The sequence below is a fragment of the Cryptomeria japonica genome, chromosome 7, assembly GCF_030272615.1.
Source record: "Cryptomeria japonica chromosome 7, Sugi_1.0, whole genome shotgun sequence".
NCBI classification, from domain to species: Eukaryota; Viridiplantae; Streptophyta; class Pinopsida; order Cupressales; family Cupressaceae; genus Cryptomeria; species Cryptomeria japonica.
This window is the reverse complement of record NC_081411.1, coordinates 748,677,021-748,821,199: the sequence shown is the minus strand read 5'-3', so window position 1 is coordinate 748,821,199 and position 144,179 is coordinate 748,677,021. Positions and strand designations below refer to the sequence as shown.

Sequence of the window (144,179 nt, the reverse complement as noted above, 5' to 3'; positions counted from 1 at the left end):
CAATCTAACTCCTCCCTGCATCAACGGTCCCTGCGATATCCGCAGTGGCAATCCGCCTCTCCCTCTCCGCTGGATCCGACTGCCCAACCCACCACCTCCTCCACCACCTCCTCCTCCATCTCCACCATCTCCTCTCCCTCCTCCACCTGCTATCGGTCCTCGACCTCCTGCCCTCCTCCATCTCCATCCCCTCTCATCCTCAAAACCGGGCATCGACTCTGCTAGCTCTGATATCCGCATAATCAGATGAGCCGCCAGGTACTGCGTGTACTCATTTAATACCCCTGCATCCACCACCTTCGGTCGTATATCCCAAGGTCTCACCTGCAGCATCTAAAACTCTGCCAGTGCCTTGTCATACCGAAGAACTGACCCCCATACATATCTCTCTCGTATCACCCATGCATACTCTCCCGAACCACTAGGTAACCCCTATCGTTGCCCAAACTGTCTCAACACTCTATCGGGCACCTGTCTCTCTACATGATACAAGGTCCTCCCAATGAGGAATCAGGTCATAAACACATATGGTAGTGCCTTAGCAACATCATCCCAGGGCTCGCACTCCAGATAAGGTCTCCATATCACTGCATCAAGACCATCTAATACCCACCGCCACCACTCTAACTTCCCCAGGTGGGGCTGACTCATCATACTGCTATACATAAACATATACAGTTGATCCACTGCTCAGAATCTAAGACTCACTGGTCGAGTCACTGGTAAGTGCTCCCACACCCAAATATGTAGCAGTGTCACTCCCACTGCTAATGAGCCCCTCCCACGGTATACCACCTCATGCAGCTCCTGATATAGGTGCGCCAGCATGCACGGTCCTGAGGCAAATCGGGTCCCCTCTGTAATCATCTGCTCTATCACCTGTCCCCATCTGACGGGCAGACCATGCGAGCGCCTATCAGGACATAGTAATCCTCCCACAATGATGGACAAAACTGCTGGTAAGGGCTCGTATAATGTAGCAATCTCCTCCCAGACAATGGAGCCATCATCAATGAATACATCCTCATCAAAGAATCTATGTACTACTAGAGTCCCTTAGGATCTATCATATGTAAACAACTCCCCCCGAATTGGAATACGTAGGATGCGCCACACATCCTCCAAGGTCACTGTCATCTCCCCCTGCACAAGGTGAAATGTGCACGTCTCACTGTGCCAGCGCTCTGCTAACGCGGTAATCAATCCGTGATTCATCTGAATCACAGGCATGTGCATCACATCATATAAACCAATCACGACAATGCAATTGATCTCGACCTCTGTCAGCCGATCCCCCAACCCCTGTGTCGTCGGATGTCTCTCGCGTAACTGCAACACGCGTAGATCCTCCTTCACACGGACATCAATCAATCATCATCAATTGTTTTGTTTTCAAACTTTCTTAAAGTTTAAACCTAAGACTATCAACAGGTACTTTGATCAAGTATCTTCGGGTCTCAACAGGTAAGCAATCATGGCACACCTAGACTTCAACAGACATTTATCATAAATGACCTAAGTCTCATTAGGCTGCTATGGTTCAAAACAACTCCCACTTCGTCTCCCTATCCATCCATCTTTGGCATCGGAAGATTTTCACACAAACTGGGGCATCCATTATCTTGCAAACAAAAGCGCTATTTTGCAAACAAAAGCGCTACTTCTCTACAATAGCGCTAAACCCCTAACAAAAGCACTTAATCAGCTATCCAAAAGCGCTAAAACTACAAACGCGCTATAACACTATACAATAGCGCTGATTAACGACAAAAACGCTCAATTAACCACTCAATAGCGCTGATCCAACAATAACGCCTAAACAAGCCTACAATAGCGCTAAAAGTTTCAAAAGCGCTCAAACAACACCTCAATAGCGCCATTGCGGCACAATAGCACTAGTTAACTGGACAATAGCGCCAAAATGTAGTTTCAGCGCTATTGTCCCGACTCAACTTCTACTCAGCAAAAAGCGTATAAAAAATGCATAAAAATTAAAATTTCAAATTTGCGTACCGCTGGTCTGTAGTCGTCTGACCGTTGGAACCGACGGACTCGCTCGAATCGATGCTCTGCTCTTGGTACCGACATCCTGACTGCTGCTCGCTCCTCTCAAAAGTCAATCTCAGAGCTATAGTTTCACACTGGTCGCGGTAACAAATGATCCTGTTTTCACCCCTTTCTCCCCATATAAACCCTTCGCAGTCACCGTAACCTTTCCCCCGCTCACCGCTGTGGTCCCTGTAAACTTCCCGAGCCTCCCATTTCTCCATTTTACCCCCAATTTCTTCTATTTTTCACCAGCATTACTTCTTCTCTTCTACCACTCTGCCAATTTTCATTCTTTCTCGAGAGATCGCTCGATTTTTCGAAATATTTCAGCCCAGCTCTCGAGGGGGCATACCATCCATTAAATTTACATTTTATGGGGCATCTCTTCACACCTATTTCTCTTTCTTTGAAACGACGTGATAAACCGCACCGTCTCAAAGAGGGGCAAATGTAGTCACATAAATCTGTCCAGTTTAATTAAATGAATATTTGCTATTTATTTGATTAAAAATCCACTAGCCATCAGTTAATTAATTAATATTTAATTAATTCATCTTCAAATATTCTCCTATTAATTAAATAAATTATTCAATTTATTTTAATTAATTCATTCAACCAAATTCACAAATCAATTAAATGAATAAATCATATTTATTTCATTTAAATCCCCTATTCCTCTTTTAAATAAATTAAATCAAACATTTATTTAAATCATTTATTCCCCCCCCCCCCACTTGCATTTTCCTACAAATGCAACTGGCACACATTTATTGAAATAAATGAATTTTTATTTTAATAAAATCCTATTTTCCCTCACCCATCAAATCCACTTGCATTCCTAAACCCCCTTCTAGATTCTTCTAACCCCTTCCTAATTAGCCTAATCCATCCCCTAATTATTGTCACATTCCTAAGCAACTTTAAGTCACTTCTCAAAGACTCCAAAGTCTTTGAAAAACATTAAATATTTTGTGTTCAACAATTTAACCTCCAAAGTCTTCCAAAACCACTAATGGCTCTTACATAACCATTTATGGTTATTTCAACTTGCACTCATGTGTCTCCTCAAGCATTTATTGCTTTGACCATGTTTATCCCTTTTTGCCTTTGCACAAGAGTTTAGCCATTGGATAAAAGCTTTATTCTTTGAATAAAGAGTTTATTCATTCAACTAACCTTGACCTTAACTCCCAAGGTCATGTCAAGCATTTAATGCTTATTCACTCTCCTCTCAACCTATCTCACATTGGCACTCACATTGACACTTGTCATCCTGGGATTGGGTTGAAAGCCCTCATATGGATCTCAAATCATTCAATCCTGACCCTTGTTGATATTGCTCAATCTCAACCATCCATTGCTCCATTTTTCCTATAAATAGAGCCCATTTCTTCATAATCCAGATCTTGAAAACTTGTATGCATTTAAGCTATAGGCATTTTAAGAGAGCATTTTAGCATAATCAACTAATATCTTGTCATTTTGGATAAAATAAATCATTTTAATATCAATAGCATAGTATTAGCTTTTTATTCATATTTAGAGCAAATACTTCAATCTCAAACCTCCATAAGCATCCATAGTGCAAAAAGCTGTTGAGAGCTACACTATTTTGGAACTTGAAGAGAAGAGGAACAAAGGAGAAGAAGCCAAGAGCATGGTAGGAGGCATTTGAAGATGCCTCATCATATTTACCTTCTTAGTTAGATATTTTGTCATGCTTTTGATATCTCTTTTGATATGCTTGTGTAGGAAAGTATTTTGTTTGTGATTTCTGACACTAACGGTTTGGCTTTTCTTCTTGTTTGTGTTTTGTTATCATTGACTAACCTTCCCTTTTTGCAGAGCATCAATTGAAATCGACGAAACAATGCATATCGGAGACAGGCCTTTTAGCCTCCTCGAAACTTATCTCCTCATCGATATCTTTTGTCGATGTAACTTCTTTTTTGTCTGATCAACCTTTTTCTTTCAATGAGAACGTTTCTTTCAGTGAGCCCCTTAGTACCGATGGTATTATCTCCTCGATACACCTTTTCCCGATGATGTAAACCATCTCCGCTTTCCTTGATATCTTTTGTCGATGGAATTACCGTCTTCGATGAGTCCTGTCTGAAGTTCATCAGCATTTCCTTTCTTCGATGGCCCTTCTATGTCTCATCGATACTATTTGTATCCGGATATCTTTATGTCATAGAAACCTTGGGCTTTGGTGAATTCCTTTATCCTTCCATCGAAACACCTTCTCTATCAACATCACTACGCTCCTTCGATGAATGGGTCTATTGTTTCATTGAGGCCATCTTTCTTTTGATGATTTCATTTTTTCATCAATGAGCTCATCAGTAATCCTCCTCGATAAAGCTGCATCGGTAAAACCACACATCGGTAACTTGCCTTTTAGCCTCCTCGAAACTCATATTCTCATCGATATCTTTTATCGATGTATCCTCCTTCTGTTTGATCAATATCATTCTTTCGATAAGAATGCTTCTTTTGGTAAGCTTCCTTCAGGTTGCGCCGATGGTATTATTACCTCAGAAGCCTTTTCCCGTCGACGAAATCCGTCTCTTCTTTCTTTGATATCCTCTTTCAGGGGAATCATTGCTTTTGATGAGTCCCTTTAGAGTTCATCGATGTTCCCTTTCCCTAGATACCCTTTTCATATCGATGAAAATCTCTTATGTTTTATTGACCCTTTGCCTTTTGATGAAACTGTAACTGTCGGCCAATATCCTTAGTATCTCTTCGACACCCTTCTTCTCTCAAATAGTCCTATCGATCAAACCTTCCCTAGTTTCTTCGATCTCATCATTTCGGTAGAACTATCTTCTTCGGTGACCGATATTGTAGTTTCTTCGGTAGCCTTGCTTCATCGACGGAACCTCCTTTGATTTCCTTGATATCCCTTCTATTGATAAAAAATAACATTTTCGATAAGTCCCTTTTGAAGTTCATTGAGGCCCAAGTCTATTCGATAAATCATCTTATCAATGAATCATCGACAGGTCTCTTCGATTCAACAGGTGTACCATTTCGGTAGAACTAGATATTTCAGGGAGAGGTTAATGTGTACATCCGATGGCTTTGGTTTGGGCGATAACTTTTAGGTTTCTGATGTCGGTGGAAGTTTCAAGGATTTACCAAAATTCTTAAGGGTATGCTTGATATACTTAAAGCTTTCCCATTACACTCAATAAGGGCCTTGATGGCTCTCGAACCATTTTCTTAGGATGGCAGCTCCCCGCGATCCCTCTGCAGAAATATTTATGGAATCTGCCTCGTAAATATTTATAGAGTTTATGCTCTTCGATGGGTAATCACTCTCGCATTATGTATCTGGAGTTTTTTTCTTTTTGAGACTAATATTTTGAGCTGTGTATCCTAACAGGGTTTGTATAAGTTTACCTGTTCGATTTTCCTTGTCCTAACATTTTGGAGAAAGGTTTTCTCAAGATTTTGTGCAGCATAAGGAGCAGAGCATGCTTAACCATTTGTTTCAGGAATTGTAAGAATTGCTGCCCACAAATGGCAGCATCACCCCAAGAGATGGGCAACCGGCTGCTCAAACTTCACACAAAGGATTTCTAAATACAATCTTCATTATTTGGGACAAGTTCCTTTTGTGATCTTGCATCTCCATTTTGTATTGCATTCTTAATTTTTCCGATCCTTGAAGGATCTAGGCTAGACCGAAGGTTTTCTTCCCTCCATTCTTTCCTAACGGTGCACACACCTAATGGAGGTGTAAATGTAAATCTATCTATTTTTAAATTAATAAAATTCTTTGGCCTCGACCTTTCATCGATAAAAAATAAATAAATTTGAAATTTCTTTTAATTTATATAATAAAATAAATTCCAACTTAAAACCTAAATTAAATGTTTAGAACAAGAGAGCAAGAGAGAGAAACTAACTACTGATTAGTCATTTTATACCAATAATTTATAGATAGTTGTGTATTTGAAGAGTTATACCATGGGTAACATGTCATTTGATTATTATCTTTATTCATATCTCTCTCTAGGTTATCTATATCTCCTTACCACTCCTTGTATCTATCTCTTTGCCCCTCTCTCATTCCCACTATATATATCTCTATATCTCTCCCTCTCTCCCTATTGCTCACAAACATTCCATATTTCTCCTTCCCTATCTCTATCTTTATATCTTTGTCACTCACACAAACACATACTCCTCATTTCTCCTTGTCACTTGCTATCTCTATCTCTCTCTCTAGATCTTATACACTCCTCTTCATTCATCTCGCTTACTCTCTCTCTATATCCCTCTCTACCTCTTCACATATCATTTCCTATATCTTTATCTTTCTACCCCCCTCTCATTGTTGCCCTCTTTATATATCTATGTCTCCCTCTCCCCCTTTCTATCTCCTTCCATCTCTTCCTCTCTCTCACCACCTTTATATTTTCCAATATATATATATATATATATATCTTTTTATCCGTATACATCCATCTCTCCCTCTTTCTATCCTATCTCTCCCTCTCTTCCTCTCTCCCCATCACTCCCTCTTTTTATATCTCTATATTATACTCTTTCTAATGTGTATACACATACACTCCCTATTTCTCCCTTCCCATCTCTATCAGTTTTATCTCTCTTTCTCCCCCAATCCCTATCACTCTCCCTCTTTCTAAGGTCTAAACATTTTTATCTATTGCTTGTCTTTGTTGCCTTATTTCTCTCTCACTCTTGCCTCCTCTATCTCAATCTCAATACATCTATACCCCCCTTTGAATTTATATATCATTATCTCCACCTCTCTCTCTTATTCATTCCATCTTTCTTGGATGATCTCTCTCTCTCTCTCTCTCTCTCTCTCTCTCTCTCTCTCTATCTCTTTATCTCTACCCGTCTCTCTCTTTCTCTTCCTGTATATCTCTAATTCTCTCTATTTCTCTTCTGATATATGTGCTTCTCTCACCCTCTTTCCATCTTATTTGTCTATCTCTAGATCTCTTTATTTGTCAATATCTTTATCTCTCTCCCTCTCCCCCTCTCTACATGTCCTTAGATATCTATCTCTCACTCTATCTCACCATCTATTTATATGTATCTCTCCCTCTTCCTTTGCAAATATCTCTCTATCTCTTCCTCTATATCCCCTTATCTTTCTATCTCCCTCTAACTCTCTATCTCTCTATCTATTTTCCGTCTTCCTCTCTCACTCTATCTTCATCTCTACCTATGCCTTCACTACTCTCCCCTATATCTCTAGACATGCCTCCTTTTATCCATTCATCTCTCCCCCTCTCTCTCCTCCCTCTTTTTAGACCTCTCTATATATCTATATCTCTTTTCCTCTTTTCTCTCTCTCTCTCTTTATATATCACTTACTATCTCTAACTTTTTATCTCTCCCTTTCTCTCTTTTATTTATTTTTTTCCATCTTTATCTATTCCTCTCCCCTCTCTCTTTTATTTCTCCATATCTCTATCCTCCTCTCCATATCCAGCTCCTTATTCTCCATCTTTGTCTCTAACTCTATTTATATCTCTATCTTCTTCTCTATATCCATCTTTATCTTTTTACCCCTCTCTCTCTCTCTCTCTCTCTCTCTCTCTCTCTCTCTCTCTCTCTCTCTCTCTCTCTCTCTCTCTCTCTCTCTCTCTCTCTCCCTTCTTCTAGCACTATCTCAAGCTCTCTCGCTCTCACCATATTCTGTTGGTAATGAAACTTGATTTTCTTCTCAATTTAAAGGTTTTGTTTCAATTATGATTGGATTGTTGTAAGTGGATGCATAGTTAATATGAAGTTATCACTTCTCTAATGAGAACTTTCTGCACAAACAACATTATGACCTTCCAAGTGACCTCATGTATTACCCAATTATACGCAAAAAAAATAGACAAATGTTTTTCCTAATTCACCTTACCCCTCTTTCAACATACCCATTGCACACCAAGGTGCAATTGCTAGTTTAATTATTATTCATAATGCATATGAAGACATAAAAAATTGAATTAAAATTTTAAGGTAAAGAAAAGAAGAAAAAATAGAATAAATTAGAAAACAAGATATAGTATAACATAAAAGATATTCTTCTCATAAAAAAAAATATTTGAAAAAAAACAAGATAGAATATCTTAATATTAAAATATTTTCTTATCAAAAGAAGATAATAATTAAAGATAGTTTTTCCATATATATATATATATGTGTGTGTGTATGCATGTATGTATAATCAATAATATTAAAATATATATTTTTAATTTATCTATCAAGAATATTTTAATATATATTTTTAATTTATCTATCAAGATTATTTTTTTAAAATTAAATTTAATACATAAAAATCTTTTTAATCATATTCATTAATTTTTTTTAAAAAATTATTAAGTGTAAACATCTAAAATTGTCCTAGCCTAAATTTTAATTATTTTATCCTAAATCTTCTATTAATTGAATATATTTTTATTTATTTAATTAATTAATTCATTAAACCTTTGCTAACCTTTCCCTAAATTAAATAAATATTTATTTAATTGATCCCACTTCTTCTATTTTTCCTCCTAACGCTCGTCATTTATTTTTCATTTATCCTAATTACTTTTTTATTATTTTATTAATCCGTTTGCTTTAATGAAGATAGAAAACAATGAAGATCAAACCTTACCAAACATGTGAATGTATATCTTTCTATTTCGTTATGATTTGCATGTTTTAGGTTTTTCATTGGTATATGATGTATTCTTGATTGTAAAACTAAGATTTATGTGTTGGATTTTTATTGGTTTTACAATTGCTGTATATATTAAATTTAAATATTTATAAATTAATGACTAAAAAAAAGCACAAATAATCGAGAAAACCTTATAAGAAAAAAGGAACACACAGTTTATATTCTATATTAACGCAAAATGCTCCTCCGCCATACGCTCCATTAAAAAGCACACGGTTAAATTCAATTTTTAAATATTTGGGTTCCACAAGTTCGCCGTTGGGAGGCCGAAGGCCTTTATAATGTATTGCACCGACAAATTTTCCCGCTAACTTCACCAGATGAGTGATGGAGATACTGCAAAGAATGACCACAATTCAGGTTTGTTTCTATAGCATTATTTAAAGATTCTATGGAAGAATTTTAGATTGTATCATTTTAAGATGGCTTTTGTTGTTTGTTGTTTGCAAAGAATGACCAGAATTCAGGTTTGTTTCTATAGCATTATTTAAAGATTCTGTTGAAGAATGTTAGATTCTATCATTTTAAGATGGCTTTTGGTGTTTGCTGTTTGCAATGCTTTGAATAGCTAGAGTATTTATATAATTTTTTTTTTATAAGAAACAGTGGAAGCGATATAACATTAAATTGAGAAAAAACAACAAAATGCTGCTCATGCAGCCATACAGTTCCAGTTCAGCTACTGTCATTGCAGACAAACCCCCTGACCCATACACTAGCACATATTACACATTATTAATCCCTGCAAGGAAATGTATTCAAAATTCTCTGCAGATCCTCCTTTCATGTTACAATTTTACATAGAATAACTAAAACCTAGTTTAATTATCTATCTATGCATGGTATTAACATCAAAATCCATGCAAACCCTATGTTCATCTAGAGTATTTATACAATGTTGTTAACAATAATTGTAGTATTTGCTATGAATGCGGTGTGGAACCTAATGAGGAGTATTTGGTCGCTAGAGGAATGAAGGTGCACTTTCATTGCCTCTTAGCTTGACTTTGGTCATCACTGGGTTGTTTTTGGCTCTTTGGCCAGGTTATTTGTAGTAGCTTTTGGGATTCTCTGAATTGGTTCTCCAAATTGTCTAGAATATTTCAGTGTTGGCATCCATGATTGTGCGGCAGTTGCACAAACATAGCCAACGATACTGTTGTCTAAATGTTTTTCGAGCTTAGCGACAGTGGGCTTTTGCAAGTATTTGTTGAGGAGTTTTCTAGGGATAATATGGAACTGCCATTTGGGTAATAGAAAGTTCCTCACCTTGTGTTTGTGCCTATGCTCTGATGTTTGAATCACAATTCTTTGATCTGGGCTTTATAATGGCTTTGATTATTGTTTTTTTTCCTTACAGTTTATGCACTTGAAACATACTTTATTATGTAATTTATTGTGATCACCATTGCTATACTACTTTTATTGTAGCACGCCATTAATGTTTCATGATATGTTAAATTTTAATTGTCGAGGTCCTAATTCAAAAGGATTTAAAAGTACTTACTACAACATAAGGCTGTCCATCATCGTGGTTTTCGAGGTTTTCATTTAATTTAAAGGACAAGCATCTTCCTGCAGGTGTTTATTGTTCCAAGTGAATTGAAATGAACAGGCCCCTTCTCATATTTTGCCACTGACATAGTGGTATGTTGCTCCACAATGTGGATGTTTCAAGGTGGTGATGCTGGTGAATCTGATAATGTGGTTACACACTAATATAATATCCTCCAACATATGCACCTACACTATTTTCTCCCAGGTTGATGCACCACACATGTTACAATGGTACTTAGCACTCGGTAGCATTTATGGGCAGCTCCCCTGACTTGATAATTTCATACTTTAAATTTTATCCTAACAAATGTTCTTAGTACAAAACTGTGGATCTGGAAGGCTGTTAATGGCTACAAAGTAGAAGCAGTCAAAGTACAACAATAGTACTGACTCACTGTAAGCACATCATGGATTTGAGTAGGTGTCATGAAAGAGACAATATAGTTACACAGATGACAAACAGGGCTCTTCTATGTTTTGCATTTTTGTCTTGAGCATTAGTGTTATCCCACCATTTGGTGTTAGAAAGAGATTTGATAATCAATCTACTATTCTAGAATGCCTTAGAGTTGGTTTTATTAAAAGAATTACAGCTTTAGCAACTATAAATTTTGCAAAACTGTTAGCCTTTTGGAACTAATCTTCCCTGGTAACCATATTTTAAGCGTGATCAATAATCTTAATATGCATTGTTGTCATGTATATTTGATTTCATATTTGTACCATGATATCATTGCCCTTAGGACTCTAGAAAACGCACCATTCAGTCTCGAAGCTTTTCATTGTGTCTATTTTTATATTTGTATATTTGTAAAGATGATGCATGGCCTCTGGTCTAATTAATTGTTGTGTTTTGATTGCACTTTTACTTGCATTGTTTGTGGGTAATTTATCTAACTTGCGTAGCTCTTCTGAAAGACACCTAGTAGTCTTTTGATTATTAAACGCCGTGTGATTTTGCTTCTGTTTTCCCTGTTAAGAGAACTTGTGCATAGTCCTTGCTTATTTTATTTAATGCCTCATCTCTCCTACCCAATACTAAGTATGAGTTGTTTTATTTAGCTATTATTTAGTTTAGGTTTTATGGGATCCTTTTATCAGAAAGTGTTTTAATTATACTTGTCTTGTCTTCAGAGAATATGAAGCAAAATTTGAATTCACAGAGGAGCTTAGAAGTATTTTGAAGGGCATTTTTATAACTCGAAAGTATTGGTATGTAAATTTTCTTTGAGATAAAAGTTTTGATCTGTAGCTAATTTTTGGTTTTAGCTTGTCTTTTATAATATGAGTTTTTTTTTATTTAGCTATTATTTAGTTTACACTTTATAGGGTCCTCAAAAGTTTGTAACATATTTATTAATTAACAAGTGTTTTTTCCTGGTCTTTAGGGAGGTGAAGCAGAATTTGAATTCACAGAGGAGCTTCTAAGTATTTTGAAGTGCATTTCTAGAACTGGAAAGTATTGGTATGTAAGTTTTCTTTGAGATGAAAACTTTAATCAATGACTAGCTTTTGGTCTTTTCTTGTCTTCTATAATATTCTTTAGAAAAGTGTAGCATACAAAACCAAATGCATCATAAGTCATAATGTTGTCTGGTTCACAACATGCTTTCTAGTCATCTTTGAAACATGGTAAACTGCCCATTAAAAGTTTCTCTCAAAGCTTACCTTAAGTTGGCCAATTTATCATCAAGTGAAACTCTCACATATATCAAGAGAATTCACTTTATGAATCTTTTTCTCTTATAAGCCATCATAAGTATAAAACTTATTATAATATAACTGTTGGTGTTGGAAATAAGCCACACCTGGACCGACGATGGAGTGGTCCAAGAGGGGCCGGTAGCTCAGTGGTAGAGCACTCCAGCAGCGTATAGAAGGTCCTAGGTTTGAGTCCTAGCTGATCCATGTCTCAGCATGGTATTAGAGCCAAGTCCAGGCTAGGAGCCCCAAGCACACGAGAGGTGTGGCTTAAGGGGGGGTGTTGGTGTTGGTGTTGGAAATAAGCCACACCCGGACCGACGATGGACTGGTCCAAGAGGGGCCAGCAGCTCAGTGGCAGAGCACTCCAGCAGCGTATGGAAGGTCCTAGGTTTGAGTCCTAGCTGGTCCATGTCTTAACAATAATCACCAAGCTCACATAATATGTGGAGACCTTCTTTAGGTTTGCATTTGATTTATATTATAGAAGATATTGAGGAACACCATTTTAAATTGCTAGAAATTAAGTTGTAATGTCCCCACTTTCAAATACAAGTTAATGGTAAATGATAATAATAAAATTTAAAATTAAAATATACATGTATAATTAAATATAATTAAATTTTTAATTAAGTTAATAAATGGTCAAAAGACGTGAAGTGAAGAGTAGTGACTCCCTCAAACATGAGATACAAAAGGGAGAAGAAAACCTCATTTGAAGGGGATAATTTGGGAATCAGAAGTGGAGATCTGATTGTGAAAGGTTGTGTCCCTTTCAAAGGGCAGAAAAAATGAGGAGTTGTTCATTCAAAGGATGCTAATGGTGAAAGGGTGTGTCTCTTGTCAAAGGACATATATGATGAAGAGGTGTGACCTCTCCCTCAAATTACGAGATATAAAGGAAAGGAATCAAAAGCAATTAGTGACATCACCATCAATTGATCAGATCAGAACTATTATTAAGTTACACACAGTAACATCCTTGTTCTTGGTGATATGCATGCGGATGTGCTTAATACTTGTTCTTGGTGATATGCATGTGGATGTGCTTAATACGTGTGCTTAATATATGAAGCCTGATAATGTTGTTATGCAGAATTTAATAGTAATATCAATATAGACCGCACTTATGTATGATAGCCATACCTAATGAAAGACTAATAGGAGGAGATCGAACATGATACGATCTGATTCAAGGTAGAAGAGATTAAATTATATCAGTCCATTAAGAAGTAGAAATAAAAGAAGGGGCAGATCAGAACTATAAATATCTGCAAGCAAGTGAATCAAATAGGAGGAAAGACAGAGGCAGACTGATAGGTCAAGAGGATCCAAACAAACTACCAATCAGGTATATCAAAGGACAGGACATCGAAGAGGAGCAGATCAAATACAGGTCACTCGATTCAAGCATATAAAAAGCTTAATATTATAATTGTGTTTTGCGTCTCAACCAGGATTGGTGGTTTAAGGCAAAAAAAACTAGGGCATTTAATAAAAGGGGACATTACGTAAGTTTTGTGTTAAAACAAAGTACCGAACAAGAATTTAATATTACAATAACATTATAAAATTGTAATATCAGTTTGATTAAGGTGTAAATTTTGTACATGACATTCTCTTGAAGAAGATGAATGGTTGTTTGCCATTTTTTATCTTTGTTTGCCTTGTGATTTCTAATTACCTATAATATAATCATACAATCCTATGGTAGGGAGATGAACTATTATGGAAGGTGAAAGAGTTGCTTTTCTGCGAGTGATTCTTTGCCATGTCATTACAGTTGAGCCAAGCCAAGAGAGATGATTTGCCTTGCCAAAGATACAGATAGTCGCATTGTAGTACTCAAATTTTTGTATATGGAGGATTAAGCTCCATTGTTTGACTTTGGACCATTTGTGACTAAGACCAAGATGCACCCAATGATGTTTATTTCATGAGTTTTGATCCACTCTTGAGATAGCGCATGGTGTTCAAGCTTCCCATGTTTCCTTTGCCACTAGAATGGTTGGTGTTGTATCTAGCAGAGCACTGGTAAAGGCCTCATTGGATATAATATCAATGTTAGTCCTGTAGAATACAATAAGTGATTTTGTATTCTCACAAATTACACAAGATGGTTGGGCATTTATGTACACCATCAGATTATGCTTAGTGATTTTGCCAGCAATAGGTTTGGTGCTGCCATTTGAATCAGCATTTAGGTGATTCCATTTATACAATAATACTGGAGGTTGTTTAGGCTATGTGGGACCATTTGACGTATAGTGGGCGAATGAAATGCTCTTTGATATGAAATTATTGAGTCAGGACATGTTAGTAAAGTTGGCTAACAATGCCACCAAGTGTACATTTGAAGTGTTTTTCAATCACAAGACCTGCATAAGACTCATTTGAGAAAAATATAAAAAATAAAGTTGCAGAGAACTCTAAAGGTTAGAACTAGATCAGAATTTCACTTGAGTGATTCAAAGATTATTGGGACTGTCGAAATGATAAAAAATCCTAGTATCACAACATTTATGGTCTAAGTTGAAAATGTCATATTGTTTCTTCTATGGCCAAAAACATGATTGATCACTGTGTACATATAGGACAGTTTCATCTGCAAAGGAACTGCCCAAGATGAGACAAAAAGACAGAGTTGCCAAACAATGAAGAAGTTGGAATGATTGAGATTCCATCATTGCTGTTTTGAAGACTTTTTGAGCTTCCATTCGAAATCCTCTATTTTTTAGCTTGTTTTTAACTTTTTACTCCTTTTTTGCTGATATAATATTTTTTGAAATGTATTAGCAGCTGGCAACCAATAAATTGAAGACATAAGCATTATTTCTCTGTACTTTTGCATAAGAATCAACAACTAAATTAGTCCTAAAACTATTAGAATAGTTAAGATTCTTTATGGTGAGTTGTGTGTAGAATACCCACATTAATTACAAATCGCATTTTATGCGTAATTGCATTAACATATTTTATTGCTGATTGTCTGCAATTAAGTTGCCAATTGGAGTTTGCCTGCACAACGTTTCTAATAACCGGGTTTGTTACTATTGGGTTTATATATATGGGGTCGTTGTTGTGGTGGGCAGGGGCTAAGGGCCACTCCTTTTTATATATATTTTTGAAAATATTACAAAAACCTTTGCCGGCCCTTACATTCTAAATATTTGTCTTAATTCATCTGCTCAATAGAGGTTTCATAATCTCCATCCTTTTGCTTGTTCGTACTCTTTTTTCACTGATATAATATTTCTTGAAATATATTAGCACTTAGCAGAAATAAATTGAAGACACGAGGACTGTTTCTCTGCACTCTCCATAAGAACCAACAACTAAATCAGTCATAAAACTATATATTTAAGATTTGTTTGGTGAGTTATGTGTAGAATACCCACATTAATTACAGATTGCATTTTATCTGCATTGACATATTTCACATGTGTTTTTTATTGCTAATCGTCTGCAACTGATTTCTCAGTTTGAGTTTGCCTGCACAATGCTTTTAATAACAAGGTTTTTTACTCAGTAAATGTGGCTAGGGATCATTTCTTTTTATACATTTTTTGAAAATTACAAAAACCTTTGCCTGGCCCATTAACATTGGCATATATGTGTGTGTTGGGAGGGAAGGGGGGCGAAAGGGTTATCTCTCTGTGTGTGTATGAATGATTAAATGTGGTTAAGGGTCACTCCTTTTTATTATTTTTTGAAAATATTGCAAAAACCTTTGTGTCGCCCTTTCACATTGGCACTTGATGGATGTGTGTAGCAGTGGGTGGGCTAAGGGCCACTCCTTTTTATATATTTTTTTGAAAATATTACAAAAACCTTTGCCTGCCCTTACATTCCAAATATTTGTCTTAATACATCTGTGTAATAGATGTTTCATGATCTCATGTTTTTTTTTTGCTTGTTCTTACTCTTTTTTTTGTTGATATAATATTTCTTCAAATATATTAGCACTTAGCAACTATAAATTGAAGACATAAGGACTGTTTCTCTGAAATTTTGCATAAGAATCAGCAACTGAATCAGTCATAAAACTATTGGAATAGTTAAGATTTTTTTGGTGAACCATATGTAGAGCACCCACTTTAATTACAGATCACATTGTATCTGCATTAACATATTTCACATTTGTATTTTATTGCTAATTGTCTACAACTGTGTTGCCTGTTCAAGTTTACCTGCACAACGTTTTTAATAAATGTGGCTTAGGGTCACTCCTTTATATATATTTGAAAATATTACAAAAAACTAATCCTGCCCACCCTTTAACATTGACATGTGTACGTGTGTGTGGTGTGTATTTGGAGGGAGAGGGAACGGTTGTGGTGACTGGTGGGAGCTAAGGGTCATTCCTTTGTATAAATTTTTGAAAATATTACAAAAATCTCTGCCTGCCCTTTCACATTGGCAGTCAAAGAAATTTTTCTTGTTCATTACATTCTAAATATTTGTCTTAATAAAATCATCTTAATAAAGGTTTCAAAATTCCTTTTCCTTTTCGCTGAACAGAAACATAGAATGAACTACATTTTTCACCTTAATTCTATGTTCTCCTCCTGGGATGATACCTTGGATTTTCATAACATTAGTAAAGAATTTTAACTGCCATTGCACTAGACAAGTCCTTGCCACTTCTAATAAGAGATTAGCTCTCTTTGGTGTTGCGAGCAACTCGATTGGCAGTATTCCTCTTATATCTGCAGCCCCCATTTTACCCTCATATTTAGTGCCAGCCAGAGCTGTTACCATCCATGGCATTGGACAAGAACGTTGAAATTATATTGTTGTAATACCGGTGCTTCGAAGTATCCTTTAATGTTGAATCCTTAGTCATCATTTGAATGGCACTCTGAGTAGGTTTTTCCATGATGAAATGTTCCCTCAATTTTGATTGATCTTACCTCCCAATAACTGATAACCCTTGCCTTCTTTTTTCTAATTGTATATATAGTTCCTTGCTTTGGGTTTATAAATCTTTTTGCTATCCCACATCATGTTTTTTTTGTGTTCGGAGAGTGAGATGGAGGCAAAAAGAAATGGTGATGTTATCTTCTACTGTTCTACATACATGCTTCTATTATTTAAGCAATCTATATTAGTTATCAAGGTAGATGACAATTGAGAGATTTGTTTCGTTCCATATGTGGGGTGCCAACTCATTGTTTTGCACACTTAGGTTGAGACTTGGTGTTGACGACTGTTTTTGACACACCCGCCAACAGTTAAGTAGCCAATGTGAACACTCACCACCTCTCCTGAAAAGCAATGAGTTTGGGAAAACTCACTACCCCAAGGTCTCTATAGTCCTGTCACGACGGTGATGGGCAGCCCAATGGTTGATGTGGCTGTACCTGTTAAGGGGCCTGCTGGTTGAAACTAGATCTCGTTGATCGTGGATAGCTGCACTTCCATTTTTGTATTTTTTATGGTTTAAGATTCTCTGGAAAATAAACCGCGAAGAGTAAAGGGAACAAGAAAACAATAATGAAATCAATCCAATAACAACTTAATGAACTACTCAGTTAGTTTCCTTGCAATCCAAGAAATTATCAAATATTATACAAGTTAACATTCAACAACGGACCTCCAGTAAAACTGCAAAATCATCAATTTCACAGACTTATGGAAATAAAATCATCAACAATACGGCCTATCACAATAATTCTCATACACCACTGACGTGTGCAATATGATTCATAAAGTAATAAACAAAAAGATCAAACCATGTTGCTAACTCCAAATAATATACATTACCAGATTACATAGAATAATTTCGTAGAATATAGATGTAGATCAGGCAATCTACAAATTGCTTCTTGTATTAATCTCAATGAATGTGTAACAAAAATAACTCAAATTCTTAATAATCTGCAAAATACTCTAAAAATCTCTAAGTGGGCCACAAATCATCAACTTAGGGACTTTTACAAATGAACCCAAATTCTCAATTTATAGAAGTTTTTGCCCTATTTTCTAGGAAATAAATCTAACCTAAATTAAGAACTTAAACTAGGAGTCGCAGTTAACTTGCAAGTTTCTGCCTTGACACTCCAATTAACTACTACGAAATGGTTGTTGCATGAGCGCTCCGAAGACCATGCTGGGTGAGCCATGTTTTCGTAGTCATGCAGGATTTTGCTCAAAATTGGAACCTGAGTTGGAACTACAGCTGAAAATACAAAATTGGGGGTCATGCAAAAACCTTGCTATCTTTAGCAACTGTATGTTCATTCTTCACTTTTTAATGAAAGCTCTATAATTATCAATTATGCATGCGATTGCTTGGATAGGAGGATCAACTACGTGTTTAATTCTAAATTTATACTTCTTCAAAACTCCATTTGCATGCTTCTTTCCTTCCTCCAACTCTTTTATTGTATCGGCTACCTCTTGACACTGAGTGATCAAGTATGTGTACCTGTCCATGAGGGTGATATTGAACTGGGCCGAAGGTCCTAAATGTTGGGCCTCGTATGCATCCCACTAATTCAAAACTTCTTGTTGCTCCATTATTCCGGTATTAGTTAATCCTAAACTGAAGGCTCCAAGCATATGTTTTACAAAATTCTCATCTTTCAAAATTTCTCTGAGGAGAGGAACCCGAATCTCCGCCATATCCTTCATATATTGCTGAAACATTTCAATCTTTAGCTCCAAAATGTACACATAGGACTGCAAGTTTTCACAACTGTCTCCTCCTAAGAGGCCCTCCTCCATTATTGTCTCTTCCCCTAACCGCAATACCTTATTCAAAATTCGAAACTGTTTATTGAAAGTATTTAGTTTCCGCTCCCATTGCGAAGAACAAGAAGCTAAAGTTTCCCCTGCCTTGACTACTCCACAATATATCCTCATGGTGTCCTGTAGAAATAATCTAATTTTAGCTGCATTCATTTGGGCCCATGATTTCACTGCAACGACAACCTGTTTGACCTCCACTAGTGCCTTTACTTCTCCCTCTGGTAGTGATGAGGTCGAAGGTAGGTTGTCAGCCCTACAGGACTTTAGAGGTTTACTCATCTCAATCAACAATTGCTTGTATTGTCCCAATTGCACTTTGAGCTCTACATTCGAAGTGTGCTCCTTCTCTACGCGCCCCCTTACGACACTTGTGGCTAGCTCCAGAGCATCCAACTCTCCCCACTTGGTTTGTTTACCTAAATTCACCTGGAATATCTGATACTTAGGGGAAGCTTGCCCCTCAGCTTGGAGTGGAACTGCCACATCTGCAATATCTTCACCGGAGCTCGTTCTTGATAGACGATGTACGGTTTTTGGCTTCTTAACCTTTGGTGGCTCCTCTGTGATTACTTGTTGCAAAGTGACCTTAGGAAGCTTTGCTTTTCTCTTTTCTTTTCAAAAGTGAACTCGAGCCATTGAGGGATATCTTCATCCTTGTCACCTTGATGTGACACTATATCTGTAGTTACAACATGGACCTCTGCCTGCTCTTCTGCCTCATCTCTTTCCTCTACCTCTGTTTGCCCAGGGTCTTGAGGTGGGACAACTTGGCGAGCTAAATTGGTTTGGAGAGCCTGATGCTTATATAATTCTCCCAATTTGCCACTGACTGCTTCATTGAATGTTACCTCCTCCTTATCTACTTCTGCCTCTGTTCCACCTTGCCCTGCAGCTATATCTTTAAAGAGGTCTTCTTGGTCTTGAGGAGTTAAGACTAATCTCTCATTTAGCAGATCTTCTGCTTCATCTTGTTCTTTCTCCCTTCCTGTCAGCTGATGTTGCTCAAGATCCTCTTCCTCCTGATCTAAATCAGATTCAATGTTCCTAACTCTTATTCCTTCGGGGCTAGACCTGAAACCTTGCACTCCAGGCTCCCCTACGGGTATGTTAACTGGTGGTGGTGCAGGGCGTTGGTACCTGGATCTTGTGTGGCAGCTGTTGAAGGTGGTTGAGTAGGTATATTTCCAGTAATTTCTATTTCTTCCTCCTGCTCCTAGGTACCCTCTCTTGCAGTTTGCCCTATAGCTGTCCTTGGTGGGAGGACTTTAGCCAGTGGTACTGCTCCTAATCCCTCAGTCACTCCACAGTCTGCTGCCTTCTTTAATAGCTCAGACTCCCTCATCTTCTCCTAGAGTTTCTTCAATAAGTCCTTCGTGCTTTCTTGAGACTTCTCCTCTTCATCAGGATTGGTAGACGTATTCTTTCTTGAACTTGATCTCGTCTTCCGAGCATACTCCTTGTAACCCCTTGATTGGGATACCCCTGAGGTAGACTCCTTTTGTTTTCCTTTTGAGGCACTTGGTCTTACCCTTTGGCTTAGCCATTGTTTGGTCCTATTGATGACCAATTGGGAAATCTTTTCTATATTCACGTCCTCATTCTCGGACCACCTTATTGGGGAGAGGGGCTTCTTATCAATTTCTAATCCTTTATAAGCCGCATCGAGCAGGTCTCCATCATCCCGAGGTCTTTAGGGAGATTGGTCTCAATTCCAAAATCTCTTATCTGTGGCACAAATAACCTATTTTAGTTTTTCTCTCTGACCTCAAAACTGTCCTGGAGGTTAGCCCGAAAATCCTCCAGTCTCGGCTTGTGTCCCTCATATGCCTTGGGCATAGCTTGTTTGAGCTTCCCGTAGGGAGCATAGAACTCCCTAGCATAATCATATTCTCTCAAGTTCAAATCTTGAAGCTCTGGCTCTGCTAGCTTTGTAACCTGTATCTTCGAGCATGAGAAGTATCCAATCGATACTGAGAAATCAATGCCTGTTTTATGCTTTGATGTTAAGAGAGATTGGAGGCCCAAAAGTTTCCTTACATATTCCAACAAAATTACTCTATCATTGCAGTATCTGGGAAGCAACATTGGGTTCCCTGTGAATCCGCTGACCCTAATGTAAGTAGAGCATGGGTTTTTGATAAACCAACATGCTCACTCTCGGATAATAGCCATGGCCTCCGGGCTAATCCGGTATCCCGTGTCTCCTATTAATTTAATCATTACTGGAAAAATGAAGGCATTGTTAATTCTTTTGAAATGAGCCTTTGCATTGACTAGGGGGAGTTGGGAATAATATTCCCATACCTTCTTCTATCCTTCCTCATCCCCTAATTGACCCTCTACTTTTAGTCCCAGAAACTTTCCAGCTCTGGCAGCCACCCAGATGACATAAGATGTGAAAAAGATTTTTTGGGTCTGGTGGACTTCATTTGTTTGCAGATGTTGTCAGAGAGGATCTGTGGCCAATCAAAATATTGTTTTCCTATTAGGATAGTGGTCATAAAATGGAACATCCATGGATGAAAATGTTTACAATCAGGCTTGCCAAAGGCCTTGCTCAGCATAATAATCAAGTCTCTTTGGGGCTCCTTGAAGTCTGCCCTTAGGATTTTTGTTGCCTTGAGACCTGTTTTTCTCTCTTCCTCCAACCGGTTTTCATTCATGTGCCTTTTGTTTGCTGCAACTTTGTCATTCCATACCTTTAAGGCCTCCTCTTCAATTGAGAGGAATATCTCATCTCTGGTTGGGATACCGAACACGAATCCCAACATGTTAGGAGACAAGTCTATAACTGTCTTTCCATGTGCGTTACTGCACTTTCTAGTATCCGATTCGTAAAACCGAGCAATTGTCATTATAAATTCTGGTGCTTGCACTGATTGCGGAAATATAGTTGTCTCTACTAGGCTTGATCTTTTAATTCTCCTGTGTAGGGCCTCCAATCTTGGCTTATCTAGCTGGGTTATGATATCTTCAATTTTGATATGGTCGATTTCAGTATCAGTGACCCGCCTGATTTGATCGTCCAACTTTGAGGCGTAGATTTGTCCCTGATAATGATATTTCATGGTAGCTGGAAGTTTGTCAATATCTTTGCCTCTTTTGCTAGAAGATGAGTCCATCTAACTGCCTGAACCTGCACGAAGGAAATGATGATCAATTCCTTAGCAAAAACGTAAAAAGTTCATTCACCTCGGGACTTCAGGGTTCTAGAGTCCCAGGGTAAGGAAATTTCCTTTTTAAAATAGGGTTCAGAACTCCGGGGTTCCGGGCTAAGTACTCATGGATGAAGTCCGAAACTTCGGGGTTTCGGGGTAGGTAGATAACAAATGATTCCAGAACTCCGGGGTTCCGGGTTAGGTGATAGCACTTTCTCGCAAAAATAAATAATCTGGAACTCCAGGGTTCCGGGGTCATCAAAGGCAAACTCAACAAAAATCTCGGAACTCCGGGGTTCCGAGGTAGGAAAGAGCAAATAACCCGGAACTCTGGGGTTCTGGGGTAGGGAAAAAGCTAATAACCCGGAACTTCGGGGGTCCGAGGTAGGGAAATTAGGGCACGTGGGGACATGCAAGAAACACAAAAAAAAAAAACGAGGAAAGAAGAAAATAAAAACAAAACCTGTGACAAAGAGGAAAAAAAAGATCTAACCTACAAACGACCAAAGGAGCAAGAAAAATCACCTACCTGGTGAATCAAAATGCCCAAAAATGCAAAAGGGAGTTCGACAGTTCGGAGGCTCGCGGTTAGGAGGCAAGGAAGCAAGGACTCTAAATGCACAAATGAATTTTAAAAATCCAGTATTCATATTTATACCCCCTCCCAAACCTGTTCGTACGAGTGCTTTAAGCAGGACCTCGGGACTCCAGGGTCCCGAAGTTTCGAGGTCGGTAGAAAGACATAAGACAAAACACTCCAGCTCGGGACTCCGGAGTTTCAGGGTTCCGAAGTAGAGAAACAAGCAAGCAAGGATCCACCTCGGGACTCTGGGGTGAGACACAACACACCTCGGGACTTCAGGGTTCCGAGAAAAAAAACACAAAACAAAAGACAAAGAAACCAACCAAGACTTCGGAGGTCTGGGGTTCTGAGGTGAAGAAAAACAAAGCGAGAACAAAAGGATCAACCTCAGGACTCCGGGGTTCTGGGGTTGATCAACAAAAACATACCTCGGGACTCCAGAGTTCCAAGGTAAAGAACACAAAATAGAGAAGAAGGAGACCAACCTCGGTACTTCGAGGGTCCAGGGTTGGTGAAAGCAAAAGAACAAAAAGAGACCTCAGGACTCTAGGGTTCCGAGGTCAAAGAAATGCAAGCCAAAAGAACAAAGCAACATAAAGCAAAAACATGGGACCCATATTTCAACACAAGGAAATTAATGGGGAATAGATATGCAAGGCATAACTTTTGGGATTACAGTTTCCAATTGGTCTACATTCCCCATGTAGTTAGGGATTGGTTGACAATCTCCTCTCCTTCCTCACTTAACATCAATTTTCTTCTGCTGAAATTTGTCCAGCTTGCTCTCATGAGAGTCTACCAATTTTCCTATTGCAATTCTATTGTTGTGTTTACATAAGTAATGTCCGATCATGCAAGCTTTTGATGTATTAGGGATATTCTTTATTTTGATAATTTCTTGTGTCAAAGCTAATGGGGAGTGGTCGTTCTAAGGATTTTCTATTATAGCTCTTGGGGTTTGATCAACTGTTTGGGACAACTTTATATCATAATTTATGTTAACTTTCATAGCACAATCAATTGATTGATACAATAACACTTCAATTAACTTCAAGGAACAAAATTGTAGCCACAAAACCAATTACAACAAGAGGATCAAAAAAATTAGCAAGGAAGCCCTAGAGATTAATTTTACCCACGATAACTACTAAACTAAGAAAAACATTGGAGCTAGCATGGCAACTCAAATAGTTTAGTTAATTCCACACGCTTGAAGGTCAAACCATGGCCTAGCCAACAAAGATCTTGACTGACAGTTGCTACATGAGTAAAAGCATGGGAACAAAGAATTTAAAATTTAAAATATAACATAATACAAAGAAAATATTAAAAGCATCAACTAATCAAATCCAAGGAGTAGTATTTCAATGGAATTTTAGATATTGTTCAATAAAATGTGAGTCAGAGTCCTTGCTTGTAAAAAGTTTTACAAGTTAATGTCTAATATTTTTGTTTTAAAAATTATGAATCCAACAAGATTCATATTATTAAAACTAGCAATTGCACATTGGTGTGCAATGAGTAAGGCATTGGTAAAGGATGCCAGAACTTTCAAGCAGGTTTTGGCACAATATGAGGCTACAACAGGACAAAAGGTGAATACTAATAAATTTAGGATTTTCTTTATAAAGAGCCCTTGCATTGAAGGTGTAATGTCCTCTAATTAGTTACACCTTAATTTAACCTAAATTTGGCCAAACCTATAAATAGGTAATTGGGTTTTATAAGTGTACCTTTGTATACTGTTTTCCTGTAACAAAATTAGAGAACATATATGAAATAATACTTAGTCTGCTATATGAATTATATTAAATGATATTAAGTCTGCTATATTAAAGACTATTAGTATTATAATTGTTGGATATAATCAGATTATTATATTTCCTAGATGAGACCAAATTATTATATAAAGTTAGTTTGTAAGTCAGTTAGTAATCAATTCCTTTACTCCATTAGTTAGTTGGATAGGGTGTCCAAGAAACCATCCCTCCTAGGCCCAAGGGCAAAATACTGTATCCCCCTTGGCTCCATATGGCAGGTGTTAGGCATCCATCATGGAGTGGCGTACCCAACGAGGTGCTCTATCGTTGTTCCCCCTAATCACAACTCCATCCCTCCTAGGCCCAAGGGCAGAATACTGTATCCACTTTTTGGCTCCATGTGGCAGGTGTTAGGCATCCATCATGGAGTGGCGTACCCAGTGAGGTGTTCTATCACCGTTCCCCCTCATCACAACCACCTTCTCTCTTAAGCCCAACAGCAGATGCTTCACCCCTATTGGATCCATATGACAGGTGTTAGGCATCCATCATGGAGTGGCATACTTAAGAGAGAGTCCCTCATATACAATGAACCCATTGTGATATTCTAATGAAATTATATTTGTTATTCGATTTAACTCATTATGATAATCAGTTATACTTGACATAGTTATTTAGTGTCTTATATTAGAATGTCATCAATGCTTTCTGTTAGTACTACTTTGCATCAGAATCATTCTTATTTGTCATTGTTGCTTCTTATATTATTAGTACTGTACAATATCATAACAATTTATACAAACTGATTTTGATTACCTTATTCCTTCTGGATTCAGATATATGTATACATGTATTATGTCTAACGATGTTGTTATGTATAGTTATTTCAATGCTGTTTGAATAATTATATATTGTTTGCCCTTTCAATTTTATATCATATTAATGGTCATCAATTTATTTAAGATTATCCACAAGGGTTTATAATCAAGAATGTACGTATAGGATTTTAACATATATAAAGTACTGGCTATTATGTTTAATATTAATTCAGAAATACATTCATATAGGTACCTGTACTTGCTCTGACTTTCCCCTCCTTCCCGGCTGGCAGACCTGATTTTTTTATTTTATTTTTTATGTTCTTTATTCTGTTGTTATCATCCCCCTCATATTGGTAAGGGGGAGGGTATTTATCCTACCCCTCCCCATCGTGGTGGAAAGCAACGATGTTTCCCCCTACTGGTAGTGCCTTTTCCTGAAGGGTCGTTGCCTTCTTATTCAGCAAACCCTTCATGTAAAAGGCATGCCACCGTTTCAATAGGGGTTATCGGGCCTTGGGTAAAAGTTAATCATCATTCAATATTTGTTAATATTTATATATTGTTAATGCATAATTTCTAATATAATGTATATTGTTAACATAATAACATGATTCAATATAAAATGTAAATTGATAATATAATATCATTTTAATATCAATGTAATATGATATGATTAAATGTGTAGATTTTTTATTTCAAGCATTTTTTTTTTTGATCGGTAATTTTATAATTTTATTAAGATAAAAGATAGCACATGCTAAATCATCATCCACCCAAAACCACCATCTGAACTCCAAACCACCCTATAAAAACCATGTTGATCATCAAACAGAAACACAAAAAACCCTCCCCCATCCCCACTGTAAAAAGTGAGTTCAATTACAATGTGCCAAAATGGCATAAACTGTTCATCAGAAAAAAGAAACACAAAATAGCTAATCTAAAATAAAAGATTTTGTACCAAGGGGTACCATTGTTCGCCCTGATTCTTCAGTCATCAACAACATTATATGAGCACAAAGCATCCTCCAACTTTTTCAAACCACCCACCGCCCCACCCTGCTCGACTTGTCTTGCCAATGTTGCAGAGAGTCATCTAGTGATTGGCCTCCTTCTTTGCACCTCATCCACCATCCTACCCTTCTCACCCGCCTATTTGATACTTTCTTCCAGCTCCATTATCTGAACGTAGACTTCCATACCCTCTCACCCTTGCCTCGTGTCATCTCGGAACCGGGCTTTGACCTCCTCACGACATCACAAAAATGGAATTCGCGAGTGTCTAGCCTGGAGCTCAACATTGTTCTCTGGATGCCTTCAAATACATTGAAGCGCCAACCCAGAACAACCCACTCCAACAGAGACGCCAAGTTTAATAGATATGCACTCAGAACAATCTTCCTCATCACCTTCCTAACCTCCTCGCATGAATGACCCAAGTCTAGTCCCCAAGCCATTATGAGAGAATAGATATCAACCCTCGAACGATATCTATGGCCAATTACCGCCAGCCAAAAACCAGCTAATCTTCTTTCAAGAGTAGAGGGTCCTTTGCCAAAAACATATTCTCGAGCCTCTTCGCAGAAACAGGACCTCAGAAAGCCGACATTAGCTTCGAAGATTTCAGAATAAAATTTGCTTCCATGCTGGTGGCCCCTCAAAACTGTCAAGCTCTGCAAAAAAACCGTAATCTTCCCCTTCAAACTTGCTCAACAACCACATTGAATGAGTGAAGATACCAATTTTAGCAATAAAGAAGGCACACTCCACAACCACCGCCATTTCAGAAAACATTCTGCATTAATTGCCCATAAACACAAACCAGACTCAACGCTTTGGATAAAGAGCAGGCCGCAAGTCACACACATCAAATTTGCAGAAGTACTATACTTGGCAGGCTTTCTTAACTCCATCGCACAATGCTATCATTAATATCCCACCACCTCACCTTACCTTTGGAAAGCTCACACGCCACGTTGGATAGGTTGTCAACAATGGCATTCCCACTTCGTTTAACATGGGAAATACATAAGTCTTGGAAGGATTTTAATTTTGCACAAATAATATTTATGGACTCATTCACTTTCCAGCACAGGGTGTCACCTTTCATAAGAGGATTAATCACCACTTGGGAATCCCCCTCCAAGTGGACTTTCGTAGCCTTCATGTTCACTGCCAAGTTAGTAGCTAACAACGCCACTTGAAACTTCGCTTCATTATTAGTTTCGTCTTTTAATCTTTTAGCACCTGTGAAGAGAATCTTCCCCTCATCATCACATGCCACACACCCCGCACTTGAAGTGCCTGGATTCCCCCTCGAGGCCCCATCAAAGTTAATCTTCACCCAACCCCTCTCAGGTTTTGACCAACTCACTTCATCAGTATCAGGATAACTGCACACAGGATTAACCTTAGGAAACCCATGAACGGGTCTGAGCTGAATAAGAGGTCACCTAGCTTGAATGCAACTGTCACCCAAACTATACAGGTATTTCACAAAATTATGATTGTCGCTCTGGAGACCACTTCAAAAATAACCCTCTCCACCCTGCCACAAATTCTATCAAGCACTTTCGTTTTATCCTGAAAAACTCTCCTATTTCTTTTTTGCCAAAGTTCCCAGACAACAATGGAGGGCGAGACCGTCCATACACACAACAAACTAGTAGTTATCTAGAAGAGGGGTTTGCCACCCTTGTCTTCCTAGTAAGAATTTCCATACACCCTTAGCCAAATCACATTGTGACAAGAAGTGATCCAATGATTCCTCCTTTTCTTTACAAATTACACACTAGAATGGACCGTTGAAACCCAATCGCAACATTCTGTCTCCTGTCAGAATCCTCCTCTTCAGAACGAACCAGGCAAAAACCCCAGCCTTGGGAAGACACTTAGAGCTCCAACATAACTTCGAAGGCCAATCCGATTGGATCTCTGCATTCTCAATAATATTATAGCCAATTTTGATTGAGTATACTCCTGATTTGAGCCACACCATTTAATAACATCATCTTTCAGACCAAGAATTGGAGAGCACTCATCCAAAATATTGTGAAAAATTAGTTTTTGTTGGGAAGATAATGACAACACATCAACATCTTTCCACTGCCAAACATCAACTCTGTTACACCGTTCTAAGAACAAATAATCCTTTACTTTTGTGCCCCACATGACCTCAGACGCCTATTTGATTTGAACTATCTACCCCCTCGTGGATAGGGAAGGTTTTCCATCCCAAGAATCTGTCCAGAAATTAGCTTTCTCTCCATTCCCCGGTTGCCAAGTGATGTGTTATGTGATCACTTTTCTGCAGGACAACAAAAAATTCCACACTGCTAATCCTCTATGAGGATCACGAACAGTAAAAATTCTCTTGCTATCTAATGAGTCTAGATATTTGTGTTTCAGGATTTGGACCCATTTGTGATTGGGTTTCTCATACATCTGCCAAATTAATTTAGCACCCATAGCTTCATTCAAGTAGCACCACTTTCTCAAACCTACACCTCCCGCCAGCCATGGTTGACACACTTTATCCCATACTACCAGAGGAATTTTATCATGATCACTCTTGCCATTCCAAAAGAATTTCCTCATGAATTGATTAATACTTCTTACTATTTTATTTGGGACTTTAAAGCACATCATGGAGTAAATCGACATTGCATATAAGATTGATTTAAGCAATAACAACCTACTAGCTGAGGTGAGACATTTACACTTCCATCCTTCTAACTTGTTAACACATCTATCAAATAATCTCTACCACATATTTGTCCTATTTGGTCCCCCAAACAAAGGTGTTCCCAGGAATCTCCCCGGGAGTGAGCCATCTTTGACACCCAGAATCTTAACTATTTCTCTTTGCTTTCTCATATTAGTATTAAAGAAGAAAATGTTAGATTTATTCTAGTTCACCTGCTGCCCGGACGCTTCACAAAAAACATTGTTTTTTTAAAAAGACGAGCTTCTTTTAGCGAGGCATCCCCAAAAAGGTTTGTATCATCCACAAATTGTTGATGAGTGACTGCATCAACACCTTCAGCAACAAGAACACCTTTCCACTTGCTCTCTCGTCTCAATTGTTGAATATATCTACCTAGAGCCTCAACCGATATAATAAAGAGAAAAGGGGAGAGAGGATCCCACTGCCTCAGGTCGCGAGAAGCTTGGAAAAAGCCTTGCAAGCTTCCATTGACTAAAACAAAAATCCATTGCCCATCAATACATGCCTTCACCCAATTTATCCAGCGGGAAGAGAAACCAAACCTCTCAAGGACACAAAAAAGGAAATGTCGGTCCACCATGTCATAAGCTTTCCTAATGTCCAATTTGATTAACATGCGCTCAACCTTTGCTTTCCTAATATAATGAATAGCTTCATGAGCTATAATATTACCTTCCACAATATATCTACCCGAGACAAAGCCACTTTGTTCCTCCGAAATGATGAAATTTAGAAGAGGTCTCAGTTTGTTCATAATAACTTTGGCAATCACCTTATATAACACATTGCAGAGAGAAATAGGTCTGAAATCCCCAAAGGAGGTCGGTTTCTCAACTTTGGGGATTAAAGCAAGACAGGTACAATTTAGTTCTTTTTCAACCTTGACATTAACTCTCACCTCTTCCACCACTTGCCAGACATCATGACCTACCGCATCCCAAAATTGTTGATAAAAAAAGGTAGGGAACCCGTCCGGTCTAGGGGCCTTGTCACTCACCATCGAAAAAACAACCTGTCTCACATCTTCAAACAAAATGGGTTTGCACAATAATTGATTATGATTCTCAGAAATAGCCTTTGGAATATTATCCAGGAGAGTATCTTGGTGCTGAGAGTCAAAACTCTGATTCTTTGAAAGTAGTTCTGTGAAAAATTCCACCGCTTCCTTGTTGACGTCCTCCAAGTTCTCCAAGACAACATTTGCCCTGTTCTTGATAGAAGTCACCTTATTCCAAGATCTCCTGACCTAGACAGAGTTATGAAAAAACTTTGTGTTCATGTCACCTTCCTTTAACCAACCTTCTCTAGACTTTTGTTTCCAATACACCTCTTCTCTAGCCAGAATTTCATTGTACTTAGATTTGAGGACCTTTTCCTTGTTGAAAGTTTCAATATCATTCCTTGGTCCATGATAGTCTACTCCAGATCCTTAAGCTCTGCTTCAACTATACTTCTATTCACAAAAATATTCCCAAATTTGACCCTGTTCCATTCCTTTAGCTTGCCTTTGAGATACTGCAGTTTTTTAAAAAACTTAAAGGCCTATGATCCATTGATCATTGGAGCATCCATCATCATGAATTTACTAATTCTTTCAATTTGGAGTCATGTAGCCACATCTTTTCAAATTTAAAGGGACATCTTATTGGAGCACTATCTAGACAAATCAAAAGCTCAATAGGGAAATGGTCAGAAGCAACCATCGGAAAAACACCAGCTTCGAAAAGAAAGGGTTTAGAAGCCCAATTATCACCCAAAAAAATCTGTCTAACTTCTTCGCTATGTGCTCCCTACCAACCCTCTGATTTGACCAAGTGAAGGTCCCTTTGTTAGTCTTGACTTCTTGCAAACCATTGTCTGAAACAAAGTTTTGAAACCCCATTTGTGAGGTAGTGACACCCACCTTGCCTCCTTTCTTATCTCCAGATTCCAAAATAGCATTGAAATCACCCCCAAGCACCACCAAATCCTGAGACAAGTTGCTCAAAATCACTTACATTTGTTTCCATGTTTCCAGTTGCAGATTAGCTCTTGTTGGGCCATAGACATTAATCAGAAAAAAGACACAATTAATACCAAAGGAATAGACTTTGCACAATTGCCATGACTGTGAATTTATTAGTTCCTCCACCTAAATGCGAGAAGGGTTCCAAATAATACCAAGCCCGCCTGAAGAACCCACAACAATCGAGAAAATCCCTACCCAAGACCTCTAGGCACCTAGCCACCCAACAGCCTCCTCCAAGCCAAGCGTAGTTTCTTGTAGGCAAACAAGATCCAGTTTCATCTGATCAAGCCCTCGCTTGTTAGGGGCATTGCAGCGCTTGACATTCTAGCTAAGGAGTTTCATTTTCCTTCAGGAAGGGGGCCTCCCTTCCCTACTGAAAGTTTGGATTGACCTTTAGCATTCCCAACCATCACAATCCGGATTCTATTAGGCTTTCGTCCCCTCAATTTATTTTCATCAATAGTAGCTTTATCAATTTGAGAATCAGATTGCTGAATGGTTCGACACTCCAAAATGTCCTCTTCATTGAAAGCTCCCCAGTCTTCCTCCTCATCTTCTCAAACAATATCATCTCCCCCTTCACTAGACCCAGTCCCTGTTTCATTAACCAAGTTAACACATTGCTCCTGTTCCTTTATCCGCTCACAATCTATTTGTCTAACCTTATGGGAGCCTTCAATACTTTGCATCAATAACATTCATAATAACTTCAACCTTATTTAGAGCTTCTTCCACTAACTGCGTGGCATCCAACTAATTTGCTAAATGTATCCCTCCTGTCTTGTCATCCATTTTTAGTTTCCCTACAATAGGTCCATAGTCCCCCTTCTCTGGCTCCAGGGGGGATGAAGCTCCAACTTCTTGAGTATGAGACTGACCAGATGCCTTATTTACCTCAGCAATTGTTCCACTCTAACTTCCAGTGAGGAATCAACTAACTTGCCCTTGGGACGTATCAAACATACCTCCTTCGAATGTCCATCCTTGTTACAAACCGAGCATTTTTCCAGATGGTCCTCAACCTCAATCTGTTGCAACTAGCAACCCGCATTTGTATTAATTTCTAGCCATGCCAGAAGTTGGAATTGAGGCTTCCAGCTAACACAAATTCTCGCGTGCGAGCTAAAATCTTCCTTTTCAATAGCTTCATCCGATTTGAGATAAAAACCCTAATTTATTTCCAATCATTTTAAAGATTTCCTCATTCCAATACTCCCTGGGAAGATTATATAGTCGCAGCCAAACATGAACCTCTTCCGCAGAGGCCTTAATAGGGTTAAAATTTGGTTCCTAGTCTCTAATGTAAATACCTTTGCCTCCTAAGAAAAAAGGCCCATTATTGAGAACCCAATTCTTGTTTTTGTTGTTTTCTGTTATGACCCCAAAAAAGCTATTTGGCATCATCTTGATCTCCACATTGCAAGGCCACTTCTCCTCACACCATTTCTTAATAGGAAACACAACCGACTAGTCCCCAAAGCATTTCAGTAAAAAACCCCTATCTCTAAAAAATGCCACATAATCATTCCAACTTTTGCAAACCAAGAAGAAGGACAACTTATGCAATTCCATAGGTTTAGGTTTTACCTTTTCTATTGGCTCCGATCTAGGAATCTTTTTCGGCCTCCACTCCGTGTCACAGATCTTCTGCTAGTCCGTCTTGGCACTTGTTGTATTGGTACTACGACTGTTCGGGTTGAAATGATGATCACCTCTGGGTCAAGGGAAATCCTTTCTCCATCTACTGTGTGTTCTAGCATCTATACCAAACCCTAACACTTTGTTCTAATCCTCCCAAACCCACTTAGGTTTCTTCCATGCTTTGAAACCTGGATTCGCGAGGAATCTTGGCCTGTCATTATGCCTAAAATATCTAAACTCTCTGGGTTGCGGCCCCAATCTCTTGTGCAACGACATAGCTGTTCCTGATCTTGTCCGTTTTCACTTTTCACTCTAAGCATTTTTTCTTTTAATAACCTAGTTGTATTTTTAAAAAAAATATATAATAAAAAAATCTATATAAAATAAATTTACATGTGTGGTTTTTTATTGCAAGCTCCACAAAAGGGTATTTTTAGTTTTTTGCAAAATTTCATTTTGAGTGAAGAAAAGTTCGATGGAACGAGAAAGTTGCGGAACTTTCAAAAATAGGTGAGGTGGCCGCCAACAAGATGCCACATAGACATGTTCAGTTGTAAGGATTTTTGTTGAATTTGAATTCACTGTGCCAAAAAGAATTGGTTGACTAGGTACCCCTGAAAAATATTAAACTATTTTATTTATTTATTCATCAATTCAAGCATCTCAAATAATCACACGTGTTGGTGTTGGAAATAAGCCACACCCGACCGACGATGGACTGGTCCAAGAGGGGCCAGTAGCTCAGTGGTAGAGCACTCTAGCAGCGTATGGAAGGTCCTAGGTTTGAGTCCTAGCTGGTCCATGTCTCAACATGGTATCAGAGCCAGGTCCAGGCTAGGAGCCCCAAGCACACGAGAGGTGTGGCTTAAGGGGGGGTGTTGGTGTTGGAAATAAGCCACACCCGGACCGACGATGGACTGGTCCAAGAGGGGCCAGTAGCTCAGTGGTAGAGCACTCCAGCAACGTATGTAAGGTCCTAGGTTTGAGTCCTAGTTGGTCCATGTCTCAACAATACACAAGCAGGGTTTCTTGGGAAAAAGGCCTTCAACTGTTTTGGCATGATGATTTTCAACTCATCATTGATTAATTTTGAAGATTTTTGAGATTGTATATAATGATTATAGGATTGTTGGTACAACTTAGTGCCTGTTTGTCTCATTATTAGTTCATGTAATATGTAGATTCCTTTCACCTATATTGTGCAACAATAAGTACATGTGTGTCATATGAATTATTTGTTAGGATTTTCCTGATTTTACCATTTAAACAACTTAGTAATAAAATCTAGGTACACAATTTATTTACATGCATTGAAAAAGTATATTTTACTATATTACATTGATTTATACATCTCTTTTCTCTATTATTGTTCTTGAATATATATTCTTGCTGATTAATTTGCATTTAAAAAGTAGTTTAGACCAACATCCTTCAAAATCCAAATTTAGTCCAAGTAGATTTCACTTTAATTTCCTTCCTTAAACCCCTAGACCACTCTAGAATCCTTGGGCTATTTTATCCTAGTCCACCTTAAACCAACCCTAAACCATCTCAAACCATTCCCAGTCATCCCTAATCTACACAAAACCAACCTTAACCATTCCTAATCCATTCTAGATTTCATTAATTTCATTGCGCTTAGTTTTGAATTTCTAGTTCTCTAGGAGAAATCCACCTAGAAGCAAGTTCCTAAACCATCTAATCTGCCTTAAATCATCTCTAGACCATCTTAAACCATCCCTAGCCATCCCTAATCTACACCAAATCATCCTTAACCTTTCCTAATCCATTCTAGAATTCTCTAATTTCATTGACTTAGTTTTAAATCCCTAATCCACTAGGAGATAATTGATCTCTTTGAAACCATTCCTAATTATGTATTTTACAAGGTGGACTAACTTATAAGTTGAATGATTTATATTTCTTGTATGTATTGCATTTATGTCACTTCAATAATCAAATTTCTCCTTAATAGTTGCATATTTACTTGGACATTTTAAGACATGTGTGCATATGTATGTGTGTGCATGTGAATCAAAACAAATAATTTGCAATGGGGAATAGAAGGACTAGATCAAGGTTGTATGACCGAAAAAGAGAGGACAAAAGAAGAGCAACAACATCTAGTCAAGAACCTACTGAAATTATTGATGACCAAGTTGATGCAACTCAAGTGCGACAAGAAATTGGTCCTAATGAATCTAGTAATTCTTTGTATGGAATGGAAAATTTGATGAAGATGGATGAAGGTTCTCTTTTCAAGGAGATTTCAAATGAAGATATGGTACCTAAAAACACATTAAAATTACACTGTAAAAGAATTTGGGATGATTATTTTCAAGAAAAAGTAATTTGTAATGGGGAATAAAAGGACTAGATCAAGGTTGTATGACCGAAAAAGAGAGGACAAAAGAAGAGCAACAACATCTAGTCAAGAACCTACTGAAATTATTGATGACCAAGTTGATGCAACTCAAGTACGACAAGAAATTGGTCCTAGTGAATCTATAAATTCTTTGTATGGAATGGAAAATTTGATGAAGACGGATGAAGGTTCTCTTTTCAAGGAGACTTCAACTGAAGATATTGTACGTAAAAGCACATTAAAATTACATTGTAAAAGAATCTGGGATGATAATTTTCAAGAAAAATCTCTAATTAGAAGAGCACAGTTATGTGCAAAGTTATTTAGGAAAAAAGAGATGACCCCTGTTTTGGAGTTGTTAGAGGTTGAGAATAAGAAAAAATCATCAAAAAAATTAGTAAAATAGACAATAAAAGGATTTTAGAGATAATAAAAGATGGAGAGGATTCATATTATACATACTAGGAGCTTTATGTTATTTAAGAACTCATATTTTCTATGACTATATTTATATACATATTTATTTCGAGTTATTGATCTTATCATTTGTTTTGAGTTATTTAAGAACTCATAAGCACATGTACTTCATATTCCATGATTTTATCTTATGTTTATTATATAGATTTATATAAATATATTTTTAGCGTGTGAGCTAGATGTCTTAAACATGCTGAATGTAATGTGATAATGATTGAATTATTTTTATGTCTATTGAATCTATTGATACATTTAATTTATGTCAAATATTTATGGACCTAGATAAATTGAATCTATAGATATGTATTCATGAACATATAAGAAATTATGTATTCATGTGCGTATATATAGTTCATGTACATATGATAATAATTGAAAATAATTTTCTTTATTGAATCTAGATCGATATATAGTTTGTCTTAAATTTGATGCATGGTCAACTCATCTTAAATGGCTTACTTTGGATGTCTTTTGCCCTCTCTTATATTAACTCTTTTATTGGCCCTGTTTAAATTAAACATATTTGTATACATGAATATATTGATACATGTACGTACACACCAACATTACACACACACGCACACGCACACGCACACGCACACACGCACACGCACACGCACACGCACACGCACACGCACACGCACACCCACATGCACACGCACACACACACACACCCACACACACACACACCTGCACGCGCACGCACACGCACACGCACAGAGAGAGAGAGAGAGAGAGAGAGAGAGAGAGAGAGAGAGAGAGAGAGAGAGAGAGAGAGAGAGAGAGAGAGAGAGAGAGAGAGATTATCATCAAAGAACATCTGGTAATTAACCCGTTACATGCAGACTTCAAGCCCAAAACAACCCAATCGAGACTCAATCATACCAAAACAACCCAACCAAAACAACCCAATCGAGACTCAATCATATCACCACACACACACACATAGAACTTCCGACAATCATCCGGTAATTAACCCGTTACATGCAGACTTCAAGCCCAAAACAACCCAATCGAGACTCAATCATATCACCCCACACACACACGCACACACACACACGCACGCACGCACACACACACACACACACACACACACACACTTTTAGAACTTCCGACAATCATCCGGTGATCATTAGATTATCATCAAAGAACATCTGGTAATTAACCCGTTACATGCAGACTTCAAGCCCAAAACAACCCAATCGAGACTCAATCATATCACAACACACACACACAAAATTGCGCACGCACACACACATGCCACTACAAATGATTATATAACATCATATTTATACCCACCGGAACATATCTGGGTCGACCTCAAAAGAATACATTCAACAATGCTGGAAAATGAAACGTGTAATTAGGTCGGCCCTAATATTTGAGAAATCTTTTCGAAAAATAATAACCAAGTGATGCGGATCAACAGGAAGGTCGGCCACATGCCAAGGAACATTGGACAAGACCTAAGATGGATCCACAAGCCAAGAATCGTGCTGGTAAAGAAGGAAAACCAACTGGTAAGCACAAGAATTGTCCCGAGAACCCAAAAACAGCCAACCGGAAGCAATAACTGACCAGAAAAGAACCCCGATGAACTATAAATCTAGAATCAACCACATGAAACCGCTAGGAAAATGCAAACAAGATTTGCCATGAAGAACAAGCAACTATCGGTACATATCGGTAAGGATACTGAAATTGCACAAAGAACTAAACAAGAACAAAATTGAAAGGAAATGTTTTTGGTTGATGCAAGATTGCTCATCAACCGGGGATGCTCCTGCATTAGACAACCCAGGTAGAAAAAGATGTTCCATGAGAGGCAAGTCATGAACATCTAAAAGGATTCAGAGTGTAGATCCAATGCTCATTTCTGATCCAAACATCTTCTTTATCTGCCAATCTCGGCTCTATCTCTTCCGGTGTGTCAACCGACTTCTCTAACCTATGACTCTCTTTGTTTCTCCTTCTTTGCTTCAGATCTACACATTGCTTTTGTTTCTGCAATTCTTATTTGGTTTTGCCATGAGGCTATATCCGGTTTGTTACCATCAACTCCTTGTCATTCGGTTCCACCTATCCATTAAACTCATCTATCAGATCCTTCTACCAACTCATGTCACCCTCCGATATAATCTCTGCAGTTGGTTCTATCAAACCTTTCTTCAAAACCTTCGATATAACCTCTGCAATTGGTTCTGTCAAACCTTCTAGTATAACCTCTACCACCGGTTTCTTGCAACTTTTCTCAAGACTCAGATTCTTCACCTCCTTCTCTTTCTCTTTCAAAGAAATCAATGTGAACTTTTGCCCATCCTTTTCGATAGTAACTAGGTTTCTTCTACAGTCATAAATAGCTCCTCTATCATACTTCCAAGTTTGTCCCAACAAGACATGACAAGCATTCATCGACACAATATCACATAAAACTTCATCACTGAAAGGTCAAATATTGAAACTCACCCAACACTACTCCTTTATCTCTACCTTCTGATCATCTTGTAACCAACTTACCTCATAAGGACAAGGATGCTCAAGCCTCCTCAACCCAAGCTTCTCAACCATCTCCTCAGATACCAAATTATTAGTACTTCCACTATCTACAATGACCTTGCAACACTTACCACCTGATTTGCATATAGTCCATAAAAGACTCCTCCTCTGAGTAGATCTGGTATCCTTTCTTCTGAACATAAGGGATTCTCGTTGTTCCAGTGCACAGTCAGATCTAGTACCATCCAGTTCTTCACTTGCCACACAACTTCTTGCCATTCCTTTCTTACATTCATAGGATCTATGTCCGATTTCACCACTTGAAACATTTGCCAAGAAATTCTCTACCAGTACTGCTGCTACCCTTCCTTGGTGTCTTTTGTTACAATTCTTTACTCCACTTAGGTTTTTCATCCTCTTCTTCAACTGGTTTCTTCACACTATTATTCATCTTGATTTCTCCTTTCCCTTATTCAGTTGTCTTCTTCTCACCTTCTCCTCAGCCTTCAAAGAATACTGGTAAACTTCTTCAACTGTTGAAATCTTCAACATACTCATCTTATCTTGAATGTTAAAAGCAAACCCATTGATGTACCTCACCACCTTTTCTCTATCCATCTTTCTATGTCTAGATCTGATTACCACCTTGTAGAATTCCTCAGTATATTCCTTCACAGTCATGTTTCTCTGTTTCATGTTCTGTAACTTCTTGAACAACTCCAGTTGATAGTCTCCTGGTATGAACTTGGCCTTCAACCTTGCAACCATCTATCTCCACTGGGTGATCTTCAATTCACCATTCTCCACTCTGTCTTTCTGCAACTCTTTCCACCACAAGGCAACATGCCCTTTCAACTTGGTCTGTGCCAACCAGACCCTCTACGGGTCCTTGACATCTTCAAACTCAAAGTAGTCCTCCAACTCTCTAATCCAATCGATCATATCCTTCGGGTTCAACGTTCCAGAAAAGTTAGAAACCTCAACTTTGTGCACTTTATTTGCTTGCAACACTGCTTTTAGGATTCTTTCCTCTCTCTCATCTTCCTGTCCTTCAGCTTCCTCAAGCTCTTCACCGGCTTCCTCATACTCATCCTCAGAGTCAATATTTCTTCGCAAACCAGTCAAAGCATTCTGGATTTCATTCCTCACTTCATTCTTGAAGTCTTCCATCATCTGTTCTACCCTCCGGGGGTTTGTTCTCCTCGATGACATCTCTCCTTCCACTCCGGCGAATTGCCTCAATTCGACGATCTAACTACCTGTTTCAATTGCCTCCCCTCGATGATCTATTGAACACACGCAACTTGCCTCCAATCGGCGATTTGTCCACCTCAATGAATGCCTCAATGTTCGCAAACGACTCTTCCACCAGTCGGTCCATAACCAGCTTTGATACCAATTGATGCAGCCATAAGTGGTAAAAACCCTCACAAGAGTCAATTGACTTATGCAACAAGAGTGACACAACGAAAGTAGTAAGAAAACATAACAAATTCACATAAGCATATCAGATTACAGCCTTAGAACTTTTGGCAATCATCCAGTGATCATCAAATTATCATCCAAGAACATCCGATAATTAACCGGTTACATGCAGGCTTCAAGCCTGAAACAACCCAACCGGGACTCTAAAGATCAACTAGATCACAACATGAGAATCTCGATCCTTATTCTCAGTTCTACTTCCTCTGCGCCTACAAATGATTACTTAACATCATATTTGTACCCACTGGAACATATCTGGGTCGGCCTCAAAAGAATTCATTCACCAATGCAGGAAAATGAAATGTGTAATTAGGTTGGCCCTAAGATTTAAGAAATCTTTCCGGAAAATAACAACCAAGTGATGCAGATCAGCGGGAAGGTTGGCCACACGCCAAGGAACATTAGACAAGACCCAAGATAGATCCACACGCCAAGAATCTCGTCGGTAAAGAAGGAAAAACAATCGGTACGCACAAGAACTATCCCGGGAACCCAGAAACAGCCAACCGAAAGCGATAACTAATCGGAGAAGAACCCAAATGAACTAGAAATCTGGAATCAACCACATGAAACCACCAAGAAACGACAAACACGATCTGCCATGAAGAACAAGCAACTACCGGTACATACCGGTAAGGATACTGAAATTGCACAAAGAACTAAACAAGAGCAAAACTGAAAGGGAATGGTTTTGGTTGATGCAAGATTGCTCATCGACCGAGGATTCTCCTACATCAAACATTCTCTAACCTAAGAATGGTATCTACGTAAAATTGAGTCCTAGAATCAACCGAGTTAATGGATAATTGATCAAACTGATGAGAAGTTTGATCATCATCTTGATGAACACTCGACTCAGATTGATTAGAACTTTTAGTAGTCATACACAAAATATATGCATTGTTAAAAACATTTTTTTAATGTAATCTTTTTAATGCCATTTAATTTAGCTATGTATCAAAAATAATTTTAAAACATCTCTAATTAAATATGTTGAGAACACGATTATATTGAGAAGGGGGGAGGGAGGGGTGAATCAGTATAACATCAAACTTTTACTTTTCAAGTTAATACAAAACATGTTTATTACATATAAACACTCACATGAAATTTAACTACCATGTAACACATGTAGAACACAAGATTTATGTGGAAACTCTTACGGGAGAAAACCACGGTAAAATAGCTTCCTTATATATAGAAAACTTCTTTAACAAATTTGTAGGTGTCAACCCAGTAGAGGCACCAACCCCTCATTTTGTTTGTGAGACACTTTCCCACTAGAGGCACGAACCCCTCATTCTAATTTGTGAGCACTTGCCTGCTAAAGGCACCAACCCCTCGTTCAGATTTTCACCTTTTAACATATGATAGATGGTCCTATTCTTCACACATCTTGTTATAGTCAACTTCTCAACTCATCACAAGTCTACTATAATAATCTTCACAAAATGTTATAAAGATGGTCTTGTACCACTTCTAAATCTATCTATAACCTGTAATTGATGTGTACATATATTCCTTTATAATCACATTCGCCATACATATTGGACTAATAAGCACTCCACACGAGAGTTTGTTTTTTTATCTTCGTTGTAATGTACAATGAACCATTAGGTGCATTTATGTATTACTTGAGGTAAAGGTGATATTGGGTTCAAGTTTAGACATTGGTTTCTCTTGGTCTATCAAATTCACAATGTTGTTTTGGTTAAGTTATTAGTGGCTCTAAATAATTATCATCTTTAAGCTAACATTTGTGGAATGGGAAGACAAAGAATTGGTAAAGATTTGCAAATTTTGATTAGGTGGTGCTATAGATTTATTCCCTTTATCATTAACACCATCCACCATAATAACATTAAAGTCGATGAGGTCTTGAATTTTATTTTTTCAACGCTTACATATCTCCTTGTCATGTCCAAGTTGATGATGATATTTAAAAAAGGCTTTTGAGTTATAGAAAGGAAGTAAAGGTTTTGAGGTATCTACAAGATGGAACGATAGAAGTGTTGATGGTGTTTTGATGCACTGTCAAATACAAAATAAAATACCAAAGGTCGTCTCTTGATAAAAAGACTCTCAAATGTTGAAGATTCACATAAGGATCATTTGAGATGACTCCGAGGTTCTCTTATGTTAGGTCTTAACATGTTGGATAGCTTCAATGGCATCGATGTGATTTGTTGTACCTGCAAGGAGACTTATGTTGAAAACCTGAATGCTCGAATGATTGTTGAAACATGGGATTTCACTTCACTTGATTAAAAAAGGAAAAAAGGACAAGGGGTGAAGAGAGATCTAATTCCAACACTAGGAATGTAGGAGCATCAATGAAGGAATGATAATTGAAGTTAAGCTTTAGCTGAATGATTCCAGTTGACTACGCAAGGCACGTTACCATCATCAAGGTGTTAGTAGTAGGGATTTGCAAATTTCACCATTGATCATACAAATTTCTTCCATTAATCTAAATAACATAAAATAAAAAACGAGAAGTAGAAACCATGCAAATTATTGAATTAACATATAGAATTCACCATATCTTTAATAAAGTTTACATGCTTCTTCCAACAATGTCATGGCAACAATCTTTGCCTTCTCTTCCTACTCTACTCTAATTATTTGCTTGCTACGTTCTATTGCTAACTAACTATTGACCTTACAAATGATGAAGTGAGGCCTTATATAGTGCTTTGATAACATTCAATGGCTTAGATCAACTTGAGATCAATGGCCAAGATTACATGATAGAAACCCTAATTAGGGTTTTTTGAACCCATTACAAAGCATTAAATGCTTGACCAATGACATGATTGCGTTTGAGAGGACACATGTCCTTCTTGGAAAATTTGACCAATAAGTGACGATGGTAGGTACATCAAACTTCGTGCCCTTGAAGTAATTATCTGGATGAGCTAGGTTCATTGAATCTGGATGCCTTCTCATGAAACAATATGATTGGATGTAATGATGACTGGGCACCACCTCATTTTGATTGATCTCTGTAACTCATCGCAAGTGTGAAAATGACTAAGGCATATCTCTTGATACTCAACATGTGTGAGCGCTTGATATGGCGATGACTCTGCTCATGTCAACCTTCTAACTTTGATTAACTCTTCTGAAATGATCGCATGTCTTGATCACCTGCATTCGCGAGCCTTCATCTTGCTATACTGGCAAAGATTCTTGGATTTCCGAAGGAAATTCAAGATTCTAAAAAATCTTCTTGAGTGAGGTTTTCAATGCAAATTCATATTGATGTTGAGGAACAAGGTGAAGAAAGATTGCAACGTTAAGTTCCTTATGTGATTACATATCTGAAAATAGATCTAAAATAAACATGTGATTTCACTATTCAATACAAATACAAAATCAACCATACCAAAAATGATAGTAGATTTACGTGGAGAAAATTCATTAGAGAATGAGGGCGAGTATATTATTAATCTTAAAAGGAGAGACTACAATAATAATACAATTTACTTCACTTATCCAAATAACCCTAGAACTATTTGGAAACCTCAAAGAAACTATGATAAAACAACCATGCCTTGTTCATCCAAGTTATAGCCAAATGGGAGAGGAAAAACAACTGTTATTTTCACAAAACAAGGGGCCAAAACCACTAGCAAAAACTCATGCCTTGGAGAATGAATAACCAATGACATAATTAAATAATTAAACTCTTCAAGTGACTCCTCCTTGGGTGCCAAATCCAAGGTTACCTAGACTTTAGACATTCTAAGTGCTTTGTAACTCCCAATGATAGTTGAGATCCCCAAATAGACACATTTTCTCTTCCCAAACCTAGCACCATATGCATGACCCTTCATGTATTAATATGTTCATGGAAAAGCATGTATTTTGTCTCTTTTAAATTATCTTTATCCCCTGTTTAAAATGCAATTAAAATTAGCCATAAAGTACAAACATCTAATATTTTGTTCTCACATGTCCAAGGGAACACTTTCCAAGGAAAATAGAGCTTGTGAATGGCTTAGGATTGCAAGGTTAATCTCACCTTATCCTACGGCTATCCCACATTAATGGTTCCCACTTTCGCAAACGAAGGAAATTGGCAAAAGTGGAGAATTATGTTGCGGGGCCGTTCAAACGAACTAGGGGGGTTCGAGCGAGCCCCCCCTTTGGGTTCGATCGAACCCACCATCGGACACGGGTTCAATCGAACCCTGAGTGGGTTTGCGGGTTCGATTGAACCCAATTTAAAATTGTTTTTTTTCAAACTTCTATAAAATCTGTAAACAACAATTAAACTGCCATTTTCAAACTTGTATTTTTCTGTCCAGTGGGGGTTAGAGCAAACCCGACGTCAACCCCATGTCACCGTGCCCTGTCTGCATCAGCCAATGCGTCTCACCTTTCAACTTTCGAACTACATTATTTCAGGTGCACAAAATAACCCTTTTTTTTGTTTAATAATGTCTTTTTTTAATTAAATTTATTCAAAAATTAATAAATAATTTGTTAATTTATTTTTTTAATTAAATAATTGTATATTTATTGTTTTTCAGCATTTTAGAAAAACGTTTGAAAATTTAATGTTGTGATTGAAATTTATCAATTTGTTTTTAAAATTATATAACTGTATATGTATTTTTTTTTCAACTTAAAAAAAAAATGTTATGAAAAACTTAGAAAACTAAGGTAGTAAATTAGAACTTAGAAAAACATTAGCAAAAAAAATAAAATTAGAAAAATGTTACAAATCTAAATATAATAAATTAAAACGTTAGAAAAATTAATAAATTTTAATTTTAAAAAACATTAGAAAACTTAGATAACAAATTTAAACAAATTAGACAAAATAAATCCTCTACAATGTGACCCCTTTTCACATCCTATTACACACACAACATGACCCCTTAAGACCACATATGCCCCTATGGACACTATACGTCCCCTTAGGACCATAGAGGATCGCATAGTGGACCCTAAGTGGTCACGCGTGGTCCTAAGGGTTCAAGCATGTGTTCTAACACATGCGTGGCCCCTTAGGACCGCATGTGACCCCTTATAAAAGCCTAGTGTGTACGACATACCCCTTAGTCCATTACATAGTGTCCTAAGGGGTCATATGTGGTCCTAAGGGGTCACGCATGTGTGACCCCCTTGGGACCACATATGAACCTTTATAACATCCTAGTGTGTACGACATACCCCTTAGGATCACATAGTGTCTTAACGGGTCATATGTGGGCCTCAGGGGTCACACATGTGTTCTAACACATGTTTGACCCCTTATAAATTTCTAGTGTGAAGGACATGCCCCTTAGTCCATCACATAGTGTCCTAAGGGGTCATATATGTGGTCCTAAGGGGTCACATGCGTTAACACGTGTGACCCGTTAGGACCACATATGACCCCTTATAACATCCTATTGTATACAACTTGTACTGCTTAGGATCACATAGTGTCCTAGAAGGGGTCATATGTGGTCATAAGGGGTCATGCATGTGTGTTCTAACACTGTACATGTGTGACCCCTTAGGACTGGACATATGACCCCTTATAAGATCCTAGTGTCTACGACATACGATCCCTTAAGATCACATGTACAATGTCCTAAGGGGTTGAATATGTGGTCCTAAGGTGTCACACATGTGTTCTAACACATGCGTGACCCCTTATAACATCCTAGTGTACATACGACATTCCCCTTAGGATCACATAGTGTCCTAAGGGGTCATATGTGGTCCTAAAGGGCGTGACCCCTTAGAACCGCATATGACCCTTTATAAAATCCTAATGTGAACGACATACCCCTTAGTCCACATAACATAGTGTCTTAAGGGGTCATATGTGGTCCTAAGGGTGTGACCCCTTATAAAATCCTAGTGTACATACGACATTCCCCTTAGGATCACATAGTGTCCTAAGGGGTCACACGTGTTCTAACACGTGTGACCCCTTAGAACTACATATGACCCCTTATAAAATGCTAGTGTGAACGACATACCCCTTAGTCCATCACATAGTGTCCTAAGGGGTCATATGTGGTCCTAAGGGGTCACACATGCGTTAACACATGCGTGACCCCTTAGGACCACATATGACCCCTTATAACATCCTAGTGTACATACGACATTCCCCCTAGGATCACATAGTGTCCTAAGGGGTCACGCATGTGTTCTAACACATGCGTGACCCCTTAGAACCGCATATGACCCCTTATAAAATCCTAGTGTGAACGACATACCCCTTAGTCCATCACATAGTGTCCTAAGGGGTCATATGTGGTCCTAAGGGGTCACGCATGCGTTAACACATGTGTGACCCCTTAGGACCACATATGACCCCTTATAACATCCTAGTGTACATACGACATTCCCCTTAGGATCACATAGTGTCCTAAGGGGTCACACGTGTTCTAACACATGCATGACCCCTTAGAATTGCATATGACCTCTCATAAAATCCTAGTGTGAACGACATAACCCTTAGTCCATCACATAGTGTCCTAAGGGGTCACACATGCGTGACCCCTTATAACATCCTAGTGTACATACAACATTAGGACACTATATGATCCTAAGGAGGCCACACATGTGTTCTAACACATGCACGACCCCTTAGAACCGTATATGACCCCTTATAAAATCCTATTGTGAACAACATACCCCTTAGTCCATCACATAGTGTCCTAAGGGGTCATATGTGGTCCTAAAGGGTCACGCGTTAACACATGTGACCCCTTAGGACCACATATGACCCCTTATAACATCCTATTGTATACATGTATGTGTCCTAGAAGGGGTCATGCATGTGTGTTCTAGTTCACTATATGTATGTGTGACCCCTTATAACATCCTAGTGTACATACGACATTCCCCTTAGGATTACATATTACAGATTTAATAATTTTATAATCATATGCCCATTACAAAAATACAATGACCTCTATTTTTTTGAGATATGGAGTTCAATAACAAACAATGTCAAAATTTTTAGAGAAGTTACATTCCGTTTTGTAGATCAATGCCCATGTTTTAGTGAACAAAAAAAATAATTTTGATATACACAAAAATATTTATGTTACGATAAAATATGGGTCTAATTTTTTTTGTTATTGACTTATAAAAATTATATATCATGTTCTTGAATTTTTTATGTATTCAAGATTTAAATGACAATTATATATCTTTAATGATCTCTCTCTCTGAAATTAATTATGTTATCTTTCTCTCTTTGAAATTAATGTTATCTCTCTCTCTCTTTGAAATTAATGTTAACTCTCTCTCTGAAATTGATGTTATCTCTCTCTCTGAAATATTCTCTCTCTCTCTCTCTCTCTCTCTCTCTCTCTCTCTCTCTCTCTCTCTCTAGAATTTAACTGATTTTAATTTTTAATGTTTTAAATTGAATGCACTTCTTGTGTGTGTGCTTACGTATTTATTTTAACTTTATGACATACCTAGATAGATGGCGTCCCAGGATATACCTTCATAGGCTCCTGATCAGGAGCCACACATTGATGGTATAGATCCTCCACACCAGGATCCCCCGTTGCCCGACATTGCTACCATTTTCAAATACAGTGATCGTGAGTTGCATAGGTTGAGGGTCATATTAGATGACCCCCATACTGATGGCGTGTACAAGAGTACATGCACATCCATTTTTGATAGTTTGCAAACATTGAGGGACCACTTAGTTTCTCACACCTCATTCTCACATGAGGTTATAGAGGATATTTATAGACAGTTGAGGAGTGAGGTGAGGGGTCCTGATTCTTTTGCTGATGTGGTGAGGGTGGCCTCGAAGGAGACCATCAAGGAGAGGTGCTTTCCACAGTATCAGAAGAAGAGTAAGGTGAGAGGATATCAGGTCACGAGATGTATCGACCCACGGGTTGCATCATTGATTTACCCATGCTTCTTAGCTGCCCATGGTCGTTATCCTAATAACGACCAGATACCTTTATACTTTGCACAACAGGTATTTGCTGAGGTTCATTGTCAGATGAAACCAAACTACCTTGATATTCCAGCATATTATGGATAGGGGAGGGGCAGGATTGTTGATAGAGATGCATATCGTAGGTGTGATAGAGCTCCGCCTAGACACAGGGACCTTGTTGGCCAGATTTCTGGCAGTAGTCCCAGCCCTCGCCCCCATAGCGAATCACGTTGTGATTGCTTCTCAAAGAGAAGCAATTGATAGGATTGGACAGATTGCATCAGCAGCAACCACCATATCATTTGACAAGCTGGGCAGATATATGATGAGTGGACCACGTTCGAGATCATCCACAGATCATGCATCTTCTAGTCATGGGGAAGCTTCAGATTCAGATGATCAATATATTACTATTGGCATCCCCTCCCCAAATGAGGTAGCAGCTATAGTCGGAGGTAGTAGACATGTACAGATGTCACAGTATTTAGCCGAGGACCTGCTACATTCTTACCGTTTTATTTCATCTCGACTTGGGATACCATTGGTTGTTGTGAGAGAGGAGATTCTCAGAGACAGGCAAGCTACCGCTGCATCGACACATACCCCGAGGCAGTCACAACATGTGCGTAGGAGAGATTCTTTTGATGCTGTTAGTGGACAGGTTAGTTATGGTTTTTTGTATATATGTACATGTATGTATGTGCGTTACAATTTACATTTTAATTTTAATTTAACTTTAGTCGGATTTGATGTACATGTGTCTAGAGATCTATATTTAATATTTAAATAAATTCTACTTTTGCAGGGGTCTATTGGACGTCCAAACTCTGACCAAGACTCTCCCTCAGATGGTCGCTCTGTTCGTGGCCGACATGATGCATGTTGATTTGTTGGACTTTATAGCTCATTTGTTTATCTTTTTATGTATACATGTACATTTTAGACTTTCATATTATATATATTCATGCATGTATGAAGTTTAGACTAGATTATACTTTATACAGTTTGTGTTTGATCAGATTATATATTTCATGCATGTATGTTAGCTTATATGTACTTTATACAGTTTGTGTTTGATGGACTGGATTATATATATCATGTGCATGTATGGTTAGATTATACTTTATATATGTATAGTTTGTGCATTTGATCCTGGATTAAATATATCGCATCATTTGTATTCAGATAATTATATATACGATTGAATGCACACATGTTAGACTACTTGCACACTTTAAATATATATGATTGAATGCACATGTTCTCTAAAACTTTCAAATTTTTATATATATACATCTGTGATTGAATTTACATGTACATGTAGATAGTTAAAAAAAAGATTGATATGTTTATAATTTAAATTTTAAATTTTGCTACATGTGACATGTATACAATAGATATGCATTAATTTAAAAGAGTTTGTGAACAATATATATCCACTCCACTGTGCAAGCCATGAACAATATAAAAATCACACTTGTTCATATCAAATGAACAAACTAAAGTTAATGAACATATTCAATAATTTATATTCTAGATCTGTATTTGTAGGTCTACTAAATAGTTCACACCATGTACTTCTAGGTACATACAAGTTAAATAGTTCACAACACATCACATAGTGGTTCAGACCGCTCTTGGAAATATTTGGTATTTAGTGAAATGAATCCCATGTTTCAAGAGCGGTTTATATTTCCATCTTCTGCTATGACTGCAAAAATATCTCCTGCAATTTGAAACAAGTTAAATAAATTTTAAACATCACGTACTCGATTTAAAACTTATATATAATTTATTTACATGTACGCAACATTTTTTAAGGAAATAAATAAATATATATAATTTAAATATGTGTGTATGTCATATACCTTTTTTAATCAATCTTGAAATTTGATCATAATCACTTGAAATCAAATGAATGTCTTCAAAGATTTTGTCTTCATTTGAATCCTCATATATGTTAGAAACATCTAGTGGCACCAATTTCCATTCACTAACATATCCAAGCTCTTGGTTCTTACAATCAACGTAGTTTTCCAAAATGCAATCAGAACAAAAACATGAATAATCTCTAGTGTATAATGTCCATGGGCGATTATCTGTACATGAAAAGATCTTGTCCTCTCCATTTTTTTGCATCCATGCATTGATTTTCTATCCACATCTGCAAAATGTACATGTGTACACGAACATATATGTAGATCAAGTTGTTAAATTGAAACATTTGAACTAAGAACATTTTTAGAAAAAATTAAAAAAAATTAAATAAAACACTAAAAGAGAACACGTACTGGTTATCTCTCAAAACAATCTATATGGAATGGGTCTATATGTTCTCAATAATGATTCACTAGGATAATTAGGTTGCTCAAAGTGTTTATTACACCATTCAACAACATCATGTGCATCGTTTATACGATCTCATGTGTAATTTATTTGATGTTTTTTTAGAGCATGTTTGATACAAGTTGCACCATCATGTTCACCCTTTCCATGACCACTCTAAAAAAAACTCCAAACATTTGGTATTTTGTCATTTCAATGATATCTACATAGTGCATAAAATGGCTTCGAAGATTTGAATTGTGTCACACATCGATCAGATCAAACAAAATGTTTAACTATTGTTATGCCTTTTTCTTCAAATATTCAAAAAACTTCTTAAAACAATGTTGTACAAAAAGTGTGTCATGCTTCTTATCATCACTAATATAGAAGTGGTACTCTTTCTTAATGACATGATTTTCAAATGTACTATCAACACCATCCAAATCCATCTGTGCATGTTGATAAAACACATGCACCAAAATAGTGTTTTGCTTTGAAAAGTAATATTCTGATTGAATATCTTTTTGATGTGCAAAAGAGTGATTTTCTGTGAAGTTCACTACAGATAGAATAGTTCCAAGTGGGAAAGTGTTTTAATTTTTTAAATTGTTTTGCTTGCCATTTGACAAAAAAAAACATGGCATATGTATGGTTTTATCAACTTACGAAAATTTTTCATAAATGTTCCAACAAATATTTCCTCTTCTACATAATCTAACCTTGTAGTTTCCTTTCCAAATTTTGTTTCAAATTTTTTGTACTTGTAACTCTTGCAATTTACCATCTTCTTCATGTCAGTATTTTCATCTCTCAAAGACAATTTACCCAAGTCCTCGCATGTTCCACAAATTCCTTTTATGCAATTTATTTGATCGGTTGCATTATCCTATGATTTATCACATAAGATGGATGCTATGAATTGACTTGTTCGTTTAGGAGGAGCTTTTTCATAACCATCACTATCTTCTCTAATATTTCGAAACACTTGATAGTATAGATCAAATTCGATGTGATAACGACAAAAACAAATTTCGAAAACTTTGTTTACTTTCACATAATATGGCCTTAACCGTTCAAACATGGTTTGTCCAATCTTTATATGAGGGTTTGTTTTAGTAAACAACACATACAATTCAAGTTTTGTTGTGACTATCCAATTTCTAACATGGAGATCATAACGATCAGGGCCAATCCTTTGCTTGATAACATCTCTACTGTTTGATGAAGGACGAGTATTATCATTTCAAAAACTTGTCACAAAGTTCCTCACAACATCTTCAATTCTATCAGAATGAGGAGCTTTACACATAATTGCCCAATTCCCTTCTGAGGTAGTATCATGCAAACTCTTTCTCCTTTTAACATATTTTGATATTGTCCTTCTACCAAAACCAAACTTAGATGACAATGAAGAGATTTGTCGTTTTAGAGGCAATCTTCATTTACTAAAGATGTCAACATCACTCTTCTTGAAATGGTCTTATCTACTATTCGAGATTTTTTTACCAATGTTCACCATACCTTTCTTAACATTATCAACAATAGATTTTTGTAGTTGAGATGTTTTCCTCTTTTGACTTGTTGCATCTATACCCAACAATTTAGTGGATCTATTAAGTTTTTACGAGTAAGTACAATTGATAACAATTGAGCTTTCTCTAGTGTAGTATCAAGATTGTAGAAATGAGACATTATTACTTTTGCACTTTTATTCATTGACCTCCTTTTAGTATGTCTAGGTTCTTCATTGAAACGTTTCAACTCATCCACATCCATTTCAAGTAAATGATCTAAATTTTTATAAGAAATATTTCTCTTCACTTGTTTAGCTAGATCCACAATATGCTCATCCATACCAGTGGTAGGAGGTAAGGACCCTGATCCCTCTCCTTCAACCTCCATTGGTTCAACTTGGGCAAGCTCCTCCCAATGTTCATCAACTATATTGTGTTCTTCAATAGGTTCGTTTGCACATAATTTAAGATGACAAAATATTTTTAATGCAACAAAATTCCAAGTTTAATTTGAAACCAAATTTTCAAGACATTTAGTAAGATGTTTATGATGAATACTAAGAGGGGGGTGGGGGTGAATTAGTATACCAAAAAATATTGTAAACAAACTCTTAAACAATTTAGTAGATAACCGGTACAACAAATTTACTAATAAATCGTTAAGATAAATGCAAACCAAATAGAAAACAAAGCATTCACCCACAAGAGCACAATCACCATAACACAAGATATTTGACGTGGAAACCCAAATGGGAAAAACCACGGTGAGCAGAAACTCACAAGTAACTATCTGCAAAATAGTAACCAGACCGGTTAAGGTCATACAATGTTTTTCACCAGAACAGATCTTGTTAGGAATCTAGATCTCTGTTAGGAGATAAGTCCTGTTAAAGACTACCCATTTAGAGGATTTAAGATCCATGGTTGTGAACCACCTTGTTAGAGGATTTAAAAAGGCTTTGTTGAGCCTACCCGGTTACGGGCTTCAGACTTGTCGAAGATGTGAGTATTCAACAAGTGAATGATTTAGCTAATAGCACAGTCTACTTAATTAGATCCTTGATAGCTCCTTGTTAATGCATTTCAACATTACTTCAGTCTTCAATATCTCCACACTCTATTTCTTCAAATAGACCTAATCTTTTCTTCTATTATCGCACATACAAAACCCTCTTCATATAAAACCCTAGACATGATGTCCTTATAAAAGAATTTGATTTCATGTTGGTCCAATAGGATTAGACTACAAGTTCCTAGGTTCAGTTCATCTAGACACATTTGGTAACACGACACAAAAACACCGCCAAAGTGTCGATGGATGATAACTCATCACACATTACAGTGATATCGGTTGGTAACTCATCACCGAGTAATACCGGTTAATATAATATACCGATTACCGGTTGTCAAAAAAATGAAGATTGGTAGATCGTAGTGTTCCGATCAAAAGCTAACTACCGCTTGGGTCCTTCATACCGCTTGAGATCCTCGAACTGCTTGGGTCTTCATACCGCTTGGGGTATTTAGTCAATCCATGATCGGTAAACCTTCATCTGCAAAATACCAATAGTCTAAAGACTATACATTTCAATAATACACAATACCGGTTGGAACAATTACCGGTTGAGCATAACTCATACATCAAGAAAGTGTGTGTTCATCAATGACAATCAAAACATCATCAAAATGCCAACAGTTTAAAAATTATGTCATAATAGGTGGACTATAATATCATGTATTTAAGACCTATTGTTGCATAATAGACCTCCTAATATCGCATGTAATAGGTCCTAATATGATATGCATAATATAGGTCTTAAGGGGACTCTTGAGTATAATGTGAAATATTTTTGCATACGTCAAGTCATATAAATAGAACCTCTTATGATATAATAGGTTCTAAATTTGTCACATTTAAGACCTATAATCACATAATAAGTCCTAATATGACATAATAGGCCTTATTATTACTTAATATGACCACGTATACAAAAACATTTCACATTAATATACTTGACTCCCCTTAAGACATATATATTATGTGATATTAAAAGACCCATAAAATGAAACTAAGTACTTGTCTTAAATATGATATAAGTTAGAACCTAAATTATACATAATAGGTCTTATTAGTTTTATGACTTAATACAAGACCACTTATGCAAAAACATTTCACATTATACTTGACTCCCCTTAAGACCTAGATATTATGCAAATATTAGTCCCCTATTATGTATGTGATATTAGGACCTAAATTATGTGATAATAGGTCATTAATTTATTACATGTACATAATAGGCCCTAATATATCATAAATATAGACCTCTTAAGGCCCAGACTCTAGTATATAATGTGAAATGTTTAAATTGCATATGTGATCATGTTATTGAGTCACAATAAGACCTATTAAGTGATAATAGGTTCTATTATGTCATATTTAAGATAAGTATTAACGCAGATAATAGGTCTTAATATCACATAATAGGTCCTAGTATCACATAATATAGGTTTTAAGGGGAATCAAGTATAATGTGAAATATTTTTGCATACACTTGAAAACAAAGAAGACACAATGTTTGTTTGTTTGAAAGTGTTTGATTGTTTTGATCATGCAAGCACAAATCCTAGGGCTGGATGAGACAGTAGTTGTTGAATCTCACTCCCGAGCTACGCAATTCAGAGCAGGTACTTAGGTGCTTGACCCCACTTTCTCCCCTCCACGACACTCACTTCTCTGCGGCAGCCAAGCACCAGTCCCCACGAAAACTCCCCGTGGTGAACTTTGTATCTCTACTAAGAACCGTAAGATTGTGAGCCGCTTCAAAGGTCCGACTTGTTGTGCCAACAACTAGAAGGTTTTTGGCTTCTAACACAAAAGGTGTCTAGTAAGGGCATCCGTTTGGGTGGCTATAATCAACAACGTGTTACGCTCTGTTAAATGGAAGGCCTCCCAGCCTATAGAGGTTGCACTCTATAGGGTTTATGGGGAGTCATAATGCCGTTATACCAACATCTAACACCCGTTGCTTACAAATTTCATCATAAACACATTTATTTATAGTGGCTTGGAAGAGCTTGGCTTTAGCTTGTTACCACTTTGGGTCGTTCCCTCTCACCAAGCCTTAAGGGCTACTCGGGAGGTAGACCCCTTTCTAAGGATAAAACAAAAAGAGCTTATTATTGAAGACACAAAACACAAGTTTGTTAATTTTTGAGCACCAATTGAAGTGTTTGCTAAACTATAAAGACACATGGTTTCAAAATCTAAATTAAATTATAAATTATAAATAATAAATGGGAAAGAGAGGGGTCCTAAAGATCTAAATTTTAAATTAAAACCATGATCTATTATAAATAGACTTATTATATAGGAGAAAAAGTTAATTACACAAGCAGCAAGGTAATGGAATTTAAAATTTGCAAATACACATATTGTAATCACATAAATCTGTCCACTTAATTAAAATGAATATTTAGTATTTATTTGATTATTTAACCATCAATCAATAATTAATTAAATTAATATATTTAATTAATTCATCTTAACCCTCTTCTCCTATTAATTAAATAAATTATTCAATTTATTTGATTTAATTCACTTAACCAAATTCAGACCATTAATTAAATAAATAAATCATATTTATTTAATTAAATTTTCTCTCACATTTAAATAAATTAATATTTATTTAAATTCCCCCAAAATCCCACCTCACATTTAAATAAATTAACATTTATTTAAATCACCTTTATCCTCTACCCACTTGCATTTTCTTACAAATGCAAGTTGCACAACTATTTTAAATAAATCATTTATTTAAATCACCTTTATCCTCCACCCACTTGCATTTTCCTACTAATGCAAGTTGCACAACTATTTTAAATAAATTATTTATTTAAAATCCTATTTATCCTCACCCACTTGAAACCTTTAATGGTTTCCCTTAAAGTCTTCAAACTTAATGGCTTCCTTCTAGAATCTTCTCAAACCTTTAATTGTTTCCCTTAAAGTCTTCAAACTTAATGGCTTTGAAGTCTTCAAACTTGATGGCTTCCTTCTATAGTCTTCTTAAGACTTTAATTGATTCCCTTAAAGTCTTCAAGCCTTTAATGGTTTCCCTCAAAGTCTTCAAGTATTTTAATGCTTTATCTTCCTTTTTCTCATTTAAATAAATTAATATTTATTTGAATATTTATCCAAATGCAAATTACACCATTTAATTGAAATAAATGATTTTATTTTAATTGAAAATACCAAAATTCCTCCCACTTGCATTTTCCTACAAAATCTACTTGCATGCCTAAACCCCTTCTAGATTCTTCTAAACCCTTCCTAATTAACCTAATCCATCCCCTAAATATTGTCACATTCCTAAGCAAATTGGAGTCACTTCTCAAAGACTCCAAAGTCTTTGAAAAGCAATTAATGCTTTGTGTGTTCAACAAATTAACCTCTAAAGTCTTCCAAACCACTTATGGCTCTTACATGACCATTAATGGTTAATTCCACTTGCACCCATGGTTAAGGACTTTGACCCCTAACTTAACCCTCATGTAACCCATGTGTCTCTTCAAAGCATTTATTTCTTTGACTAGGGTAACCATCATGTCCCCTCAAGCATTTAATGTTCCTTATCTCTCCTCTCAAGCCTCCTCATGGTGACACTTGTCAACATGGGATTGGGTTGAAAGTCTCACATGGATTGAATATCTTTCAATCCTAACCCTTGTTAAGATTACTCAATCTTAACCCTTCATTCCCCATTTCTTCTATAAATAGAACCCTTCTCCTCAAGCAAAAAAGAAGCATTAGAGTATTGTTGTTATACTGGTATTAGCATAGAGCTTTTTCATAGCATCACTATCTACACTTGCATAGCATTTGCTTATCATTTTCAACCATCTTGAATCTCCATATGGCATCCATGGCTAGTGCTAAAAGCTGAGAGCTACACTCATTTGGGACTTGGAGAGGGGGGAAACAAGGGAGAAGCATCGAAAGGCATCATGGAAGCATCTTAGGGAGGTTCTTCTCCTTTCTTTTATTTTGTTAAACTTCTTTCATGCTTTTTGAAATCTCTTTTGATATGTTTGGAATGGTTTTTAGTTCTTTGTTTTGTTTTTATGGTTGAAACTAACTTATTAACATTGAACTTTGTTGTTGCCTTGTCCCCATTTCCATGACATCACATATTATTTCAAATTAATTATGCTTTCCAATTAAAACGATATTATCTATAATCCTACTATATTATTTTTAATCCTACTATTTCCAATTATTTTAATAAAAATAACATCATTTAGAATTAATTAAGATAGATTTTTTTTTTTTTGATCGATAACATTATGTATTAAATTGCTTAGAATAGAAAAGTATTACATGCAAAGAGCAGATAGACTATCTGCAACACAAAAGGGGTCATTCTCGTACTACAAAAAGGAACCCAAAAAGCACCATCCCACCATGACCCACAGCCACAAAAAGGGTCGCATACATATACAAAAAACCACACATTAGACCCCGACCAACCCAAACCTAGCTACGAAACCACCCCAATGCCTCTTCTCTTGAGAAATTGGGGATACCCCTGCTGGGTCCAGCCTCTTACATCACGCTCCCTCCACCTGGCACCGTTCCTGGCCTGCTTCCACACAGCGACCCACGCTGCACCACCTTCACCGATTTCATTGGAAGCTGATGCCGAATCAAAGGCCTCCCATCCTCGTCCATAGGGGTCTCAGACCGAATGGGAGTCACCTTCCTGCAGATCTTAACACGTTTAGTCGACCCCAATTGGCGAACAAAGTTCACAATCTCAACCCAGCCATTCCTTGTGTCCTCCTCCTACAAAGCAACCAACCGAGAAGCTAACCAGATGACAAAAGGCTGCAGCTCCCCAACGGCCACTCCAATCCTCCTGCTCGGGCCGGTCGCCATCTTCAGCCCCTCGCCAATGACAGCTTGGGTCACCACTTCCTGCAAACCTCCTGCCCATTTGGGTCTTAACACCAGGGAAGTAATCCGTTGCACTTCCTCTACCGACTTCCTCACCTGCAAGGCCAATGTAGTAAAAAGCAACGAAATGTCAAGATTTGTTCTTGACCGCCAGTCCTGAGTCAGGAATTCCTCTCCAAACAACAACCTAATTGCCCTCCAGAAATCATCTCCATCCACTCTAAAGACGTTCGTTAGCCTAATCCTTGAGACCAGCCCACGAAGTGCAGGCAATTGTCCATCCGATGCCAACAAAAAAATCGCTTCCATCCTTATGCGCTGCTACAAAAAATGAAACCCTGAACACTCTGCCTACCACCGAGCAGTCACCACAAAATGCCAGGAATCAAAGCACAAAGGCCTTTAAAGCCACCTCCATTACATGTCATGAGTACTTCACACAGTTCGCTGAAATCAAAACATCATCACCAGTCACTCACACCGCTCGCCTCCATCATCATCCATCACCGCAAGGTCACTTGCAGTAAATTTGTAGAACACACACAACGAGGGACATAAATTCCCATAGAACCATGGCTAGGAATGGTCATTTCAAATCGAGCTTGGGTTCACTTTTCTAAAATAAGCCTTCTACTCAAAATCATAATCAAGAGGACCACAATTTCTAAAGTCCTCGAACAAACTAAACATATTTTCCAAGGAGCCATTCGCTCCCACATTGGAAAGTTTGTCAGCTTCCAAGTTTGCTTCCCGAAGGACGTGAGTCACCTTAAAATCTTCAAAATCGTTCAGCAGAAGTTGCATTCTATGCACCTGCTTGTCTAAAAGCCACGCTTCCATTCGCCCTCGAGCTATCCCATTCACCACAACCTGTGAGTCACCTTGCAAATGAAGTTTCTTGACCCCCAATTTCCCAGCCATTAGGATAGCTTCTAACGCTGCATGACATTCAACAACGTTGTTCGTTCCATCCACCAATCTCTTAGCACCAATGGCCAGAGTATTGCCCTGATCATTGCGAGCAATCACCCCAACACCCGAAGCCCCTGGGTTGCCCCTCGATGCACCATCAAAATTAATCTTAATCCACCCCTTCTTAGGCGGAGTCCACTCTGGGATTGATAGGCCCTTACTCTGAAGATTAGCCCTCAGCAGCCCATTAACAGGCCAATTAAGATAGAATTATTATATAAATTAAATAAATTTAATTAATATTATTTAAATTAATTTTCATTAAAAATATTAGATAAAAAATATTTAACTAATACTAACAAATAAACACAATTTTTGGTACGTAATACATATAAAATTAAATAGAAATAAAAATAAAAATAAAAATGCATACTTGCATCATGATATCTTTGCCTTCTTTGTTCTCGATATCTTTGTTCCGTTTCGGGAGAATAATTCCTTGAAGTCTTATTTTGCCTTCTCTTCTTGTTTCCCATGCTTTTAAAAAAACCTTCAAATATCTTCAAATTATTGCCCTCAAAATAATTTTCAAATGTCTTCTTTCATCCAAAAATGCGAATTGTTTTAATCATTTGTGTTAAAAAATGAAAAAAATTATGTATATTTATACGACTCTACTAAAATGTAAAAAAAAAAAAAAATTGAGTTGACCAAGGTTTGAACGAATGTCGATAGTTAGAAAAGGTCGGGTTCGTTCGAACCCGACCGTTACATAATGTGCGTGCCATGATTTAGCCTGAGGGTTTGAGCGAAAGGGGGTCCGCTCAAACCCTCCCTCTTTGCTCGAACCAGTGTTCATTCGAACCCTCTTGTTAGAGGTCTCTCTCAAAAAAATTCAGAGTTCTACAGAATTTTTGCCTTCAGACCTTTGGTTCAAGGCACAAATGAAATAATCTTGATAACCCAAAAATATTAGATGGTAGTACTTGGAGCAAGCTTTCCAATGAGTATAATTTTATTACATTGTGAATTTATTATGTTCTTGTTTTTTTAATTTTATGGAATATTGGTTTTCACTAAACATGAACTTCTCTGTTCAACGCATTGGGAAAAATAGGAAATTAATTCAAAACAATTCTGAAAAATATATATGCCCCAGGTATTGATGTCTTCTTTCTAACAAAAAAATAAAATTGAATTTTGATATATATAAAACAAGTTATGTGTTCAAACTTAAACCTATGTTTGAATTATGACTAGTCGGACTTCAAAACTTAATAAAATGAAAAATATTCAACATATCACTATCAAACCAACTGCAAGCCCTGGATATTGATGTTACAAACCAAAATTCGAAATAATTGAGTTTTTATCATTTATAGAAAAAATTTATGTGTTTCTGGAGGCACATCATTCTTAAAAAATGCAGTTTGTTGTAAAAAACTATTTTTTGAGGGAGATGGAAAAATTAAAAAAATATCCTTAAAAAAAAATTGGAAAAAAAATATATAGAATCTTCAGACAAAATGCTACAAATCACTAATTTATATCATCTTCAAATTTTTAATAGTTTAAAAGTTATAGTTCTCAGAAGTTGAAGATTATTTTAAAAATGTTCATCTCAGTGTCAAAAGTGGGAACCATTATTGTGAGTTCACCCCCTAACATTATACCACTTGACATTATGCATTGCAATTACATCCAAGAGATACATAAAATAAAATCAAGTATAATGGTCAAGGCCCATGGCCTTCCTACACCAAGAGAACTTTTCCATGGTCAATAGCTTCGTAAGAGAACCTACAACATTACCTAGTGTGTCAACCTTCTCTATCAATACCTTGTCATTCTCAATCATTTATCACACAAAGTGATACTAAACATCAACATACTTAGTGCCAACATTATACATGGGATTCTTGGCCAAACAGATAGCACTTTGACTATCACATTTGATCCTCTCAGTCTTGCAATCAAAACCAATGCCAATACCAAGTCTCTATAACCATACCACCTAATTAAAGGCATGATTATAAGTCATATACTCTACATCAATGGTGAATAAATAAACTTTGGGCTGCCTCTTACTCATCCAACATACTTCTCATCCAAACAAAGTAAATACATAGCCACTAGTGGACATTCAACTACCCAAGTCTCCTGTCCAATATGCATAAAAAAATTCATGTATATCCAATAACTTAACCACATCATTAGTACCATAATAGACAAAATAGTAGACAAAAGTACCTCACAAATATCTACACACTCACTTAACAAAAGTCGAGTGCTATTTATCAGGATTAGACATAAACCTTCTTCAAACTCCTGCTACTTGGGCTATATTTGGTCTAGTGCAAACCATTACATACATCAAACTCCCAATGACACTAGCATAAGGAACTTAAGACATATTCTCATAACCATCATCAAAATTCGGATACATGTCTAAACTCAACGTATTACCAACTAGAAATAGAATACTAATTGGCTTACAGTCATGCATATCAAACCATTGCAAAACAGTGTCAACATACTTACTTTGGCTTAACTAATTCTTTATGTGAACTTAATATATTTTTATCTCCATCCCTAAAATATATTTTGCAACCCCAAGTCCTTCGTATCAAATGTGCCAAAAAACTTGGCCTTGATTTTTTTAATCATCACCTTGTTGTTACCAATAAACATCGTGTCGTCAACATACAAGACAATGATTAGCATTTGATCATCAATAACGTTAATACATACACAAGTATCCCCCTCACTCCTCACATAACCCAACTCAACAATACATATGTATCAAACTTATGGTACCACATCTTGGGTGACTATTTCAAACCATACAAATCTCTTTAACTCGCAAATAAATTGTTCTTTCCCTTTCACAACAAAATCATTAGGTTGGCGTATATAAATCTCCTTCTCAAGATCCCTATACAAGAGAGCAATTTTAACATCCATTTTCTCTATCTCAAAATCAGAAGCAACAACAATAGACAATAAAAAACCAATAGAAGTCAATTTTGCAACGGGAGAGAAAATTTTGCCAAAATCAACTACCTCTCTCTGGGAGTAACCCTTTCCCACCAATCTAGCCTTCTACCATTCTAACCAACCATTCTCTCTTGATTTCTTTCTAAATACCCACTTGCATCCAATTGGCTTCCTTCATATGGGCAAGCTGGCAAGATTCTAGGTATCACAATCATCTACGACCATCATCTCCTCCTACATGACTTGCATCCAAGACTTACTTTATTCTTAAGAGAGATGCTACCTGAAATATTGTGGTTCATTTTCATTGCTTAACAAATAAAATATACAATGGAAATGTGGTGGGCTATACCTATCGACTTAATTTCATTTTCTTGTGGACCTCCTCAAGGTAAAGTAACGAGCTCTATTTGTTCTTCTTCTTCTGTGTTCTCATTTTGTACACCATTTGAACTCTTTGAACCCTATTATTCTTCTCCATCCCTATATCCATCTGACTAATCTTCCACATTTGCATTTTCCTACTTCTCAATCTTTGTTTCAAAGTGCATTATCTTTGTCTTCTCGTTTAGTTATTCACTTGAGTAAGCTCTAAACTCCCTAAAAATAAAATCTTTACAAAGGATCATGTTACAAGTTAGAGGATTCCAAAGCTTATAACCTTTTAGATTCTCATTGTAGGATGATCCCAAAACAATGGGTAACACTTTTTGGCAAAACTTGACATTGAAATCAACATTTTTCACTAGATATTCACTTTCTAACACTTATAGCAACTAAACCACTAAGAAATTTGAAAATGAAGCAAACTACCGATACGTGAGACTTTTTGTGTCAATTCTAAATAATTATTTTCTTAAAATAATTAATAAATTCTGCATATTTTTACCTAAACATTTTTCAGAAGTGACCTTTGTGACATCATGCATAACAATTTTTATAGCACGAATAAAATTCTAATTTTTAAAATATAGATTTGTCACACCAATATCTAGTGTATGGATTCATTATTTTTATTGCCTATATATTTTAAGTTAATTTTTTAAGTTAGAGTAATTGTAATTTGGACAAAGTTCTATGTTTTCATGCATAATTTTTTTTGTATGCATTTGAATTAACCTTTTTGTTTTGAAATGAGGATATCAGTACCTAGGAAAAAGAATTAAAAAAAGTACTCAATTTTTTTATTTTTCCACATTTGTGAAACAAAGACCTTAATGTTTGTGAAAAACCTAGATTCACAAGAAATAAAAAAATAATATACTAATGAAATTAATTCTATTCAAAATAGTACTTTGTGGAAATCTTATAGTAAGGACTACATACTTACAAAATGCAACTTCTAAATGAATTCATTTGACCCCCCAAAAGGTAATGTAAAAATGGTTTTTTGTTAGTATTTTGATAGGTGTACAATAGACTCCATTGTGTAAGGAAAGCACAGTGCAGAAAAACGCTTCCCTAATGTCAATTTGCAGGGGAAACAAGACTAGTGTGTTTTATAACTTTACATAATACTAAGATTAGCATATACGAAACAAAGACAGTGTCAGAATTCAAACATACACAAAGATAAACACCATGAATTTACGTGGGAAACCCTTTCGGGAAAAAACCCACCACAGACAACAAGATCACTTTATTCTTAGCAAAGAAAGTTTACAATAAAGTTTGTTATCACAACACATATGTTCAGTCTAATCACTTCGGTTACACACCACAGTCTACCGCTTATCATTAGAACAACCGCCATGTTCGAGTCTCCTCTTGGCTTCATATACATTTTCATGTCGACCGTTCAATTTTCAGTTTGCACCAATTAGTTAGACATCTAACTATTTGCGTTGGCCTGAATTCATGAGAAAAACAATTATCCCACATGCATCTAGGAATCGAACCAGTTCGTATTCAAAAAACCTTGGCTCAGACAAGTCGACTCCATCAGGTATCGGGAAGACAAACAATTAGCCATCCTGAACGTCTGATCTTTCTCTCTGCACTTCGCCACGTTTCACCCCCTGATTGGTCCCGGGTCCCTACTCTGACATCTTAGCATGACCTCACTATCCGCCCGGAATTCTTCTTTGTCGCTAGGTCGCGATGGAAAGTCTCAGGAGCAATTTCCCATCGCGACCTAGCGACCACCGTCGGATCTTCTGCGGTCACTATCCAATCATTTCGATCTTCTCGGCCTTTAATTCGCCTTAGCCGCTCTCCTGCCAGGTCCCACCACTTGGTCGCCATGTCATGAGGAATATACTAACGAGCAGTTTCCCATCGCGACAAAACGACCACCGTTGGATCAACCTTGATCGTCATTCGATCATCTCCGATCTGCATGACCCTTATCTCGCATGGACCACTCACTTATGACGGTCCCCACCATGGTTTCCAAGTCATAGGAAATAACATACTTGCATCTTTCCATAGCAGTAAAGCGATGACCGTTGGATCAAGATCTAAACTGCAATTCTTTTATCCTTTCGTCCATTTGATAATCGATGCTACCCCGATGACCGAAGACAACTTCATCAGGTCATCAGGATGACTTCAAACCTGCTACTCCGAGCTCCGATATGTTGAGTTCATCGGCAAAGGATTTACGGATAGAGTTCACAGATTTTCTTCACACTGATTCATCGGCCAGAGTTAACCCGATCAGTATGAACAAAGGTCAAGTGAATTAGAGGCATAATTCCAACACATTGTAGGTATGATTTAAGACTAGAGGGGTTATATCCAAGGGAGTTTGATCAAATTATCTTCAATTAATTCCATCAAATGATACCTCTCAAGGCTTAAATCATTATATTTTTAGAAAAACTATGTGATTTTAGGCAAAAATTAGGATGTACCAAGTTTGTAACTCATTATTTTGGGATTACCCTATAACCAACAGAGATGCATTTTTGAGCTTTTGAATCCAATTTAGATCATTTCTCTTGAGGCACATGAACAAAAACCTCACAACCAAAGACCCTTAAGTGCACAACTGAAGGATTTCTACTAGTCCACACTCCATAAGGAATTTTGTCAATGAGAGTTAAACGAGGAGATCTATTAATCAAATAAGTAGTACCAAAAACTTCCACCCAAAAGAATATATCAAGCTTAGCACCACTTAACATGATCCTAGCTCTTTCCATTATAGTTTGGTTCACTTTTTTTGCCACCCCATTTTGTTGGGGAGTGTAAGGAGTAGTCATTTGCCAAAAAATACTTGCATGCTTACAAAATTCATCAAATTCCCTAGAATAATATTCACCCCATTATAAGTCTTTAACATTTTTATCTTATAACCTGATTACTTTTCCACTAAGGCCTTAAATTCCTTGAACTTAGGTGAAAATTTCAGATTCAAAATTCACAAAATAAATCCAAGTTTATTCAAGAAATCATCAATAAAGGAAACATAATTCTTATATTTACCCAAAGAAACAACATCCACATACCACAAACATATGAATATTTTTTAATAATCCCTTTGTCTTATAGACTCCTTTAGGAAATGATGATCTATTATGTTTACCAAACACACAAAGCTCACAAAAATCTTTTTTGCCAACAAAATAATTAGAAAGACTATCAACCAACCTTTTATTTAGAATGGTCCTAAGACCTTTTCACCAATGTGACCCAATCTCTAGTGCCACATCATACATGCATTTTTCAATGCTATTTACATTGGAGTTACAAACATTTAGAGGCATTAAGCCTAAATAAAGTCCCTATTCAAGATCCTTTAGCTATCACCAAAATCCCTCTTACCAACCTACAACCAGACTTGTCATTTGTCACATGCATTCCAAAATCATTCAACTTGGATACAAAAAGAATATTTCTCGAAAGTCCTAAATTATGCAAAATATTATCAATGGTTTTTACCCTTCCATCAATGAAACACAACTTTACCTTTCCTTTACCAACAACCTTCTTCATATTTTTGTCACCAAGGAAATAATTCCCCTCATCATATGCTTTGTAGGAGGAAAACCACTCCTTAGTAGGAGTCACATGAAAAGAGACACCTAAATCAATAAGTCAAACATCATCACTAATAGTGTTAGCACAAAAAGATAAATTGTCAAAGTCACCATTGAAGGAATTTTACATGGAACAATCAAAATTATTTTTCTTAACTCTACTTTCCTTCTTTGCATGCCCTTTTTTCCCATATTTCCAACACGTTACTCTTCTCTTTTTGAGGGTATTTGACCATCCTTTAGACTCCTCCCTCTTTTTCTGCCATTTAGGCCTTTCTCTTTGAACCTTCCTCGCACATGCAAGACATCTTGGGAGCAAGCATTCATAGAATTTCTTCGGACCTCTTTTGAAAAATTATGGCGTCCATATTTGGCTCTGTATAACCAATTCTAATTGCAACAATTAGATTTTTCCAAGATTCGAAAAAAGAGAAAAGAAACAAGATACACTTATCTTCATCTTCTAATGTGACATCTATCGATGCAAGTTGACATATAATCATATTAAAATCATTCAAATAATCAGTAATAGATTCACCCTATTTCATTTTCAAAGAATATAGCCTCCTCTTGAAATAAAACTTACTAGACAGACTTTTAGATTGATAAATTTCACCTATCCTCTTCCACAACTTGTATGTAGAGTCTTGTTTGGAGACAAATAAAAAGGATGCAATCAGCAAGACACAATCTTCTTGTCCAATTTCTTCCAAGCATCATCTATCATATTAGAGTCCTCTAGTTTTTTTAATGTAAAATCGGTAATCACTAATCTCTTTCTTCTAAAAGATCTTCCATCTCTAGCCACATCTCGTAGCCAACACCATTTAATTTCTTAAAATCTATGTGAAGTAGAATTCATGCCTTTCAATCCTTTTCATAAATTTGACAAACCACGCAACAAAAACTCCCACTGCCGCAAAAAATCTTCAACACTTGAAGAAAAAGGCATCCCTCCTCAGCAAAACTATTAGCTCTAATACTGAATGTTGAGAAAAAAGGTGAAGAAATATTGCAACATTAAGTTTCTTATGTGATTACTAATTTGAAAAGATTACCAAATCTTAAAAATAAATTTGAAATAAACATGTGATTGCACCATTCAACAAAAATACAAAATCAACCATACCAAAAGACACACCAGATTTACGTTGAGAAACCCCTTTGGAAAAAACTCCACCACAAAACGAGGGCAATTATATTTTAATCTTGAAAATAGAGACTACAAGAATAATTCACTTCTCCAAGTAACACTAGAAATAATTAAAAATATCAAATAAACTATGATAAAACAAATATGTCTTGGATCCAATTTATAGCCAAATGGGAGAAGCAAAACTACTACAATTTTCACAAAACAAGGGGCCAAAACCACTTGCAAAATCTTGTGGCTTAGACAATGAATAAAAAAAAGACATAAGAAAATAATAAGACTCTTCAAGTGACTCCTCTTTGGGTGTTAAACCCAAAGCCACTTAGACCTAGACATTTTGTGCGCTCTATAACTCTCAGTGATTGTTCAAATCCCCAAACAAGCATCTTTTCTCTTCCCAAGCTCCAACACCATATGCATAACCATTCATGTCTTAAATATGGTCATAGGAAAGAGCATATTTTGTCCATTTTAATTTATCTTTATCACCTCTTTATTTTCACCTCTTGAAAATACAATTACAATTAACAATAAACTACAAATATTTAATATGTTTTCTCACATGTGCTAGGGAACACTTTCCAAGGAACATGGATGCAAGGTTAATGTCACATTATCTTAGCATTGCACTTGACATTATATATTGCAATTACATCCAAGATATACATAAAATAAAATCAAGTACAATGATCGAGGCCCATGGCCTTCTTGCACCAAGAGAACTTTTATGCTATCAATGGCTTTGTAAGAGAATTTGCAAGGTTATCCATAGTATCAACCTTCTCTATCAAGACCTTTCCATTCTTAACCATTTGTCACTCAAAGTGATGTTGAACATCAACATGCTTAGTATGAGCATGATACATGGGATTCTTGGTCAAACAAATATCACTTTGACTATTACATCCAATCTTCATAGTACTGCAATCAAAACCAATATAAGTACCAAGCCTTGTAACCATACTGCCTCCTTAGAGGCATGAGTAGCAACTATATACTTTTCTTCAATGGTGGACAAAGAAATTGTGGTTTGCCTCTTATTCATCCAACTCACTACTCCAAACAATGTAAATACATAGCCATTAGTGGACGTTTGACTATCTAAGTCTCTTGCGCAATTTTCATCAATAAATCCCTATATGTCCAGTGACTAGACCACATCATCAATTCCATGATAAATCAAACAATATTTATAAGTATCTAACAAATATCTAAACACTCGCTTCTCAAAATTACAATGCTCTTTAACATGGTTAGACATAAACCTGCACAGAAGTCCCACTGCCTAGGTTATATCTAGTCTAGTGCAAACCATCACATACCCCAAACTCCCAATGACACTAGCATAAGGAACCTTAAACATATCCTCATGATTATCCTCAAAATTCGACCACATGTCTAAACTCATTCTAGTATCAACCAGAAGTGGAATACTAACTGGCTTTTTATCATGCATATTAAACATGTAAAAAATAGTATCAAAATCCTTTGGCTTAACTGAAACTTTTATGAACCTGATATCTATTGATCTCATCCCAAGAATATATTTTGCAATACCCTAGTCCTTCATATCAAATGTTCAAAAAATTTGAGCCTTGAGTTCTCTTATCATCCACCTTGTTGTTACCAATAAACATGTCATCAACATACAAGACAATGATAAGTATTTGATCATTGATGACTTTAATATATACACAATGATCCTCCTCACTCCTCATATAACCTAACTTCAATAAAAAAGTATCAAACTTCTAGTACCACATCCTAGGTGATTGTTTCAAACCATACAAAGATCTCCTTAACCTACAAACCAATTGTCTTGGGACCACATCCAATTGCTCTATCTCAAAATCACAAGTAGTAGCAATAGACAATAGGACTCTAATAGAATTTTTGGATTAAGGTAAAAACAGGTTTTGAAGGGTCCCTAAAACCCTTTACAAAGAAGATTCTAAAAGGATCAGAATCACAACATCTAAACAAAATCCAAAACAAAACAGGCTGCAAAAGATAGCACAATACATATCACAACCAAAGACTTAGCAAAAAACTAGACGAGCAACAAAAAACAACAACGAACCACTAACCAACAATAAAAAAGAGATAGCACCAAAGAAACAAAGGACATAACCTACATAAGGTTCTTAAGGGTCTCAACTACCTCAACCTCCAAGAGACTCATATTATCAGCAACAAACCTCAGCTCCTTGTAGTCCACACTTTGGGTGGTAGCTTTCTTTTTCAAATTTCCCCTAGTCCACTTGCAGGGGCCAGAATCCCCCTGAATATTGTCTTTATCATCATCCAAGTTGATCAACATTTTGTCTTGTTGAACACTATCAATGCTATTCACCATGATATTCATAGCATCAGTCGCTTGCTTGACGATTTTATGGCTGTTGGACATAATGGTAATGAGGGTGGCCTGATTTTTCTTGTAATTCTCGTCAACATGGGTGAATCTTTCTTCAACACCCTTCTTCATCTAATCAATACCAGCAATAAGTCTATTGATACAATCCACAACATATTTTTCTCATCCTCAGCTCACTGACCGTTACCTTTCTATCTATCCTGACTAATAGAAGTACACATAGCTTCCAACTTACTGCTCAAAGCCCTCTGGTTGAGTTTAATTTATTTAAGTTCATGGAAAATCCATTTGAAAAGACTAAAAGTATCAATGGAATGGGCTCTAGCCATACCCAGGATGTCCACATAAACGTCCCTTTTGTCATTAAGCTCAACACTCTTGGCATGAAGGTCCTTCTGAACTGCAAACCTAGTAGTTTTATAAGTCTCCTCATGAGGAGGCAAAGGGGATATCTCATAATTTTGAATCCTAGGCACTGAGTCGACTCTCTCATTGGCCGCATTATCCTCAAAATTCCCTTATGGCTGCCATAAGAAGAATCTTCATTACCCACAGAGGTAGAAGAGGAAGAAACGACAAATTATTTTAAACCCTTCTTACCCTTACCCAAAATAGGTTTGGCTTTAGGGGTGTTCTCAGTTTTAGCTTTTTTAGGAGATAAAGTTTCATCCTATGAATCCGAGATGGATTCCTCATCCTCAGATTGCCCTGCACTAGCATTGTCATCTGAAGAAGTGGGGATATAAGAATAAGGGACAGGAAGGGCACACAAATGACTATCAATTAGCACAAGCAACCCTTCATGAAGGATAGGGTGCTTGGTCATATTCTTCCTATGATCTCTGAAGCTAGCCCAAAGTGAGGACATCAAGAAGAAAGGAAAAGAGACCCTAACATTATGGCAGAAATGATTTAACAAAACAAAATGGTGGCCATAAACCTTGGTAAAAAGCCCATCAAGAGTAAAGTAATCCAATATTACCTTAAGGAGTTAGGCCTAGATTTCCTTTAAAACATCGATGTCATAGTAGCTGGTAGTCTTCTTCACCAGCTTCCCTCTTTCCTTCTTAGATTTTGGAAAATTATGCACCACAGTCTTTGTGTAATTCCCATCTTTGTAGTATTTCATGCCATCTGAGGAAAGACTCGTAATTTCAGCTATCAAACTCTCATCCATGGTAACCTTGCACCCATGCAAAATAATGGTGTCATCCTTCCAATGCTTATCAAAATAACTAGTAACATCCTTGTTAACCCCCTGCATTTTCTCAATGAAGGGAGTAAGACCCCCTTTCACAAGAAGCTTCCATATTTTCTGGTTCTTCTTCAACTACTCACAACTCGGCGACTCAACCCGCTTCCTGGCTCCCCCCATGATGCTCAGAGAATTCAAAACAATGGCTTTGTGAAGAGAGGTCCAGGCATAAACAATATCAACCCACAAAGCATGCTAAATAATAACACTATAATTACATCACCCGCAACCACCACATGTTGAAAGGAGAAAAAAGGTGATCTTTCTAGAATCACTTCTTGTAATAAAAGCAATATTACTTATTCTCCTTACTGCCTCAAAGTTTGTCATAAAAAAAAGCATGTAGAGCTCGGTATCCACCCTGTCTTCATTAGTCCACATCACTTGACTAGCACTATTGACCCCTTTATTGGCAAGCTAGTCAACCACAACATTTGACTCCCTATAAATATGAGAAATAATACAATTATCAAAAGAATTAATGATTTCCCTAGATTTATTTATCCACACTTCCATATTCCAAGATGGTCTAGAGATACCTTTGAGATAATGTATAATGTTTTTATAATCACCCTCAATTTAGACATGTTTGAAGTTATATCACCTAGAAAGATTAAGACTTTGGAAGGCCCCAATGGCTTCAGCAAGGTGGTTAGTCTTGGTTCCCAAGGGGAGCACCACCACTGAAATTAACATACCATTATGATCTCTCAACACTCCCGCACAACTAGTTGGCCGAGGGTTCTCTTTGACCGCCCCATCAAAGTTAATTTTGACCCAGCCCTACGGGGGTCTTCTCCAAGCTTGGATGACCCTTCTCTTAGGGTCACTACAAACCAATATGTTATGGGGGTTAGGCCTTGGATTCAAAGAAGAGAGGTTATCATTAATAGCACAATTGATTTTTCTAAAAACAGTATCAGGCTGAAGGTAGGCCTCCCTGAAAATGTTGTTGTTACTCTCCTTCCATATGCCCCACGCAACATGAGGGAAAACAAAAGACCATAGTATTTTAAAAATAAGGTTCTTAGTCAACACCTTCCATTGGAAAATAAATTCCTTACCTAGACCAGGAAAGATCCAACATAAATCCCATCTTTAAAGAACTTGGGTCCAAACATTAGCAAAAATGGGGCAGTGCAAGAACAAATGATCAACATATTCAACATCCTTCATGTAGAGATAACACCTATTGGGAATAGAAAACCCTCTCTTACAGAGGTTATCACTAGTAAGGATCTTGTTCAAAATGAGGAGCCAGAAGAAAATGTTAACCTTCAGAATCAAATGTTTAATCCAAAGTTTAGACCACCAAAGGGAAGGGGGAGAATTAACAGATAACCAAGTCGCCAAAGCAACAGAGAAGTTACCATAAGAAGAGAACCTCCACACCATCACATCCTCAGAGTTCACATTATCCAAAGAAAAGGAGTTCAATGAGGACTACATGGACCCAAGGCCAAGATTGACCAAGGAAAGATTAACCCACCCCCATCAACCCAATAATCTACCACTTTTAAGCCAAAAGAAGCAATGCAATCTTCTTTGAAGACCCCAAAAATAGAATCAGAACCCAGTGGGGACTTACCAATCCGATAATCATCCTAGAATAGAATAAATTTGTCATTTCCCAACTTCGAACAAGACCCTAAAGAACAACATCCCTCGCCTTCGTAATATTGTTCCAAAGATGAGATCCAATAGGGAGATGCGAGGACTTGAGAAAAGATTGAAAGTTCTAAAAATCCTGAAGGTACTTATTATGCCAAAGTGTGTTCCATTCACGTCTACATCCAAAGGTCCTCCATACTTGCTTAGCAAGGAGAGCAGAATTAAAAGATTTAATGTTCGTTAGCCCAAAACCACCATATTTCCTAGGTTTACACACTCTCCCAAGCAACCAAAGGGATTCTTTTCCGCTCCTCCACCCTAGACCACACGAATCATTTTTGAATTTTCTCAATAATACCAACATACTTATTGGGGATCTTAAATAAGCTAAGAGCACACACCGACAAGTTTTGAAGTGTAGACTTTAAAAGTTGAACTTTCCTAGTCTGGCTCAACAAGGAACCTTTCCAGCCCGCCAACTTCCTATTCAATCTATCAATCAGAGAGATCCAAAAGGAGTCATGAGGCTTGGTCCCCAAAGGTAAACCCAAGTAGGTCAAAGGGAACATTCCCACCAAACAACCAAGGATATCAACTATCTTTTTCTGTCTAGCCTCAGGGGTGTTGATGAAGAAGATTGAGTTTTTAGCTCTATTAACCAACTGACCTGAAGCCCATTCATAAAGACTTAGGGTAGACTTGATATCTCTAGCTTAGTTGACAGTCGAGCTCCCCATCAAGATTGTATCATCAACGAATTATTGATGAGAGCAGATCAGATCAGCAGAGGAAGGTTTCAAACCTTTTAAGGAATCGTTACCAACCTGTTTTTAAATGAGTCTTCCCAAGCTCTTCGCCATAATAGTAAACATGATAGGAGAAATTGGGTCTCCTTTTCTTAATCCACGAGAATTTTTGAAGAAATGGGAGGGTGATCCATTAACAATGACAGTCATGGAAACTGTAGAAATAAGCTGCCAAATGAGACAGATGACCCTGTCAAAGAAGCCATGGGCGGTAAGGATTTTCTTAAGGAATGCTTAATTCACCCTATCATAAGCCTTAGCAATATCAAGTTTCAGAAAGAAATCTTGAGATTAAAAAGAAATCAACGAATGAATACTCTCATGGACAGTAATAGTGGAGTCCAGGATCTGTCTTCCAGGCACAAACCCATTATGTTGAGGAGAGATTAGAAGAGGCAAAATACCCAGTAATTTTGTCCTAAACACCTTAGATATGATTTTATAGAAAGAGTTACACAAGCTAATAGGGTGGAAAACATCTAGAGAAGTGGCTCCCTTCTTTTTCAGAATAAGGACAATAAAGTTAGCATTTAGCTCCTTAAGCAAAGATCGAGCCCAAAAAAATTCCTTAACAACACTAGACACACTAGTCTCCACAATATCCCAAAAGCACTGGAAAAAGAACATGGGGAAGCCATCCGGTCCAGGAGCCTTATTACCATCAAATGAGAAAAAAAACTTCTTTATCTCTTCATTAGAAGGAATAGAAACCAACATTTTGTTATGATCAACAGTCAAGATATTCAGGATGGAATCAACAAGACCAGTCTGAGCTCCAAGTCCAACAAAGGATCAACCTTTAAGGTTAGCAAAAAAATCCACAACAGACTTGCTAATCTCTTCCTCACGCTCAAGTTTAATCCCATCTTTAAGAATATGATCAATTCTATTTGCAACTCTATGCTTCAAGGTAGTGATATGAAACAATCTAGTATTTTTATCTCCAGCATGTAACCAGAGACATCTAGAGCACTGCTTCCAAAACAATTCCTCTCTTGAGATAACACTATGATATCTTGATAAAATGTCAATTTACTTAGAAAAATTATCACCTACATATCCTTCTCTTTGAATTTTCTCCTGGATAAGGCTCAACTCAGACCAGATAGCCGATTTCATCATAAATATATCACCACAAAATTATTTGTTCCATTTTTTGACCTTTTCCTTAACATTTTTGAGCTGTTTAGCTATGTGAAACAATACAGTCCCGTCAATCTCAACATCCCACCAATTCTTTATGCAGCTATGTAGGCTCGGGTGAGAGAGCCACATATTTTCAAATCTAAAAGGAAACCTCCTTCTCCCCCCTTTAGGTTCCGCCACAAAACTTATGGGAAAGTGGTCAGATCCGACTCTAGACATCGCCTTCGGAAAACAAAAAAGAAGAAGCAGCTAGTCTGTAGAAATGAGAGACCTATCCAACCTCACTTGAATAAGCTCATCTCTCACAATTCTATTGTTCCAAGTGTAGTTATTTCCTGAAAGATCCAGGTCTATAAGGAAGTGATCATTAATAAAATCAGCCAAATCCTGCTTGCTAACCAGTTGGATCTGGAACCCCCCAAACTTTTTAGATTCTTGGAGAGGGGTGTTAAAGTCTCCCATAATAAGCCAAGGAGTATCAGAGTGGTTTCTTCAAAAAGAGGAAAGAATAACCAAAAATCTCTTAGAAACCTTATTATTGGGGGCATAAATATTAGATAAAATCCAAGTAAACTCATCTCTCTTGTGCTTAAACAAAGTGGCAATGTGGCTACCGTCATCACATAAAGGGATACCTTGAACATATTGAGAGTTCCATAAAGTGACAACTCCCCTAGAAGCATCATCAAGACTACTTCCTTGAGATTCACAAAACTTGAAAAACTTCAATCTTTCAACTCCATCCTTAGGCATCTTAGTCTCTTGAATAAAAAGAATATCTAGTCTATGATCCCTAGAAAAATTACGAACAATATCTTGTTTATGGGAGCTATTAAGCCCCCTAATATTCCATGATAAAATTTTAGTTTCTTACTAGGGGAATGGAAGAGACTTTCATGGATCGTCTTCTATGATCCATCAATGATGTTTTGGAGACACTCCTTCTCTCTCTGTCATTTGGTGGATTTCCTTCCCGCACTTCGTGGAGGCCCACAATCCACTCTAGCTCTATTTCTGGTGGAGACACCCATTCCAAAGATCGGATGTGATTTCTTCTTTCTCCTTTCAACTTTTGTATAGGACATATCCTCATCAAACTCAATATGTTCAAGGTTGATATTCTCTTTTTCATCCCTACTCCGCTCTGCCATTGGAGATTGAGCAGTGTCTAGAACTATTGTATTTGTATCCAAAACTAATAGAATACCATTATAGTTCAAGGTCGAGGAAACCTCCGAAATAGCACCCTCAGAAGCCGACATACCAAAGGAAGAGCTTAGCACAGGTGAAGATTGTCGATCTTTAAAATCGCAATCCCATTGTCCCTTTGAAGAGACCAAACCCTCCATATCACTGTCTTTATCACTCACAATAACATTTTTGGACCCAACATCGTTAGAAGGTTGGACCAAAACTTCTCCCTCTTATAAATCATCACTCTTTTTCTTTTCATCACTTGATTCCGTATTAAAACCAACATTGTCAATCATAGCCTCCATATGTTTAGAGGAGACCACATTTGGTTCTTCCTCCCCAGAGACCGTCTTCATTATTTCTAGAACAGGGCAAGGGGACTTCACCCGACCATGAACAACCTCTTTAGGGTTACTAGAGTCCTCTTCATTTAGGATCACTACTAGTTCTCCTCCCTTCTCGGTTGGATTAATAATAGGGTTACTAGAGGCTTCCTCATTCATGCACTTTGTTGGCTCAACTTCCTTCTCATTCAACATTCTTAGGTTTCCGAACCCTAGGGTTAGGTCTGGAAACAACCTTGTTAACATTTAGGGGGCATTTTTTCGCCCAGTGTCCAGTTTTTTTACACACAAAATAGACAAAGGGCAACGATTCATATTCAATGGCCTGAAAAAGTGATCCCAGCTTAGACACAAGGTCTATCGAGGGAGGGAGATCCTTAGATCAACAAATCCCAACACAAATATGAGCATAGACTATCCTTTTTTCGGCAGTTGTCATAGGGTTGATTGACAACAGTTCCCCAAAAGCTTCAGCAATACCTTTGAAGATATCCTCATGCCAATATTCCAGCAGAAGTCCAGGGAGCCTAACCCACATAGGAACAACTTCGAATAAAGAATCAAACATATCCAAACTAGGGGTCCATTTATTAAGGGTAAGAGAGGACTGCCCCATGACCCATGGTCCACCATAGAGAATAGATGGGATATCCTCAACACAAGAGAAGGCAAAAGAGAAGAATTCCCTCGAGAGGGCCAAAGTCTCCAGCTGACCCTTTAAATTCCACCTCTTACTAACAAACACCCTAACTAGATCAATATTAGGTCTCAAGTCCAAAAAATTTCCAACAAGGATCAAATCCATAACAACAATACTATGATCAATGACTTGATAGGAATTTCAAGAGTGACCTTACTACTATTTTTGTCAGAAATAACAACAACTAAGGGAAAGGAAGATTTCCCAACTGGTTTAACCCCAAATAAAGAGGTCCGCTAATTGCTCGTTGCACCTGATAAAAAAAACCCGATCCATATGATCCGTAAAAGGTTTCACCGTCCGAGGAACCTGTGACTCACCGGGAGAGATCGCACCTGGATCCTTAGACCTAGGGGCCCCATCACCTGGGTCCACCTGAAACCTAGCTTTCGGGTTTGTGCCCTCCTCAAAATTCACTTCCCCCTGAATATCTGTTCTGCTAGCAGGCATGGGCGACTAGGAGCTAGCCCCTAGCTATCCTTGATGCGTACATTTCCCTGTTGAAGTGACCAGAGATTCCTGCCTACAATTGTCCTAAAACCCTTGCTCCATTTATCTCTTGGAATCTAATAGAAGTTATTTTTGTAACAAGACACAAATTTCACCAAAATCAACTCCCTCTCTTCGAGAGTATCCCTTGGCCACAATTATCTAACCGATCATCTGCTCCAAACTTATTTTTAAATACTCACTTGCATCCAATGGGTTTCCTTCATTTGGGAAAACTAACAAGATCCCAGGTGTTTTTCTAAGGTCATAATCTCCTACTGCATGGCTTGCATCCAAGAGACGCTTTCTTCTAAAGAGAGAGCTTGGTTCATCGTAAGTACTCAACAAAGCAAATATACAATATAAATATGGTGATCTATACCTATCAATTTGATTTTTTTGCCTTATGGGCCTCCTCAAGGTAGGAGTAATGGGCTCTACATGTCCATCTTCCTTTGTGTGCTCATTCTACACAAACATCTAAATCCTCTTCTTCTTCATCATCCTCAAATCCATCTAACTTTTCTCCAACTTGTGCATCTTCCTACTTCTCAATATTTGTTTCAATGTGCATCATCTTTGTCTTCTACTTTGGTTGTTCTTCACCTAAGTAAGCTCTAAACTCCTTGAAAATAACATCTCTAGAAATGACCATTTTACTTGTTAGAGGATTCCAAGGCTTATATGCTTTTACATTCTCACTGTAACCAACAAAGATGCATTTCTAATCATTTGAATCCAATTTAGATCACTTCTCCTACGGCACATGAACAAAAATATCATAACCAAAGACCCTTAATTGTGCAACCAAAGGCTTTCTACTTGTCCAAGACTTGTTCCATTCTTGAAGCTACCATTGGTCTAATCCCTCTTTGAGAACTTTGTGGCAGCTCTCTCTTCCTCACATCCTGTGGGGGATTTGGAAAGAAAGGAACAACCACATCTTCAGGGATACTTCTCTCCCCCGAGATGTTGCCTTTTACAAAATTCAAAGGGCTATAGTGGAGAACCTCAGGACCATTGGAGAACCTTGCACTCTTGTCAATTGCCTGGAAGCTCACATCCTCAACTCCTGGAACCTGAAGAGTGTTGTTAGGATTCATACTAAAAAAAGTAAGAGACTTGAAGCTAAGTGGTACTCTCCCCCTCCTGGATGGTTCAAAATCAACTTTGACAGTGCTGCTAAAGGCAATCCTAGACCAGCGGGACGTGGTGCAATTCTCAAAGATGAAAATGGCATTTGTAAGGAAATTGTTGTTCCTATAGGTTTCCAAACTAACCATATGGCGGAAGCTATGGCTGCTCTCCAAGGCATCCTTCTAGCTAAAAGGTGGAACTGTCCTTATCTTTGGGTCGAGGGGGACTCTAATAATATCATTAACTGCCTTAAAGGAATTACCAAGCCCTCATGGACTATCAACAATATTATTAAGGCTGCTAGGGATCTTATTAAAACCTTTGATAAATGTTTTATCTCTCACATTTATCGGGAAGCAAATGGCCCCGATGATTGGGCAGCTAACGTGGTGGTCACTCAAGACAACATGATTACCTGGAAGGGTGAAGAGGATCTTCTTAATGATGTTAGATTGATCATTTTCATGGATTGATATAACTACACCTCAAAGATTTTAAATGGATTATATAATGATTAATAACATTACTTGGAGGGATAATAGTAATTATTATTGTGTCAGTACCAATAATGATAAGACGAATGCCACCTTCTCCCACGCTTTCTGGGTTTTTGGGGCCTCATCTAGAGATTTATTTCCATTAGCTATCTGCAACTCTTGAGTTTCTGGTTTGAGCTGTGAAATCATGGGAGGTAACAGGTGTCGCTACGAGCTCAATAATTGTAAAGAATGGAAACAAAAGGAGGAAATATGGAGTATCTTGTAGAAGGGCGGGCTAACGAAGTACATGGAAAGACTCCATGGGAGGGATGCTAAAATCACTAAGTTTTTCACCAAAAATTGGAGGAAGGGCACCCTGAAAATAGGAGATCAAACTATCACCATCGACGAAGACCTCATTGCTCGGGTGACGAGTCTCCAGAGGGAGGGAAGTAATTTCTATAGGGACAGAAAGCTTAGCAAGGAGGCCATCGAGCGATACGCTGAAACTACTAAGGAGAAGAAGCACATGGTTAAGCTTAGCAAGACCTACTACCCTCCCAGGGCCTTTGCTAAGCCTTGGAGGGAGGTTTTGTTTGCAATCATGCACTACATCACTCTGGATGGAAGATTTACCAAAATCTACGGCTACCATTCCGTGATGCTCAACCACTTCAGGTATGAAGACAAAGTTAACATGCCCTATTTCCTTATTTGCTCGATGAATGCCACTATCAAAGCCCACAGAGAGAACCCTAAGGGAGACATTTCTATGCACCAAGGTCTAATGATTCTAATCTATGATCATATTAAAGCTAATCAAATCGCTCGCCCCCAACTTTCTGTCTCTGAATCTGAGGAGGAAGGGTCAGACTCTGAATTTTATATGGGTGAGGATTTTGCCGGTGATTTGAAAAGTGAGACTGAGGAGAGCCTTAAGGACTCCAAGGTTGAATTGGGTAAGAAAAGAAAACAGGAGAGTAGTAATTCGTCCTCTTCCAAGGGCAAGAAAAAAAGAAAAGAGAAGGTCTTCCAGATTCACTCTTCCTCGGAGGAGGAGGTCTCTGAGGACTTTGAAAAGGATGACTCTCCGTCCCTTCGGAAGAAGAAACCTAAATCTTCTTTTCAGAAAAGGAAAAAGCAGAAAAGGCAGGACAATTCCGAGCTGGAGACAGAGGACAAAGAGCAGAGAAAGGATTCAGATGCGGACCAAAAAGTTGAGGAGGAGATTACGGGGGATGGTTTCAACCAGAGTGTTGGTGGTGATGTCGAACAGAATACCGGTGGTGAAGATCCCAAAACTGATCAAGCCAAGGTTGGTGAAAAAATACCCCCTTCTAACCCTTTTGTTGAGGGTTTGAAGGGGTTTGTGGACACCCTCGACTGGCTCATAAACAATCACAAGAAAGTTGTGGAGGAAAACAAGAACCTGAGTCATAGGACTCAAATTCTAGAGACTATTAGCATCAATGAATGTAAATCCATGGTTGAGTATGTTGATGATTTGGGAAAGCTTATTGCCAGAGTTGAAGAGATTAGGGATGCCTTCAATCCAAGGTTTGAGCAAGTGGAGAAGGCCCTAGAGGAAATAAAAAACAATGATGTTGTTAGGGACTAGAGAATGGTGGATGCTGAAAATAGACTCAACAAAATTGATGCCTGTCTCAGAAGCATTGCTGAACAAAGTTATAAAATTCTGGAGGCCTCGGCTGACAACATCAAAATCTTGATCAGTAAGCTGGAGAATGAGAAGGGATCCCTAGAGCAGGAACCTAACATGGAGGGCGTGGAAGGTGTGCAAGGACCAAGAATGAGGACCAGAGGCAAGAAGAGGGAGAAAAAGCCAAACAAGGAAATCGAAGAGCTCAAAATTGCTTCAGCGAATTATGAGTTGTTGGTCATCAAGGCTGCTGAACTTCTTAAGTCTCTATAGGTGTTGCTAGCTGCCTAGGTCTTTATTTCCAATTTTTTCTGCTTTGTTGTTCTTAGTTTTTTTATGTTCGTTTGGGTTGCGGGCTATCTTGCCAGTCTTTTGTATGTTGTCCTTATGCTGGTCTAGTTGATCTTTCCTGATCTATCTTTTGATCTTTATGTAAAAGGTTTTGGGTCCTTAAAACCTGTTTTTCTAATTAATCAGTACTTGTCCACACTTCATAAGGAGTTTTTTCAATAAGACCTTAACAATGTGATCTATTAAACAAATGTAGTACCAATAGCTTTTGCCCAAAAGTATCCATCAAGCTTAGCACCACTTAACATGCTCATAACTCTTTCCATTATGGTTCAATTCATTATTTCAACTACCCCATTTTGTTGGGGAGTGTAAGGAATAGTCTTATGTCAAACAATACCTACATGCTTAGATAATCCATCAAATTTCTTGGAACAATATTCACTCCCATTGTCAATCCTCAACACGTTTATCTTATAATTTGATTCATTTTCCACTAAGGCCTTAAATTCTTTAAACTTTGTGAAAAATTTAGATTTAGAATGCATAAAATAAATCAAAGTGTATCTCAAGAAGTCATCAATGAAGCAAACAAAATACTCGTATTTTCACAAAGAAACAACATCCACTAGACCACACACATATGCATAATTTCTAGTGATCTATTTGCCTTATAAACTCCTTTAGGAAATAATGATGTATTCTATTTACCAAACACACAATGCTCACATAAATCATTTTTTCCAATAGAATAACCAAAAAGATTGTCATCCAACTTTTTATTTAGAATGATCCTAAGACCTTTTTCACCAATGTGACCCAATCTTTGGTGCCACATCATACATGCATTTTCAATGTTATTTACATTGGCAGAGTTACAAAAAGTAGAGGCATTAATCTTGAACAAAGTACCTATTTAAGATCCTTTAGCTATCACCAAACTCCCTCTTACCCACCTACAACCAACCTTTTCAAATGTCACATTCATTCCAAAATCATTCAACTTGGATACAAAAAGAAGATTTCTCAGAAGTGTTGGAATATGCAAAACATTGTCAATGCTTTTTACCCTTCCATCATTGAAACACAACTTTACGTTTCCTTTACCAACAAACTTATTCGTATTGTTGTCACCAAGGAAAAGAAATTCCCCATCATATGCTTTATAGGAGGAAAACCACTCTTTGTTAGGAGTCAAGTGAAAAAAGGCACTTGAATCAATAAGACAAACAAAATCCCTAATAGTGTTAGCAAAAATAAACAAAACATCAGAATGGTCATTAGAGGACTAATCCGTAAAAGAATCAATATTGTTTTCCTTAAGTATGCATTCCTTCTTCACATACCCTCTTTTCCCACAATTCCAACATTTTACTCTTTCTAGGGGTCTTTGATCATCCTTCAAACTTCTCCCTCTTTTTATCCCATTTTGGCCCTTTCTCTTTGGACCTTCCTTATACATGTGAGGCATCTTGGGAGCTAACATGCATAGACATTCTTCTCACCTCTTCTGAAAAAAGTATGGCAATAAAGTTGTACATCTCTAGCTCTGTATTACCATTGCTAATTGAAACAATTAGATTTTCCCGAGATTTGGGCAAAGAGCAAAGAAATAAGATACATTTATCTGCATCTTCTAATTTAACATCTATTGATGCATGGTTTTTTATTATTTAAGCAGTCTTCACTAGGGTGTTGACCCTTAACATAGCCAAAGACTATCAACATTACAAAAACAACAGACAAGGGTGATGACCCTTAAAAACATAGCCCAAAGGCAGTAAAGGAAACAATAAAATAGGGGTACAAACCCCAAATGAACCAAGGTCAGATAGGTGAAAAGAACCTATCAAACCCGCAAAAACCCGAAACCCAACTCAAAGATGGGGAGAATCATCCGAGCTAAGGAAAATTTGGGGGAGGGGGGAAGATTTACCCTTCTGCTTGTGATGAACCATGGTCCAGGAGATATTATCATTAAGACCATCAAAAGAAAGATTGGGTGGGGAGGGCCCCGTAGAGTTACAGTCAACATTTCTGCAACAGAATGGCAACAGGTTGTTACAGAAGAACATCAATAGGTTGTTGCAATAGAACAACATTAGGAGTAGATTTGACAAGAGTGGATCAATGATGTCGAATAAGAGCAACAGTCATAGGGCCAGAGGATTCCAAGTCAGCAGCACCAAGGGGTTCAATAGGAGCTTCAACAACAATAAGAGGCACAACCTCATCCCAGGATGAGTCATCATCCACCCGAGAGGAGTCATTAGTATCAGCAACATTGACCGTCAAATGATCAGTAGTAGCATCCTTCCACCAAGTAGAAGAGCCTTTGTGTCGAGAGAGAGAGAGAACAATTCAAATCCAAGTGACCCATAGAGAATCACCTTCGACAACAAAAGGGAAGGCCCTCATAGTCCAACGATTGAGTCCATGGCCTATCCCCAACCATAAGAACCACATCCCAAGGGAGAGGCTTGGAAATGCCAATATCGATTAAAATGCGGACAAAGGTAGAATGACCCATGGAGGACATGGCATCATCAACCTTCAAGAATCGACCAATAGATTTAACAATGGCCTCATAACAAGAGTGCTCCAAAAAATGAAGAGGAAGATTAGGTAGGTGAACCCAAACTGGACGCACATTGAGTGGTTCGGTAAGGGGGTTAAAGGAAGTTGTCTAGGGTTTGGTAGAGAGAGTGATCTCCCAAAGCCTATAACTTTCCCAACACCAAATCACGATCGTGGGAAGAAGCAAAAGAAGCAATGAAAAAGCCTTTAGCACAAGGGAAAATCTCAATGCTACATGCAACCAAAGTTTTTCAGGAAACACTCACCCAACGATGAAGATCTGGGAGAGAAGGACAAAGGCCCGTAAATCTACATACCAACATTGTATGTTGGTAGTAATCAATATTCTCAACAACTTCTAGACCATAGACCACCACAAGAGAGGTCTTGGCACAAGGAAAAGGATGGATCCCCTTGGCAGGATGAGCAGTAGATCTAGCCACATAAGCAAAGCTACATCCACCAGCAGAAGGTCTGGAAACCTTAGAACCCGCAACATTGGCAGAAATAGTGGTACCAGACATAGCAACACCAGTACCCACGACAACACCCTCAACAAAAAAACTAGGGACCACGACATCCCCAACAAAAGGGAGGGCAGTAGCGGCACCTAACCGAGAGGACATGAGTGTAGAAGGGCGAACGCCAAGCAAATCCCCATGGGGAACGATAGCATCACCATTCCCCCAAGGAGTATCGCACTTGGACCCAACAACTCTGGCAGGGGGAGGGGAGACCGCGAAAGGAACATCAGAAGTGCTAGGTAGAGCACCCACACCACAACAAGCACCAACAACACCAAAGTCCACGATAGGGAACTCAAGCACAAAAGAGCCGTTGAGGGTGACAAAGCAAGTTTTCAAAATCACAGGCATGTGCGGAAATTTTTTCTATACCATTTATTGATGCATGTTGACTTATAATCATATTAAAGCATTCAAATGATTAGTAATAGATTCACCCTCTTTGATTGTCAAAGAATATAACCTCCTCTTGCAATATAACTTACTTGACAAACTTTTAGATTGATAAATGTCATCTATCCTCTTCCACAACTTGTATGCAAAGTCTTCTTTAGAGACAGACAAGAGGATGGAATCAATAAGACCCAACCGAATGGTTCCTCATGCCTTCTAGTCCACTTTCTTCCAAGCATCATTCGTCATAGTAGAGTCCTCTAGTTTCTTTTCATGTGAAACTAACAATCACTAATCTCTTTCTTTCAAAAGTTATTCCATCACTGATTTCCATGTCTCGTAGCTAATACCATTGAATTTCTCGATATCTATGCAAGAAGTAGAATCCATAGCTTTCCATCCTTTTCTCAAGTTTGTGAAACCATGCACAATAAAAAATCCCATTGTAGCAAAAAACCTTCAACACTTATAGAGAAAGACATCCCTCTTTAGCAAAACCGCTAGCTCTAATACCAAATGTTAAGAAACAAGGTGAAGAAAGCTTGCAATATTAACTTTCTTAAGTGAATACAAATCTAAATAGATTACCAAATTTGAAATAGAAATGTGATTGCACCATTCAACATAAATACAAAATGAATGATACCAAAAGAGACACTGGATTTACATAGAGAAACCCTTTTCGAAAAAAACTCCACCAGAGAACAAGGGTAAGTATATTGTTAATCTTCGAAAGAGAGACTACATCAATAATACGCTTCAATTCACTTCTCCAAATAACCTCAGAAATTCTTGGAAACATCAAATAAACTATGATAAACCAGCTATGTCTTGGCTCCAATTTATAGCCGAATGGGAGAGGAAAAACTACTATTGTTTTCCCAAAACAAGGGGCCAAACCTACTTGCAAAAGCCCACACCTTGAAAAATGAATAGCCAATATTCATAATAAAATAATAAAACTTGTCAAGTGACTCCTCCTTGGGTACCAAGCCCAAAGCCACATAGACTTTAGACATTCTAAGCTCTTTGTAACTCTTGATAACTGTTCAAATCCCCAAATGGACACCTTTTCTATTCCCAAACTTGGGCATCATATGCATGACTCTTCAGGACACAATATGATCGTGGGAAAGAGTGTATGTTACCCATTTTAATTTATCTCGTTCACCTCTTGAAAATGCAATTACAATTAGCCATAAAGGATAAATATTTAATATTATTTCACATGTCCAAGGGAACACTTTCCAAGGACCATGGAGACTTGTCAATGACTTAGGATTGCAAGGTTAGGGTCACCTTATTCTAACAATTGGAGCATGTTGGAGCAAATATGAGATCACCATTAAGTTCTAGGAGTTGAAGAGAGTTTTGCCTTTTGTTTTGCCCAAATTGAGCTTGTGAAGCTAGGTTACGAGGGCTTGAAGTTAGTAGGAGGTTGTCAAACCTAGGAGTTAGTTGAATTTTTCAAAGCATTTTGGGCCAAAACAAACCAAACCATTGTGCTTAGAAGGCCCAAAAAGTCTATGATTGATTATCAAATCATGCAAAATGAAAACTTTTGCATCAGGCTTTCAAAGGAAAATTTTGCCTTGTTATTATTTTCATACAATTTGTATGGTGTAGGCATCAGGGTTGTAGTCAACATTGGATGAAATATTCAGTGTCATCTCTAGATTGTCTATCTATGTCAATGAATATTATTTTATAGAGTACAACCCTCCATGATCTAGTGTTGCCTTTGTGTATAGGTGGTATAGTAAAGTTATCTACAAATTTTTTAATTGTGTCGAGTACCTTTGTCCTTGCAAGTGATTCTATTAAAAATCAAGTGCTTATTATCCACAAGGAGGGGGGCACGAAATTTTCCACCCCACCACACAACAACACATTTTTTTAAACCTAATTGCACATAATCAATCACATTGTTGACCATATTTTTAGCCCCCAAGAGCCTATTTTGACCCATGTGGAGTCCTAAAAGGGCATTATTTTTCTTCAAAGCATAAATTATCACCAAGCTATCAATATTTTGCAAACAAGATACTGACAAAAAGTTGGTTCAATGTACTTCAAAATTGTACAAGTGATTTTCCCAAATTCTATTGCAAGTGAATTTTATTGCAAACTAAATTGAAATTCCCTCTTTTGAACCTTTGAGCTCATATTTTTTTGTTAATTTATCCGATTTTCATAATTCAAATGATATTTGAAAGGTATTCAAGAGCTCCATCATTTGTCCATGCCTATTTTCCAAATTCAACCCCAAGTATATTTTATTCAATTTTTTGCACATATGGCATTGCGACTAATTACTTGGATATCTTGACTCCTAGAGAGGTTTTGTACTTTTAGGAAGGCTTCATTTGCAGTATTGATCATATTTGGGAGTTTCTATATGTTGTTGAGGGTTTATGCCTTTGTAATTTTAGAGAATTATCATAGTTGATTATGGGTTTTTCATTTCATCCTTCTTTGATCATTTTGACAAAGGGAAACTATGGACAATGAAGAGATGGAATCATAAAACATCTGTAATAGCTCCATTTGTTGCAACATTTGTATGGTCTTGTTCTTTCTTAAAGCACACCCAATAAGATTTTTTCTTGGAATTGCAAAAGGGATCATGTCTTAGGAGTTATTGTAATGCATGTTGATGATGACATATTGAAGTCTATTCTTGATTTTAAGTGTCTTCATGCTCTTTGGACTAAAATTTAGGAGATATGGAGATCTAGTTGATATTTGATCTTGTTTCAAATTGTCTTTTGTCTCTTCATTTTTCAAAAAGGATACCTAATAATTGTGATACTATTTAGGAGTTTGATTCCTTGGGGTACTTTGAATCTTCAAAAGATGAGGACGATATTGCTTCAGAGGTTCTTACTTCTCCGTTTGAGACATTTGTTCATCCTTCACCTTCAATGATTCCTTGTGTAGAGTCAATACTTGAGATTTCAATCATTCCTATTCAATAGGACCACTTTGTCTTTTAGATTTGGAGGACATATTTGAGGGGTTATCTCTCCTCTTTGATTACAGTCATTGTTCTACTGTTGTCAAACCATATTTGCTTTTGAAACATTTTTTACATTGGTTTCCGCAAAGTCTTGGTTTGTCACCTTTTTTTATTGGGCATGATTTTGATTGGATTGTGACATCATTTTTTCCATGGACAAGAAGACACCTGAGTAGTTTTCATAGACATCATCATATATCTTCATGCTCATATCTTTCAATTCCTATCCTGAATGGGAAACATTCTTGTATTTGTACTTGGTTTTGTTTCTTCCTAAAGGGAGATAAGTTGTTTGTAGGCATTAGATCATGTTTTGTCCTTACACACTTGCCATTTTTGCAAGAGATTATTCATTTTGGAATGGGGGAGGGGGCAGTAAGGAAGGAGAGGGCTACATAGTCTCTCTCTTTCCCTTGTATTGGGGGGATATTGTATCTTCTTGATGGATGGAGTTCTTGGGGGTGTTGATGAGTCCTCCATACATCACTCATTTCATCATTTGTGCATGGTTGCTTTTTGTATCCTCTCTTTTGGAGAGGGGTTTTTTCTCATGTGGTTTTCCTCCTTTACTCTGAGTGTGAGAGATCTATTGCACATGGGTACCTAAAATGGTCTCTTTGCATCCTTGCATCGTTTGTATTGGTTTTGTTCCTCCCTAAGTTGCACTTAAAGGGAGTTGTTGGTGTGAATAAATTTGTGTTGCTAACTAGTTCTTTAGTGTAGACTTATTCACATGTTAACTTAAGTCCTCGATGTTATTTCTAGAAGTTAGTTAAAATGGGGTCATATATCTCATTTACTTCTTGTGTCATACATCATTTAATATTTGTTCTAAGTTGTTGTCTCATAACATAGGATTAAGACACATGTTAACATCTTTTTTAATTTTATCAGTCATCCTACCTATATAAGCAAGGCTCATGTACTCTTTGAAGCATATCCCATTGATCATCATTTGATCATATCTCATAGATCTTACTATGAAGCAAGTTCATTTCTTGCATGCTCTCTTGTGGAAGGTTTATTTGTTCTTGCAAGTGATCTTGGGTGTTGAGTTAATCTTCAGCTCCTACATCTTGCTTATGAAAAAGTTACCAATCATGAATCTTCTAGCCTTGGGGGTAATAATATATGGTTCTCCCCTGTCAATTGTGCTTAACATATTCTTAGAAACATTTGTGATACATTGATAACATCATTAATATTAATTTGCCTTGTGAAAGACAAATTCTAGAGCTTCGATCTTATCTTAACAAGAATTGCTCCAACATCTAGTTTATCATGGAATAAGAACAAAATTGACTGCTACCTTTCCCTTGTAGTATTGTCTTTGGATGTGATGGTTCTCTATCTCCATATCTGTATACATCACCATCCTTCATAAAATGTAACCCCATGTCCTCATTCAACCGGTTACATACAATCTATGCTTAAATTAAACAATTGAAGTGTTGTCATTCAGATTTTTAATTATAGAAAAATGATAAATTGAAATCTGTCCCTATTTTAGTGGAGCAACTACTGCTTAAAAAATGAAAATAAGCTTTGAGAAAAAAAGTGGCTAGAAATAAGCAGCAATTGATCATTGAAAAAAATGACATGTGGCTGCACAGTTTTTTTTTCTACTTATTTGCCTGCTTTTTTCTCCAAATTTTATTTGTAACAATTATTATTAAGAATTTCATTTAAATATACTATTTAAGACAACTACTTAAAAATAAACAACAAAAATTAATATTCATGAAATTACAAACTCCATAAAATAATGACTGCTAACCAAAATAAGATAGACAACCACATAGAAACGTGCCCATCACAAACAAGACTTTTAGAATTGCAAATGAAAGCCACAGAGACAGAAAAGTGACATTTGTTTAAAGCGTTCACATTAAATGTATATGGAGTCAGAAATTTTTTGAGGATCTTTACTATTGTTGATAAAAGGCAACCTGATCGTGACTGGTGTAAAAGTGACATGGAGGAATATCCCAGAGCTTGTATTCCATTTTGTTAAAGGTATATCATTTTAAGTTGCACATAATTTGAAGGGAGCATGACGTAAGTTTATCTTTATAACATAGAATAAGATCGGCTGCATGTTGAAGTCTATTTAAGATCTGTAAAGCGGAAAATCGCGATCGAACCCTGGTTGCTCTCCCCTCTTCCAATTCCAAGGAGAGAGAAGGGAGATTCACTCTAGGGTTGATGGTTTTCACTTAGGGGAGAGACTTTACATTCAAAAGAGGGGTTGAAACCCACAAGATCCAATCCCACGCAATGCAAGATTGGATGCTAAATGAGTTTCAAGGGTTATGACAGCAAGGCTACCCTCTTTTGTAAAGAATGTGCATAGAAGAATTAAGCTAGGAATGCATAGAAAGTGAGAAAGATTCGCTTATAAACTGAGATAGGAATACAGTATGAAGCTGCGGACCTGGAATTAGCAGTAAAATGTCGATACGGCGCTGTCCTGTAAATTTGAGCGAAAGTTGCCGGAACGATGGCGCCCGAGCGCCACGGTCCTCCGAAAAATCCGCGAAACGAAGGGGGATCTGTTCGTCTCTGCACAAGGATTCCAGATCTTCAATTTCAGCCGCGTACCTGTAACCTACACACAGAAAAGCGAAGACGATTGGGGGGTTAGGGATTAGGGGTTTGCCTTTAGGTCAAACCCCGGTTTTGGAATTAACCAAGAAATGAGCAATGCTGTAAATGTAAATGTCTGTAATGTAAAACAAATACTAATACCTTGTTGTAAGGATGTTTGTATCCTTATGTGCGAAGGTATAGATGTTGTATGTTGTATGTTGTAGTAGTATGTTGTAAGTGATCTCCTCTTCAATGGTTGAATCCTTGTCTTGAATGCAACACTTAGCCTTGAATGGAGACTTGAAATGATCAATTGCTTGAAAGAACGCTTGAATGCTTGAATGCTTGAGTATAGTTTCCACGCTTTTTCCATCATATCGAATGAAAGAGGAAAATGTAGTTTATATACTTGTCAATTAGGGCTGATAGACTGATTTTCCCGACCTTAGGCCGACCAAGAAAGATAATTTTCCAATTTGCAAACATAAAGACCCGAAGTCCAAAAGAGACCGGGCCCAAAATAGGACCCAGGGACCAGGGCGCTGGGCGCTCTGGTCCCACCTCCCGGGACAGCAGGGTGCAAAGGAGGTTCAGGCCAGGGTGCAAGAAAATGCAGTTTTCAGTGTCATAATCAGGTTTCGGGGTCTCCATTCAGGTTGCGTGTTGCGTCGCCATCGTGAAGACCCAAATGCGGTCGAAATTGCAAGTGTCGCAATTTTAGGACGCTACAAGATCATATTGACCCAACACTTATCTGTGGCATATCTTGCATAGATCTTCTGTGCATCCATCCCTACATTGGAGCAACTGCAAGTTCTCTATATTAGGTTCAAGGAACATAGTTTTGCTAGTTAATATGATCATAGTAGCAAAAATCGTTTTGGGAAAAAATTGGCAAATCAAAAGTATAAGATTTTTTTTTTAAATGAGAAAAAAAAGGGAAAAAAACAGATTTAAAAAAAATATAAAAAATTATAGAAAAAGAGACAAACTATTTTTTTTTAAACTTAAGGACATTTTCACAGCATAAAGATATAAAAACCAAATAAAATTGAGTTTAACCCATGAATTGTAGAAAATATTTCTTTTTTGTTTATATTCTTAATGCTATTGCATAGGCAAATATTCAGTTAACTTTTTAAGAGGGCAGTCACAAAATACACCAAATAGTTGTCTAAGTCTGAGATCAAATATTAGCCAAGTTTATGAAGTAACTAAGATCAAAAGTTCAGACAAATAGTAAAAGTGGAAGCCATTTTGAAGTGATCCAAGAATTTCATTGTGATTGAGGAAAGGAGTTTGTAAAGTTATTTAATTCAATATTTTAGAAAGCTGATCAAATCATATTCCACAATTACAATGATTTATATCATAACAACAAAAATCGTTTGGGGGAGAAATCGGCAAATCAAATGTACAAGATTTTTTGAAAAAGTGGGTTAAAAATTAGATTTTAAAAAATCTTTAAAAATTGTAAGAAAATAGACACTATTTTTTTAAAAACTTAACGGCATTTCCATAACATAGAGATATATAGAGTAAATAAAATAGAGTTTAAGCAATGATTGTAGAAGATGGATTTTTGTTGTTTATATTCATATTGTTGATTACATAAGCAAATATTCATGTAGCTTTTTAAAATGGCAGTCACCAAATACACCAAATAGTTGTCTAAGTCTGAGATCAAAGATTGGCCAAGTCTATGAAGTAGCTGAAATCAAAATTGATAGACAAAGATCCAGCTATTGTTAGCGATTTAATAAAAGTGGAAGCCATTTTGAAGTGATCCAAGACTTTCATTGTGATTGAGGCAAGGAGTTTTTGAGGGGTAGTTCAATATTTGAGAAAGCTTATCAAATCATATTCCACAGTTGCAATGCTATATATTTCCTGATGGCAATGGGTAAGTCTTTTATATGGGGTAGAATTCAACAAAAGGCATTTGTTTAGCTTAAGTAAAAAGATTAGCAAGCCACTGGTTTTGGCAATACCTATGTTGCAACTCCTATTTTAGGTAGAGACAGATTTTAATGATTGTGTGTTGGAGGTTCTTTTAGTACAACTATGTAAGCTTGTTTGTTGTCATTCAGATTTATTTCGTGGAGCACTTTGGATATATTGCTCACATAATGAATTGTATGTCTTTGTTTGAGCAAAAATTCACTATATCAATGATAAATTAAACATCATATATCTATATCTATATCTATATATATTATATATGTCTTCATATGTATAGTGTTGTGGCAGAAACACTCCATTGGTGAGACATCCACCAAGGTTCAAACCCCTGTTGGGCCATTCAGCCGAGCTTTCTGCCTTTGTTGGGTTGTTGAGCTCGTGGGTTTGAACAATTGAAGTGTGGGGAATGATGAACCCCCAAAAATGGACAAAATAACAAACTTTTTCAACGTTGATTCCACATTGACTCCGATTCCGCAACCCTATTCGTGAATCGGGATTTTTTCGAGGAATAAATCAGCTGGCTCCAAGATTCAAGATTAATTGGGTATATCAACATTTGCAAACATTCAAACAATCTCAACTATGATGGTGGTTTGGAGCCCAATGCTTAATGGAAATCTTATTCATATGCTCAAATCACATAACAGTTGTAAATTAATGAGGTATTTCCTGCAGTGTGCCAAATTACGATATTTATAACAAGATTTAATTGTGTAGTTTGAGTAAACTTATCGATCCATATTTATGAGAATCAATAAGTTTGACTCAAAAACTCCAAAGTTGAATTCTGATATACATATCATATATTGTGAAATTATTAGCAGTTATCAGACATGAAAATTTTTGAATGTTTATATAAGGTGTTTGTTATAAAGAGATATATATTGTGTCACACGATACTAGTTTGCTACTTATGTAAGTTGAGCAATCTTACAAAGATATAAAAAATGAGCCTGTATAATTTTTGGGGGGCCTGGATACATTACAGCATGGAAACACCCACATATATTAAAATAAAAACAAAAACAAACATAATCTTCCTTGAGGTAGTTGTGATGTAGTTTAATCAGTAGCAGGAATGAATAGAATAAAAGATAAGCTTTTGTTATAAAGTGGCGTCAATTATGTTAGCAGGTGCTTAGAATTAAAGCAGGTTCTTTAGGATTTTAAATATTTTGCTTGTTATTACTTATTTGTTGATTTTGACTTAGAGATGCAGGTTCTCCATGGAAATGCTGCAGCAGAACATCAGGCCCTTCCCACAAACATTGCCTGCATTTCCTGCCGTTTCTTGATTACTTGTGACATTTCAAGCAAATGAGAGGCTTTAGGGGACTCATACCTGGATCAGAAAGGGCTATTGACATTTCCAAGAAGGGCCTAAACCTGTAAGGCAAATCTGAAATATTTCAGTGGAGGAACCATAGCTGGAACACAACTGACATGTTTCCCTGCAGAAATGGATGGAAGCAGGGGTGGGTTAGGAGCCTATGTTTGCTGCAATGTTTAAGGAGTCTGGCTTGTGTATAAGGTGTATAACTACCAGCATACATCCCTGGTGTATAAGCTGTAAGCTCGAGGGAATTGTTTTTAGCAAAATACTGTATTAGGGGAGAGGGACCAGTAGGTGATAGCGGTACCAATACATGCTATGGTACTTGGACAAAATAAGATCAATAGTGGTGCACTAAAAATGTCATGTCGATGCTTATCTCCAAAAAAGTACGTTTAAAATTCAAAAATTAAACAATCATGTGATGTCAGCACACAAGTAAACATGACTTAGTGCACACCTAGGGGTCTTATCACAATTTGGGACCATTTGGACACCTTCACAAAGATGCATGCTGATGTGGCATCATATTTGACCATGTGGAGTTGAAACGAAATTTTTAAGTAGGAGACTTGATAAGTAAGCTGCTGTATAAAATTGAGAAAATTTTGAATTGTCCACAAATTTTTGAGAAGCGTGAAGTTAGGGTGGGCATGTATAGGGAGGGCCCTCTTCCCTAGTAAGGAGAAAAAAGTTGGAAAATTGAATAAGCTCATTCAAATAACTATAGAAAGAACTTGCTTCAGATTAGCACTACATGATATTAAAAATTTGTTTCCCTTGGACCGAACTCCAAATTTTGCTTCTCAGTTTGTAATTTATTTCAAGTACAGACAGTTGCTTCAGGTTACAATGTCAAAAAAGTTTACTAAACTATGGAAATCACATTCTATGCTCTAATGAAATAATACCACTGCAGTCCATGCCTATATTTGCTGTCCGCTTCAATATGCTCAGGTGTCCAATGCCACATTACCTTTTGAACTTGATGCCAGGTTTGTTTTTGCATCCGTATCAATAGAAGAAGTTGCCGCTTCTGGGTTTCTTGATTTGCTTCCTCAACTATTGAAGCAGCTGTCAAAAGATCCTTCATCAACAGGGTTGTGGGAATAGATGAGGTTCCTGTATTGTTTCTCTATCCTGAAACAGTTCTGCAATTTTCTTCGTCATTCATATCAACAAGAGAAGTGGCTGCTTCTGGTGACAATTGAGCTTCATATTCCAGATAAGGTACTGGAATAATTGAATTTATCAAGGGCCCTTCAAGCATGGACTCCTGAGATGGAATTAATGCCACATTGTTAGGAGGCATTGTATGCGTTGCAGCATCACTATGCCAAACAATCTCCATGCCTTTTTTGTCATCACCATTGAAATCATCCAGAGAAGCAGTCTTTTTTGACAGGATAATTGTATCCCAGCCAACTGATTGTTGTCCATTTGCAGACAATGCAGAATACATCAGCTCTTTTGGTGAACCTAACAAATTACATATTCCATTAGGTCTTGGGCTTTTTTTATAATCTGCTTTCCTCTCTGATTTAGAAGGGGTGCATTTTGATTCAGCCCGTTTATGAAAATTGCTTCCACTGCTAGCCTTCTCTTTTTTCACTTGCTTGTGTTTCACCACTTTTGCTGACGAATAAAACGCAAAACCTTCCCTTGAGACTTTCATTTTCTTCTTAGAGTGCTTTTTAGGTAATGCAATGCTATCACTTATTCCTTTACCTTCCATCCTCTTGTATGGTGTACAAATTTTGACAACCCTGTAAATATGGACTCTGATTTTAAATTTTATTTTGCTCTCATCTATCCGCTCAAGGATACAAACGTCATCCTGCTCAAGATTATTATCAATTGACAAATATTTCCAACCTCCACTCAGGCCTGGTCTAGAGCGATCCCCCAAGTATTTTACATCCCATTCCTTATTGTTGGGATCCACAAGAGTCAATTCTGTTCTTTGTCTTGGTAACCGGAGACGATCTCCACATACTCTTGGTATATTCTGCACATCCAAACCATCATGCACTCTAGATTACATCAAACTGTTAAACCCCTCTTAGCCCCTACCATTCAGAAAAATCCAGAAAAGAAAGCTAATTTCACAGAGAACATGCTAAAACTCTTTTTAATCCAACTCAGCAGAAGAAGAGAAACCTAAATAATAATTATCAACTATATTACTTTAGCCTGCTAGACCCCTTTGAAACCCTTCCAAGCTTAAGGTAGAGAAACCTAAAGAATCAAATATTGCATTGGCCTGTTAAACCCCTCTTAAACTTAGTTAAGCAGAAAAGAGAGAATTGTAAACATTAGAATGATTATTATATCTTCAGTGTTTCTCCAAGTTTTGAGAAAGCAATTTAATGGATGGCAAAATAAAATCATCTGGACAATCTATAAAAATTTACATAAAAAATAATTAAAAAAATCAGTAAAAGAAGCTGCAAGGCATCATTTTCGTAAACGAGTAAAGAAGCTGAAATTTATACGAAGTTTGACAATTTGATAATCAATTGATCCAATAGTTTTAGTATAATATGTTTAGAATTCATCACTCTCAAGATACAAAGAACAAAGTAACACAAAATATATAATAGTTAATCCAACTTATTTATCTGATGCAAGTGCTGTGGCATACTCCTCATTGTTGGAATTGCAAGACTTGTCTAGCTCCTAGAACTGGACCCCAACCAGTCTCCATCAGTTTCCTAGAGACTCTATATCTCACCCTGCATCTAGACTCTTCTTATCCTAAATCATCTTGCAATCCATGAGAGGTAAGGCATTGTGTACAGCCACAAGCTTCTATACTATGTTCCTCTCGATAAAGTGGATAGAATTATATTTAGAACATTTCCTCTCAAAAATAGAGAAACTACAATCCCAATGGCTAGTGTACTTATTAATGATGGGGACCCATACAACCATTGCCAGCTCAATGGGTTCTCATTTGTCGCAGTTTCTCTATCTTTGCCGAACTCATGTAGATATTGAATTTGGCAAATCTAGTTGTGTTGGATCAATGCCTCCTCTAATACTAGACATCTTGTTAATGTCCTTCATGAAGCCCCTCTACCCCTCCATGCCATATATGTTTAACTATGTTACTGGGTTCTAGTAGAATTGCACCTATTTCAGGACTAAACAAGTTATGATATGGGAAGGAGGCTTGGTATGAATACAAAAGGGCCAAGGCATGCCCCTATCACCCGAAGTATCCTATGGGTACATTTGAGAGCAGAAGCGGAGCCTAGTATGCACATAGGTCAGCCAGGGTACACCCCTACCACCCCAAATACTCATGTCCTAACAGGGTAATCAAGGCAAATAAAGCATGCCCTAGCATTCTTATGACATATCCAAATGCTTCTACGGGCAGCCACAGCTGCACCCACAGACCTAGTGCATATTTTGACGAAAGAAAAGTAATTTTTTAAACTCTAAAAAATAAATAACAATCCTAAAAGGGAACAATATCATTCATTTTACAATCACAAAGCACAAAAACAACTGATACCATTCCACTTCGACATTTTTGCATTTGTAAACCTTGCTGGTCTTTTTAAAAGTGAAGGATTGCAAAGGTGCCAAAAACATTTGGTAGGTGCTAAGGAAGGAACTCACTTGCACAAAGGAGATTTATTGATCGAAATTAAGTATTTTGCCTGGTTCCATGGAGACGAGTTTCCCCTGCGAAAACCAGGCGTCTTCGAGATGGGGACGTCCCCAAGACGTGGGGACGCCAAGGAAACGTTTCTTTGCCAAGAAACACATCAGAGGATGTTGTGATGTCCCCGAGACACCCAAATGTCACTCGACACTCCAGGGGATGCGACTGAGTTTCTGCGGCATAGAAGACAAAAAGGTGAGTTTTTTTTAAGGAAAAAAGCAGTTCTACTTCTCTAACCCTAACCCTACCTTGACCCCAACCCCCAAGGCCTCTCCAAAAAGTTATAATAGAGAAATATGGTCTCATTCTCAATCACAAAAAACAATGGCTGCAGTCTGAAACATCTCTAAGTGAAGAGTGAAGAGAAAGAGTGACTGAGAGATCGAGCTGGAAGGATACTTAGGAGAGAGAGCAAACCAAGAGGAGATTCTTCATTCTTGCAAGGGGAAGAGGGTGGCAAGATTAAAGGTAAGGATTCTCATTAAAAACATTTTATATTCAAGTTTCACTCATTGTTCATTGCACAATGCAGCTGTTATGATTCATGAATCATGATTTTCATTTAAATTTATTAATGAATCAATGATTGAAAATTTGAAAGTGAATTTTGACACAATGAAAAGTAAAACCCTGCAATAGTGCACTCAAATTCATTTAAATTATGAATAGTGCACTCAAAATCATTGTTGTTTGCTTGAATAATGCACTGTTGCACTCAATTCACTGTTCAAAACTTCAATGTTCATTGTTTACTTCAAAACTGTTCAAAACAGAAGCATATAGTTTTTCTAATTTTATTTTTTTAACATTGTTTCTTTTAGCATCATTCTCAATATGAGTTCTCACAGCATGAGTGGGTCAAGAGGTTGAAGGAGAAATTCAAAGTGAAAATGAATCATCTAATGATGCTAGCATAGAAGCAGTGGAGGGGTGACTCTAACACTCAAACTGAAATAAGTTCTATTGGGAGTCAAACTTATGGTTGCCCTTCTCAAAATCCTGCAAAAATGGGCCAAGGGCCCCTCTGATCAGAAGTCACCTTTAAAACAATTTGTATCTAAGGTACTAGCAAAGCCTGTGACAGCTGGGGGCACTAGAAAGTGGAAGTGCCAATGTGTAATCTTGAATGGTTTGGCAGCATTACTAGAACTAATGCACACTTCCTTCTTGTTCGAGGAAAAAGTGTAGATGTATGCAGATAGGTGGAAGGGAACCTGAAATATAGGTATGAAATATTAAAATTATGGGGTTGTAATGAACTTGAAATATAGCTACTTTGCCACCAAGAAGTAGGGGTAGTTAGATTTCTATAGTTTCTACTTCTACTTTGCAGAATCTAAGGCCACCAAATCCATCCAGTTTAGGGGCAGCAAAGCCTAAGGGGAAACGTAAGATGACTAGTCAATCTTCACAACCATTGGCAGATTTATTAAATGTGCAAGAAAAGGATGAGGCAGATGATGCAATTGACAAATTCTTCTTTGCTGATAGCATTCCATTCCATGTGGTCCGCTCTCCTTATTATAAGGAAGCTATGTCAAAGATAATAAGGGTGAGACCAGAGGAGACTAAATTACGGACAACAATATTGGATCAGAACTATTCCAAGATTAATATTTTGATGGAGAAGATGAAGAGAATCTAGGTCACAAATGGATGCAGCGTAGTCATGGATAGTTGGATGAACACTAGGCATCATCCACTTACCAATGTCATGGTTACATCTACAACAGGCCCTTATTTCCTCAGGGCTATTGATTGTTCAAGGCATTGCAAGGATACTCATTTTGAGTTCCAAATCCTCAAAGATGCTATAGAGGAGGTTGGGCCACAAAATGTGGTGCAGGTAGTGACACATTCAGCCCATGTGTGAAAAGCTACACGGAAGTTGATTGAGGAAGCCTATAGACATATTTGGTGGAATCCTTGTGTGCATGCTATTAATAATGCACTCAAGGGTATGGGTAAATCAGCTGGATCAAAACAATTGTCAGTGATGCTATAGACATGAAAAATGTTTATCTGCAACGACCACACTTCACATGCACTTTTCAGGTTCTTCTCCAAGAAGATTTTCTTGAAACCTGTAGAAACTCGGTATGCATCATACTTTAGTCTATTGGAGGGGATGCTTAAGTTGCAAGAGGCATTGCAACTAATGGTTATGACAACAACATGGAATCGATGGCCTAAGTTGAAGACACAACAAGGGTTGAGGGTGAAGGAGGTGGTGAAGAATGATGTCTTTTGGGCTGATGCCAAATATGTTGTCTCCAAAATTACTCCAATCTTCAGAGTTATTAGATATGGGGATTCTAATGCACCCTCCCTTGGAGAGGTGTATGAGTGCATTGGTTCTATGTTTGATCAAATGAAGGTTGTTGTGAAAGTGAAGGACCCCACATTGCAATTCTACACCTAGCATATTCGATTGATCATTCAACAAAGATGGGAAAAGCTCAACACTCCCTTACACATGGTTGCCTATGCATTGAACCTGAAGTGGTACGTGCAAAGGTGCAACAAAATTACACCTATAGAGGATGCTATGGTGAAGGATGGACTCATGAAGGCCATTGAGAAAATGCATGATCCTATAGAGGCCATCTTGATTAGTATTGAGTGGACAAAATTTGCCACTCTTTGGGGATATTCATAGGCGACTGAGATAGATCTAGAGACTATGTCACAGGAGGACCCTGTTGTGACCACATCACACATTGCCCCATCAAGATGGGGACCCCCTTTTTTCTAGGTTTTTCCCTCTCTAGGAGTAGTCTCTCTCTATGCTCTTTTCTAGTGAGTGGAGTAGAAGAAATTATCAAGATGAAGGATTCAAAGTTTGAGTAAGTAAAGCAAAGTTAGGTTAGAGAGTCAAATTAAGAGATAGTCATAAGGTCGCCTACATTGCCCCAATTTGAGAACAAAACTTTCAACAAAACCATCATTGGACTGAAATTTGCTTAAATGCATTGACCTGTACCTTGCTCGGGTCCTAGAGCGAGATTTTGTTTTAGGTCCCATCCTTCCGAAGGTCACAGAGCGAATTTCCTCTATAAATGTTCTTAAGGGCCGAATTGATGATGCTTTCATATGGAGAGGTTGGAAAACTTAAGATGAGGTAAAAGGAAGTGGTGAGTTTTAAGTCTTGTCCTTGTAAAAAACCCTAAGGTGAACTATCAAATCTTCATTTAGGTCTCGTCCTTCCAAAGGACGGTGAGCGAATTTCTCATACCTTGACCTTGTCCTTCCAAAAGGACGGTGAGCGAATTATGTTTTGAGTCTTGTCCTTACCAAGAACATAGAACGAAATTCTCATCAAGGACATTGAGCAAGTTTCTTCACTTAACCATGTATCTTGCTGTAGCGTCGTAAATTGTACGCACTTGCTAGGGTGGTACAATTTCACACCTAGTTTAGCACCCGCCTTGGCGCATTTTGCATTTTGCATTGCATTTCCCCTTTAGCACTTAATTAATTAAATTAATTAGGTCTAAGGTCCTATTTTATCATCTCCCATATCATAAAGTTGGGCCCTTTCATTAAAGTGTGCCCCTTTCATTTTATTCTTCCAATACATCATTTACTCAAAACCCTAATTAGGTCCTATTTTGAACTTGGGGGCTTGATTTCGGGGGTCAAAACATCTCAAAATCACCTGTAACTTCGGGATTCTCTCTAAAATCATCATATCTGACGGCCCTGAAAATTTGGTGAAAAGTTGTCGGGACCATGGCGCCCGTGCAACATGGTCCCGGACATTTTTCCCGAAATTTTGGGAGCACGATCCAATCATAAAATAAAGCTTAACCCCAAGAAATTGGCGGGACATTCAATCTCTAGGTCGGCCAAAATACGAATTTACAACCTAGGGTTTCATACATAAAAGCTCTCTTTCCTCATTGGAAAGGATCCGATTTTTGGCTTTCAAGGACCTTCTATGCAGCGAAAGAGCAGATCTTTGAAGACTTCAACAACATTCAACATTCCTCTATCAAGCACTTATCAAATTCATTCATCCACTTAGGGCTTGGAAGACATTGAAGAACAATAGGAAATTACCGACTGAAGATTGGCTTGTACTCCTCCCTTGAGGGTTGGGTATGATTTCATGTTGTTTTCATGTCTTTGCATAAGCTTCAATATATCCTTTATTCATGCTTTAGATCACTTTGTATCTTGATTTAGAGCATTTACATTATCATTTACAAGCAATTAGGGTTTACTTTCTAGGTTGCTCTAGTTTGCTTTCTTGCATTTAAGGACCTTGCACACACAATACATTTTACAATACAACTTGGCTATTCGTGGAGGTGGAAATCACCGAAGCGGGGGTTTGACTAAGGCAAAACCCTATATAGCCGCCCAAACACCTTTTCAGATATAAGTGCAGGTTTCGGGACTCGGACGACGCCACAGGTTGCAGATCCGGGAGAAGCAGACTGAGACCGACCTTCCCACCAAATTTCAGAGAAAAAGACCAGGACAGGGGCGTGGGGCGCCCTGGTCCTGCCAGGACAGGGGCGCTGGGCACCCTGGTCCCTTCTGGGCGCCCTGGTCCCTACTGGGCGCCCTGGTCCGACAGCATTTTCAGCATTTTTGACAGCTTTTTCCAAAGTGCAAAAACAGCAGTTTCCGGAGCAGTTTCAGGGGCAAAATCAGGACAGTGGCGCCTGCGCCCCCGTCCCGAACATTTTCAGTCGGATTTTAACTCCGGGTACACATTTTCATTCTTGTCTTATCCTTGTGTTTACAGCTTTCCATCATTTAAGTTCAATTCTGCAATCTTGTCATTAGTTCCTACTTGCATTTTGAGGTTAGGGATTGAACTTGCATCATTTTATCTTTCAATTTCAACAAGGGAATAGAAATCCTAATAGATATCCCGTGGCTCTCTCTTTCACAAAAAGAAGTAGCCAATTGTGCGATATCTCTAGGCTCTTTCGTATTCCGTAATGTGTGTCAAAAGGTAGGATTAGGGCATGTTAACCTAGTCTCGCTTTTTCCCCTACACATTTTGGTGAACCCGACGTGAATCTATCATTGCTTCCTCTTGCATTGCATTTGTTAGATCTAGATCTAGATTTAGTGTGTTTTCATTTCATTTTCATTAAAAAAAAAAAAAAAAAAGTGTGTTTCTGTGCATTGTGTGTTTAAATTTTATGCAATTTCAAAATGTTAGATTTTTATTTGCAAGATGATCATATTTGTGATGATTATGAGTTAGATGAAGCTTTAGATGAATTTTTGAAACCTAAATATACCAAACCTTCATTTTACCAAAAACTCATAAACCTTGTTACTATGCCATTTAGATGTGATGAGAAAGATAAGTCAAATGGTTCCTCTCAAGGGTACATTCCTATCAACTCTTCCACTGAATCTAGTAACATGGTTGTGTTCAATAATCCCCTCTATGAGGAATTATCTCCTTTTGAATCAAAAGATAAACCTTTTAATAGATATGATCATGCATTATTGGATGATGACCTTGATGACTGTGTGGCTCTTCAAAAATGCTCCCTTCATGAGGATCCTTGTGTGCAAGAAGATGACATTATCCCTACATTTCCTAGTGATGGCCTTTCCTTTTCCAACAAAATTCCCACTAGAGATGATGAATTAATGATAAATGCTTACCCTTCTCCTAAAGTTTGTCTTACCCATAAGCATCCCTTAGAGAAAGAAGATGAAATAATAAGCAATTTCCTTAATTCTCTCTCCCCTAAAGATCATATTGAACATATTTTGAGGAAAGAGGATGAGTTTAACACATCTATTGATGCTCTCCCTCCTAAGGATGAGGAATTAATAAACGATGTTATCTCCTCTCCCGAAATTGACAATACTTCAAACATTCCTTTCGACAACCTCACTATTTGGGATGAACCATTAGAAGAAGGTATAGATTATTCTCTACCCCTAGCCAAAGGGGATGAAATCAAGATTGGAAACTCCCTTGATAGTTTCTCCCCTTCCTTGAATCTCAATTATTCTCCCTCTAAAAATAAAGCATCTCCCTCTCCTCAACTTGGTTCTACTCATAAGGAAACCCTAGTTCAAAGCAAGATGGTTAACATTTCTTTCAAAGATCTCCCTCTCAAAAGTGAGACTTTAGAGAGTAGTGTTGATCCTTCTCCTAGAGAGTTTATTCCCCATGTAGATCCTGTGATGATAGAGGATGATATGACCTTTCCTCTTCCTACTAGAACATCAATGCTTACCCCTTGTCTCTCTCCTAAAATTGATTTAATCCATGATAAGATTTTAGTGCAAGAGAAGACTATCAATAATTCTTCCAACACTTTTGTTCATTCCTCTAAACCATCCTCAATCAATTTGATACATGTAAATGAGACACCTAACAAACCTCTCTTCACTGTCCAAGGTGCTTGTCCTTCTCAAAATTCTCAACCTTTAAATAAGCCTATCTTAGTGGTTCAAGGTGGTTATGCTAATGATTCTTTTTGCACTCCTAAGAAACCTATTATTACTGTGCAAGGTGGTTATTCTTCTAAGAGCCCTTATGAGTATGCTAAGCAACTAACTAGAGAGAGTTATCATGCGGTTGCTCATACCTATAACACAAGAAACAATAGGCAACCTAGTCCTCCTCCAGTTATCCCCACTTCACTTCCTCCTTCCCAACCTATTCTTCCTCAAGCGCCTCGTATTTCACAAATGCTTAGTAAGGACTATGATCTCATAGAACAACTTAAAGCTACCCCTGCTAAGATATCCCTTTGGGATTTGATCCAAACTTCTTCTGCTCATCATGGAATGTTACAAGATGCCTTGAAAGATTTGAATGTTCCTCCACCTAATACATCTAGTAATATAGTGTCTTTGGTTAACTCTGTGATGAATCCTAAAGCTCAAATTGTGTTTACCCAAGATGAGTTGCCTACTAGTGAAATTCAACAACAATATGATCCCTTGATGATTGTGGTTATCATAAATGACACTGCTATAAGACGAACACTGGTAGATAATGGCTCTGGCCTTAATGTGTGTAGCATTAATCTATTGCATAAGATGAATGTGGATACATCCCTTATTGAGCCTGACTCTCATCCCATTCGAGGCTTTGATAATGTGGCTAAGTCTTCATTAGGTATTATCACCTTACCCGTCACAGTGGGACCTGTTACTTTGCCTACTCCTATCCATGTTATGTCGGGAAATTTAACATACAACTTGTTATTAGGGAGACCTTGGATTCACAGTATGCAAGCTGTCCCCTCTACATTGCATAGACAAGTTAAATTCATTTATAACAATAAGACATATACCTTGATAGGTGATACTAAACTTCAGGCTTGTTTGCAAACATCTACTTCCAAAGGGAGTTCTTCTAAGCCTTCCTCTTCTAGTGATGACTCGTTAAACAAGATACCTATGGATGAATCATCACCCTTTGATAATCAAAATTCTTTGGATGAGCCTAAAGCTCCTGAAGAAGATCCTTCTGGACTTGAGTCTACACATGAAAAGGCTTTTGATCCTGAGAAGGTTCTCGCGGAAGACGATTGGGGATCTCTTGATTTTAATCCCACCTTTGTAGGTGAATATAGGGTTCCTCCTAGAGATCTTAAAGGTAAAAAGAAGGAAGAAACTAGAGATCAATCAGTCTTACCTAAATCTATGAGCAATAATTTTGTGGCCGCTTCTCAAACTTCTTCTCCTCACACCTCTAATTATGAAGAGTTTGATTCTTTGTCTTATGAAAAACCACCTTCTCTTCCTGAAATGGTTGATCGTTATGGTCGTGGTTTTCGTATTTTTGCTAAGCATGGGTATCATGGAAATGGTTGTGGTGCTCATGAACAAGGGATAAAAGTTCCTCTAGAGACTAATTTTCACAATTATGCCTTTGGACTCGGCTATAATCCCTGCAAACGCACTAAAGCATCTAAAAGACCATCTCTCAATGTGAATGCTATATTTAGTAGTGATGATGATCTCACTTCAACTAAATCATCTTCTACTTCTATCAACTCTCATTCCCCTCATAAGGAAATCTTGGCAATGAACAAATCTCTTTATGAATCCCCTCAAATTTCTAAATCCACTTATGAATCTTTATCTCCTATTCATCATAAAGTCCTTTCCTCCAGGGATAAGGCTCTAATAAATTACACTCATCCCTCTTCTAAGAGTTCTTGTGACTTTTCTTCTTCAATTTTATACATGTTTTTGATCTCACTTATAGTTGAGCATTTAGCATGTCATATTCAAATACCTCATTCAATCTATCATGTCTTTAAATAACATTAATGGCTATTATGTTGCTCATCATTATGTGACATTGGTAGCTCATTTACTGGGGGCTCATTGTCATTCATGATGGTACAATGTCAAGTGCAATCATATTTTTTTGAAGCAACATAATAGCCTAATTTTCTTGTTCCTATGGGGACAAGAGTGATTTCATACATCTCTTCTTTTGCTTATGTCCAAATCTCTCCCTAGAAGATTGTGTAAGTCCTTCCCATTGAGGCAATGATCTTTCCTTATTTTTATCTAAGGATCCACTTTTTTTCCTATTTCGTGGATGGTGTGAACTTTATTACTTGATGTTATTCCTTGTAGGCATTTGTTGTTTGTTCAAGGATTCTCTCTTACAAGAGGTGTAAGTCCTTGACTACAACCTCTTTTGCACTTGGTAAAATACATCTATAATGAATTCACTCTCCTAATTGCGTTAAAAGGAGCGTCATCCTTCATTAAGAATCACTTTCACCTCGCAAAAGAAGGAAGTATTGCATTCTTATTCTCTTCTTTGTCTTATTCTAGAAGATGTTATATTTGTCTAACTCATGGATCACCAATGTGTGTATTCATGCCTTTTTTTTCCTTTCTTTTTCTTCTCTTTGCATTTTGTTTCCATGTACATCCTTCATCTTGTGTTAGAGAACTCTCAAATCCTCACACTCTTTGTCGTGGTGGAATTGAGATTTAGCCCTCTTTCTTACCAAATGATTCTCCATTAGTTTTTGATCTCATATCAAATCTTTTTGTGAGCATTTGTCATCAATATTCTTTAACAATTCGAAGAGGTAAACATGATACCCTGTTTCAACTCACTAAAATTAGCAAGCCGAAACAGGGGGGGGCATATAGCTACCCTCGAATTTTCATCACCTTCCTTAGTAAGCATTAGGTGATTTTGTGATCTAACGTGTGTTTTGTAGGGTGTGGTTCCTAACTGTGTACTGCAGATACCGCTGGGGGCTTCGTTCGACAGACTTATGGATATATCCTTTTTCAAATAATGTTTACTTTTCTGTACTTTAGCTTGCATATGCACGTAGTGTTCATATGACCGCTAAAGTGGGGGCTAAATGTAGCGTCGTAAATTGTACGCACTTGCTAGGGTGGTACAATTTCACACCTAGTTTAGCACCCGCCTTGGCGCATTTTGCATTTTGCATTGCATTTCCCCTTTAGCACTTAATTAATTAAATTAATTAGGTCTAAGGTCCTATTTTATCATCTCCCATATCATAAAGTTGGGCCCTTTCATTAAAGTGTGCCCCTTTCATTTTATTCTTCCAATACATCATTTACTCAAAACCCTAATTAGGTCCTATTTTGAACTTGGGGGCTTGATTTCGGGGGTCAAAACATCTCAAAATCACCTGTAACTTCGGGATTCTCTCTAAAATCATCATATCTGACGGCCCTGAAAATTTGGTGAAAAGTTGTCGGGACCATGGCGCCCGTGCAACATGGTCCCGGACATTTTTCCCGAAATTTTGGGAGCACGATCCAATCATAAAATAAAGCTTAACCCCAAGAAATTGGCGGGACATTCAATCTCTAGGTCGGCCAAAATACGAATTTACAACCTAGGGTTTCATACATAAAAGCTCTCTTTCCTCATTGGAAAGGATCCGATTTTTGGCTTTCAAGGACCTTCTATGCAGCGAAAGAGCAGATCTTTGAAGACTTCAACAACATTCAACATTCCTCTATCAAGCACTTATCAAATTCATTCATCCACTTAGGGCTTGGAAGACATTGAAGAACAATAGGAAATTACCGACTGAAGATTGGCTTGTACTCCTCCCTTGAGGGTTGGGTATGATTTCATGTTGTTTTCATGTCTTTGCATAAGCTTCAATATATCCTTTATTCATGCTTTAGATCACTTTGTATCTTGATTTAGAGCATTTACATTATCATTTACAAGCAATTAGGGTTTACTTTCTAGGTTGCTCTAGTTTGCTTTCTTGCATTTAAGGACCTTGCACACACAATACATTTTACAATACAACTTGGCTATTCGTGGAGGTGGAAATCACCGAAGCGGGGGTTTGACTAAGGCAAAACCCTATATAGCCGCCCAAACACCTTTTCAGATATAAGTGCAGGTTTCGGGACTCGGACGACGCCACAGGTTGTAGATCCGGGAGAAGCAGACTGAGACCGACCTTCCCACCAAATTTCAGAGAAAAAGACCAGGACAGGGGCGTGGGGCGCCCTGGTCCTGCCAGGACAGGGGCGTGGGGCGCCCTGGTCCTGCCAGGACAGGGGCGCTGGGCACCCTGGTCCCTTCTGGGCGCCCTGGTCCCTACTGGGCGCCCTGGTCCGACAGCATTTTCAGCATTTTTGACAGCTTTTTCCAAAGTGCAAAAACAGCAGTTTCCGGAGCAGTTTCAGGGGCAGAATCAGGACAGTGGCGCCCGCGCCCCCGTCCCGAACATTTTCAGTCGGATTTTAACTCCGGGTACACATTTTCATTCTTGTCTTATCCTTGTGTTTACAGCTTTCCATCATTTAAGTTCAATTCTGCAATCTTGTCATTAGTTCCTACTTGCATTTTGAGGTTAGGGATTGAACTTGCATCATTTTATCTTTCAATTTCAACAAGGGAATAGAAATCCTAATAGATATCCCGTGGCTCTTTCTTTCACAAAAAGAAGTAGCCAATTGTGCGATATCTCTAGGCTCTTTCGTATTCCGTAATGTGTGTCAAAAGGTAGGATTAGGGCATGTTAACCTAGTCTCGCTTTTTCCCCTACACACTTGCATCAACTTGGAACGAATGAATCTTTTAAACCTTGTCTTTGGAGAGAGCATGAAGCGAGTTTTGATAGGGCTTGTCCTCCTTAAGGTCATAGAGCGAATTCCAATTTTGAAGCTTGTCCTTGGAAGGGTCTTAGAGAGAAAACTTCATTATAGGTCCCGTCCTTCCAAAGGACATTGGGCAAAATCATCTACTTATCTTGTCCTTGCTGATGGTCTAGAGCAAACTACTTATCTTGTCCTTGCCGATGGTCTAGAGCGAACTTGAGTATGTGTCTTGGAGCGAACTTTGTTTACAATTGTGCCTTGTCCTTACCGTAGTCCAAGAGCGAACTTGATCATTTGGAGCTGTCCTTAGGAAGATCTTAAAGCGAAATTAGCATTATAGGTCTTGTCCCTATCAAGGACAGAAAGCGAACTGTATTATGAGTCTTGTCCTTACCAAGAACATAGAGAAAATTTATCATATAGGGCCTGTCCTTGGAAAGGACATGGAGCGAAACATTTGTCTTGGCTTTGTCCTTCCAAAGGACATTAAGCAAATTGATGTGAAGATAGCAAAGGTCATCAAGCGAATTTCGATAGAGGTCTTGTCCTTGGGAAGGACAGAGAGCGAAATCTTCATTTAGGTCCCGTCCTTGGGAAGGACAAAGGGCGAAATTCCGATATAGATCTTGTCCTCTTAAAGGACGATGAGCAAACTTCATTATAGGTCCTGTCCTTGGAAGGGACGTAGAGCGAAATCATTATTACCTCAAGCGAATTACATGTACCTTGCGAGAGACCTAGAACAAAATTCAACAAGACAAACATTTTGGCGCCTAAACTAATTCAAAAACTCGAATTGATAGAAGGGAGAGTATGATTTATCAAGTCGACCAGCATCAAGAAGGATAAATTACATTTTTTTTTACACTAAACCAAGTCGGCCTTGCATCTCAAAACACATATCTCTACCCTAGGTTGCGTATATAAGGGAGCTCAAAAGATCATTTTTAACATCAAACCAAAACATTATCTTTCTCCATCAGCGAATTTTGTTAGCAGGTTGAGCGAACTTCTCCAGCAATCAGCGAATTCCAAATTCAAGACAGGGAAGTACATTAAGGAAGGAGAATTCAATCATTAGCAAGGCGAATTTACCCAAAGGAGCAACAACATCATTTTCACAAAGGCGAATTCTAGCAGATTGGAAGGCAAAATTCATCATTTGAGCAGCAAAAGACTAAGGAGACAGTGAATCCTTGAACGTTAGCAGTCACATCATTAATCAGATTTTGATGTTAAAGCTCTGAAATCAGAAGTAAGTACATTATTTAGACTGATGTAAGGTCAGGAGCAGGTCTGATTTAAGATTGGTAATGATTTTGTTAAAGACAATTAGACCATCTTAATGCATAAAGTAATTGATTTCATACTTTAGATGAAAGGTTCAGTTCATAGGCTTCAATGCATTGATAATTCACCAAGATCCTAACTTGAGCATCTATCATAGGTAAACCATGGCAGCGCCTAAGACAAGCGGATCATCCTCAAGGCAGGCTCATATCAAAGAAGATCAGAAAAGCAATGACTTGGAGACCAAGATTACGTCCCGGTGGAGCAACATTGGAGATACAAACCTTGGGAACTTCAATGTAAAGAAGTTTAGTGAGGCACCATACATTGGCAAACCATCACCTATAGCCAAGAGGATAATAGAGAGCTGCATCATCAAGGCAGTCAGCTTCCCTCCTGCAGTTAGATGTCATGAATTGATGATTGAATTCGCCAAGCACTATGATTCACACTCAAGGACAATTGTGGCCAAGGATGGAACTGTTCTTGCCTACCTATCAGAAAGAGTCATAAGTGAAGCCTTTCATCTACCAGAACAGAGGGACATGATTTATAGAAGTTTAGAAGGAGCCAAATCGATTCATGAAGATGATCTTGATGCATGCCTATCAATCATCAATAAGGATTGGTTGCAAAAGGGTAGACCCCATCTTAACAAGATACTTAATGGACCACACCGAATTGACTTTCAAGAAGAGTTTAGAGATTTAATCACCTTGCTTGGCCGAGTTGTGGGTGCTCCTCAACCCTTTTGTTTTGACAAATGGATGTTCTTCTTCATTCAAATAATTATTCAAGGGAAAGGAATGATTAATTGGGCAAGAATCATTAGTAATTGCCTAGATGTACAATTGAGAAGGTTGATTCCTACCAAGTCATTCCACATGAGCTCATATATTATACATTCTCTAGCCAAGAGTTATGAATATGCGGAGCTACCACACAGAGGTAGAGTTGGAAGAGGGCCCAAAGAGATAAGGGTTTGTGATTCTTATGAAGTATCGCATCACCCACCTAAACAACACTATTGAACAATCAATGATACTTTCACGATGCACATCACCAAGACTCTACAAAGTGGGATCCATCAAAGATTGTCTCCGGAGGCACAAGAACTTGTCAAACAATATGGTGCGTGGTTTATTCAATTTCCCAAATTCACATATATAAGGATCCAAGGATGTCCTTCTCCTCCTTATATGTTGCCACGTTATCCCACAGACATGATAGTACTTCTTGAAGTGGTGAGGCAATTGCTAGCCTGTACCAAATCCTTGAGGTACAAACATGGAGTTGTCATCACTAATTCCATTTCCCTTCTAAATTCAATAGAAGTCTGCTCTTCCCTTCAAATAGCTGAAAGTGTCGAGCCAGAGTTATCTCTGTATTTGTTTACACCATTTGCTTCTAGAGATAACTTTGATCCCTATGGTAATGTAGAAGAAATGGCTGGAAGGAAGCATAGGCATGTGTTTCAAGTAGAAGATTTTTGGATGAATGCAAAAGATGACTTCGAGATAAAGAAGAAGATGCCCTCCTGGCTGCCTCTTGATCTCATCAGGAAATGCAAAATCTATAGAGTGGCCGATCAAGCACAAGATAGTGGTTGATATATCCAATCTACCTATGAGAAGGAAGATAAAGAAATAAAGATTGATTGGAATGAAAAGGAAGTCACAGATATGAGGGAAGTAATGAATCAAGTTTTAACTTGCACACCGAGATGGGCAGATATTCAACATCAGAAATTGAAGGAGCAAGATGTGACACTAACATTCAATTTGGAGACAAGGACAGAAGAAGAAGAAAGGGCAAGTGCCAATGAAAACACCTCTCACTCTAAAGGTTCAAAAAGGAAAAATGCCACAAGAATCATCAAATCCAGCCCTTCATATCCAGATTTGTGATGATGAGGAACAAGAAGACGATAATGAAGTAACTTTTCCTCCCAGGAATGAACTATTGCCCGAAGAAGTGCAAGTAAAAAAAGGAAGATCTTCTATTCCCGAATGGCTCAAAGACAGTCTTTCCAAAGAAGTAATAGAGGAAGAAGAAGAACAAGCATTTGATTTAGAAAGTCTCTTAAATGGACCTCAAGAAGTCATTGAGAGAAAGAAAGCTCCGAAGATGTCTAAAATAATAAGAGATGATGCAAGCTCCAGAAAGATATACAGATTGCCACCCCAGCAGTAGATAAATATGAAGATGAGATTATGGAAGAGGAATATGATTTGGAGACATTTGACTTAGGTCCACTCACTTCTGAGCAAGCCATGGAGGAAGCAACAGACTCAGTGAAAGCGGTCAATGAGAAGCTAAAGGCCAAAATAGAGAAGAACAAAAGGTTAGAAAAGGAGGTGAATGCATGGAGGAACTACGCCCAACAATTTCAGCAACCATTGAGACATCAAAGTCCGACAACCACACCACCTCCCTTGCTTCCCACAGAGTCAGTTGATCAGGAACTCAGCACAACTTCTAGAGGCGTGGATCAGCAAATCCTTCACAATGGCTGATGAGTTTGTAAGAAATATGATGAAAATACTTGGTAGAGCCATTCGAGTTCTTGAGACAGTTCACAATATCATGGTGACAGTTGATGCCTTCACTCATACTAAAGACATCACCATTCCAGTATTGCAAGCAATAAGGAAAGCGCCTAGACAGATACTGGCACAAGAAGGGGTAATTAGGAAAGAGTCAACTCCTAATCTGTTACAATGGTCGACCTTGCTTCAATTCAAGAAACTCCTTTTTGAAGATGTGAGTAACAGATGTAGTCAAGTCAAAGATACCATTCATCCTATTCATGACAAGATAATTGAAGTGATGTGCATCATTCTTGACAAAAAGGCGGAAATTGAAACAGATGTGAACATTCATGAACTAGAGAGCAGGATAAAAGTTATCTTTCAGGGAGGTGGTGGGCCAATCACAAAAAAACAGTTAGATCTTATGCATGCCACTATGTTCCTTATTGATAAGACAAAAGAGCTTGAGCATGGATGGGAGGTCACACTTCTTGCGGCCTTTGATGAAGTAATCCACCTAGAAGAACGTATGAAGAATCTACCTGAGATTCCAATTTCTGAAGTTGAAAGCATGATGTCCAGATTCATTGAATATGCCAAAAAGGAGAAGGAAAAAGGAAACAAAATTCTAGAAGAAAGTTTGTTATGATTCCACTTGGCATTTCATTTTTCTATTGGAGCATGCTTCCTCGATTTCCGCGTTAGCACATGTTATCTTCTTATTGGTTGATTCATGATGATGATTATCTTGATAGGGTTTTCATTTGTATTGAACCCTAATTAGGGTTTAGGTGGCAGGATCTTGGCCCTTCGTTGTATTCAGGAGTCCTATATAAGCTCCACTCATTTCATTTGTAAAGGTTAATAATGAGAGTAATGTTAATGGTGATAGTAATAGCAATAGAGTAGAAGAGAGAGTAATAGTGTTAGAATATTGGCAAGAGAAAGACTTGAAGAATTGTTGTTGTTTGACTTTTGGATCAATGAAACATTGAAGTTATGGTGTTTTTGCTCAATCCTCGAAGCTTGTTGCATGGTTCTTTTATCTTCTCAAACCAATCTTATGATGATAGTTTAAGCATTAGATTATATGATGGAATGTTGCACTTGATATATTGTGAAACTCGTTATTCATACCACTAGCTTTCTTGTTGACTGTAAGCAAGCCTTGTGTGGTTAACTGGAACATTTGAAAGTGTTAAGTTCGATTATTGCTAATCATTGATATGCATTCAATTGATGGTGTCTATGGTTAGTAGTGATTTGAAAATCTTCAAACGTCCTTAGCAGATTGCACTAGTTCTAGTAGAGTTGTTTGTGTATGGCGAAGCTATAACTAGTAGAGTTTCACTTGTGTCATTTCTTCATCCATTCATTTTAGAATAGCTTAGAATTCCTCTAAACCCTCATCCTTTGTCATTTTTTTTTATAATCATTTAGTGGTCTTAGGAAAAAGCCCCATTGCATGCCATCTGCCAATCACTTCATTAGATCTTTTTGAACCATAAATGCCCCTTTATGAAACAACAATCACAACGACCCTCTACCGGCAGAGGACAGAAAAATGCTACCACCCACAAGGGGAAGCAAGTGTGGGAGAAGAAGAACAAATCAGATGAAAGAGGTGCTCAGAATGGACAACCAAGGGTCCATTCTCAGAAAGGAAAAGATGGGGCTGCAAAACCAGCAAGATCTCCTCATGCATGGCAAAGTAAATATGTAAGTCATATGCCATCATTTACCAGTTATTGCTTTACATGTAATGATTATGGCCATATGGTAGGGGAATGTAGAAAGAGATCTAGAAAGGATAATGTAGGATCTCATAGAAATCATGCTTATGGGAAAGATGTATTCAGAAGTAGATACATGCATGTCCCTTCTCCCGGTTATGCAAAGATTGTTTGTCATAACTACAATGGATCTGGCCATAGAGAGTTTGAATGCAAGAAGAGGAACCTGCAGTCACATGGGGGCCGACAAAATGGCCATGCTCTGCAGAAAAGTGAAAACAGAGCATATGGAAGGTAGAGACCTGCATGAAACCAAAGGAGAAATGTCCCTGCAGGAGTAAGAGGTTCACCGGTTCTGGTTGCTAGTCAAAGCAACATGACCAGGAGAAGATGGTCAAACTAGTATGTCAAGAGATTTCCCAATCATGAAGTTGGGATGGAGGTTGTGTGCTACTATAGCACTACTTCCGACCGTAATGAAGAATCTGGAAATGGGAAGAAGGGTGAGACCAAGCAGGTATGAAGGAAGAAGACCATGAACTGGCACCGTGCACTCAGCACACAAGTGATATCTCCTAAGGCCTAAAGGAGATGCAGGATCCTAGGGGGAGTAGCATATTGAACTTATCTTCCACCCCCTCAATGAAGGAGGCAACATGAAAGAACATGATGTTGCTGGTATGAAGGATGAAAATGTAAAGATAAGTGTGTATAGATGCTGCCTTGACTACACACCTACAGATCAGTGATGGATCACCACTGCATGTTTCAAAGAGTGAAGGTTAACAATTGGCATCAGATGTTAACTGGTATGCGCAGGATGTTACCAGCATGTATGCTAACAGGTACTTGCAGGTTATGCAAGACAATGAGGTTGGAGAGCATTGCATTAGCCCCGGTAGCATGGAGTGAAATTATATCTCAAGAGGTATTGATGGAGATCTGAAAGACATATGTTGGCCCCAGTTGTTGGTCATGCAGGCTTGCATGTCTTTGGGCTAACCGGTTTGTCTCTTGGCATGATGATGTCATTATATGGCATTGGGAAATTTCAGGATCATGTCATAGGCTGTGGTGGTTACAATGGAGTTGAAGGATCATCAGATGATCACATATGCACAGCTAAACTGGTATACGGAGAAGATTGAAGTCCTGATACTGTACTTGACCGGAGATAAGAACCTGAGATGTTTGACTCAGGGGGAGTTCAAGTGCTCATGATGAAGAGCTGGCTTGCTTGAACTTGCAAGGATACTAACTGCCCAAGCTGCAGGAGATGGAAATTGCAGAGGTGTTGCAGGTTGACCGGTAGGTGTTTAGTATTCACTGACACATCAACAATTGGTATCAGTCTTTCCGCAAATTGAGTTCAAATTGCATCGGACATGCATGCTTGATTGGTGTCAGTTGATGGTTAAGTTCCCCACCTCAAGTACTATGACTTGAGAAGATGTAACAACCGGTGACAAGATGACAAGTGGTATCAAAGGAAATGTTACGTCCAATAAAGAAAAAGGGGGAGAAAAGTATTTTGTCAATGACCGGTACATACAAGAGAAATAATATCCTGACAGTGCCCTTTGCCATTGTTGTCAAAGGGGTAGAAGGATTTTGTAGTATACCGCATACTAAATGTGTGTAAATCCATGGATCACAGTAAGGGGGAGAAAGACTATGTAGTATGCCGGATACTACATGTGTTGACATCAATGCCAAAGAGGGAGTGGTGCAGAGCAACTAGCTCAAAGTTGTCTTTTCTTGCATTTTAGAGTTTTTGTGTGATGTCAAGTTATTTTATGTTGTAATAAGGTGGAAGAAGTCCTATGATGCTTTTTGAAGCCATAGTTTGGTTGTCCACACTTTTGTTGTGCTCAGGATCCAAAATTGTCTTTATCCTGAAATGTTGTCAAAATGTCAATTTTTGGTTTGTACTAGGTGGATGCCTGGAAACTTGATAGAATGTTTGGAAATGGTTTAAATCCATTGTGGGATGCCATTTGAGTGATGTTTCAGGCCTTGAGAGCCTTGGAGTGTGTTTTTGCACTCATAGGTAAAAGTTGTCAAAAATTGGTCATGACAACTTTTGCATTTTTAGGCAGAAGTTGTCCATGAAGGAAATGGCATTGGAAGTTGGTTGGAACCAACTTAAAATGGTGTATAAAACCTTCCAAGCATCTCCAATAACAGGTTAATCAACTTTTGGTTTGCATTCAATTCATTTGCCAAGGGTTTCCTATGTTTTTCCTCACGTTTGGACTGTTTTTGCTTTGATTTTCTGCTTTTGTACAACCTGTACGGTCTGGTACAATGTTCATAATAGCAGAGGAGGTTAGGAATTTGTTTTATCTTTCCAACAAGTATAATATGAAGGTTTGAAGTGCCTTGAATCAAAAGTTATCACTATTTTTGTAAAAGTTGCTCACAAACCCTTGAAACTTGGGGTTTTGATTGTAAAAATGCATTTTACCTGAGCATCCACGAATGACACAAGTTGCAATCCAGTGGATGGCTTGGGTAGGCTCTGTAAATAGTTTTAGAGTAGGTGTTTTGTGTTTTTTCAGGCCACAAGGAGGAGAATGGGTGAGATGAATAACACACAAGCTTGTAGCTAGTGTGTGGGGGCAGCAAAGATTGCTCATTTTCAGTGCCATGGAGAAATGACACCCTAGCAATCCATAGTGTTTTAGAAAGGTCTATGAGTGTACTAAAATAATCCAAGTTTGTTTGGGTTGGTGATTGTGACTGGTGAAGATTTTGGAGCACATCTTCCAAAACTGCCTGGAAGCCCTAAACCCCTTAAAAATAGCTCTTTTTCAGTAACCCTAGTTGTACGACAAACCCAGATGGGAAACTGAGTGATCTTGTTTAACTTCCAAATCGGTATCTGAATATGTTAAAATATCTAGGGGTTGTTGGAAATTTTGGGGAAAAGACCCAAAAACAATCAAAGAAGGGCTAGTCAATTAGGCCTAATAGCAGCCGGTAGAAGCAAGTTGAAAGGCTAGGGCTTGGGAAGAAGGTGCAGACCTTGTCAATGCATAAAATGACCTTGAACATACCTGCACAACATAACCACAATCTTTAAACATGTTGTAGAGTGAAGATCCTTGGTGGAGGTCTTTGGAGCCTAGTTGGAGCTTTGGGAACCTAGTAGGAGACCATCTCAAAATCAGAGATTTGGGTCAGAACCAACAAGAAACCTCTAGAGGCTATACCTAGGAGGCAAGCCAATATAGTTTTAGGCCTTGGAGGTCTAAGGAGTGTACCCTAACAAGTTACCTTGGAGGAGCTTGAGTAGAAGGGTGAGCTGAGGAGTTGGGGTGAGTAAGGGTGAATTGGAGAGCTAGGCACAAGACCTCTGCATCAAAGTGGTATCAGAGCCATTCTTTGAAAGATTTGGTGTATGTCAGATTGTGAAGAATCAGAAGAAAGTTCAATGCCTCCAAAGGCAATGACTCCAGAAGCCATCCGGCAGATGGTGGCAGAGATGATAGAAGGATTGAAGGATACAGAAGGAAGCAAAGGAACCAGAGAGGCAAAGAACGAGAAGGGAAAGGTTAAGACAAAATGGGGTGATGAGACTGATGAAGAAGTGGAAGATGGAGAGGAACCAGCAGCAGTAGCTATGCCTCAAGACCAAATTTCATTCCTAGATGCAGTCAAATCCATTTCTAAGGACAATCTGGATGGATTACCCACATATGGAGGAAACCTCAATGGAGAAGAGTTGCTAGATTGGATAGAAACTCTCAATAATCATTTTGATTACAAAGAGGTAGCAGAAGAGAAAAGAGTTAACGTGGCCAAATCAAGAATGAGAGGATCAGCATTGGTTTGGTGGAATATGATGCAAGAAGAAAGGATACAAGAAGGCAAAAAGAAGATAACTTCATGGGAGCGTATGAAGATCAGACTTAAGGCACAATTCCTTCCAGGAGATTATGAAGTTCAAATTCATAAGAGACTGCAAAATCTGAAACAAAGGGATCTAGATGTCAATGCTTACACGAAGAAATTCCATAAACTAAGCCTCAGAGCTAAGAAGCATGAGAATGAGGTGGATAAATTGGCCAGATACATGAATGGATTGAGACAAAATATACAAGATGAAATCAGTATCCTTACTCCTGATACCGTTCATAAGTGTTTTCAGTTAGCATTAAGGGCAGAAGCCAAAATCAAGAGGAGTGAACAAAATCAAAAGTTTAGAGGTGGCAGATCCTTTAGAGGAAGGGGCACTTTTAGTAGAGGACAACAAACATCAAGGAATGAAGAAAACTCAAGGCAAGAAGGTGGTGGAGACTCTTCAAGGGGGGCATTTAAAGGATCCTTCAGAGGAAGAAACAATTCTAGGGGCAGATTTGGAAGCTCAAGAAGAGGAAATTCAATTTTCACCGAAAGATGTTACAATTGTAATCAAGTTGGCCACACAATGGGAAGGTGTCCGGAGAAAGCAACCAGCTCTTCACACTCATACATGGGTGAGAAAAGAACACAATTAGTGCAGGAAGAAAACAATCAAAGTGTGTCTTCCCCTCTCAGCAAGGCAGGCCCAGTGACAGATGGTGAAAGCCTAATGCTAAGAAGGTCTTTGTTGAAGATTCCTCAAGCTCAAGAGCCACCACAAAGGAAGAGTTTGTTTAGAACAACTTGTAAGTCTCAAGGCAAGATTTGCAAAGTGATTGTAGACTCAGGTTCAACTGAGAATATAGTTTCAACTGAAATGGTGGATAAAATCAAGTTAAAGAGGCTGCCACATCTCACTCCCTACAAGGCGTCATGGCTCAACCGAGGCCAACATGTCTTAGTTGATGAGCAAGCATGGGTAGACTATGAGATTGGTGAGTATAAGGACAAGATTTTATGTGATATATTGCCTATGGATGCTTTCCATTTGTTGTTGGGATGTCCATGACAATTTGATGTAAAGGCTTAGCATGATGGAGAGAAGAATAGCTATGTCATTATCAAGAATGGTAAGAGGTATCAAATGGATCCATTACCTGATCCAAAAGAGGAAAAACAAGTGGGATCAAGTGTGATGATGATGAGTGGGAAAGAGTTTCTTAAGGTGATGAAACAAGAAGGAGATCAAGGGTATGCTATTGTGCTCAAACCTAGTGAAGAAGGTAAGGCAGATCTAATGGAAGAAGTGCCACAAGAGGTGAAGGGTCTACTCAAACAATATGCAGAAGTAATAGGAGAAGATCTACTTGATTCTTTGCCACCAATGAAGGATGTAAATCACCAAATAAACCTGATTCCAGGGGCAAGTTAGCCTAACAAGGCTGCCTACAAAATGACACCTAGTCAAAATGAAGAAATTGCCAAACAAGTGCAGGAGCTCTTGGACAAAGGATTCATCAAAAAGAGTTTGAGTTCGTGTGCCGTACCTACTGTCTTAGCACCCAAGAAAGGGGGAAAATGGAGAATGTGTACAGATTCCAGAGCAATCAATAAGATCACTATAAGGTATCGGTTCCCTATGCCAAGGATAGAAGACCTGTTGGACAATCTTGGGGGTGCAAGCTACTTCACAAAGGTAGATTTAAAATTAGGTTATCATCAGATAAGAATCAGACCAGGGGATGAATGGAAGACAACCTTTAGGACCAATGCTGGCCTCTATGAGTGGTTGGTCATGCCATTTGGCCTTACCAATGCACCTAGCACCTTTCAAAGGCTCATGAATGAAGTCTTGGTTGAGCTCATAGGTAAATTTGTGATTGTATATCTTGATGACATTCTAATCTTTAGCAGGTTCAAAGAAGAACATCTCAAGGATGTGGAGATGGTCTTGAAGAAGCTGAAAAAGGCACAACTCAAAATCAACCTTGAAAAGTGTGAGTTTCTCAAGACTGAACTTGTATATCTTGGTTTTGTCATTTCACAAGGTTGTCTAAAAATGGATCCTAGTAAGGTTGAGGCAATCCTTAGTTGGCCTACACCTAAGAATATCAGTGATGTTAGGAGCTTTCATGGGTTAGCATCCTTTTATAGGAAGTTTGTAAGAAACTTTAGTCATGTGTGTGCTTTTGTGCTCAATACTATCAAAGGGGCAGTTAAGTGTCAGTTTAGGTGGATAGAGGAGGCCCAAAAGGGATTTGAGTTGTTGAAAAAGAAGATAGCTCAGTTACCTACCCTTAGGTTACCTGATTTCAATCAGTTATTTACAGTTGAGTGTGATGCTAGTCAAAGAGCAATAGGGGCTGTTTTGAGTCAAGAGGATCTTCCTACGTTACCTAGGGACGCGTCCCCGACCTGAAAACCCCCGTCCCCGTCCCGGGGACATTTCGGGGACTTGGGGACGACCAAGGGATGTTTCCCCCCGTCCCCAAATTGTCCTGCATTTTGAGGGGACGTCCCCAAAATGGGGGGATGCCTGCCCTAGCTCTGGGGGACATCCGTACATCCCATGGACGGCCAGACGTCCCCCATATCTAAGGCCATTAAAAAATATTAAAAAAATAAAAAAAGTTATATTTTCAATTTTTTTTAAATTTTTTCTAATATAGGCCCCTTATTAATTCAAATTGTTATTAAAAATAAAAAAAATTAAAAGATAACATTAATTAAATTTTAAATTTATTAATTTAATTCATAATTTTGACAATGAAACTATATGGCAGCAGTGTAGCCTTTGAGCATTTTGACACAGAGATTAGAAAATCGCCCAAAAATCGCCAAACTCGGCGATGCCCCTTGACCCCACCTTGGGGGCGTTGCCCCCAAAACCCCGTTGAAAAATATGGGGGGAAACTACATCGATAGAAGTAGGGAAAATTTAACCTCTTTGTTTTGACATTTTGTATGTTATTTCTTTAATATCTATTATGATATGCATATTGACAATGTGAATGAATTGAAATTCTGATTTATGAATGCATAATTGCATATTGTCTATTGAGTATTAACAATGCTGTATGTTCAGAATTTACATTCTAAAATGTTTTCAACTTTTCATAGTATCATACACATGCTATATACATGTTTTATTGTTTTCATATGAATATAATGTATGTATGCATGCTTTATCCATGTTTTCTTATGAACATTTTGAATTTTGAAATTTTCCTATATATTTTAAATTTTTCCTATATTTTATATAGCCGTCCCCTTTGCCGTCCCCCGCTGTCCCCAAATTTGGCAAAAAAAATTGCCGTCCTGGAAACGTGTCCCGCCATCCCCTGTCGTCCCCATCCCGGAAATTCGGGTTAATGTAGGGGTCTTCCCATAGCCTTTTTCTCTGAAAAGTTGAATGAAGCAAAACAAAAGTACTCTATGTATGACTTGGAGTTGTATGCCATGGTGCAAGCCTTAAAAAAGTGGCGTCAATACTTGCTGCCCAAAGAGTTTGTGGTCTATATTAACAACCATGCCCTTAGTTTTCTCAATGGACAAGCGAAGTTGAATCAGAAGCACCTCAAGTGGGTAGAATACCTACAATCTTATACCTTCACTATCAAGCATAAGAAGGGCACCTCAAATAAAGTTGCCGATGCACTCAGTAGGAGAGTCATGACCATACAAGAGGTTAAATTGCACAGTGTGGGGTTGGAGGAGTTGAGAGACCTCTACAAAGAAGACAAAGATTTTGCTGATATATATGGTACATGTTCTGATTTTTCTAACACTTCTCATGTTTCCTACTCAGAGTATATGATACAAGAAGGTTTGTTGTTTAAAGGACATCTCCTTTGTATACCCCAATGCTCTATGAGGCAAAACATCATTCAAGAGAAACATCAAGGGGGTCTAGGAGGTCATTTTGGCAATGATAAAACAATGGAGCAGGTTAGTCGGTTCTACTATTGGCCCAAGTTGCAATCAGAAGTAAGGAGATTTGTTGAACAATGTGCCATATGTCAGAGAGAAAAAGGATCAGCAAGTAATGTAGGTTTATATCAGCCCTTAGTCATACCCCAAAGGCCTTGGGAATGTTTGAGAATGGACTTTGTGTTGGGTTTACCGAGAACACCAAGAGGATTTGATAGTGTTTATGTGGTGGTAGATAGGTTCAGCAAAATGGCTCACTTCATCCCTTGTAAGAGTACCAATGATGCCACCTATATTGCAGGTCTTTTCTGCAAAGAAATAATAAGAATCCATGGACTTCCAGTTAGCATTGTGAGTGATAGGGATGTTAAGTTTTTGAGTCACTTCTGGAGAACCTTATGGAAGAAGTTGGGTACTAGAATTTCATTTTCATCTGCCTACCATCCACAATCAGATGGTCAGACTGAGGTGGTCAATAGGTCCTTGGGTAATCTCGTAAGATGTCTCACTAAGCAGCATGGTCAAACTTGGGACTTGGTGATCAGCCAAGCAGAATATGCATACAATGATTCAGCATTGTGTTGTCATTGATGTCAATCGGTATTGGATGACCACCAGTAGATGAGATGTGTAATATCCCTTGGCTAATCTGACCCTGTTTCGCTTATTGAACCCCCAAGGAATATTGTCAAACACTTGGCATACAATGTTTGAAGCCGCTGTCGTGAATTCTTATTTGTCTTCTTTGGGTTTGTAGGCTATAAATGAAGTTATGGAAAGCTTCTAACAATGCAAAGTTGTTATAGAAATGATATGCTAGCTGTTTTAGAGCTTACACACACATGAAATGACTGAAATTAACTAGTACAGCTAGTAGACATTAAGACAAACACTTGTCATGCATCCCAAAGTACACCTACAGCCATTAGGCATTTAAGCAAACAGTTGGCATGAAAGCTAAGTGGCTGATCAATGTTGAATGTCAAACATAATGCACTTACAGCAGAGTAGACAGCTGTTAGACATTTCTACGAAGATTTGGAATGCATTCTTAGAGACCAAAATGCACTTACAGCAGATTGTCATTAACACAAACACTTGTCATACATACATGTAATTCCCACGTGCCAATGAGTGGTACTAACAGCAGTAAATGTAGCCTCCAACAATCTGAAAATCGCTCTTCAAACCCCTTTAAATTTCTGTAGATTAACTCTTCTAAAATGCATTAGTACTGTAGCGTTTACTATTCATAGGTACTGTAGCGCACTGTTCATGTGCACTGTTCACGACACTGTAGCAGCAAATAAACCCTTTGTATGATGTTCTCAGTCTGCCATATACATATGCCCTCAGCTATGCCAATAAATCTGAAAATAAATCTCCAATCAGCACAATGTCAACTTCTGGATGAAGCCAACCCTAGGAGCAACTTCAGATGAATATCTCACACCCTCAAATTGTTGATGCAATGAAGTCTTCACGTTCTCCAATGCCGATACTCTGGCAAAAACCCCAGCTTCTTCTCCAAAGCCAAGAGACAAGTCTTCTCATCGAAAATAACAATGATCAATTCTCTCCTTCTCTTCTTTACAAAAGCCTTATATATATTTCCCATGAAGGTTCGATTTTCTCCAACAAGGCATTAAATCAATTAATGATATTAAGTGACATTTAATGATATAATATTTTCACTTTGTCATTTAATATTTCACTTTGGTAAAAGAGCCACAATTAATTAATTAAATGGTCCCCTTTAATGATACTTGGACCCTTACTTAAGTTATAATATAAAATTATATTATAACTTAATAATATAAGCTCAACACATTAATGTTTATTTAAACTAAATAAACATTAATATCTCCATTAATACTCAACATTTTTGAACGCCGTCTGAACTGGGAGCTGACATGATGAAGCTGCATATGACCATACCCCCTTTACTAAAAATAGCAGGGGTCCATCTCTAACATCCCAAGACTTACTAAAAATAGGAAGTAGAGCAAATGATGTCCGAATGATGCCAAACGAAGACCAAACTGAAGTACTCTGAACACTGGAGATGATACCAATCCTCAAGAGACCCTCTATCCAACACATTAGCCTACGAGGGTCAAGATAATAGGCTAATCTCACAAAATCCAAGTCTGCTAAAATGGGGACATTACAAGATGTATGTGCAACACTACTATGAAGGAGTACAGGATGTGATATCTTAGATATCATCTTGTGTTGCAGAACACCGGTAAGGTAAGGAAGTTAATGCCTGACTTGTGTGATGAGATAGGTGTTTGAGCGGTTGTTTATGATGAAGAGGCAGAATGTTATCCAAATCACATCCACACCGGAAGAGAAGATTGAACAAGTCACCGATATGCTGTGAGGTTGCAGAACAATAGGACTCCCACCGGATAAAGATGCAGTCATCATGAGAAGCAATGACTGACAGTGTATGTGCTCACACTGGTTCACATATGCCTGTTTGAAGATATGCTGCACAAACAGGGAACTCACATGAGCAAATGACAAGGTGTTCCTCCACCAAGTAAGTGGAGCTTATCTCCTATATGCATTAAGTGCATTATAGTTTGGTGGGATAAGATTAAATAGGTAAAGGCAAAAACTTGAAGGATCGCTCTAGATCCACCAGTAAATTGAGGGAATGCCTTAAGTGCATGAGATCAGGGTTATGCATTGGAGCGACAGAGAAGGCATGCTGAGATGCTGATACAGTCAGAAAAGAATGGTCTGATCGATGAAGGAGTCTAGTGAAGGATGATGATTGGTATCATCAAGAGTGATAACCAGTATGTAAAGCTCATTGGTAATATGAGCAAGGTGCAGAATGCAAATATGATAAGGTTACCGGTACGGTGTGTGATACCGGCGAGGTTAACGAAACGGCAGGAAAGAGGAATCGGTTGAGTGGCTGGTCGGTAATCCTATTTGGACCAACATGAAGTGCCAAGCTGGCAGTTAGTTGATATGGATGCCACATGGAGTCAACGTGACGAACATGCATGTGGATAAAGATGGAATGTACATTGACAGGGTTGTTGCAGGGTTGGTCGACTTTAATGAGAAGTCACTCAAATCACGAGACATGATGCAGAGCTATTGCAGGGGTTTGAGGCTCGAGGTCTGGAAGACAACTACGAGTCAGCTAAGAGCGATTGAGAAGATCGAGGCGATGGAGGAAACAACACGATAGTTCTTTCGTGATTGACCAAGGGATCAGCTATTAGGGTAAAAAGCAAGTCGCCAGAGATGAAAGGCGTGATCTAGGAGATGCGAAAAATGGCGGAGTTGTGCAGTTGGATGTCAGAAAGATCAGATCGTGCAAGATCTGATTGGATTTGGTTTGCTTCGAGGATGGTGAGGAAACCCTAACCGCCTGGATTTTGAATTGGTTTTTGGAGGGAAAACCTGGCTATAAGTGTGGGGGCCGAAGAGAATGTTTGTTGCTGCTGAATAGAAGAATATTGTGCTATTGCGAAGTGAAAGACTTCTGCAAGTAAGAACAAATTAGCCAAGTGCTCAACGAACATCCGTGAAGAGAGAGGGAGTGAGAGAGAACCTGGTTGAAGCTTTCAACCGGTTGGAAAGAAGAACCGGTAGTGTTCATATCGGCAGAACAGAGGTGAAAGAGACTGCAGAGAAGATATACAGAGAACCGGCAGAGAGTTGAATCGATGAAGAGCAGAGCAGTGAGGAGGAGATGTGAGAGCAATTCAGAAGAGAGATAAACTGGTAGGGCTTACCAGCAGAGAAGCAGTAGGTGAAGAGCAGCAGAGAAGTGAGTCGGTGAAGCAGAGAAGGTATCTCACCGACAAAGTAAGATATGTATAATGGTTGCAAGATTCACTTGTAACAAGATAACTACTTATGTATTTGATGTTTACATTGTGAACACTGAGTTGTAGCTTGGTGCAGGGGTTGTAGCTCCCTGGGTTGGTGCACTAAAGTCAGGGGTTGGTGCTCCTTTGGGTTGTAGCCCATAAATCAGGTAGGGGTTGGTGCTCCTTGGGTTGGTGCCCTAAACTTTGTAACTGTGTTTTATTGTGAGGTTGGATTGGAGTAGTAGACTCCGGCAACATTGCTCACCGAGGTTTTTACCATCTTGGGTTTTCCTCGTATATGCTGGTGTTATGTGATGTCCCCTTGTGAGTGTGTTTACACCTAAGTTAGTCTCCTCCATAACCGGTAAGCTTGCATTGAGTTAAATCTATCAACCAGTATGCTCACATAGGTTTGCAAAAGGGAAAGAGATTTGAGAACCACTGATTCACCCCCTCCCCCTCTCAGTGGTGCATTGTGTCTAACAGTCTGGATCAAGATTGCCAACCTTGCCTCAGAGTATTGGAACCTAGAATATTTGAAGATTATAGGGGATACTTTAGGTTCCTTTCTGGTAGATGATGAGGATTTCATCGTTGATAAGGTAGGATCAATGACCAAGATTTGTGTAGAAATAGATCAAGAGACTGGGGTTGCAAAGGAGTTAGAAATTATCTCTAAAAATGGGAGGAGGTGGTTCCAGAAAGTCTTGGTGGATGGGAAGATTGGAGGGAATCTTTGGTGTAGAAGGAATGGGATTTCAAGGATGTTTGAAGAAGGATTGTTGAGATAAATTCAAAGAGGATTAGAGAAGATTTAATCACCTAAAGACTCAAATCCCAACGTTGCCCCTAAAGAAAACCCTAGTTTGGGGGAACCAGTGGTAGTGCGGATCATAGAGGCTAATGAGTTTCCTCAATTGGAGTTTGGTGAGGTGGGAGACCCTGTGCGAATTTCAAATCCAATACCTCCCCCTGCCTCCTTACACAAGGGCAAGGCCCAATTGGCACTCCTCTAGGGATGAAATTGAAAGAGTTGTTGCAAATCCTTAAATGGCATTTGTAGGATACAAAACTAGAACTTCGCATCCTTGCAAAACCTCAATCAATCAATTGTGTTAAGGAAGTAAAACCCCTCCTTACATATGACCATGATATTGATGAATCAATTGTACCTAATATACATTCACCCATCCACGATAATATTGCACAAATGTTAGACCCATGTGCCCTTTAGTTCCTCCATTAATGCGTTTGCTCAAGATATGGGTCCTCAATTTTATCTCCCTTAGTCATACATAGAAAGGATTTGCTCATGGAATCTTGGACAAAACTTTCTTATAATAGAGTGAGCAACTTAGAATGGAATATCATTTGCTAAGAAGACATCAATTGCCTCCTCTCTACACTATATATTTGTAGCGTCGTAAATTGTATCTGCATACAATTTCATCCTCACCTAGACCTTGCCTAGGTGTTCTGTCTTTCAATGCCTTTATGTCTAATTTGATTCTGCTCGCACCTTCCAAAAATCTACATTTTCAACTCCCTTTCTAACCCCTATTCAAATTTGAGTCCTGATTAACAGGACCAAGGTGCTGGGGTCGCCCTGGTCCTCACTCAAGACCAAGGCCACCCCACTGCCCTAGTCCTCCTAATTAGGACCCAAATTCGGTCCCATCAATGGTCACTTCAATTGGGCAGGAAATTAGGTCCTGTGTTGGCCTGCTCTAGAAATTCAAATAATTTTCGGATGATTTAGTATAAAAGGAGGCCTACCCCTCTCATTTGATGTCTAAGATGGATGGATCTCTCTCAATTACACTCTAACAAATTCGGTTCAAGTAAGCAACCAATCAAACATTTGTCAAGCATTGAAGGAGAGGTCAAATCAAGTTCAAGCATTCAAGATGGCATCCATGATCAACCTTCCATGAAGACATTCTACATGACATCCTAAACCCTTGGCATGAGGATTCAAGCAAGTTTCATCAAGGTATCAACTTCAATTACAAGCATTCAGATCTAGGCTTTCCCTCAAAAGGAAAGCATTTTGTTGCAATTCAATTCCATTTCCATTTCTATTATCATTTCAATTTCAAGGTTAATCCCTAAACCGGGGTTTGACCCAAGGCAAACCCCTATCCACAACCATTTTCTCTCTCTATGTGTAGGAAATTGATTCAGGTGTTGTGATTGAAGATTCTAACAAAACAAATGACGACAAACAAGTTTAGCTTTTACAAGCATGAAAAGTGGAAGACCAAGTAGCTCCTACCACCTTGGTCCCAAGAATTTTGCCTGATCTTCTGACAATGGATTATGTGTGTCTCCTTGATCTGGAAAACATCCCACTTGCCCATCTAGAAGTTACAGAACCAAGTCACCCTACCCTCCTAGTCCCGACAATTCGACCAGGATTTTCAGCTACATGTTCTAATTCACTTTCTCTTCTTAGATCTTTGTTTGTGGCTCTATGTGAAGTCTGGAACATTCTGTTATCATTGTTTTGGTTCAATTCCTCATTATTTGCCCTCAATCCAATTTTACAATTCAAATACAACTTCAACTCCAAAAGAGGAATCAAACACAAAAGTCCAATCAACATCTCAACCTTTCTTTAATTGAATTTTGGCTAGATCTATTGGTTTCCATTCCTCTTTTAAATGTAAGGTTGTTCTTGTGTAATTGGTGGTTTTACTATCCTAATTTCACCACCTTACAATATTTAACATATTTATCACTTGTTGTGGAAATAAACCAATGGCCTTAACATTTTCCCTTAGGATGAACCTCACTCAAAGCAAAAATAGGAATTTCTATTTGTTGAATCCCAAAAATTCTAAAAATAAAGTTCACTACGCACCTGAACTCCTCTACCAAATGTGTAGGTCTGCATTCACTTTAATAATGTTGCCCTAGAATTGAAGAGAGAAAAAATGACATTTCCATAAGCAATTTTATCTTAAATTAACTATTCTAATTTTTATGTAAATTGCCATAAAAGGACCTATAGGTGTGCATTCACTTTATTGCCCTAGTATTTAAGGGAGAGAAAATGGCATTTCCATGAGCAATTTCACCTTGAATTAACTATTCTATTTTTTATGCAAATTGTCATAAAGTAGCCTTTTTATTGAATGGACCCTTGGCATACTTAACAAACAACTTAGAAGGGAAATTGAAATTCACAACATACTGAACTATCACTTTGAGTACTCTCTTCAACTACCTTTTCCATCCCCCATTTCCACTACCAATTTTAGAATCCCTAACATGTTAAACTTCTACTATTGTCAGTTGAGATAAAGGAACTCATACTAACACTACATAAACAAAATAAACTTACTATTTACTACTTCAAAATTTTGCAAGGATTCAACTCAATTCCTAGTTCTACACAAAGCTTTTCCTTCTAATTTTTTTTATTTGTGATGTATGATGCACAAAAGTAGAGAATATACATTATTTGTTCCTTATTTTAGTTATTTATGACTCCAAAGACATTATTTATTAGCCCATGAATCTCAAACTAAAAACAATTACTACTTTACATGAACACATGGATTTTCGTTGTACTTTTCTTACATTAGATCACGTGAGATGCAAAAGCAAAGGATACACAAAAAATTTCAATCCTTTTAGGAGCTCCTAAAATATTATTCAATTAACTCATTGCAACTAAAAATTAAATATAAGGGCAATCTTCATCATGGCCTCCATAAAATAAAGAGAGGGGGCAACATATAATGTAATGCTTGATAGAGAAGAATTTGCTAGCAAAATCACCTTCCTCATCTTTGGCCTACTTTACATTTTCTCTTAGGCTCAACTCTACTTCACTCGAAGCCAAAACAAGAACTTGTGTAAAATGAGTCCCAATGGTCCTAAGAGAAGGTGCCCAAGCTAAGATAATAGAGGTTGTTAGTTCTTTGCAAGTAGGAGCTCGCAACATAATAATACCTTTACCAAACATGTGTGCGTATGCTTTCACTCTAGTAAGGAGGCAAAAATGACATCTCCACCAACAACTCCCTCTTAAATTAAGTGTTTTGTGCACATATATTTTCATTGCAAATCGTTGTAAATGTGCCTTCTTAAAAAAGTCCTTGGCACACTTTGCAATCAACTTGGAAAGGCAATCACAATTTACAACACTCCCAAGGAAGGGTGATTGCAATTCAAGGCACTCTCAAATGAACTACCACTTTGAGTGTTCTCTTTGGCTTCCCTTTTTCCTCCCACATTTCCACATTGATACTCATAATTGCCAATAAACAAAATATTTAAGTAACTTATAATTTGCAAAAAATAAAATATTCAGATTCATAATTTGATGATCTATCAAATGTTAATACGCTATGAAAATTACAATCAATATTTAATAATCTTCATTAAAAGCATTAAAGTCAACATTTGGTTCAACTTCTCTTGAACCACAATGAGTTACAATGCATTGCACTAACCATGTACTATACAAGTTGCCTCGTCTACAGAGATTCTGGCAAGTTTTGTGACAATTATGTCTAAGTCAACACACTCAAGAGTTATATCCTGATTCCTCATCAAACCCTCATTTTGTGCCAAGTTTCTTACATAACAAGACATCCTAATAACTAGTGGAAGTCTAAGAGGAGAGACCTCGATGGGGTTGAGAAGCAACACCCCTTGTAGGGGTATGGGGGCAACACCTCCCAATAGAGTTGAGGGGCAGTGACCCTCATGGGTGTATTGGAGCAACGCCTCCAACGCCATCGAGGAGCAACACCCCTTGTGGGGGTTTGCATGCAATGCCCTAAGTGCTATCGAGGAGGAGCACCCTTTGCGAGGTCCGAGGGAAACACCCTTTGTGAGGTCCAAGAGCAACACTCCTAACGTGTTCCTTGTCATGATAAAAGGTGGAGTTGAGGAGTTGAACCTCACCACAAAGACAAATTAAGGCCTTTGAAACCATGCAAACCTTCATGGCACACACCATTGTCACAATTATATCACTTAAGAGTGAAATTAGGTATGCAAGCACGTTTTGTTCATAAAAATGTTTTAAAAATAACTTTTTTTCTTTCCTATTTTTGGGCAGCCCTTGGGTCCCCCAGGTTCACTTTGGTTCAACCCAAGTTTCCCTAAGGTCCCTTCTGAGGCCCATTGGGAATCTAGTGCCCAAGAGGGACCCTGGGTGAACCCAAAGGGGAATTGACCCAAGACTTAGACCTAAACTGAACCCATATGAGTAGGGGAAGTTCAGATGTACCCAATAACATAGCCTAAACATGTTAAAATCATTTTCACTAATAAGACTACATAAACAAAATAAAATTGAGTATTTGTTGTGGCAAGAGAACCTCTAGGTTTATAGGCAATCCACATTAAACAAAAACAAAAAAAATTACTCTCATTTATTTTTGTTTTCAAGTGTTTGATAAGAAAAGCATATCTGATTTTATTCCATCCTTACTAATTCTATTAGAGGTGCACAAACTATTGAAAATTTACTTTGATTTGATGCCATCTAATCTACGAGCTGGTTTCCTTGCTTCCAAAAGCATTACTCACTAATTGATCTAATTCCATGTGCTAAATTACCAAATCAGGCTGCTTATATACTAACTCCTCCCAAAAATGAGGAAATGAGAAGGCAAATTACTAAATTGATGGAGAGGGGATTTGTACGAGAAAGCATGAGTTCATGTGCCACACCCACTCTACTCTCCCCTAAGAAAGGATGAAAATGGGGATTATATATGGATTCTAGAGCCATTAACAAAACCATTGTGAAGTACCAATATCCACTATCTAGAATGGATGATTTGTTAGATTGCTTGTTAGTTGTCACGGTCTTCTCCAAGATTGATCTCAAAAGTAGATACCATTAGATTCATATTCATTAAAGTGATGAGTGGAAGAATGCCTTCAAAACCAAGGATGGGTTATTTGAGTGGGTGGTGATGCCCTTCAGATTGTCCAATGCCCCAACTAACTTCATGCAAACAATTTTAGATTGCCCATTGGAATATTTATCATAGTCTATTTTAATTATATCTTGATTTTTAATAAAAATATGGAGAAGGATGTAGAATATTTGAAAACAATGCTTGACATACTTGGAGTAGAGAGATTTTTGTCAATCTTGAAAAGGGTGAATTTTACAAGGATAAGTTGGTATGGTTTCAGCATGGATCCAAAAAAAGTTAAGGCTGTTCTTCAATGGCCAACTCCTCACAGTATTATTGAGGTGAAGAGCTTCCATGGGTTGGTAAATTTTTATAAGAGATCCATTTGGAATTTTAGTAGCATAAGTGTACCATTAACCGATTGCACCAAAGGAAAGGTTTTTACTTGGACAAGAGCAGCTGATGTGAGATTTGAACAGCTCAAAAGGAAGGTTACTGATGCAACTATTCTCGCTTTGCTTGACTTTGAGAAACTTTTTATAGTGGAGTGTGATGCTTCAAGAACAGCCATTGGGAGAGTGTTGAGCCAAGATGGAAATTAAATGAAGCTAAGAAAAAGTATACTAACTATGATTGAGAATTCTATGTTGTGGTATAAGAATTCAAATATTGGAGGCCTTATCTTCTACATAAAGAGTTTATTTTGATGACCGGCAATCAAGCATTGAAATATATAAAGAGTGGCTTTTTTCAATGGAAAATTAAATGAATATAAACAAAAAGTATACTAACCATAATTGGACTACTTGCCGAAAAAACTCGGCGAGTGGTACAAAACTCACGAGTTTTTACAACTTTTACTCGTACCAAAAACTCGCGAGTCCATGAAAAAAACTCGCCCGCCTATGCACTTATACAAAAAATGGCCAAAAAGTGTTTTATTTCATCATTTTATGTTTGGTATTTTGCTGAGAAAGGGGAAAACACACTCCAACACACTTGCAAACTAATTTCCATCAATTCTTGCCAATTCCAAGTGGATTTGAAGTGGATTTTGAAGAAAAATGAGATTCCCAGGTAGGTTTTCTAATTTTTTTTTCTACATTTTTCTAAAACATTTTATTTATTTTTTGTTGCATCTAGATGAATAGAATATCATTCCTAAGTAATAAAAAATGATTTAGAGTCATTGGAACAAGATTTAACACTATTTTTGACAAGTTTTGTTGAATTTTTCACCATTTTTTTGAAGAATCTCTAGTTTTTTAAAAAAATCAAACCCTAATAGTTTTTTTTAATTTTTTTAATTTTGAATGATGTCTAAAGTATTTAAACTAATTTAGATAGTTTGCTAAATTGTTTAACTAAAATATTAATTTTGTCTTTTCTCTTTGTATGTGTAGGTTAACAGTTAACCATTAATTCAGTATGACAACTTCAAGGTATGATTGGCCACTAGAACCATGCCCATCTGGATATATAGGCACCCGTCCTAAAGGTGCTAGAGATAGGGCTTGGAGGTACGCCTATGAAGGGTTGGACCTTGGGTCGGTGATTTGCATTAAATGTGAAAAAGTATTTCATGGAGGCATAAACCGCCTGAAATACAACCTTGCAGGCATCAAGAAGCATGATGCTAGGGTATGTCCTGGGGCCACTGAAAAAAAAAAAAGAGACATTAATGCCATACTTTCAGCTAGGGAAGAGAAAAAATTGCAAAAGGAGAAGGCAAAACTAGCCATGGGAGCAACCATAGCTGAATCTCAAGGTGCTTCGGTTGACATTGAAGAAGAAGAAGAAGCACTTCAAGGCATAGTGGGCTCTTGTCATGGCCCACGTATTTGCAAACTTTGCACCACCTCAGCCACCACTTCTACTTCTCTAGTAGAGTACCTGCTACATCACCATCAGGGACGCAATCTATAGGTAGTTATTTTGTGCCCAGGAACACACTTGGAGCACAACCATCATTAGAGGCCACTGGATGAAATAGGGAGGCACATGAGAAAACAGACATTGCATGTCCTGATTTTTGGTACTTCAACAACATTCCATTCAATGTGGTAGACAATCCTTATTGGCTAGATTTGGTTACCACAATGACAGTTTCAAGAAAAAGGTACAAGGCCCCTTCTTGCAAGGATTTGGGTGGGAGGTTAGTAAATAGTCCACTTGATTTCATTTTTAATTGTTTTTCTTGTTTATTAAATCAAAATTGTGTACTAAGACCTAGTTTCACTTTGTTCTTTTAGGTTGTTCACAAATGCAGTTGATAGGGCAAAAGAAGTGGTGGAGGACCAAAGAAAACAATGGAGAAAATATGGCTGCACCATTCTTTCCGATGGGTGGACAAATGGCAAAAACCGCACCATTATTAATTTTTTGGTTGCTTGCAAGGACAATGTGGTGTTCTTGAAATCAATTGATGCCTTCAATAAGGTGAAAAATGCAGAAACATTGGCTGGAATGTTCGAGCACGTTGTCATGGAGGTGGGAGTAGAGAATGTGGTGCAAATAATCACAGATAATGCAGCAGCATATGTGGCAGCAGGTAGAATCCTCCAAAGATAGGCACCCCACTCTTTTTTGGACACCTTGTGCAGCACATGTCCTTGACCTTCTTTTGGAGGACATATGAAAACTTGATTGGGTGACTCCAATTGTGGAAGATGCAAGGAGGATCACAAAATATATTTACAATCACCCTTGGGTTCTACATTTGATGAGAGAGCACACTCAAGGGAGAGATATGGTGAGATCCGGTGTCACAAGGTTTGCAACGATTTTCTTGACATTGCAAAGCATTCTTGGTGCATTGTCTTTGAAACAAATGTTTGTGATTCAAGCATGGCTAGACTCACCTTATGCAAACAAAGTTGAAGGAGAGGGTGTCGCATGCATAGTCTTCAACAACCATTTTGCACAAAAGGCTACAGAGATTGTGAAGGTAACTTCAAAACTTGAATTTTTAATTATTCTTGATTCAAGTCTATCATTATTAATTTGTAACTTCATTAATTAATCTTTTTGTAATTTGTAATTGTTCAATTGTAGGTGTTCGAGCCCTTGGTTAGAGTTTTGCGCTTGGTAGATGGGGATCAAATCCCAGTGGGGTACATTTATGAAGCCATGGATAGGACCAAGGAGTCTATAAAAAATTACTACAAGGGGGATAGATTCAAATTTAATCCCATCTGAGAAATTATTGATAGGAGGTGGAACAATCAGCTCCACCAACCCATTCATGCAGCAGGGTACTTCCTCAACCCCCATTTTAAGTTCGGGGATTCTTACTCAAATCTTAATGGAGAAGTCATGGAGGGCCTCACTACATGCATTCAGAGGATGATACTTGAGGTTGAGGTGAGAGACCTCGTTGTGGCCGAACTCCAAAATTATGAGGAAGCAAGGGGTAAGCTATTCTCTTCAGAGCTGGCAAGGCGAGGCAGAACCACTCAAACCCCAGGTATAACATTTGCCATTTGGATTTTGGGGTCTAAAGTAATTGATAAATTGATAAAATATGTTTTTGCTTTTCTCTTTGCTTTCTAACTTTTCAATATTTTATTTTGCAGATGCTTAGTGGCAAAGTTGGGGTGGAAATACCCCAAATCTCAAAAAATTTGCCCTTAGAATCTTATGCCAGCCTTGTAGTTCATCCAATTATGAGCACAATTGGAGCTTGTTTGAGGCCATCCACACGAAGAAGAGGAGCAAGTTAGCTCAAAAACGCCTCAATGACCTTGTCTTTATGCAATATAATCTTCAGTTGCGCATAAGGAAGGAAGAGGAAGCAGCAACTACTACAATTGATTTGGATGATATAGATCTTTATAGTGATTGGACATCACATGAGTGGCCTCCATTGTTTACAGAGGATGACATCAATGATTTGGAGGGGCGGGCTATGGAGGAGGAGGGGGTTGGATTTGGTTTCACACTGGATGACATTGAAAAGGATGAGGAGGATGAGGAGTCATTGCCAGTGCCAGGAGAAGCTAGAGGCAAAGCTACGTCTAGGATGGAGGACAAGCCACAACCTGAGTCAGACATACCGAGCGAGGAGACACAATCATGCCCAATCCAGACTTCTAGGACTAGACCCTCTAGTTCTACCTCTCCCTTAGTTTTTACTAGAGCTGGGAAGAAGAAGATGTAATTGTAATGATGTATTTACTTTTAGTTTTACAAAAACTATTTACTATTTTGCTTCCAGCCATCAGCATTCCTCATGAGGATGCGATTTTGTACCTGTTGACGTGTTTTTTATGACAACGTCTAACACAGAATAAAGTTGCCTAACGGTCACTTCACTCTCTCTTGATCAAAGTACGATTGCATGCTAAGATTGCAAGAAGTTCAAACAATCGACTCCAAGGTTCCTTCAATGCGTGGACGTGACTCAGTTGGCTGATGTGATTGCTGGTAATCCAAGGGGCCTTACGTGTGCATCGTTCTTTCACTTCTTTGCTGTGGCTGGAACTCCATCATCGGATATGACAATTTTGCGATGCTATTGCTACTTCGAACGGACTAAAATGAACTGAAAGAAAAGGGAAAGGGTTCAGAAGGATCTAAATCTACTCCTAAGGGCAGTGATACAATGAATAGTGCTTTGGTGGACAAATTTCAAATAAACCAAGCTCTGCTTCGCCAAGTTCAACTACAACTCCGCAAGAACCGGTGCAATCTTCTGAGGATATTGAAGGATTTTCAAATCGAGAAAGTGCGTTTGAATACCCAAAACGGCGCAATCCAAACGACTGTCCACAACCGAACTTAGCACAAGTTTAGTGGCTTAGGCTAACTTTACACTACAACTTACAATCAGCAAGATACAAAAAGTATGAACCATGGAAATTCATCAGACACCATTACATTCTCCATTGAAATCAAAACACTTTACTACTAATCTAAGTGGGGAAGGTGAAACCATGTAAATTTTGAAAAAATAACTCAAGTGGACACCATCAGAGAACAATGTTTCAATATTATTTTCTCAAAAACTTATCGCAACAATTTCATACAAAGCTCCCTCCCTTTTTACAAATGAGGGGGTCACCCCTTATATAGGCTTCAAGCCCTGGCTACATGCAAAACCCTAATTAGGGTTTGCCCAAAAGATTCTCCACACATGATGCAACAAGGTGAGAATCTCCAATTAATAACCCATCATGCCCATATACAATTAATTCAAAAGTACCCAAAATAGCATCCATTGTGCATTAAATGCACCACCTCCTTCAAATTTGTCCAACATGCGTTGAATATTCATCCATGCAAAAATCACCCCACTATGTCATAAATGATCCATCATTTCCACATGCAACGACTGCATGCAAAAGGAATCTGCCATAAATTCAACATGCAATGACCGGGTCGCCATTTGGTCAAATATTCCGGTAATGAATGCGCCACTCTACTGCCACGTGTTCAATAGATCCTCGCCATGCAAGTGGACCCCGCCGTCGTATATCCGCTCCTGCACATCTAGAATTGTTGGAGAGGGAAAATTCGATTCAAGAAGAATTTTCTTGAAGTCTCTTCAACTTTCCTTGCTCAGAGAAGGTTTTTCATCAATTCTGCACATTTCCTATTTTTTAGGAAAATTTCCAAATTAGGGTTCCACGGTCCAGGAGAGAGAAAACTCTCCTACGAATCCAAATCTGTAAAACTTTTGAAATTTGGATGTGATTTGATGCCCAAGAATGGATTTTTCAAATTTTTCCCAAGAGGGGAAATTTCTTGTTCAGTTCATCCCTAATTCCTTCCTTGCCTTAGAAATTTTATGTTCAATTCATCCTTGGGTGTATTTCTTCCTTGCTTGGAATTTTGTCCCGAAGGAAGGAATTTCCAACACTTAGCCAAATTTTCATCTTTCCTGGAATTCTGTCCTGAAGGAAGGAATTTCCAACACTTAGTCAATTTTTCACCTTTCCTGGAATTATGTCCTGAAGGAAGGAATTTCCATTACTTTGTGAATTGTCCATGTCTCTTTTCCAACATCCCTATTTTTTAGGGATCCTCCTAAAATTTAGGAGTCAAGTTCATTGGATGAAGAATTTCACCCCGATTCTGAATCTATAAAATTTTCCACATTTGGTCGAGATTTGGTGTCTAAAAATAGGATAATCAAAAATTCGCTCGAGGGGAATTCTGCTTTTTATTCCTCCTTGACTCCTTGGATTTCGTGCCTTAGGAAAAATTTCAATTTTTAGATTAGGTGAAATTTTCACCATGCCAAGGATTCATGGATTTCCCTCCTGTGAGTGCCTTCTTGAATTCAGCACCCCAACCCAAACCTGGGCGCATTTTGGAGATGTCCATGGAGAGGTGGAATTTTCCACTTGTGAATGCATTTCTCATTTTCGCGCCCCAGCCCTAACCTGGGCGCATTTTGGAGATGTCCATGGAGAGGTGGAATTTTCCACTTGTGAATGCATTTCTCATTTTGGCGCCCCAGCCCTGACCTGGGCACATTTTGGCCATGTCCATGGACACATGGAATTTTCCATCATTTCAGGCTCTTCGTCAAGATATATATATGAAATATAGCATTTAAGTATAAGACTTATACTTTAAGTTATATTTCATATATATTGTCAGGATGTTTGAGAGTGGTTTCAGGTCCATAATCATAATGCAAATTCTGGATTTTGGAAGATCTTCCAAATTTCCAGACTTAGTCAAATTTCAGGCCATTTTCGGATCAGGATGACATTGGTGGATTGATGTGAATTTCTGGACTTGGATGATTTTGAATGCTTTCCTCTTCTGGAATAGGAGTTCCAAACTTAACCATTTTTGATCCAACTTGTCTGCCTTCTGACTTTTCCGGATTTAGAAATGGTCTTCAGGAACGTTTAGTCTTCAGCGTCTTCGGAGATATTCAGCTTTCAGTGTTTTCCTGTGAAAATCCTGCCAAAAATAGATTTTCTCAAATAGTAAGTGTTTCAAAATGTCAAGGTTTGGGCAAAATAGGTCAGAAAAGCACTTACTAAAAATAGAACTTACTAAAAATAGTAAGTTTGATTTTTGGCAAAATTAGACCAATCTGGGACTCAGTAAAATCCCTAAAAAATAGGAACTTTCTAAAAATAGAAAGTTGCTCCCTTTTGGCTCAAATTTTACTGGGAGGTTCCTTAAAGGGTCCTAATTCCAGTCGTATATTCAGTTTTTTCAAAACCCTAATAGGATCCCCCTAAAATCTAGGACAGAAGGCAGAAACCCTAAAAAGGGACAAAACATGCCCTAGACTTCACCAAACTCGCTCAAACAAAAAGCAGATTTAATCAATATGACCCCCAAACACTTGCAAAGCAGAGAGATTGGCAAGACTGCTGCGAAAAGACCACAAAAACGCAAGCCAAAAAAACGGGAGGGACTAAAAAGAAGGGGGTCCCCATTTGCAATGGGGCGATGTGTGAAAACGTCACAACAGTACCCACTTTGCGTTTAAATATATCTAGACTCGGCTTGTTTCTTTTGTGTTCTCATTTATTGACTCATTGGATGCATCTTCTCATTGAATTTTGCAAAAAAAATGCATTTCTAATTAAATTTAAGCAATTTTTTAAGTTCCCAAGTTTTTTGTCAAGTAGTGGCTGAGTTTTTCCCGAGTTTTTTTCCAGGCCTTGGCGAGTTTTTGGTTTTGGCGAGTAGTTCAACTAGGATAAAGAATTATATGTCGTGATATAAGCATTTAAATATTGGAAGCATTATCTTCTATATAAAGAGTTCATCATTTTGATAACTAGCAATCAAGCCTTGAAATATATATATTCTCAAGATAAACTATCTTATATATATTCTCAGGATAAACTATCTTACAAACATGCCAAATGGGCTTCATTCTTGGAAGCTTACACCTTTTTTTTGTAGCATAGTAGTGGCAAAATCAATGTAGTGGTTGATGCTTTAAGCACGAGACATCATTAATTGGTTGTAATGAGTCATGGGTTGGTTCATTTTGATGAAATGAAGGGTGAATATGCAAATGATCCATATTTTGGCAGCATCTATGCAATTCTCGATAGTCAAGACCATATAGGTATGTATCCATTTCAAGACTTCTTATTATTTGATGACCTATTATTTAAAGATTCTCAGCTTTGCATTCCCTTTGCATCAAGGAGAGAAAAGCTTGTAAAAGAGATGCACTCAAGTGAGTTGAATGGACACTTTGGAAGGTATAAGACTTATGGATTAGTGAGTGATAAATTCTTTGGCCTAACATGAGGAGAGATGTGGAGAAGTTTGTTGCTGCTTGAAGAGTGTACCAAATAATAGGATGTCAAAATACAAGTATACATATGCCCTTACTTGTGCCAAAGGAATCATGGACTAATATTTCAATGGATTTTGTCTTGTGGTTGTCTCGAACTCAAAGAGGTCATGATTCATTGCTTGTGGTGGTGGATCGCTTTTCTAAAATGGTCATGTTTATACCTTGTGAAAAGACAAGTGATGCAAGTTAAGTGGCACATTTATTCTTTAGGGAAATTGTGAGGTTGCATGGCATCCCAAAAACTATAACGAGTGACAGGTACAGCAATTTATTAAGCCACTTTTGGAGAGTCTTGCTGAAAATGTTGAACAGGTTGCAATTCAGTTCAGCATATCACCCCCAAACCAATGGCCAAACTGAGGTGGTGAACAGGAATCTAGACATTCTCTTAAGGTGTTTAGCTGGTGACAATCCTATGGGATTTGATGTTACCTCAAGCTAAGTTTGATAGTTTATAGTACAAATCCTAAGGTAATTGTAGACTTAGTCGATCTGCAAATAAATCCACATACCAACCAAGAAGCTACCAATTTTGTAGAAAATATTCGAGAGATCAAGTTAGGCTCAAATTGCAGCCCATGAATGAGCAGTATAAGAAGATTGTTAATTGCATCAAAGAAGAAAAATCTTTTAAGGAGACATGACCACGGTACATCTACGCAACAAAAGGTATCCCCAAGGTGCCTATAACAAGTTGAGGCCCAAAAAATTGGACCATGCAAGATTTTGAAGAAGATAAATGAGAATTCTTACCAAATTGATTTGCCTAAAGACTTGAACATCAATCCTATCTTTAAAGTTGCTGAACAATATTCATATTTAGCTGGAGCAAATGATAATCAGGTGGAAGATGAACAGAATGAGAGGGAAAGCAATCATTGGATTAGGCACTTGCCAAAGAAGCAAAGAGCAAGTAGAACGAGAGTTGGATACTAAGTGGGAAGGTTTGTCAGATTCTCACAACTGTTGGATCATAGAATCTGAGTTGTATAAGTACAAACAACTCACCTTTTGGACCAAAACTAGGAAGTTCAGATTTTCTGAGAGGGGAGGATGATGCAGAGCATCTTCCTTAACTTCCTCCTTCCCACGACTAGGACTTTGTTTTTACTAATTTTAGTCAACAGTTTGGCAGTTTTGCTGTTAAGTCTATCAGTCTTTCAAAATCCATAATAGTTCTTGCTGCTGTTTCTGGATTCAATTGTGTGTGTTTTTTGCATCAACATTATATATCACGCTCTGTAATCTATCATCAGGATGTTAGAGAGCTCAATGTTTTGCTATTGTCAAACTTTTAGCCTACAGCTGTTACAATCTTTCTATTTTTAGATTGAAGAATTGAAGTAGGGTGGAATAAGTGTTCTAGCGATAGAGGCTGGGACAGAGGTAATTATAGGATAGTCAGTTTATGTTTTGCTATTGTCAAACTTTTAGCCTACAGCTGTTACAATCTTTCTATTTTTAGATTGAAGAATTGAAGTAGGGTGGAATAAGTGTTCTACATTCTACATTATACTCTTAAGCGGAAAACAGAGAAACCTAAAGCATCAGATAGACTATACTACATTATACTCTTAAACCCCTCTTAAACCTGGGTAACTAGAAAGAGCACCCTTGAACATCAGCGAGATTTTCTTACATTAGCCTTGTTAAATGCGTCTTACTCCGGGCTGAGGAGAAAACAGAAAAACCTTAAGCGAAGGATAGACCACATTACATCAACCTGTTAAACCCACTTAATCTTTCGATTCCTTCCTAACGAAAAAAGGGTAGAAGATCAAAAAATTATGCTATATATCCCATGCTAAACACACATATGAAGGAAAAAAGATTTCTTACAAGCCAAAATCCTTGATACACATTAGAAGGCCTCATCACTAGTAAATGGAAGGGATTATCAGATGCGAAAGAATTAGCCTCCTGGACAGCCTTGTTTTTTTCTGCTTCAGTAACAGGACGCCTACAAGAAACATAATAAGCTCCTACATAACTTTTTTGTTCAGTCTCGGGCCCTGCAGATTTCGGCGTCGAGTGCTTCTTTCCAGCAACAATTGGCTGGCCACGTCTAACATTCTTCTTACGTTCCCCTGCATTGAAATTAAATTCATACACTCAGAGAGTTTGGCTTAAGTTCAATTTCTGTTGCCTGCATTAAAACTTCAATACAATTTTGGCACTTGAAGATTTTTATAATCGATAAAAGGGAAATCTTTTTATTACCTCTAGAAGAGGATTTAGCTTTGGGGACTGCTCCTGCTTGAACATTTTTTTCTTCCTCACCAAAAACCAATCTGATTGGAACCTTGCTCTTGATGGGTTGATGAAAGCTCCAATTAACATTACCAGTACTAGGAGTGGCAGGGCTTCTTTTATACTGTAAATCAGAGTGGTTCTTCTCAGATTCACAAACAGTAACCTTTTTCTCACACCCACTTCTTCCAAATATCTTAACTTGAAAATGCGACCTACAAATATACTTGAACACCAGAAAATCACCCAACTCAATTCTTTGATCGCTCACAAATCTTCCCCAACCCTCTCGAAATTCCATTTCTGCACTTGCACGCCATAAAGTTATGAGCCACTGGTGGCCGGTTGGGCCTTCCAAAGCTATATCTTCATCAGTCTCGTTACTGAGCATATGAACAAATGCAGGAGGTATACGCTGCAGTAAAACAAACATAATAAATAGCAAACGAGTTTTGTTGAATAAGTATATCCAAAGAATGAAAAAGGATGTATGTATATATATCCAAGAAATGAAAAGTGTGAATCTAAATGTGTGTATATCCAAAGAATGAAAAGAGTGAATGTAAATGTGTGTATATATCCAAAGAATGAAGAAGCGTGCATGAGCATTGGTAATACCAGTTTTTGTGCAAAATCTCCGAGCATGACTTTGAAGAAGTAGGAATACCCCTCAGAGCTCTGGTTATCATTACATTTGCCATGAACTCTGTTACAAGTTTCAGTGCCTATTGCACAGGGAGGTAAAACACTGCCTGCTTTCTGTTTCCAATCTTCGATTTCGTTGGCCATGGTAAATCAGATAATTAGGCCTGGTAGTGTATTCAAGCACATGCCAGTTTTTTACCCGCTCTTTTTCTGCTGTTCAACGGTAATAAATAGCTCTTCCATCGAAAACTAGAAGGGCGAATTTTTGGAGGGATGGTGTTCAATAAATTTACTACTCTCTGAACTTTTTGAATTGAGTGGCATCTTGTCAATGTCCGTTGACAACGAAACAAATATAGCTAGTGAACATAAAAAGGTAGAAAAAACTAAAATTTATCTGTGACGCAAGACTGCAAATTGCAAAAGAGCAGAGCGCCATTATTATTATTGAGAGAATCTTTTCTATTCATTTTGACTACAAAATATTTGATAGTGAAATAAATTGATTTTGTGTCACTATCAAATATTTTGTGTTCTTATTTGAAAATGACATTATAGGTAATTGACAACAAATGAATGGATTAAAAGAATTCAATTATCACATAACAGTTTCAAATTGACAAGGTTAGTAGTGTGATGTAAGCTATTTACTATTGATAGAATCTTTTTCTTATTCATTGATTTGTATCATTATTCGATTTTATTTATTGAAATGACATTATTTTGTTTAGTTGGTAACAAATGAATTAGTAAGAGAGTAAAATTAAAATAACTTTATTTTGTTTAGTTGGTAACAAATGAATTAATAAAAGATTAAAATTAAAATACCTTGATTATATTTTGCAATATTTTTTTTTCATGTTGATATATTAAATAAAAATTAATGTTGTATTTGGTATTGTTATTATCTATTTATTTTGACTATTAGAGAAAGAATAATGTGCATAATTTAAAACAAGATCCCAAATCATCATGATTTAAATATTATGATTTGATATAAAGAATTTGTGAGATAATTTGTGTTGATGTTTGTATATATAATTGTTGTGAGTAACAAAAAATAAAGTGCACTTAATAGTGTTGTTTGGAACTTAAGAAAGTGCACTTACCAGTTTTGTTTGGAACTTAGTGTGCATGATTGACACAGAGATGTTTGTATATATAATTGTTGTGAGTAACAAAAAATAAAGCGCACTTAATAGTGTTGTTTGGAACTTAGTGTGCATGATTGACATGGAGATGTTTGTATATATAATTGTTGTGAGTAACAAACAATAAAGCGCACTTAATAGTGTTGTTTGGAACTTAGTGTGCATGATTGACACGGAGATGTTTGTATATATAATTGTTGTGAGTAACAAAAAATAAAGTGCACTTATTAGTGTTGTTTGGAACTTAGTGTGCATGATTGACACAGAGATGTTTGTCTATATAATTGTTGTGAGTAACAAAAAATAAAGTGCATTTAATAGTGTTGTTTGGAACTTAAGAAAGTGCACTTAATAGTGTTGTTTGGAACTTAGTGTGCATGATTGATACGAAGATGTTTGTATATATAATTGTTGCGATTAACAAAAAATAAAGTGCACTTAATAGTGTTTTTTGGAACTTAGTGTGCATGATTGACACGGAGATCCAGATCAAAACAATTATGAGATAATTTGCATTGATGTTTGTGTGTATAATTGTTGTGTATAATAAAAAAAAGAAAGTGTATTCAACATTATTGTCTGGAGTTAAAAATTATCCAAATGATTTTGTTGTAAAATAAATTACAAGTATCACATATGTACAAATTAATGTAAGAATATTGTGAAATCATTTGCTTAGAAAGGTTTATATAATTTTTCTTGTCATTTTTTAAAAGCATCACATCTAATTTAAATTTAAAAAGTATTTGATATAAAACTAACAAGAGACTTATTTGCATCAATTTCTTGTCATAATGTTTTTGTATTAAAGTTGGAACTTTTCTAAATAGCATTGAGAAAAGTTTAACCTTGAAGCATCTATATTTAAATGTTAGAACATAAAATTATTTTCATTAGTAAGTAAACAAAACAGGGATTCCATCTTGCGAAAAAACTAGATATGCCAAATTAAAATTAGAGCTCCATGTACGATAATTTTTAATCATTAAATTAATTTAATCAATATATATTATAATAATAACTATGCAAAATTATAATATCTATACAATTAATTGTTTTATTAATTAAATATAGTAATAATTGTGATAACTAGTATCATGTATAATTATACATATAATAATTTATATAATAATAATAATAATAATAACAACAACAACAATAGACATAATAATAATTTATTATAACATTGATTATTAACATATATTATTATTCATAATAATAAATTCTATTATTTGTTATTAATGACTATATAATAATAAGTATTAATTATTAAATTATATTTGATTTATATATAATTAATGTATTATAGTTATTTCATTAATATGTATAAATTATTTTACATTATTATATGTTAGTTAATATATTATTATCTAATAATTTTATTTATTATATAATATTATATAAGAAAATATTATCTTGTTATTATATAATTAAATATTTATAATTTTATGTATTTTTAAAATTAGTATTATAAAAAAATCAAGTGACTTTATCATGCATTATATTGTCAATAAATAAGACAAAACTAGTTACTATTATGTAATACTGACATTAAATTGTAAAATACTATTGTATGAAAATGCAAACAAGAAAAATAAAAGAATAGTCATATGTTGACATCATCCTAATAAGACTGCAGGGTACTATTATCCAATAGAATAATAGATAAAACAATTTGTGTATTTTGAAAAACATTGAAAAATAAAAATAAATATTAGGAAATTTGGTCAATCTATTTTAATTTTTGCTTCTCATTGGTTGATGCTTTGACATTTAAGAGAGCTTGGTGAATGATAAATATTGGTGGCAAAACTAAAAATTATTTAATATTATTCCAAAATTGAGAACAAAGAATAAATGATGTTCTTCAATATTACAATGATAGAGAATTATTGAATATAAATTTGAAATGGTTTATTGTTATCCTAAGGTTTGGACTCTTTGCTCGAGTTGTTTTATTACATTTTGTCAGTGTGCTAGAAATTGCATTTTTTTGTGATGTATTTTTATTCATTGTGAGGTGGTGTAGATTTATGTTGTGATTGTCGTGTTTACTGAGGTGGAACATAGACATTAAGTGTGAATAGATTGTTA

The 144,179-nt window shown here is 37.6% G+C and overlaps 3 protein-coding genes across 5 annotated transcripts; 2 read left to right on the top strand and 1 right to left on the bottom strand.

Moving 5' to 3' along the window:
• The first annotated feature begins 8,942 nt into the window (after positions 1-8,942).
• On the top strand, positions 8,943-48,198 carry LOC131039814 (uncharacterized). 3 transcript variants are annotated; one of them, XM_057972661.2, is made up of 5 exons: positions 8,943-9,115; positions 11,447-11,524; positions 11,701-11,777; positions 46,735-47,872; positions 48,017-48,198. In XM_057972661.2, exons 4-5 carry the CDS (start codon positions 47,309-47,311, stop codon positions 48,095-48,097), a joined length of 645 nt encoding a protein of 214 aa, XP_057828644.2. In that variant the 5' UTR covers positions 8,943-9,115; positions 11,447-11,524; positions 11,701-11,777; positions 46,735-47,308; the 3' UTR covers positions 48,098-48,198. The 3 variants fall into 3 exon arrangements, 2 of the variants coding, with proteins under 2 accessions (XP_057828644.2, XP_057828643.2); XM_057972660.2 differs by having other exon boundaries at positions 46,731-47,872; XR_009104727.2 differs by lacking the exon at positions 46,735-47,872 and having other exon boundaries at positions 8,946-9,115.
• A 30,175-nt stretch (positions 48,199-78,373) lies between these two features.
• On the top strand, positions 78,374-79,116 carry LOC131856982 (protein PXR1-like). The gene is made up of 3 exons (XM_059208959.1): positions 78,374-78,613; positions 78,716-78,901; positions 79,111-79,116. Exons 1-3 carry the CDS (start codon positions 78,374-78,376, stop codon positions 79,114-79,116), a joined length of 432 nt encoding a protein of 143 aa, XP_059064942.1.
• Positions 79,117-92,635: 13,519 nt separating this feature from the next.
• On the bottom strand, positions 92,636-141,252 carry LOC131039812 (B3 domain-containing protein Os11g0197600). Its single transcript, XM_057972656.2, has 4 exons — positions 140,908-141,252; positions 140,260-140,704; positions 139,879-140,126; positions 92,636-93,945 (listed from the first exon to the last, which is right to left on the bottom strand). The coding sequence occupies exons 1-4, from the start codon at positions 141,076-141,078 to the stop codon at positions 93,073-93,075; spliced, it is 1,737 nt and encodes a 578-aa protein (XP_057828639.2). The 5' UTR covers positions 141,079-141,252; the 3' UTR covers positions 92,636-93,072.
• Positions 141,253-144,179: the final 2,927 nt, after the last annotated feature.

Coding starts and splice junctions, on each gene's coding strand:
- LOC131039814 (XM_057972661.2), top strand. CDS start 47,309: ATGGATAGGGGAGGGGCAGGATTGTTGATAGAGATGCATATCGTAGGT. Junction 47,873..48,016: donor TTGATGCTGTTAGTGGACAG/GTTAGTTATGGT, acceptor CTACTTTTGCAG/GGGTCTATTGGACGTCCAAA.
- LOC131856982 (XM_059208959.1), top strand. CDS start 78,374: ATGATTCTAATCTATGATCATATTAAAGCTAATCAAATCGCTCGCCCC. Junction 78,614..78,715: donor AGAAAAAAAGAAAAGAGAAG/GTCTTCCAGATT, acceptor TCTTCTTTTCAG/AAAAGGAAAAAGCAGAAAAG.
- LOC131039812 (XM_057972656.2), bottom strand. CDS start 141,078: ATGGCCAACGAAATCGAAGATTGGAAACAGAAAGCAGGCAGTGTTTTA. Junction 140,705..140,907: donor GAGATTTTGCACAAAAACTG/GTATTACCAATG, acceptor GTTTTACTGCAG/CGTATACCTCCTGCATTTGT. Junction 93,946..139,878: donor TGTATCAAGGATTTTGGCTT/GTAAGAAATCTT, acceptor TTGGATGTGCAG/AATATACCAAGAGTATGTGG.